At 36.4% G+C, this 110,155-nt stretch overlaps 16 protein-coding genes and 2 long non-coding RNA genes across 23 annotated transcripts; 8 read left to right on the forward strand and 10 right to left on the reverse strand.

Annotated features, from left to right (window-relative positions):
- Positions 1–2,630: 2,630 nt before the first annotated feature.
- On the forward strand, positions 2,631–19,131 carry LOC132168481 (binding protein). The gene is made up of 33 exons (XM_059579471.2): positions 2,631–2,886; positions 4,713–4,916; positions 5,028–5,209; positions 5,824–5,950; positions 6,078–6,296; positions 6,397–6,613; positions 6,715–6,860; positions 6,969–7,114; positions 7,739–7,888; positions 8,023–8,071; positions 8,155–8,346; positions 8,838–9,020; positions 9,109–9,263; positions 9,344–9,470; positions 9,651–9,800; positions 9,918–9,977; positions 10,258–10,394; positions 10,545–10,662; positions 10,833–10,967; positions 11,062–11,258; positions 11,959–12,121; positions 12,280–12,426; positions 13,041–13,121; positions 13,218–13,886; positions 13,998–14,108; positions 15,813–15,892; positions 16,197–16,248; positions 16,387–16,473; positions 16,589–16,626; positions 16,817–16,879; positions 16,964–17,115; positions 17,964–18,550; positions 18,641–19,131. The coding sequence occupies exons 1-33, from the start codon at positions 2,794–2,796 to the stop codon at positions 18,689–18,691; spliced, it is 5,268 nt and encodes a 1,755-aa protein (XP_059435454.2). The 5' UTR covers positions 2,631–2,793; the 3' UTR covers positions 18,692–19,131.
- A 1,178-nt stretch (positions 19,132–20,309) lies between these two features.
- On the forward strand, positions 20,310–24,550 carry LOC132170798 (Calcium-dependent lipid-binding (CaLB domain) family protein). The gene is made up of 4 exons (XM_059581907.2): positions 20,310–20,538; positions 21,685–21,840; positions 22,494–22,589; positions 24,062–24,550. The coding sequence occupies exons 2-4, from the start codon at positions 21,730–21,732 to the stop codon at positions 24,356–24,358; spliced, it is 504 nt and encodes a 167-aa protein (XP_059437890.2). The 5' UTR covers positions 20,310–20,538; positions 21,685–21,729; the 3' UTR covers positions 24,359–24,550.
- Positions 24,551–25,466: 916 nt separating this feature from the next.
- Positions 25,467–28,564, forward strand: ALKBH2 (oxidoreductase, 2OG-Fe(II) oxygenase family protein). 3 transcript variants are annotated; one of them, XR_009439035.2, is made up of 5 exons: positions 25,467–25,720; positions 25,949–26,065; positions 26,322–26,511; positions 26,852–27,131; positions 27,328–28,564. XR_009439035.2 is itself a non-coding variant. In XM_059582796.1 (4 exons), exons 1-4 carry the CDS (start codon positions 25,493–25,495, stop codon positions 27,049–27,051), a joined length of 735 nt encoding a protein of 244 aa, XP_059438779.1. In that variant the 5' UTR covers positions 25,467–25,492; the 3' UTR covers positions 27,052–27,218. The 3 variants fall into 3 exon arrangements, 2 of the variants coding, with proteins under 2 accessions (XP_059438779.1, XP_059438780.1); XM_059582796.1 differs by lacking the exon at positions 27,328–28,564 and having other exon boundaries at positions 26,852–27,218; XM_059582797.1 differs by lacking the exons at positions 25,949–26,065; positions 27,328–28,564 and having other exon boundaries at positions 26,852–27,218.
- A 465-nt stretch (positions 28,565–29,029) lies between these two features.
- AACT1 (Thiolase family protein) lies at positions 29,030–62,708 on the forward strand. 3 transcript variants are annotated; one of them, XM_059581235.2, is made up of 15 exons: positions 29,030–29,253; positions 29,634–29,732; positions 29,872–30,045; positions 30,142–30,247; positions 30,740–30,878; positions 31,342–31,419; positions 31,503–31,568; positions 32,185–32,270; positions 32,400–32,499; positions 32,582–32,692; positions 32,779–32,820; positions 32,968–33,054; positions 33,296–33,381; positions 58,501–58,521; positions 62,595–62,708. In XM_059581235.2, the coding sequence occupies exons 1-15, from the start codon at positions 29,223–29,225 to the stop codon at positions 62,605–62,607; spliced, it is 1,239 nt and encodes a 412-aa protein (XP_059437218.1). In that variant the 5' UTR covers positions 29,030–29,222; the 3' UTR covers positions 62,608–62,708. The 3 variants fall into 3 exon arrangements, with proteins under 3 accessions (XP_059437218.1, XP_059437219.1, XP_059437217.1); XM_059581236.2 differs by lacking the exons at positions 58,501–58,521; positions 62,595–62,708 and adding an exon at positions 33,695–33,884 and having other exon boundaries at positions 33,296–33,399; XM_059581234.2 differs by lacking the exons at positions 58,501–58,521; positions 62,595–62,708 and adding an exon at positions 33,695–33,884.
- On the reverse strand, positions 34,522–35,673 carry LOC148589981 (F-box protein CPR1-like). The gene has a single exon (XM_088512399.1). It carries the CDS (start codon positions 35,671–35,673, stop codon positions 34,522–34,524), a length of 1,152 nt encoding a protein of 383 aa, XP_088368525.1.
- Positions 37,492–42,713, reverse strand: LOC132170306 (cellulose synthase-like protein E6). Its single transcript, XM_059581233.2, has 8 exons — positions 42,388–42,713; positions 41,950–42,271; positions 39,709–39,849; positions 39,451–39,582; positions 39,119–39,331; positions 38,764–38,994; positions 38,237–38,584; positions 37,492–38,151 (listed from the first exon to the last, which is right to left on the reverse strand). The coding sequence occupies exons 1-8, from the start codon at positions 42,657–42,659 to the stop codon at positions 37,600–37,602; spliced, it is 2,211 nt and encodes a 736-aa protein (XP_059437216.2). The 5' UTR covers positions 42,660–42,713; the 3' UTR covers positions 37,492–37,599.
- On the reverse strand, positions 45,171–58,053 carry LOC148589982 (cellulose synthase-like protein E6). Its single transcript, XM_088517024.1, has 8 exons — positions 57,867–58,053; positions 57,653–57,793; positions 57,427–57,558; positions 57,090–57,302; positions 56,774–56,959; positions 54,066–54,116; positions 45,891–46,235; positions 45,171–45,798 (listed from the first exon to the last, which is right to left on the reverse strand). Exons 1-8 carry the CDS (start codon positions 57,891–57,893, stop codon positions 45,238–45,240), a joined length of 1,656 nt encoding a protein of 551 aa, XP_088373150.1. The 5' UTR covers positions 57,894–58,053; the 3' UTR covers positions 45,171–45,237.
- On the reverse strand, positions 47,554–48,935 carry LOC148589983 (uncharacterized). Its single transcript, XR_015912218.1, has 3 exons — positions 48,794–48,935; positions 48,385–48,440; positions 47,554–47,721 (listed from the first exon to the last, which is right to left on the reverse strand). It is a non-coding gene; the product is annotated as an uncharacterized LOC148589983 (long non-coding RNA).
- A 699-nt stretch (positions 62,709–63,407) lies between the features above and the next one.
- On the reverse strand, positions 63,408–64,532 carry LOC148589984 (F-box protein CPR1-like). The gene is made up of 2 exons (XM_088516002.1): positions 64,005–64,532; positions 63,408–63,842 (listed from the first exon to the last, which is right to left on the reverse strand). Exons 1-2 carry the CDS (start codon positions 64,530–64,532, stop codon positions 63,408–63,410), a joined length of 963 nt encoding a protein of 320 aa, XP_088372128.1.
- Positions 64,533–65,686: 1,154 nt separating this feature from the next.
- Positions 65,687–66,817, reverse strand: LOC132170202 (F-box protein CPR1-like). The gene has a single exon (XM_059581090.2). It carries the CDS (start codon positions 66,815–66,817, stop codon positions 65,687–65,689), a length of 1,131 nt encoding a protein of 376 aa, XP_059437073.2.
- Positions 66,818–68,930: 2,113 nt separating this feature from the next.
- On the reverse strand, positions 68,931–74,240 carry LOC132170304 (cellulose synthase-like protein E6). 2 transcript variants are annotated; one of them, XM_059581230.2, is made up of 8 exons: positions 73,914–74,240; positions 73,476–73,797; positions 71,136–71,276; positions 70,886–71,017; positions 70,554–70,766; positions 70,199–70,429; positions 69,676–70,023; positions 68,931–69,590 (listed from the first exon to the last, which is right to left on the reverse strand). In XM_059581230.2, the coding sequence occupies exons 1-8, from the start codon at positions 74,183–74,185 to the stop codon at positions 69,039–69,041; spliced, it is 2,211 nt and encodes a 736-aa protein (XP_059437213.2). In that variant the 5' UTR covers positions 74,186–74,240; the 3' UTR covers positions 68,931–69,038. The 2 variants fall into 2 exon arrangements, with proteins under 2 accessions (XP_059437213.2, XP_088373142.1); XM_088517016.1 differs by lacking the exon at positions 70,554–70,766.
- Positions 74,241–75,861: 1,621 nt separating this feature from the next.
- LOC132188620 (uncharacterized) lies at positions 75,862–77,168 on the reverse strand. Its single transcript, XR_009440902.2, has 2 exons — positions 76,998–77,168; positions 75,862–76,040 (listed from the first exon to the last, which is right to left on the reverse strand). It is a non-coding gene; the product is annotated as an uncharacterized LOC132188620 (long non-coding RNA).
- A 2,584-nt stretch (positions 77,169–79,752) lies between these two features.
- On the reverse strand, positions 79,753–82,773 carry LOC132170305 (cellulose synthase-like protein E6). Its single transcript, XM_059581232.2, has 8 exons — positions 82,452–82,773; positions 82,030–82,351; positions 81,812–81,952; positions 81,586–81,717; positions 81,256–81,468; positions 80,902–81,129; positions 80,464–80,808; positions 79,753–80,371 (listed from the first exon to the last, which is right to left on the reverse strand). The coding sequence occupies exons 1-8, from the start codon at positions 82,727–82,729 to the stop codon at positions 79,820–79,822; spliced, it is 2,211 nt and encodes a 736-aa protein (XP_059437215.2). The 5' UTR covers positions 82,730–82,773; the 3' UTR covers positions 79,753–79,819.
- Positions 82,774–86,317: 3,544 nt separating this feature from the next.
- LOC132172822 (protein INVOLVED IN DE NOVO 2-like) lies at positions 86,318–88,054 on the forward strand. The gene is made up of 5 exons (XM_059584388.2): positions 86,318–86,464; positions 86,558–86,608; positions 86,715–87,002; positions 87,393–87,608; positions 87,736–88,054. Exons 1-5 carry the CDS (start codon positions 86,384–86,386, stop codon positions 87,964–87,966), a joined length of 867 nt encoding a protein of 288 aa, XP_059440371.1. The 5' UTR covers positions 86,318–86,383; the 3' UTR covers positions 87,967–88,054.
- Positions 88,055–88,916: 862 nt separating this feature from the next.
- On the forward strand, positions 88,917–91,026 carry LOC132170203 (weak chloroplast movement under blue light protein (DUF827)). Its single transcript, XM_059581091.2, is given in 3 exon segments — positions 88,917–88,936; positions 89,087–89,255; positions 89,566–91,026. Coding segments are annotated over 3 exon segments (1,650 nt in total).
- A 412-nt stretch (positions 91,027–91,438) lies between these two features.
- LOC132171007 (Sec14p-like phosphatidylinositol transfer family protein) lies at positions 91,439–98,223 on the reverse strand. Its single transcript, XM_059582200.2, has 11 exons — positions 97,872–98,223; positions 97,719–97,747; positions 96,132–96,215; positions 95,953–96,006; positions 94,976–95,053; positions 94,734–94,787; positions 94,565–94,624; positions 94,291–94,386; positions 93,114–93,215; positions 92,814–92,894; positions 91,439–92,120 (listed from the first exon to the last, which is right to left on the reverse strand). The coding sequence occupies exons 1-11, from the start codon at positions 97,924–97,926 to the stop codon at positions 91,803–91,805; spliced, it is 1,011 nt and encodes a 336-aa protein (XP_059438183.1). The 5' UTR covers positions 97,927–98,223; the 3' UTR covers positions 91,439–91,802.
- A 3,182-nt stretch (positions 98,224–101,405) lies between these two features.
- On the forward strand, positions 101,406–103,385 carry LOC132171111 (uncharacterized). Its single transcript, XM_059582336.2, has 4 exons — positions 101,406–101,998; positions 102,578–102,696; positions 102,804–102,919; positions 103,100–103,385. The coding sequence occupies exons 1-4, from the start codon at positions 101,641–101,643 to the stop codon at positions 103,317–103,319; spliced, it is 813 nt and encodes a 270-aa protein (XP_059438319.2). The 5' UTR covers positions 101,406–101,640; the 3' UTR covers positions 103,320–103,385.
- Positions 103,386–104,988: 1,603 nt separating this feature from the next.
- On the forward strand, positions 104,989–106,499 carry LOC132172835 (U-box domain-containing protein 35). The gene is made up of 4 exons (XM_059584401.2): positions 104,989–105,394; positions 105,731–105,849; positions 105,952–106,067; positions 106,241–106,499. Exons 1-4 carry the CDS (start codon positions 105,127–105,129, stop codon positions 106,440–106,442), a joined length of 705 nt encoding a protein of 234 aa, XP_059440384.2. The 5' UTR covers positions 104,989–105,126; the 3' UTR covers positions 106,443–106,499.
- Positions 106,500–110,155: the final 3,656 nt, after the last annotated feature.

Below are 110,155 nucleotides of genomic sequence, written 5' to 3' on the forward strand. Positions count from 1 at the left end.
ACGTGTCAAAGATTTTGGCTGTCAACCAAAGTTTTTGAGTTTTGGGCTTGATTTTTACCCTGTAAAATTATTTGCTATTCGGCCTGAATTTGGCTTTCAATCATTGAGGATTTTTCCGCCACTCATGAGTTTTCAAGCTCCATTGTTATCTAATATAATATGAGTAATACAACATACTACTTTCTCATTTCACACTTACCCTATTGGATTTATATGGTAACTTTTATTAGTTTTTGGATCAACTATTGTTAAAAATAATAGAAAATTCAAAGGCCGATGAGGCATTGTTACATTAGCACAATAATATGAGGGTGTAATATTTAACATTACTCATTATATATAAAAACTAAAAACAAAAACCGAATAGACCTTTAGGTTATAAAGGATTCAATTTGTTTAGCATGTATTTCAATGAGTGGTTAAATGAGTTGAACTCGCATTGTTTAGATTGTGACAAATGGTAGTGGGTGAATGTCTAAATTAAAATGTTATTAAGTAGGTTATGAAAAGAGACATGAGAATTGGGGTGAAATTTAAAACTGCCTAACCGCAACCGCTTAGCGGATTTTCAATAACCGCTTAGCGGATTTTCAATAACCGCTAACCTCTAACTGCTTTTTTTAAAATAATATATATATAATAACAATAAGTCGTTGTAGCATAGTGGTTGAAATGAGTTTTTTTGATTGATTGAAATAGGCCTCAAGCTTCAAGTTCAATCATGCTGGTTTTTTTGGATGCTTGTGAGTTTATGAACTTGTTTGTGTTTTATTTTATTTTTATGTTGTGTATAAGACTACAAGTGAAGTGATGATTTTGTTGTAATTTTATTTATATATTATATGATGTGTAGATTTGTAGAAGGTGGCCAACAAGATTTTGGTATATAACAATTTTTAATGCTAAAATGACCTTAAAAAGGGAAAGAAAAAAAAAGGTTTAAAATGAGCAAAAAAAGAAGAAGTTTAAAGTGAGCCCAAAACCGGCCCAAAACCAACCCAAAATTGATACAAAATAAAAAAGCCCAAAAAAGCGGTTAGAAAAAAACGGTTAACCGCTAACCGGGCGGTTAACCGTCTAGGCAGTTAACCACTACCCGGTTAGCGAAGGCAGTTAATAAAAATTATTAACCGCTACCCGGTTAGCGAAGGCGGTTAGTAAAAATTACTAACCGCATAGGCGGTTGCAGTTAGCGGTTTTAGCCACTAACCGCTAACCGCAACCGCTATTTCACCCCTACATGAGAATGATTTACTTGGCATAGGTTGCTGATAACCTTTGTTAAATCACAAGTTATCCCAAAAGTTTAAGTTGATAAGAAGAGGTAAATTTAATCACTTAATCAATACTTTAACACTTCCTTCACGTGTGGGCTCAAACTTCCTTCTCCTTTCTAATAGGTGATGGTCCCCAAGGGGTAGCTCAATCGGCTGTGAACCACGCCTCATGAAGCGGATGTCACTAGTTCGAATCCCCCCTCCCCCTTCCCTTGTGTAGACATGTCAAAAAAATAATAAGTGATGCCCAACATGTGCAATATTTGATTTAAATGGACGGTGATTTGACGGAGTCAAGGTTTGATCCCATAACCTTTGACTTTGATACCATGTTAAATCACTAGTTATCCCAAAAGCTTAAGCTAATAGGAAGATGTAAATTTAATCACTTAATCAATACTTTAACAACCTTTATTTTTCTATTATTCTTCTCCAAGTTGTTTTCTTTAAAAGAATTTAAAATTTAAATTATAAAAGAAAAATTCGCTCATAACTCAAGTTATAGGCTAGTTCTTCATTTTTCAGTTCGATAATATCTTGCGAGTTCCATATAATTTGAATATTAGCATTGGGCACTTTGCAAGTACATTACAATCTTCTTCCAACCAACGAGACACTCTATTTTCATCTTGAGTTCAATCCTCCTACAGCAAATAGCACTCAAAATTTTATTGTAAATTTCTTACAAGCTGACGTGCAAATTTATGTATCACTTATTATTTGAGTCGTTAAACAATTAAATTTGTCAGTCAAAATTTATTAGTTAATATTTTCACTTCTAAGATAGTGAATTTGTAAGAAAACATTTTCTATTCCAAATAATTTGATTTATTGTTGATAAGATAAAGAATTTTTTTCAAGAGTAATGCACCAACTAATATAGCGTGTTTTAATAATTTTTTTTTTATGTGTGTATTTTTTTAAGTGATTGACATGAGAAACCACTTAAAATACTCTACGTTAATCAATGTAAAATGTATGTAAGAAATAAAATTCTTTTTTTTTTTTTTCAATAATGCAGGTTAATTATATTTGAAATAATGCTACTATTAATTATACTCATTTATCGTACTTCTTTTATATGGGTGGTTTTATTTTTTTAAGTAATTGACTTAAAAAAAAAAAATTTAATACGCGCTACATTAACTAGCTTGAAATAAATGTAATAAAAGTGTTACTCTTAGTTCATTGAAGTCACGTAGTTGCCTATAAAGGCTGAGACAAAAACGACAACCTGATATAATAAAATAAACATGTCTCTGGGGGGCTTCAATAGCAAATATCGGGATAAATAGAGAGATATACATACACTACGTTACATTAAAAAAAAAGAAAAAAAAAGTCAGCATTTCGTGAAATTTCGCTTACATTTGGAGTTCATTTCGCACTTGTTCGAAAGCCCCCGACCCCTGAGAGCGAGAAGGAAGCCCTCTTTCTTTGCTGAACCTCTGGACACGAACCACATGAGCGAAGAGCTCGTAGAGCCCTCGAGCGACGCCGTTTGCTAGACAGAAGAATGGCTCAGAAGCTTCAGCAGCAGCTCAGGGAGGTCGGATCCAAGCTCGAGACCCCTCCCTCCACCAAAGACGCTCTCGTCAAGCTCTTGAAGGTACGCCATTTCCTCTCTGTTTGGTATCTGAGAAAACTAAGGAAAAACGATGCGAAGGAAAGCACAATTTGACTCTCGTGTGAAACAGATGGAATTAGTGAGCTCAAGGGAGCTAAGTATTGTGCTAGGGTTAATTCAACGGGAGTTTATATGGTATTTGAGCTAAACAGTTAAAAAGTTTAAAAATTTAAGGTATATTTTTTTTTCTTTTGTTTTTTAAATTAGATGGAGTGCTTAGTGAATTTAAACTTGTTAACGTCGAAATTAGTCACTCTGATGGAACTTTGGGGAGAGGAATAGGTTGAATTAGGGTTAATTCGCACATTGCTGCTTTGAATCTCTTCTTCGTTTTATGGTGGAAAAATTTGTGTTTGTGTTCTGCCATTCTGGTTGTTGTTTCGTGAAGTTTATTTGGTTTAATTGGGTGGTGAGCTGAAGAAAACGAAAGAAACGGATACTATGAATCTCATGTGTTGTGTTGTTTTGGTTTCCAAGGACTGAATTATTCAACCCAATGTGGTCAGCTGGCTGTAGTTGGGCGACTGAAGGTCTTTTTGTTGTCTTTAGGGTAAACCCATAATAATTCTGGCTTTTGTTTGAGATAGAAAGTCATAGTTTTGATGGGAGTTTGAGTGTATTTGGTTGCACGGACTGAATCAAGATTTCTCATCCATGGAGGGGCTAAAGTATGAATGAGGGGTCAAACTTATTTTTGATACTGGCAAGCCTATTTTTTTAAGCCTAAAAATACACATATATCTTTATAAATCAAAAAATTAAAAAGAAAAATTAAAAATTAGGGGAGCCATGGCCCCCCTTGGGCTCTATATATAAAACAAGGAATCCTTCTAAGGCAAGGCCACTTCGTGTACCTACTTCTGTTGGGTAAACCTCGAACCTATGCAAAGTGCTTCTTTCACATGGATCGGGTAATACTCCTGTTTTGTCGGCGAGCTAGCCCCAAGAAATTGTTTGCGCCCAATAAAATTCGAACCTTAGACCTGATGGGAATGCCACCAAGACGAAAGCCCTTACCACTTGAGCCAACCCCTTGGGGTTATATATATATTTTGTCTGATTGAGGAATTCATTGTTTTGTAATTAAGGAATGAGTAAAAGATATGAAAGAGTGCTTTGATAAAGGAAAATGATACAAGTTTGCATTTCCAAATTGAGGTCATTATATTGAAAGACATGATGCAACAACTAAGAGTAAAGTAGATAGCAATTATGATAGAACATAGATGATGATTTAAAACAGTCAAAATTCACAAGTTTCCTTATGATGGGGTGTATGCAGAAGTACCTCTGTCCTTACCTGTGGATAGTAATCAAACATTCACAAGTTAATTTCTTATTTGTAACTTGAACAGCTGAGTTTTTTGATCAATTAAATCACCCATCTGGAAATTTTGTTTTTGCGATGAGTCGCCTGTCTGAAATTCTGTTGATAGGGCAGATTGAACTAACACCTACCAGTTGCACCTAAACCATATATATCTAGATTGCCCCATTACCTCATGCTTACCCTTTTTCTTTGTTTTGTTTTCTTCTTTTTGCACTTATTTCAGCCTCTTAGAACCAGTCATATATTTTTTTGCACTATTATTTTTCATATATTATTCTTTAGGCCATTTATAAATATGTGACCATGAATGCTTAGTAGTAAAGCATGTTCTAAATATGTATTTTTTCATTGGAAATCCGCAAAACATAATTATTCCACAATATTCAATTGACTCTGTCTTATGCGGACACTTGTGCTATTATATGTGAAAGTTAGGTTTCTTAGCATATTTTATTCAAATTTTCCTGTCAACTTGCAGCAAGCTGCAACATGTCTCTCTGAATTGGATCAATCGCCATCGGCTTCAATCTTGGAGTCAATGCAGCCTTTTCTTAATGCAATTGTCAAGCCAGAGTTGCTGAAGCACCAAGATAGGGATGTCAAGCTTCTTGTTGCGACATGTATTTGTGAGATCACCCGTATCACTGCACCTGAAGCACCTTACAGTGATGATGTTCTAAAGGTGTGTTCTTTTATGCTGGGCAACTGGTTAATGAAGTTGGTCATGCTTTCCATACAAACCCTGTAGTTGAAATTGTACTCCCACCTGATTGGTGTTTGATCTGTCTTGCAGGATATCTTTTGCTTGATTGTAAGCACGTTTAGTGGGTTAAGTGATACCAAGGGTCCATCATTCGGTAGGAGAGTTGTCATTTTGGAGACTCTTTCAAAATATAGGTCATGTGTTGTAATGTTGGATCTTGAATGTGATGATCTGGTGAATGAAATGTTCAGTACTTTTTTAGCTGTTGCCAGGTATGTTTTTCTCCAATTTTGTTAATTTCAAATCAAATTCAATGAACGTGATTGTTTTAATAGTAATACATTACTTATTTCTGAAATTCATATTGTATTAAGATAGTGATTTCTGTTCCTGCTGTTTTGAGGCTGTAAGCTTTTATTCTTCACATCATCTTTCTTATCTAAAATTTTAAGTTATATTCTCAGAACGGTCTACATGTCGGATATTGTCAATGGTTATATAATATAGTTTGCGATTTGTTCTTCATTTGTGGCCAAATAATGAGAGGTATCTATAGAAACTGTATATCTCTGTATCTGTTGGAATGGGAGATGTGAAACTTAGGTAAGTCATGACAAGACCCAGAAAATAGTTAAATATTATTATTCGTGCTTGTTCTGTCCTCCCGCTCTATCTACTAGAAGCAACTCATTGTTTGTTTGGGGATGTATTAATCTAGTATGTTTTGCGTTGACAATTCGTCAGTGGATGTTCACTGGCAGTTAGCTTTTCCCTACTTTCTATTTCTTTGTTTTTTATTTTATTTTTTGTTTTTTGTTTTCTAAACAAAGGAAGGATGTCTTCTGTCGATCTAATGACCGCCATTCTTAAATTTTGTAATGTGCAGTGATGATCATCCAGAAAGTGTTATGTCATCAATGCAAACAATCATGGTTGTTCTCTTAGAAGAGAGTGAGGATGTCAGGGAGGATTTGTTATTTGTTATATTGTCTATATTGGGTCGTAATAAAAGTGTAAGCACCTTTTCTCTATGTTGGTACGCAATTGATTAAAGTAACCCATATTTTGCTGCTATTACTTAAAGTTTCTCTTGTAATACTAATTTATTAGGGAATTGATTTTATAGAACTTGAATTCCAGGATATTACTATGGCTGCAAGGAGGCTTGCAATGAATGTTATAGAGCACTGTGCAGGAAAACTTGAAGCTGGCATAAAGCAGTTCCTTATATCATCAATGTCAGGGGATAACAGGTCGGTGAATAGTCAAATTGACTACCATGAAGTTATTTATGATATATATCGCTGTGCTCCTCAGATCCTGTTAGGAGTAGTCCCATACCTCACAGGCGAACTACTGGTAATTACTGATTCAGAGGCTTATGTTTCTGTGCTTCCTCTATTTAATGATATTTAATTATGACAAAAGGCTTCTCAGTTACAAGTTTCAACATATGCAGACTGATCAGCTAGATACTCGTTTAAAAGCTGTGAGGTTAGTTGGAGATCTATTTGCTTTGCCAGGATCTGCTATTTCTGAAGCCTTTCAGCCAATCTTTTCAGAGTTTTTGAAGAGGTTGACTGACAGACTTGTTGAGGTTCGAATGTGTGTTCTTGAACATGTCAAAAGCTGTCTTCTGTCAAATCCGTTAAGAGCCGAAACTCCTCAAATCATTTGTAAGTGAATGACATTGATTTAAAAGTATACATTTGCGCAATATGTACTTATTTATCAGAAAAAAATGTGACACTAACTTTGATCTTGGTCAACATTTTAGCTGCACTTTGTGACCGGTTGTTGGACTTTGATGAAAATGTTCGAAAACAAGTTGTTGCTGTAATCTGTGATGTGGCATGTCATACTCTAAATGCTATTCCACTTGAAACTGTAAAACTTGTAGCTGAGCGCCTTCGGGACAAATCTGTAAATATGCTTTTCCTTCCATCTGTTTTTGCTTTTTTTTTTTTTTTGTAACCATCCAGTGATTGTTGTTCTTTGTATTCTAATGGTTTCTTTTGCTCTTGATTCCAGCTGCTTGTTAAAAAATATACCATGGAGAGGTTGGCTGAGATATACAGGGTTTATTGTGTGAAATGCTCTGATGGATTGATCAATCCTGATGATTTTGATTGGATTCCTGGGAAGATTTTGAGATGTTTCTATGACAAAGATTTCAGGTAAATATTTTAAATTTGCATGCATCACAAGATTTTTTTTTTGCCATCTGCTTTTCCATTGTATTTGATGTCAAGCAAGCTGAAAGCCATTTGGTATTCCATTTTTGCACATGATTTGAATAAAGCATTGAGCGGCATCCTCAATCCATTTTATATTATTCAAAGATAATGGGTTGTATAATTAATCTGTTGTAAAACTTTATTAATTGTTTATGTGTTGAGCTGTTCAACAATAACTGGAATTTACAATGGCTTACATGTTTTCATTTTTTCTATTTAAAAGACTGCAGGTTTAAAAGTCTTGCAGAGACCTGCAGGTTTAAACATCACTCTTTTTCCATGGGATGTTTTCAGTAGTGAAGTGAAAAGGGGAAAGAGGAAAATTATTTTCTTTGGTTTATATTGGGACGCAGGTCACTTGATGTGTTTTTTCCTGTGAACTAATTAAAGGTGGAAAAAGACACCTTGATACATCTATACTGGCATACTGAACTGCAGGAATAGCTCACTTTTGATGATTTGATTCTAAGATGATTCCCAAAAGTTTTTGCTCTATGACATGCACACACAAAATTTTGTTTCTTTTGCCAAGTGTTCATGTTCATAATTACTTCAATTGTGCAGATCAGATACAATTGAATCTGTTTTGTGTGGGTCCCTGTTCCCAATTGAGTCCTCGGTTAAAGATAAAGTTAAACATTGGGTAAGAATTTTCTCGGGATTTGATAAAGTTGAGGTGAAGGCCCTTGAGAAGATACTGGAGCAGAAGCAGAGGTATGTTATAGAAATGTGTTGTTTTATCATGAAGTAGTTCCATTTATTTGACTTTTGATGGACCTCTCAATCTTTCATTTTGGTAGTTGATGGATTGTGGACTGATTTTGGGGGGATTTCCTCTTGGGTTGCAGGTTACAACAAGAGATGCAGAGATATCTGTCCCTTAGGCAAATGAGTCAGGTTTGCAAATGTTAAAATTTAGAAAATATTGCACTGTCATGAGCAGTATCAAGATCAAAGACATTGATGTTGTTCAAATACAGGATGGTGATGCTCCTGAGATCCAAAAAAAGGTTCTTTTCTGCTTCCGAATTATGTCTCGCTCATTTGCTGATCCTGCAAAGGCTGAAGAGAATTATCAGATTCTTGATCAATTGAAAGATGCTAATATCTGGAAGATTTTGACAAACCTTGTTGATCCAAACACTGCCTTCCATCAAGCTTGTACTTTTCGGGTAGGGACTAAGTTACTGCTTAGTACTACAAATTTTAGAGCTGGTTTTGTTCAGGTCACAGGGTTGGGAGGAATGGGTGGCATCACATTGGAGGGCCCTTTATTTAACTCCTTTGTTTGGTTTTGATTGGACTTGATATATCACCTAAAATATGAAAATGAAAAACCCATTATGAGTTGAGATTCACAACTGTTATATTGGATGCTACTTGCAAATTCTGCCATACCTTGTGTAGTAAAAAGAAATTTTGACGAACTATGTGCTTTCTCTACCATGATCACCTGCATTAGCTTGTCATAATCTTAGTTCCCTTTCACCATCACTACCACTACCACTGCGACCATATTACTTCCCATACAGGCATTGTGCTATACTACTACTGATTGCTATAGCTGCTTCTCCTTGATTTATCTTCATTAATAACAGTGGGAAACTCCTTTTTTTTTTTTTTGCTTCGAATGGTTTCATATGATATTTTCCTTTACTTGCAGGATGATTTGCTTAGGATACTTGGTGAGAAACATCGACTTTATGATTTTCTGAGCAATCTCTCTGTCAAGTGTTCTTATTTACTTTTCAACAAGGAGCATGTGAAAGAAATACTTCTGGAGGCTGTCACACATAAATCTTCTGGAAATACTCAATACACTCAATCTTGCATGGATATACTAGTGGTAGATATGTCATTCCTACATCTCATTTCCTATGCAGACAAGTTTTTCAAGATTCACTTAATTTTAGGTCTTTTGTGAACAATGTCAGCTTCTTGCTCGCTTCAGTCCAATGCTCCTTGGTGGGGTTGAAGGTGAATTAGTAAATTTTCTTAAAGATGATGATGAAATAATAAAAGAAGGTGTTTTGCACGTTCTAGCAAAGGCTGGTGGTACCATCCGAGAACAACTGGCAGTTTCATCGAGGTGCAACTCTTGAAATTTTTGACTTGTTATACCAAGCTCCTCATGTATTATGTTTGTTATATCCAATTGTTTACCTGCAGTTCCATAGACCTCGTATTGGAGAGGCTATGTTTAGAAGGCAGTCGAAGACAGGCCAAGTATGCTGTACATGCCCTGGCAGCCATAACAAAGGATGACGGACTCAAGTCACTTTCTGTTTTATACAAGGTTAGTTTTATATTTGACTGATGAAACACTGATGCGATTATTTTTCAGTAAGGATTTTGACAGCCTTTCATTCATCACTGGTAGATCTTCTCAACTCATAGCGATCTGCCTCGACTCATAGCAATATCAATGTTCAGTTCTGGTATTTGCAAAAGCTGATGTTTCCTTCTCAATTTGCAGAGGCTCGTGGATATGTTGGAGGAGAAGACACATTTACCTGCTGTTCTACAATCTCTAGGGTGTATAGCAGAGACCGCAATGCCAGTTTTTGAAACTAGAGAGAGTGAAATTGAAAATTTCATAATAAACAAGATTCTGAAGTGCAGTAATGTATGGCTTTCAAGATCCACTGGACTTCTGCAATTATATATGACCTTATCATATAAGTTTTCATTGATATGTGCTTCTCTGAGTTTTTTGATGTATGTGCATGGTTTACTGTTTCAGAAAGCAGAAGATGATACAAGGGCATCTTGGGATGACAGAAGTGAACTTTGTTTGTTGAAGGTTGGTAATTTTGGGGAGATTTGTACTTTAGTTTTGTTAGAAGAGTTATTAGAGTTCGAGGGATATTTTGGTCATTGTGATATTTTCCTAAACTTATATAATAAGATGTGTGTGGTAGGCTATGAAACAAGTTCTTTTATTTGTTTCAAGATAATAACAGTAGCATTGGTAAACATGCCTTGCTTGGTAGTATGTCCAGGATTTTAATTTTCTGACATTTTCAGCAAACACCTTCATGATTGGTTAACTGTTTTTTTTTTTTTTTTTTTTGGCGCTGCAGATATTTGGCCTCAAGACATTGGTTAAGAGCTATTTGCCTGTTAAAGATGCCCATGTTCGTCCTGCCATTGATGGCCTTCTTGATATCCTTAGAAATGTACTTTCTTTTGGAGAGATATCAAAAGATATAGAATCGAGGTAATGTCAGCCACTGGGAGCATTTTCTAATAACACTATAATGAAATTATGAAATGCTTAGTTGATTTTTCTGGTTTGATGTTTCAGTTAAAAGCTTAGCTTGTTTTTTGAACCTTGAAATTTTATGTTCAAGTTTTTGTCATCATACAGTTTTGTTGATAAGGTCCATTTGAAGCTTGCTTCTGCCAAGGCAGTTCTTCGCCTGTCGAAGTACTGGGATGATAAGATGCCTGTTGATATTTTCCACTTAACCTTGAGAATATCAGAGGTGGACTCCTTTCCTTGAAAGCTTCTCCTAGTATATATGATTTTGAAATCTTTCTTTTTTCCTCTTTAAATGGATAAATTTTTTTTGCCATCTTCATGCTAATACAAGTTGGTCAGTTTTCATAAGATCTGAAAGTGATGGTTTTCTTTTGCCTGCTGCTGATCTTGTAGATTAGTTTCCCTCAAGCTAAAAAACTATTCCTTGGGAAAGTCCATCAGTATATAAAGGATCGGCATTTGGATGGAAAATATGCTTGTGCATTCTTATTTAACATCATTGGATCTGAGCAATCAGAGTTTGAAGAGGTATGTGAGCTAAAATTGGTTCATTTATAGTAGATTCCATGTTCTTGTCAAGTGCTAATTATTCATGCAATAATATAATTTGTTTGCTATGAAGGAGAAGCAAAACCTTGCTGACATTATTCAAATGTATCACCAAGCAAAGGCTCGTCAGCTCTCTACGCAATCTGATGGAAATTCCTTGACAGCTTATCCTGAATACATTCTCCCATACTTGGTGCATGCTCTTGCTCATCATTCATGTCCCAATATTGATGAATGTAAGGATGTCAAAGCATTTGAACTAATATACAGGTATATCTATTTTTTTTCTTCAAAAAAAATTTATCTCCGATACTCAGTGTGTAGGTCTTGACGCCATAATCTCATCCTCCACCCTGTTCTTATTGGGTGGGGTGGGGTGGGGAGGTGCGATTTGAGATAAAACTCACTGGCTATTTCACTTTTTATTTTGTTCTAGATGTATTTATAGATACTGTTTCATATGAGTTCTCTATTTCATGGGAATTATAATTTTATAGAGAAGAATAATGAAGAAAACTAAGCCCAAGGCATCATATATAAACAATGTCATCATAACGTGTCTGTTAATTTATATGCTATGGAATTAGATGGTTCTCCTTGGTAGGGTTGTTCTTTAAGAGTCACCTTTGTAAATATTTCTTTCACAGTCAGCATCATAACGTGTCTGTTAATTTTAATGATATTTCGTCTACTTACAAAAAAATGTGCATTTTCTGCATGCTCAAAAATAATAAAATTTTTAGTAGTCTCTTGCCAATTTGCTATTCAGTAATTTCCTTGAGCAAAACTTTTTTATGTTATTGCCTTATGTATGTACACGTTCGTGTCACTGATGCATCCTTTTTCATTATTGTATATGTTTGTGACATGGATTTGATACACTACTGATTGTTTCAATGCGAATCAGGGTGAACCATTCTGGTATATATCCTGAATTCTTACTAACCTTTACACTATTCACCTTTTTCAGGAAATTGTACTTAATTATTTCTATGCTGGTGCATAGAGATGAAGATGCCAAATCAGAAGCTAGTACCAACAAGGAGAAGGATAGGGAAAGTATTTCCATTATCAGCTCTATCTTTCAAAGTATCAAGTGCTCTGAGGATATAGTTGATGCAGCAAAGTCAAAGGTTGGAGATATAATATACCTTAGCTCATTTTCTTTGCTGCGATTCAGTTATTGCTGAGCATAATTCATCGAAACAAAAAGAAAAGGAAAGAATTTGCAGAATAGTGCAAAGAAATGCAGAACTGCTAGCTTACCTTTATTATCATTTGAAATTTTCAGAATTCACATGCTATCTGTGACCTTGGGTTGTCAATCACTAAGCGCCTAGGCCCAAAGGAGGATGACTTACAAGGGTTGACTGCATCGGTGCCTCTGCCCGCTGTGCTGTACAGATTGTTTGAAAAGAAAGAAGGGGATGACTCTGTGGTAAGTTCTGCAAAGAATTCAGTTGTCTTTTTTTATGTAATATGTACTGGATTGAACACCACCTCAAGAAGAAAAACTTGCTGATTCTTCAACATCTATTTACTTGCTGAATGCATTTTATTGTGATACTTCTTACTTGCTTGATATCACCTCGTTACTTCTTATGTCTAATTTTTGTAATCATAAATTACTTGGAAATGAGGTTTTGATGTGGCAATTTTGGCTTACAACTACTGCACTACTTGAATAGTTTCCGTGCTATCTTCATTATGGGATTTTGCAGTGTATGTGTGAAGCTCTTTCACTGCAATTAGGCAGTGTTTCTGTGTGTGTGTGTGTGTTCTCTCTCCCCCCCACAGTGTGGCCGGTTGTGGCATATCATAGTTGAATTCAGGTATAGTTGTAGCCTTGGTTAGTTTCTGGACATATAGTTGGATTTGCGGGAAATGGGCAATTGTGTCCTTATTTCAGTTCTAATTACTCACCAAAATGATTGGATGATTTGAGGGAAAAGCATTACCACCGAGTGTATGTGGCATGACTTGGACTGATGATTCAACTGTGTTTTTCATTTTTATATAATATCCATTAATGTCATTTCCTGTATTGAACAGGCCAGTGATGGGCAAACATGGTTGGCTGATGAGAACATCTTGACTCACTTTGACTCACTTAAGTTAGAAACTGATGAAGAGGTCTGTTTTGCCAATCTATATCACTTTGGTAATGTTCGGTGATATTTTGTGCATCTTGCATCTTTTACTAAAATAGTGATTCTTTTATCACATCAGGTTTTTACTGAAGTTGCTCAGGATGAAGAACTGAAACATGGTGAAATAGATGGAAATGAAATACCTCTAGGGAAAATGATGAAATCCTTAAAATCTCAGGGGACAAAGGCTAAAAGGGTGAAAAACAACAAGTCTTTACCAGCTGAAGCAAAAAATGCTGAAAATGATGTTGACATCCTGAAAATGGTAAGGGAAATAAATTTTGAGAACTTGGGGATGTCCAGTAAGTTTGAATCGAGCAATGGTCATGAACATTTTCCTAGTAAGAAATCAAAAAAGGACCGAGAGCATGAAAAAGGTAAAAAAAGAAAAGCTAGTGATGCAACATCCATTCCAGTACCAAAACGCCCGAGGTCATCATCAACTCACAGTGCTTTCAGATCACCAGCAAGTACTTCAAACGCTACTTTAAGAGCTTCAGGGGGTGACTCCCATAAAGCAAGAATTTCATCATTTCAATCTGTTGAAACGGATCCAGACATTAGCTCTGATACGAAAGACAAAATATCTATGCAGAAGAAAATGGTTGAAGGATCGGAGTCAGACTTGTTGCTATCTAGCATTCGAAAGAAGACAAGCTTCTCATCAAAGCATAAGGGCAAATACTCTGACCAAGGTCATAATGATGAGGTAAATGAAGTGGGGGAAGACAGTGACCATGACATGGAGGTAAGCTCTGGAGCTGGTTAAGTTGCTTTAAGAATACTTTCACCTAATGTTCTCCTGGTGGTCTAATGATATGGAGGTAAATGATATCAACTTCTTTCTTCCCTTTTGCAGAAGCCTAATGTGCTGACTGAGATTGATAAGATCAACACAAGTAGTAATGCCAAGTCTCCCATGGGGTCTAGCAGGAAGCGAAAAAGGAGAAGTATTGCAGGATTGGCAAAGGTCAAATTTTCCACATCCTTTATGCTCGACTATATTAGTGGTTTTCTTATTAAATCACATCCATATGTTATATTAGTGGTTTTCTTATTTGGACAGCTTCGTTTTTAGCTCCCTTTGTGCTTAGCTTTCATGATTTCCTTGTTCTTTTTTCCCCTTCTAGCTATATGTTTCTCTTATATACTTCCTGTGTATCCAGGTTGCGCTTTTCGCTTTTAATGATATTTTAATTATTCATTAAAAAATAGTCTAATCTTGTTTTGTACTCCACAAAGTAGTTGTAACACGCCGGTTCTATATTGGGAAGATGGGTAGCTCACATAGCGTGAGTGATTTAAAGACATCCATGAGTGCTAAGTCTCACAATGCTTACGATGTGAAATTGAGCTTTATGAGTGATTTTAGGGAAGTTCCAAATTGACTAACTCTTTTGGGGTGATAGTGTATATGTGGCTAACACTTTCTCTGGGTTGTTACGAATGGTATCAGAGCCACTTAGTAACACTATGTGGTACTTGAGTAATGCATAACCTGGTCTTAAGGACGTCAAGGGTTTAAAGGAGCTGGCGCTTTCTCTGGGTGGTTACGATTGGTATTAGAGCCACTTAGTAATGCTATGTGGTACTTGAGCAATGTATAACTTGGCCTTGAGGACGTCAAGGGTTTAAAAGAGGAAGATTGTAACACTCCGGTTTCATATTGGGAAGATGAGTAGCCTACGTAGAGTGAGAGTGGTTTATAAAGAGACTCATGGGTGCTAAGTTCCATATTGCTTACTAAGTGAAACTGAACTTTATAAATGATTATAGAGAAGTCATTTTGAGGTGATAGCGTAGATGTTGCTAGCACTTTCTTTGGGTTGTTACAGTAGTGATGCCATCCGAGAACCATGTAGTTTGTAGTTATTATGAGGTCATTCTAATTTATGAGTATATTTCTATTGGTTGCCTGTAATGTACTTTTTCACTATTCATTAGGTTTTTTTTTTTTTTTTTTTTTTCTTCTTTAATTTTGTACTACTTCCCATCGCTGAAAAGGTGTAATTGCCAAGCATTCTTGATAAAAGTGATTGTGATTGTCTAGAAGAAATGAAACAAAAGATATGTCTGAGCTAGGAGTCTCCTACCATTAGAATTTTAAACTGTGACGTGGTATACCAAACTATAATGGAAAATTTCATTACTGGAATTACGATATTGTATTAAGAAATTTCATGTTTTTCTCTCTCTCTTTGTCCCACTCACCATGCTTTTATTGAAGATGGAAACCGGATAAGAGTTTTTCTTCTCTCTCTCTCTTTCTTTCTTTCTTTTCTACTGCTTTTTATTCAGCTGAGCTGCATAAACATGTTTCAAAAGCCATGGTCCTGCTATCATGTATCTGCAGTTTTGATTTATGTTTTTGTTTCATTCCCAGTAGTAATATTTCATATATATTTATGTGTATATAGCATTCCTTCTGTTCTTTTTTTGCTTTTTTTTTGGGGGGGGGATTGGTGAGTTACACACACATGACACACCCAGTGGGTCTTGAATCCATGGCCTCTACCCTATTCTCTCAAGGGGAGGAGGTTCCATTGGAACAAGAGCTCATTGGCCCTTCTGTTCTTTTCTTGTATTGAGGTTTAACTGCTTAGTCAATTTGAACTAATGAACAGCTGCCCTTGCAACTTTAATTATTTGATCTGATGTAATCTTTCCTCCACAGTGTACATCAAAGGCTGGTGGACGAGATATCGAAGACTTGATTGGTTGCAGAATAAAAGTTTGGTGGCCTATGGATAAGCGGTGAGTCCTTTTGTCATCTATATAAGGCAGAGCAAGAAATTCAAATAAAGCTTGAGGCTGTACCGTTTTTTGTCACACAAACACGCGGTCACTGATACTTGCCATCAGATTGAGACTTATTCAAACCTTTTAATTTTTAGCTCATATATATCTCCTGTGTCATTGTACATCAAGGGCCAAACCTTTTTGTTGAATACTGTTTCACTTTTCTCCTCCATGGGCTTTTTTGTCAAGGGCCAAACTTCTCTCCTTTCTAATTCTAGCTCAAATATAGATCCTGATGTCTCGTTGTCTAAATTCACAGATTTTATCAAGGCACGGTTAAGTCTTATGATCCTCTGAAAAGGAAGCATGTGGTAAGCTGCACCTTGTCCTCTCCCTCTGAGTTCAATTCTTGGATTAGTTGATGCAAACCTTTTTACAGAAAGAAAACCTTTTAATTATTTCACAAGATTCCTATCACATAAGTTTCACACATTAATATCACATGGAAGGTATTATACGAAGATGGGGATGTGGAAGTTCTTCGCTTAGAAAAGGAGCGCTGGGAGCTCGTTGACAATGGTCGGAAGTCTTCAAAGGTTTTAAGATCTTCATTAGCATTCTTTCCTCTAGCTGAAGAAATTCCATTATCTGTTTCCAGCAAAGCAATGAGTTGTGACTTATTTCTGACCCTTTTTCTTTTTCCATAAACAGAAGTTAAATTCATCAAATGGTCCCCCTTCAAAAGAAGTGTAAGTGTTGTCTTCCTGATGTAGCATGTAGAACATCCTCCTTTTCCAATGGTCAAATTGAATTTTGAAAGGAGAACTTGTAACTGTTAGGTTTCAGTGCAATACTCTGGTTCATCTCTACCATCATTATTACATGGTTCTGGCTTTGGTATGCCATCTTCCTTTCTTCATTTCTTTCATTGTTTTACAGGTCACCTGGGAAGAAAAATAAAAATTCAAGCGGTTCGCTTTGGAATAAGGAATCAACTAAGATGTGAGTGAAGCTTGCATTTTGAATGCATTTTTGTAAGTTTAGTTACTTCTTTGGTATTTAAATTGTGTGATCTTTGTTGCCTAGTGTTAAAGGGAAAAGAACTCCGAAAAGAAATTTGAAGCAGGGACGAAAGGGTGTATCAAAAAGTGACATAAGTGAAGCTGAAGACAAAGGGAATTCTGACATACCAAGTCCTGAACCCACCTCAGCATCGAAAGCTGATGAATTGAACTCAGGTGAAGTGTCTTATCAGTTTCTAATATTCAATTATGTATGTGCCAGTAGACTTTGGAGTTTGGACCAGATGACATATCCTCCCCCCCCACCCCACCATAAAGAAGGATGGGTGGGGAGGGTGAGGTTATGGGTGAGGTCATGTTTGGGTGTATGAGTTGTGTACTTATCAGAAAGAATCTCCAATTATATTTGTTTAGCAGGGCAATTGCTAGAAAGTTGAAAGGCTTTTTTTTGGGGTTGGCATTTAACTGAACATTATCCCTATTTGATACATGTACCTAGAGAAATATATGTAGTGAACTCATTTTGATCTTTCATTAGATATGGAATGCTGGCACCAGAAATGGAAGAGTAAGATGTTGACATCTTATGAAACAAAAACAAGTACAAGTTCATTATTTATTCAATGACATACTCAGCCTGATTTTCTTTATATAGAATATGGACATTTTTTACATGTCCTAGGATGATTAGAAGAAAACCATCACAGGTGCCAGGTACTGATTTGTCTGGTGTAGTATGGTGCCTGTGCTTCAAAATCGTGAAATAATTTTGAGCTCCAAGATGTGGCATGCTTAGTTTAGCTTCAAATTCAACCCACTTTACCTAATGATGCACATAAATTCTCCAGAAAAATGCTTTTCTATTTGTCATGTAGAATGATTTATGTAATCTATTTTATTTTTCAAAATCAAGTAATGATGAGGTGCCTTGAAATAAAAGCATCTGTGAGAGAGAGGGCCACATCACTTTGGATTTTTCTTTATTCAAGTTCTTTGTTTTGATCCTGATTTATAAAACTTGTGCAGTTTCATGGTATTTTAAATTCATGCGTTTTTTTTTCCAGGTGATTCAGAAGGGGAACAAGCTGAAAGACTAGATGAGAACCTAACAGATAAGGAGGAATCTGAGAAGGAAGTTAAGTTGGTTACAAAAATAAATCGGTTGGAAGACACGGAGAAGAGCCTGCATCATACAGATGAATCTGATGGAGAAGAAAACCCTGATCTTGAAGGGAGAAGTGCTGGACAGATCACGGAGAAGAGCCTGCATCATACAGATGAATCTGATGGAGAAGAAAATCCTGATCTTGAAGGGAAAAGTGCTGGAGAGATCACGGAGAAGAGCCTGCATCATACAGATGAATCTGATGGAGAAGAAAATCCTGATTTTGAAGAGAGAAGTGCTGAAGATATCGAGTGTGTCCCACAAGATAGTCAAATTGGTGATGAAGAGAAATCTGGTTCAGAAGATAAAGAAGAAGCAGATGAATCAAGCAGTGCCGTAAAAGAGGGAGCTAATGAAGATGACAAATCAGATTCAGAAGGGAGTCAATCCAGTAGAAGTGTTTCCAGAAAAAACTCGAAACCTCGAAGAGAGTCTTCAAGTCCTTCTGATGTTCGTGATGCTGAAATTTCTGATGATGAGCCTCTTGTATTTACCTCCACCCTTGGCTTTTAGTATATAAAGTTTATTGAACTATTTTAGTGTGCTTTATAAAACTTTGGCTCTTATCAAATGCAGATGAAGTGGAAGCATCGAGCAGCGAAAACAAGCTCAAAACGGGTAGGGTAAGCAGTTTGGCCATAGTAGCAGTGACTTCCAAGACTTCACTCTAAGTTGTGGTGCCTGTGGCAGGCTCCATTGTCTTCTGTCCAGTTATAGGCACCAAGGGTGAAAGAAGATGGATCCCATTCAATTATGTAAACAGACTAATAAACGTACAGAATAGTTTCCTAGCAGCCATGTGTAGAATGTACAATAGCAGCAGTACACATTCCCACGTTTAGGTAACCAGTGTTAGTGCATGTTAGAAAGTGGGGGTGATAACAACAAATGACTGTGCTAGTGGTAGATGGTAGGGTTTGGCATGTAATTTGAGGTGTGGTGCATCTTTTTGATTGATCTGATTGGTAAAGATGGGCCACATGTACAGTTATACGTGGGAATAGATGTATGTTAGTTATATTAATGTTTGATTGCTAACAGCCATGAAAGTCATAATCTTGCTGCTACTCTTGTCTACACCCTTTATGCTATGAACATAGATTTCCTCCAATCCAATATATTAAACTGACATGGGTCTAAAATGCATGCAAGCGTCATATGCAATTCTAAGCATTTTGGACACTTTGGTTTAATAAATTGGGTTAGAAAAAATTTTCTTTTTGACTCAGTTTGTTTGACTCAGTTTGTAGGAAAGTTTTGTCTTTTGTTAATTGTATTCTTCTTCAACATGAAATGAAGATAAATTTAAATGGATTAGACCCTGAACCAGTGGTTCCACCAAAAATGCACTGCAAATAGAATGTGTTGAATTGGCGAGGGTCAGACAGGGAAGGGAACTGACCGTGTCTGAGAATCAATTGCCTGCCCAAAGACTGCATCAACATCTGTCTAATGTTAGACCGGTTCTGATTGGATAATTTTTTTGCTTGACTTTAAGTCTTAGAGCTGTATTTGACTCTTTCTACAGCGGCTGCTTTGCCTGAGACTTGACTCATACAAGTGTTTGATCCCATTGTAAAGTCTCATCTGTTTTGAATTGAAATCCTACCGCATAATAGTTAATACCATCAAATTAAAGGATTAAAAATCCAAGCATAAAGTACCCGACAAAATCACCCTCCTATCCCATATTATATGCATATATATATTTTTTTTCAAGCCATTAATTTTTTTTTTTTTTTTGACATGTCTACCCAAGGGAAGATGGAGGGAGATTCGAACTAGTGACCTCTATTTCGTTAGGCGTGGTCCACAGCCAATTGAGCTACCCCTTGAGGATTTCATGCCATTAATTAGATCACACTGATGGCTAACTATATGATTTAAACCGTCTGTCAGCATTAGTGAGAATCTCATGCAATACTTATTTGAGCAGCTGTTTGAGTAAACTTGACATGAAATTAGTAGATTAATGTTGAGGGGTCGTGATTGACAATAGTAAATCCAATATAAGCTCAATACAAAATTAATAAATTAATTGAGTATGTTGAATTAAATAAATTCAATTACAATTAACCTATATAGTTGTTTTTTGGTAGAAATTGCAAGGCTTTAAATTGTATACCCGGTTATCTAGACGAGTCGCTAGACCCATCGCGTGATTGACCAATTATTATTCAGGATAAAAATACAAAAAGAAAGAACAGAGGAAATTATATTATACTCGTATTCAACAAGGAGCGAGTTAGTGTCAGCGAAGACACGCGCATGAGAAAATACTTGGTCTCGTCAACGTACTCCTCACCGACATCTGCCAGTTCCGTGCTGTGATTTTTTCATTTTAAAGTGCAATGTCATCGACCTGCAATAATTGCAAGTAAGGCTAAAAAAAAATCTGACTGTGAGTTCCCAAAATTTGACGGAAAACCAACAAACAGACATCACCAACTAAACCCCAAATCTCACTGTTCTCGGTAAGTTGATTCCACTGTTTCTGTTTTCATTTTGGGTTTATCTGATCCAAGAAAATAGTCGTGTTTTTGTGTTGTCGAATACAGATTTATCACTTTTCTTGGTTTCTGTTGGGTGTCAATTAGTCTGCTCTTTATTGTTGCTGTTCTAGTTGTAGTCTTTCTTTGGGAATTTGCTTTGAGCTTGTACGTAACATAAGTAGAAAATGATGGGGTTTCTCATTTCCTACTTTAATTGCTTTCATGCAAGCTTCTTAATTTCTTTTCCATTTCCCAAAAATCTCACTAAATTTCTCTAATTTTAGCTCTCCCTTCATATTTGGTCATCAGATGCAAGGTTCCCCCGTCCCTCTCTCATGTATGCATAATGCATGTTTGTGTGTGTACAAACGCACACTTTGGGTATATATGTATGTATCTATGTATGTGCAGAAGCTGAATGATTATTATTTAGGATAAATGGTCTTGTTGGGAGTTGTATAGAGTGGTATTTTAGAGTTGATATTAAATTAGCAATTGTCCCATAAGCAAGCCGATAAGAAATAATGAATTAATATTCTAACACTTTTATCACGTAGGCTCAAATTCTTTCTCAATAAGTGAGGCTTAACACTTGAATATTTAATTAAAATGAGAGGTAAAATATAAGTAGGTTGACAATTTTTGACATGACTTGCCAACTTGACACGAAATTAAAAGGTTATTGTTTGACATAAACGTGTTTAGATCATAATCGAGTTGACTTGCTTGACCCTATTTATGGGTCGTGTTCAAGTTTAAGGATCTAACTTGTTTAGTTAAACGAGCTGAGTTTGGATTTATCTTTATTGAGTTGGTGGGTTAAGTGGGTCGACCCGACCCCGACCTGTTTTGCCAGCCCTAGCTGTAGGGTTAGGGTTCGAACTTAAGACTTCTACATTGATACTATATTAAATTGTCAATTGTCCTATAAGTTTAAACCGATAAAAATAATAAATTTAATTATTTAATTATAATATTGTACTTGTCCACGTTTTAAGTTTCTTTGGAGTTATTCAGTTCAACTTAATTAGTTGTCTTAATTTCTGCTTATCGTGCTCTTTTGTCCCAAACACGAATATGTGGTTGTATTTTAGAGTTGAAGGCATGTTTTTGTTCGATGCTTTGCAGTTGTTGGGTCTCTTTGTGAAGTTGACCCATTCTTAGGAGCAAATCATGGGGGAGTCACCGGGGCTACTAAAAGTGATGGTTGTGCAAGGAAAAAGATTGGTAATCCGGGATTTCAAGAGCAGCGATCCTTATGTGGTAGTCAAGTTAGGCAGTCAGGTGGTTCTACGATGTTTGTGGATTTGTGCTTTTTCCTTCCTTTTTGGTTTTCCTGTATTTGTGCAGCCTGATAATTTAAGCTATAGCAAATTGAATCACGTCCATCTTAGAGCACTTTGATATCTGACCTCACTTTGAAGGAAACTATGTCGCCGATCTCATGAGCTCAATTCTTAATATTTCATAGTATTTATCTTTTCACTTGATTCATCATCTGTAATGTTAAATACACATTCTTTGCTGTCACATATTGTATAGTGTACACCCCACTGTATGATTTCAGAGTTATGTTAGGTTTCCTTAAGCAATGTATTGAAAAGATGAAGTTACTAAATTGAGAGATTGAATGAATTATGAGTTAATGGTTCGAATACAAAGAATGAGGAAAACAGCAGTCCTGTAGTTACCAAGGCTGGAACTAATTTTACTACTTGCCACGAATTATCAGTTGTCAGTTATTTTGCCTCTGAAGTTCAACTGTTTGGCAGAATTATAGAATATGAATAAAGCAGATCACTCAAGAATTTTCTCATAGGCACCTTTATAAATGCTTAGGGCAAAGGATTTGCTAATATCTTTATGCTGGATTCTGTTAAGTAGTTTTATTCCTATACAAATTTTGAAGTAACTTATTTGTGTTATCTCTGTATCAGATGGCAAAGACCAAGGTTATCAACAGTTGCCTTAATCCTGTTTGGAATGAAGAGCTAAGTTTTTCGCTCTCAGAACCAGTTGGAGTTCTAAATTTGGTAAGTTCCTTAAGTTCTGAATTCAGAAATGTTCAATTCTGCCAGTGAGTTCTATATCTTGTATTGTTTCATGATCTTCTGAATTATATGAGATCTTTAGGTAGGACCTTTTGCAATCTTATGGGTTTTGAGAATCTGCACAATTTCATTTTTTTAGTTTGGCCTTTTGTCAACTTGCAAATTGGTTGAATCACATATTCCTAGAAGGTTCTAATTATCCCCAAATTTAGTTCAGAAAAAAGGTGAAACGCATGGTTTTCTGTGCTCACTACAGAGTTCTGTTTCATTTTGCAAGATGAATTATCAAATTTGATAATGGCCATTCGATGTGTTGGAATGACTTTTTGGTCGTCCTTCCTTTCAACTTTCTTTGTCTGCTTTAACTGATTCAACTCCTTGGTTTGACTTGTGATTTCACAAAGCATTCATTGAACTTCACTTATTGAGATTTTCTTTCACAATCTGTGCCCAGATGTGTGGAATCTTTCTGTGGTACCTAGATCTATCATTTTGAGCAAAAAGGTGACAGGTTTTCACTTTTGAGTACCTTTGGCTTTCAGTTAACATGTTGTGTGTGCATTATGATACGAAAGCCACAGTTCTTTGTTCTGCTAGTGGGGACATAATTGAGCTTCTTGTGTCAAAACCTTAAAGATGGGGTTTGCAGAATGGAAATTTGACACCTTTTTGAATATTCTTTAGCTACAGTTCCCAGATCTTAATACTCTGAGGCTGTATCAGCTGCTACTTACATTCACCCAAACATACTCTTTCCCTGGACAGTATTTGCTTTATTCGTTATTCTTCCTTTGGTATTTGAATTTTCTATTTTGGTGAAGTGGCATTTTTTGCGTGGTTGTCATCTTTAAAAGTGAAGAACCTTGTGGAAGAAGGAGGGCAATCCCTAACCTATTGTTAGCTAGGGCAGTCTTTTGCTCATGGTACATAGACTTTGGTCTAAAACATCTGGTATTTGGTGGCTTTTCATATCCTTCTTACAGTTATTGGATTCTTGGCATTGAGATGGTGAATAATGAGGGGAATGGCTTCTTTTCTGTCCGAAAAGTATGGGCTATTCAGGGAGAGAAGGAATTTGAGAATTTCAGAAGGCTCAAATGTACTGGGATGTACTAGCAGAGCACAGTACTTACTGTACTTCGTTACATTTAGACTTGATTTTCCCATTTTAATGTTTGGGACATTTTCTGTTATTTTTATCATGAAGAAGACCTGTATGTTTTCTCACTCTTATTTTTCCCATTATATGCTACTCTACTTAGTGGGAAGTTCTGAATTTATTTGTTTTGTCATTTATGGTCTTCTGTCATAATTTTGTTCATTTCGATATGTTCTCATCTCTTCTTTCAACGTTAAAACACTTTTTACGCAGCTAGTGAAGTAACCTTACTGATGCTAACAACATTGTACACTTTGATATTTGTGGCATATGACCAAAATGCATTTTTGTGTAGGAAGTGTTTGATAAAGACCGATTCAAGGCAGATGACAAGATGGGACATGCCCACCTCAGCCTTCAGCCAATAATCTCCGCTGCTCGATTGAGACAGATTATAGGGGCTTCCTCGGGGGAGACAACATTAAGGAAGGTCGTCCCAGACTGTGACAATTGTCTTCTTGTGGAGAGCTCGATCAGTTGTGTAAATGGCGAGGTGGTGCAGAGCGTTTGGTTAAGGCTTTGCGAAGTGGAGTCTGGCGAGATTGAGCTGAAGATCAAGTTAATTGATCCTCCTGTTGCTCCCTCAAGGTAGTGCATCATCTACAGTTGGCATAGGCTTTAGGTTTCTTACAATGGAGGGGAAGAGGTGAATATGTATTTGTAGTTTAGTTTATCCTCATGTAACCCCTGAAAGAGATGTTTAAGGCACTTCCAATGTAGAATTAGTATTTTGATTCTATGAATGTCAGTTGGCTCAAGTTGAACCAAGCTGCAGGTTTGTTTAGATTTCTCTTTTTCAAGCCCTTAAAACATATTGTTTACTTGGCTTGCAAATTTTCAAGCTGTTGAATGTAAGCTTGGAATTTCACATACACTGGCTCTATATTTGCACTGCGTTTTATTTCTTTGTTCTTTTTTCTTCTCCAGTCAGTAATATAATCCGCGTTCTAGTTACATTAAACTCTATCCAGTTGCTAAGGAGCAGAAGGGTTTTGTGGAAGTGTTGGTTGTATGAAGCCAAAATTGGCACCATTAACTTCAATTGAAAAACCAGTAAATTATGGACAGATTATTAATTGGATTGTCTGTTTAGTTTAACAGTTTTAAAATGTGCACTTTGAAAGAAATTACAATTATAAAACGCAGTTAAGTATTTGATAAAATCACAGTTCGACTTTTAAAATCACGTGTTTTTAAAAACACACAATTTGCCTGCGGTTTTAAATTTTTAAATTGCCATTTTTTTTATATTTTAAATGCACTCCCAGAGTGAACGCATTTTACAATTTTATTTGAAAGTAAAATCGAAAGAAAGCCGAATAAGTATTTGTTACAGTGCTGTTATGGAAATACATTGTAAATGGAACTAAGTAAGAAAAGAATGAACAATGTAAGAGAAGAAATGGAAAGATGAGAAGAAGTGAAGAACTTTATTGAACAAATGAGTAAGTTCGATGGTTACTCAACCTTCTAAGCATGTTCGAATATGCCAAACTCCAAATTCATAATGAACAATTATCTATCAAGATCTTGATTACATCTCCAACTAACTAAACTGTATTATAACCTTCTCAACTAACTAAACTATATTACAAGAGTAGGCATTACAGCATTCAAGGTTTTAATTAAATAATTCAGTTTTTATCATTTCAGTGTCTTATTATTATATTTGATTAAAGCACAAAACCTGGTCTTGGCGCGTAAGTCAATAGCGCAGTTTGTTTCGATGAGTCTGAGGTTGAAAGCGGTGAGCGAATCCACTGACCCAAACCCCGACAATGAGAGCGGCGTGAAGAGACAGAGACAGAGGGTGGATCTAGGAAACGGAAGCGAAATCGTGTACATGCCCAGCTTCTTGCCTTTCCGTCGGGCATGGGATTGCTTCGATTATCTCAACGATCAAATCCCTTGGACCAGACCCACCATTCGCGTCTTCGGTCGCTCTTGCGTCCAGGTAAAGAAGAGTAGAAATTTCACATCTTTACGAGTAATTTATTTACTTTTGTTTTTGTTTTTCACATATCTATTTATTTTGTTGGATAGTAGACTAGGATCTTTTTGATTTTCTGACAGTAATTCTACATTATTTTGAAATGTAAGAGGTCTGATGTTAGGTTCATATGCTTGGACATCTTGCTGACTTTGTGGTTTCTAATGGTTCATAGTATTTGTTTTTTGATAGCCTAGAGACACATGTTACATTGCAAGTCCAGGGTTGCCGGACTTGATTTACAGTGGATACCAGCCACATGCTTATTCTTGGGATGAGTTTCCTCAACTTAAGGAAATATTGGATGCGGTAAGAATGATGGAAAAAGTTTTTCTCCGAATGGGTTGGAGAAATTTCTTCCAATCCAGTCTTAAATTGACATGTCTCCAAAAAATGCATGTGATTCTCAATGTGAGAATTAAAAGTGTATGTGATTCTTAACCCATGTTTGGAGAAATTTCCTTCAACCCAGGAAATTTTTGTTCAATGATTGTATAGAAATTTTCTTGCAGATAATCCTTATTATTAGTGTTACTCATGTGTTTTGTTCACTTATTTTGTGAAGGTCCACAAAGCTCTTCCTGGGAGTAGTTTTAATAGCTTGCTCTTGAATAGGTATAAAGGTGGTAATGACTACGTCGGTTGGCATTCTGACGATGAGAAGCTCTATGGATCAACCCCAGAAATTGCTTCAGTATCCTTTGGTTGCGAACGGGAATTCATATTAAAGAAGAAACCCAGTAAGACATCCCATGGTATGTTTATGCATTCTTCTGAGTGTTTTATCTGTGTTTTAGTTGCACTTCATGAATCCACCTAGATTCAGTTCTTTTTGCATCTTCCTTCTGTTGGTTCTATTTATTCTAATCATGGAAATTCCCACCATTTGGGATGATCTATCACTGTTCATGTGTCATAGACATTAAGAATTGTTACAAATTCAATTTAGCAGTATGATTGCATTAGTGGTGCTTACTTCCTCTAAAGTATAAACCAGGACAGTTTGTTAACCCAATTTTGCGTTAGCATTAATTGTAATAAAAATGCAACTGAAACTATGGTGGTTTTATGTATGCAATTGTCTTTTGGTGCTAGTGTCAAAAAGCCATGACGAAGAACCTGCAAGCAAGCGATTAAAGAAGAGTAACCATGCTGACAAGCACTCATTCACACTTAAGCATGGATCACTGTTGGTAATGAGGGGCAACACTCAACGGGATTGGATCCACTCAGTGCCTAAGCGTACAAAAGTAGAGGCAAATCGTATTAACCTCACCTTCAGGCATGTTCTTTGATGAGTCCGACTAAAAAGAGAATTGTTTTTCATTGGGCTTTAGTCTGCTGACCAGGTCTTGAAGAACCAGCTGTTAACAAGGTACCTTGTATTTTGTTAGGAGATAGAATGTATTGTTTTCTTGACAACTTGATATGAATGTTAAAAGGTTCAGAAGCTTTTGGAATATGCAACATGCATTTGTGTAAAAGCCATTACAACTAAGTTTGACTGGTTTCTCAGTTGCCAATGTTGCTATCACAGTCTAAGTTGGCTTTTTGTGCATAATGAGCTTCAGTTGTCTCTGATATGATGCTATTGCTGTCTTCGGTGAATTCCACATTTGAAAGACTACTGAACAAAGATAAGCTGCCTCATCCTTCTAATCTATTTCCTCTGCTGGTCAATTTGTGTTAATACTATTAAAGAAACCCAATTTCCAATAAATGCAGCGTCATCATGCCTCCCCTTCACTAGATCAACCATTGCTCTCACTCCCATCATCAACTACATTTCATACTTCCCAAGTGCCTGTCCTCTCTCCACTTCTCTCCCCCTACTTCCATCTTTTTAAGCTGCTTGTAAAATTTGTTGCTCTTTACTGCTACTATGCTTTAGCATTTAATCTTACTTCTGGGCTAGATAGCCAGTTTGTGACAGTGGTCTACTATACAGGAGCCTCCTTTGCCTACATAGACTGTCTAACCCGCAGTGAATGAGAATTGTATAGATTAGTCAAATTACAAACTCCCAGACCAGAAAGTAATAGCTGTAATATCATAGCATGCCAAAAATAACAGTGCAGCATGAAGCAAGCTTCTATTTGAATTAGATAAGCCGTCCAGAATACTCTATATAGGACTGACCAAGTGCAATTGCGGGCTGGGAAAGCATGTGTATGACCTGCAATGCCAATGAGTACGGCGATGGCTGATGATAGAGGTGGATTATACAGTAAGAAGGATTCCATTTCAGCAGAAGAGCAGGCCTGTGTCTGTGATTCTAACATTTGCATAATCTCCAGTGTCAGTGATGAATCTGTGCCCCAAAGCTAGTCTTGCAGGACCCCTCTGTCAATGTTCTGTGGTGTAATCCACCAAATTCTGCACAAGGACCTCAATTTATCATGATTTTAGTGAGGTTTACAAATTAATTGGCAATATTAAAAGGGTTGATTTATGATCCCCGTAAATGTAATAGTCATCAATATAAAAAATGCCAGAGCATAAAGGAGAGCCAAACTTAATTTTGGTAGAGGCTAAGCTTAAATTTTAAGCCATATATATTAAGAAAAAAAAAAAAATTGGGGGCCACCTGGTCCTCCTATTCCATCCCTGCATTATGTGCTGATTTCATGCAAGAGAAACGTATCTTACCATCATGAATTCTTAAGAGAATTATTTATTTATATTTTTTTGTACATTTGCTGTTTATTTTCTTACATCTTTTTAACAAATCAACCTTTGAATTTGTGAGATTCACAAATGAAATGATTGATTTGTAAAAAAAACAGATAGTGTATGTTCAAAAGAAGTACATGCAGTAGGTCTCAATTCTTTTTTTTTTTTTTTTTTTTTTTGACATGTCCGCATAAGAGGAGGGAGAGTGATTCGAACCAGTGATTTCCACTTCATTAAGCGTGAGTCTCAATTCTTAATGTTAGGAAGTGGAATATTAAAATCTTGATTATTATTTCTCATTAACAAATAGTTTAATTAGATATAACAAAAAATGAAAATAAAAATATATTCCAAATAGAAAATATTCAAATAAATAAAAAAATCAAACTATAGATATAGAGCAATCATTTATCCAAAAAAAAAAAAAAAAAATAGAGTCTATTAACTAACAATATAATCAGATTTGGATTTCCAACAATTTATTGTTAAAATTATTAATAATATTAATTGAGACAACGAAGATAATGACGGATAACGGTGGGCCCAACGGAGAAAGATGGCGTATTGCGGTTTCCAACGTTGAATCGTCACACGTTTGGAAGCAAACTCCCCCGTGCGCACCTTAGTTTAGAGCTCGAGGGTGATCACTGAGTTGCTCTCTTCCTTGCCTCTATCAGTTCTTTCTCAGCTCCCTCCTTCTATCATTTCTAACATCTCTTGGAAGTTCCCCAAATCCAAAAGGGTGTTGGTTTGTTAGTAACTTCCTAAAGAGTTTCTTTCTCGGACGCTCCGAATGGCTTCCTCGGACTCCATTAAACCTCGAGGTTCTTTCTTTGTTATTATTATTGTTATTGATTGCCTTTTGATGATTTGATTCCTTTACCTTTGCATGTTTCTCCACTGTTTCATTTTACAAATTTGATAAAAATGTTGGGTTCAGCTTCATTTCCTTCTTAACAATCTCAATTAGAATTGCCCTGTGTTCCTCTGATTTATATGTTTCAATTACTGGGAATTACGCCATGATTATCATGCTTATATAGACGATCATAAAAGACAAGAAAGTTTCAATCTTTACTTTCTATTTTATGCGTGATTTATGTAAAAGAATGGTTTTTTGAGAAGAAAATTAAAAAGGATTACAATTTGGCCTCCTGGGTAATTCTTACTTTACCTCCGATTAATCTATATTGTTTTCGTACAGATGTCTGTATTGTTGGCGTTGCACGTACACCGATGGGCGGCTTACTTGGTACTCTTTCATCGTTGTCAGCTACCAAGCTTGGCTCTATAGCTATTGAATGTAAGCACAACTAGTCAAGTCTTTCTATCTGTTTTTATTTTCTTTTTAATCTATGTTGCTATTTGGAATAGTATTCCTTAAAGCGATTGTTTGTGTATGTTTTTTATTCATATTTTGTTTGTAAATTATCAATTTGAAGGCGCTCTTAAGAGGGCAAATGTTGATCCTTCCCTTGTGCAAGAGGTTTTCTTTGGGAATGTCCTAAGCGCAAATTTAGGCCAAGCTCCTGCTAGGCAGGCTGCTTTGGGTGCAGGCATTCCTACTTCTGTGATCTGCACCACTATTAACAAAGTTTGTTCGTCGGGGATGAAAGGTGCGCCCTTCGTTGAGTTGAAAATGATTGTTTTACTTTTAATGTACAAAAAACAGAGAAGTGGGATTTAGTGATTGTTTATCTTCTTTGTCCCAGCAACAATGCTTGCTGCACAATCTATCCAGTTGGGTTTGAATGATGTTGTTGTGGCTGGTGGAATGGAAAGCATGTCTAATGCACCTAAGTATCTAGCTGAAGCAAGGTCAGCCTTTGTGCCATCAGTTGTTTACTCAATAGTTTACTTTGTGTTGCTTTTGTGCTTTTACTTACTCATGCACTGGGAAATTGAAGGCCGTGCTTGTGAAATTGAGGTGGCCTCTTAAATGTTATGATAGGATCTTTCTCCTTGAAGCATGTAGATATGTATGATACACAATATTGAAGGGTGTGCTAATTTTGTGGGATGTCCGTGACAACGTCTGCCTTGAGTCAGCCGGCCTCTTGTCCAAGAAAGAAACATGAAAGCAAAATTTTACTTTGAATTGAACAATTTGATGAACCTTTCTAGCTATATATGATATATTGTTCAATTTTTTTGACTATGCTCACGCTTGCTTTGCTACATTTATGTAGCAGTTGCTAAACGGATGCGCTTGCTAGATTTTTGTGCTGCCTTACCTTCATATACAATTGTTCCTATTTTAAGTTGGGGGAAGTATCTTTGTTATAAATTCTGACTCCATTTTATAAACAGAAAGGGATCTCGTTTTGGACATGATACTATTGTTGATGGCATGCTGAAAGATGGACTGTGGGATGTTTACAATGACTTTGGAATGGGAGTTTGCGCAGAAATATGTGCCAATCAACATACCATAACAAGAGAAGAGCAGGTACTGTTCTGTGGTATTTGTCCAGTTTGTAATATCCGGTATCTTTTACCCTCTAGTCTCTTGATGTTTGTCACTTGAATGAATTTGACCAAATTTATTTTAACTGTCATTTTTTTTCCTAAATATCATATCTTCTGTTCATTTGAACTTTTTTCTTCCTTTTTTTAGTTTTTAATTTGTTTTGTTGATATTTGATTCGTAAGTTGCGACTTACGACATATAGTGAACTTAGAATTCTGTCTTGATACCATGCATCAAAGCATTTGACAAAAGAAAAAGAGAATAGTGTTAAAAAAAATATTTGCAATGCTGGTTTATGTTCTAATTTCACTAAATTTGTTTTATTTGATGTTGTATCTTCTCATTATGCATTATTTATATTGACTGTTTCCTTCGGTGACCTTAAAAGTTTCAGTTGGCATAAATGTTTTCTTTTCTGCTATATCTTCTTTTTCTCTTGCAGGATAATTATGCTATTAGGAGCTTTGAACGAGGAATTTCTGCACAGAATGGAGGTCACTTTGCATGGGAAATAGTTCCGGTATAATTTCTGATTCCATACTAAGCAGGAAAAAGTTCGTAGCCTTTGGTATCAAGTCAATATCAACTGTGAATTCTGTGCAGGTTGAAATTTATGGGGGAAGAGGGAAGCCGTCCATAATTGTTGACAAGGATGAAGGTTTAGGAAAGGTGAATTCAGGGGAGGGATTGACTTATTTAAACTATATCATTTTCTGAGCTATGTAATGTGAAGTTGTAGACATCTCTTCTCAATTGATTATTTGACATGCAATTGGAATAGCCATCATTAGGTACAGATGACTGCCAAATTCGCCAATTAGATTGCACCAAGCAAGCAAATAGACATTAACTACGTGTCTTTTTTATATCAACAACTTTGGTATTATCAGTGCCGTAGAAAATTATGGGAAAGAGAAGCAAAGATATTGGCTTCATTGCTTGTCCCACCCCATGATATTCGATTGGGTGTTGGTTTTAAACAAACTACCACATAGCCAGTATCCGCTCATTAAAATCAGAAAAAGAATAAAAAAAGAAAAAAAGAAAAAGGGAAAACAAATCAGTACCAAGTGTCCCAAACCCCAATCTTTTCAAATGGTTACCAAGTTTTCCATCATTTTATTTATTTATTACGTGGTCCCTTGGGAGGGCCTGGTAGTATTAACTCTTCTTTTGATTCTAGACTTTTGGACTCCTAGAGTAAAAAGTATGGAGTTCTCAATGTCATTTCCTTGTTTTATGTTGACTTCTTACCTTGTTCCCCCCACAATATGTACTGTATTAGTTTGATGCTGCAAAATTGAGGAAGCTGAAACCAAGTTTCAAGGAGGATGGTGGTTCTGTTACTGCTGGCAATGCTTCTAGCATAAGGTCTCTCTCTCTCTCTCTCTCTCTCTCTCTCTAATGCATTTGTTGTACAATTTTGTTGTTTCCCTTGTATTGGGTGCTGAAGTGAATTCTTTAACATTCACTCTGGGTTGGTGCTGTCATCATCGACAGTGATGGTGCAGCAGCATTAGTGCTGGTGAGTGGGGAGAAGGCACTTCAACTAGGGTTGCAAGTGATTGCAAAGATCAAAGGATTTGCTGATGCAGCTCAGGTACCATACAGAATATGGTTCATATTTGGCTTGGTTTTAGACTTAAAGTGAAATTGTGCTATAAACAAGGTTGTCTGTGCAGGCACCTGAATTATTCCCAACTGCACCAGCCCTTGCAATACCAAAAGCTATTTCAAATGCTGGTTTGGAGGCTTCTCAAATTGATTACTTTGAAATAAATGAAGCATTTTCTGTAAGAATTCACTCTTTTATCGCAGCTAATCACTTGTTTATTGAGCTTTTTTGGCTAAATATGTGTACTTAAACTCTTCCCTGCAGGTTGTGGCACTTGCCAATCAAAAGCTGCTTAGCCTTAATCCTGTGAGTCTGCAAGTGACTATTGATTATTCTTAACTCATTGAACTCTGAAATTGAGTTGCTTTTAGCTGTTTCATTCTCTTGTGCATTCTCAAAATTATTATCAACTCGATATTTTCATAAAGTTAGTGTCTTTGTTATGAATACCAGGAAAAAGTTAATGCGCATGGTGGAGCCGTATCATTGGGACACCCATTGGGATGCAGTGGAGCTCGTATATTGGTCACTTTGTTAGGGGTAATATATAAATGCTATCTTTATTTTTTCCATCTGCGTAGTTAACGTATAATTTCACCAAATATTGTTATCACCAAATATTGTTACCCCCCCCCCCCCCCCGTTCTCTCTCTCTCTCTCCACATAGTGGTGTATGTGAATGCAGAGTGTTCCTCTGCTTTTCTCCAGCAACTATTTATGAGGAAATCAAGGAACACATGAAATTAATAAAGAGTTTATTAAAGGAGTAGTATTGTTGTAGGTGTTGAGACACAAGAATGGGAAGTATGGGGTTGGTGGCATCTGCAATGGGGGAGGAGGGGCATCTGCCCTTGTTCTTGAGCTCATGTAAGCCATTTACATTTGGTAAGGCATATGCTTAATATAATACTTCAGAATCTGTAGTCCTATGTAAGTACTAGGCCTTAAAAGAGTCTTCTTTACCATTACTGATATTTGATGAGATTGCTTAATGGCAAACCGAGAGGAATTAGAAGAACATAAAAAATAACCAAGTTGTTCCTGTAAAAATAATGCTAGATAATGTAGGAAGTTTCATTACCACTTTATAAATATCAGAGAATAGAAGATATTTCAATCTCTTTTCCCATTATTATTTTTGAAGTTCGAGTAAGTCATGGAAGAATTTTGCATCTTGCAGGCCAGTTACGCGGGTGGGACATTCTAGGTTATGATATCCATTTGTTCTCTCAAGTTATCTTATGATTAGTGAAAGTTTTCTTTTTTCCTATCTCTACTTTTCTTCTCGAATAACAGAGTAAAAATATGTTGTATCAACTCTTTTCAAGGAATAAAAGGTTAAGGTTATGTTATGTTGTTTTCTATTTTTAGTTCTATTTCTTAAAACCTGATATCTAGAGTGGCATGTGAGATTGATTGTCAATGGATGCTTTGCCAATTATAATTTCTTCTGCCCCAAATTCTACCATCATTATGGCAAAACTAGATTAATGCCCAAGGAGAATAATTACGATGTTTCATTGAGAAGTCATCTGTCTTGTTGCGCTGATGAGACTCCCCCTCAAATTGATGTAGGCTCCCAAGGACACCATCATCTTTAGCAAACTAGATTAATGCTCAAGTAGAATAATTCCGCTGTTGGAGAACAGCTATAATAATCATGAGAAGATGATTTTCACACAAAAATAACAAATTATATACCATTAACTCTTTTCCTTCCGGACACAAGAAAATGAGTGTGTGAATACTAAATCCAACCCAGAAAGACAAAACAACTCCAGATTATATAGATACTGCTAATACATGATCCAAGGGGCAGAAAAATTCAACTGAATACTTGTTCAAAAAAAAAAAAAAAGGGGGCCAGCACATTCACCATGGTAACGGGGTTAAACACCAAGATCATCCGACTCCTTATTGAACATGGTAGAATAAAAACTGACCTACATTGACACCCTTTTTTTTACTAAAACAGACCTATATTGAAGTTAATTGTCACGGTCAGCATCAAGGAGAAAGGAGGCTTCCCTCATAAATGTATGGCATAGAGAAATCACTGGGCATATTTTGAATCTTAACAGTCCTCCGTGTTTTCTTTTTTATGTCATACCAAAAGAGTCTATGAAAGCCCCGACCATACAAGTCCTGCCCTATAGGTTCTCCCGTCAAAACCTCTTCACCGTCATGTGAGAACACTAAAGGTAGGTAGGTGCAAGGAGCCGGGTCTAGCTGCATCGTATAAAGCAGAGTCCAACTGTTGGCCACCCCATACTCTTTCATCACCCAAACGTCCCTATGTATGGCAAGACTAAGCCATCCTCTCAACACCACAAAGTTGACACACTCATTTAAAAATAAACCAAAATTAACGGGAATCTCATGTAGTACTTGGAATTTTTCAGTGCTAAGATTGAATGCAACAATGACTTGTTTGGAGTTCGTCTGAGTAACCAGCCAATGAAAATTACCGTTTAAGAAAGGCACCACCAACCAATGGAAATTACCGTATAAGAAAGGCCGGCCCAGACAATTTGAGAAAATATACGATTTCTCAAAAGGCCATTCATCTTCAACCATTCTCCAAGAGTGTTCTCGCAGACTGTATACCTCAGAACCACATTTTTCCCTCCTTAAGGATATGTTCACAACCAAGGTTTTTGGGATCTCAAACTTAAAAACCTTGTAGTCGTCGTTGACCCGATCGTATCCAAATGCTAAGTAATCATAGTAATCAGAACTAGCTTCTCTAGGAGGCTTAAAAGAGGGTAATTTCTTGTATTTTCCAATTAATGGGTTGCATATTACAATTTCACAATTCAAGTTAATGATGCAAACCAAGCCGTTGCAACATCCTACAATCTCTGTGCTTGCTGATTTGTACTGCAGCTGTTTAATCTTCGCGGCCTCGCTAAACTGACCCTCATTAGAAAAGTTTACCATGTAGTAATTACTTGGCCAGTAGGTCTTTACAATGAGGGTGCGTTCTCTAGAGTGATTGAGATGCAACTTGATGAAATCTGAGTTGTTGATTTGGGAGAACCATGGCTTCGAAACACACTGAAAACGAAGCAGTGGCTTGATGGGAAGTCGGGAAAGTATCTCGGTGATGAGCTCTTCCGGGATAGTCGTCATCTTTCGGTGAACAAATTCCTTCTTCATCTTCTGGCTATGCTACATGCACTATCCTTGTAGATAGATTGAACGTAATCGTGGGTTTTCACTCGCAGAGGTTAAGGTGGTATGTAACTATATATGTATAAGGTTCAAGAATCTCATATTTGTAAATCTTGACCGTCCGTTGCATCTCAATGCAAAAAATCATGCCACGTTGTGAAAATTCAAAATTTAAAATTTCGGCAAAATCTTAATTAAAAAGAGATTCAGCAAGGAAAATCTCATCTTCTATATACCCAATCATCCGGCAAAATCATAAAAGAAAAAGATTCAGCAAAATCTCGGTTGAGAAAGAGAATATTATTGGGTCTAGCTAGGGCGTAGAGCATATATCAGCATTATTCAATTGCATATCAAAGATACCTAGCTACAGCAGCACAAGATAACAACGACGATGATACAAACAATTGATAAAGATTAAGCTTGTACTAGATTTAGATAAGAAGCACATGATTTCAATTGTATTACAAACACACTTGTAGTTATCTTCTGTAACTAGTTCCTCCTCTATATATACAAACACCAAGGCTTAGAGAGAGAGAGAGAGAGAAAAAAAAAATAGAGACTTATACTCTTATACAATTTTATTTAAGAATGACTTTGATATTAATATATTATTTGATTTCTTTATTTCAAGCTATCAATTATTGTAATACTAAATTAGAAAAAAAAAATTATTGTAATCCTTGTTTTAAGAATGGAATGTTAGAGATTTTAAGAGAATCAAACGATATTAATGTCTTTCTCAATTACTTATTTACCATAATTTGGGGGTAATGCACAAGTAGAATAATTTTCATCCCATTAATCTAGTTTGCTGAAGATGATGGTCCTTGGGGTAATGAGCAGCCAAAGATTTGAACATGGTAGAATAAACTGACCCACCTTTGGCACTTTTTTTTTTTACTACAAGTTTACAACGGACCTACACATAACTCATCATCTATATTGGAGTTAATTGTCACGGTCAGCATCGAGGAGAAGGAAGCTTCCCACACAAATGTATGGCTTAGAGAAACTAATACTATTGGGCATATTTTGAATATCAACAATCCTACGTGTTTTATTTTTTGTGTCATACCAAAGAGTTTATGCAAGTCCCGCTCTGTAATGTCCTTCTCTCCCGTCAAAACCTCTTCCGCGTCATGCATGTGAGAACACTAAAGGTGGGTAGCTGGAAGAAGCCGAGCCTGGCTGTACCGTATAAAGGAGACTCCAACAATTGGCCACCCCGTACTCCATCACCCAAACTTCATTATCCGTGGTAATACCGTCCTCTCAACACCACCAAATTGAGAAGCATTTTGGTAAATAAATAAAATTACCAAAATGCTGATGCAAATCAAGCCGTTGCAACATCCTACAATATTCTCTGTGCTTTCAATATGACCAGCTCTCTTACCCTTTACCCAAAAAATGCAAACAAACTAGGCTATATTTGATATACGGAATAGTCATTCTTTTAGGAATATGAATGATTATTACATGCTATATAAGGGGTTGGAATGAAATGACCATATTTCATATTCTTTAGTTTGATGACAATCAGGGTTGGTTCCACCATTAAGCGGATTAGGCCTCTACTTAAAACCCCAGCCCCCAATTAAGAAATATTGATAAAGATTTATTTCATTAAAAAAAAAAAAAGTATATATAAAAACTAATAATCCTAGTATATATAAAAACTAATCGATCTCCTGGTAATTTTTCGGCGTCCTCCTAATCCTAGGTGAGTATTATTTTTTAAAAACTAAGTAAGAGAAATAATAAAAACTTTTTTTTTTATAGAAAATAATATTTCAGTTTTCTAACAAAATTCACCTGAATTATAGGAATCCCGTCATGGGATATAATAAATTACAGTTTCCCTTCAAAGTATATATATTTCTTCACCAGGCACCAATAAGGAACTTAGTACAGGGCAAATGCACAAGCCAATAGAGCAAACATAATTGACCGTTGCGTTATTGACGTAGGCATTCGACCGTTGTCTTTCCTGAGGAAGAGACCTTGGTAAACAGGAAGATTGATTATAACCAGTACCCCACAAAGAAGAATCTGCAATGCAAATGGGTGTGAAAGCAAATTTTGCATTTCCTTCTGCATAATCACCCTCTTCATTCCTCCAACCAAACAGAACGCATTTAACAATGCAAGTGTTGCTATAATGGTAAACATTGGGGAAGAAGCACCGAACTCCATGAGCTCTTCCTCGTATCTCTGTGAAACATCATCGTCAGCCACCTTTGCCGTGACGACAAAGGCCGACTTTGTGAACCCCAGTAGTTTTAGGATGTTGTCAAAGAATCCAAAGAAAAAGGAACTAGTTCTTTTAAACAGCCACATCCTTTGATCATTCCACCAGCCTAGGAATGTGCCCCCCAACCAAACATATTCTCCAAGACAGTATGCGCGGTGGACAGAGATGACAAATGCAAATGGTAGGATCCATGGATTTGAAATCTGTTAATCAGTGCATGCATGCAAGATAATTAATTGTTAACAATCAACAATAGGCAAAGTTCCATTCAAGTAATAAGTATTGTACCTCTGGAAACAAGGAGATGCCTCTAAGCAGGCATAGGGATGGCACAACGACGTAGTATAGAGTAGGCAAGCAAGTTGGAGCCCATAGCAAATAGATACAGTATGACAGTTGATGCTTCAGGGGAGTCTTTTTGTAGCCATGCACAAAGGGACAGTACCTTGAGGCAAAGATCTGAAAATCACCTTCACTCCATCTCTTATGCTGTACAAGTGACTGCAGTAGTGTTGTGGGAGCAACTCCAAGGAACCCCTTCCTTTCCGGGTTGAAATATATTGACCTCCAACCTCGACAATGTATAGCTAATCCTGTGATGACATCTTCTACTGCACAACCATATTTCAAACCCATCTGCAAATCATATATGTGTGTGAGAGAGCTTCATGTACATGAGGTTAATTAATTATGAGTAATTCTATTTAGTAAACTGTTATATGACTGTCACAAGTATAACCATCCACTAAATAGCATTTTTTGGAGTGTTGTTTTCATAGGTAGAAAGAGAGAGGGAGAGAGAGAGAGAGAGAGACCTCCTTTCCCCACTGAGTGTTGTTTTCATAGGTACAACTTGCAAGAACTTTGCATGTTTCTTCTAGAACACTCGCACTCTCTTCTACCTTTCTATCATTCCATTTCCCTCCCTTCCAATCTGCCTTAAATTCCTTGCCGTACTTGTGCCCATAAAGAGTGTCTCTTCTGTGAAAGCACCCGGTACCAATATACAAAGGCCCTCCATGCCCATCAAATCCTGGAATCTCCACCTTTTGTCGCCATGCATACAAAAAGTAGAAATTCCATTAAGATCTTCTCTCTCATTAGAAACATACAGGTTTAATTAATACACATGTTTGAATCATTGTAAGTTGTTTGTTAATGCTCGCTCACCTCCATAATTACGTTCAAGGAGCTACCGTAAACATCATTCTTTGTAATGTTCTCGAACGCCTGTGGAAACTGTACGAAGCCAATCTCATGACCATTTTCTTCATCCATAAAAAAGCACACAGCATCTCTCGCTGAGTCTGAATTGTTTGAGTACATGTCGCAGTCCACATTAAGAATTATCGAACCATTGCTTATCCGCGATGACACCCTTATCTGTTTTTATTATTATTATTTCCATAAAACATACAAAAGCTATTAACACATGAATTCTATGGCCATGGATATGAAGCTTAAGTTGCATGTGGAGTGGATATATATGATGTATGGCTTACCAGTGCATTCATGGCTCCTGCTTTAAAGTTATGGTGGTACTGGGGTTTCTTTTCACGTGCCAAGTATACCAGAGTTGGCAAAGGTTGTCCATCAATATCTACAGCCTTGGGGTCTTTTCCATTAATAAGTATCTATGAATTGAAATAGTAACAATTAATTGATTAATTCTATTAAGCAAGCAGGAAAATTGGGTAAATTTTAGAGGTGTAAATTAATTAATATTAATTCCATGATTTCAGTGACAACGTAGAAAGTACTTGAATAATGGTTTGATGATCACGTCGGCTTGAAACCTTGTTCCACTCACTAAATCCCTTGTGCTCTTTACGTACTTCTTCTGAAATTTGGCCTCGCTCTGTAGTCGTCTCAATCCGTTTCTTCATGTCTTCATATGATGTCTGTAACATGAAACCGGATATTATTTTCTATCCCTGTGTGAATTAAAAATAAAAGAAAGATTTTTTTTTAAAATTTTTACTAAAAAAAAAGGATGCTTGTCACTTGACTTTCAGCAAACGAATTCGCGAGACACAATAGGGGTGACAATTGGTGTTTATGTGTCATATTCTTTTATGTAGGTCAATTATCATAACCTGACCTAATTAATTAGACGGGCTGGTCAAACCCTTTAATACTAATCTTTTAATTTTATATGGAGTACATGTCGGGTATTGTCAATCCTTAATGCCTCATGTCGGGTTCGAGTCGTATTACTAGTGATGTGACCTTGAATTAAATAAAATATAATAATAAGGTATATTTTTTAGTTTCTATATACCATCATTTTATTATATATAAAAAGTATGATGCAAAATTAAAATTAAAATAAAATATTTTATAATATAATATAAAATATTTTATCACAAATCGTTTCACAGTAATTCAATCTCAAGCTTTGATCATTTGATACCTTTTATCCAAACATCTGTGGTTTGGCTTCGTTTGTTACTATGTTTTGCAGATTTTTTTGTTTTTAATTTGAAGTGTTTTAATGTCACATAAAGATAAAGATGAAAATAGTTTCGGCTATTTTGTATTTTGAATTATTTATTAATATTTTGAAAAGAAAATTAAGAAAAAAGAAAACAAAAGGTTGGGCTCAAGATGGCCTAATTATTTGAATCTCTAGACACTAAAAATGTTCAAAAGTGAGTTTGTTTCAGGTGATTTTCCTTATATATATATATATATAGAGAGAGAGAGAAAAAGATGTTTATAGTGCTCTAACTATTTGAACAGTTGCACCTATATATTTTGGTGGCCTCTATTACATCTCCTACACATGGGTCCAGGGCCTGATTAATTATCACCGTACTACTACTCCATGATGAATCATGATCAATATAGTGCTCAATTATTGATCATGCATAGTATCTCCTATGGTCCATTCTGGAGACTGGAGACTGGACCATATATTCCGTGGAAAGGCATATATGCATCAAAATATATTCAATTGGGCTTAGAGTAAAGTTGGCAAATCTTTATATTACCTGCGAATTCGACACAAACTCAACATGAAATTAGCGAGTTAGAATTAAGTAACCTTAACCATTTAACTAAATAGGTCGAGTTAAAACTAATATATATAATATTATACGCATGTCTTGATATGACTCGAACCTATCACATAAACATAACTTGTCACGCTACTAAAAAGAGCCAAGTTGTAGACAGTCGCAATTAGCAGCCAGCAGGGTTAAGACGGCATTCTGAAAGGTCCCCTTTGAACTACATATGTCATACACATATGTTTTGTCTAGTTTTTGGCCAAATGTGGACCATTACCAAGAATGGAGGGTGGAAATTGAAAGGGAAATGAAGGATTAGCTAGATATAGTTTTGCAAACGGAACAGATTTCGTGTGTATGGCTAAGAGAATGACCTATGCTAATCTGTTTGATTTCCATGACTGATATATATATATATATATATATATATATATAATGGAAATCAAACAGATTAGCATAGGTCATTGTACGTATTTGATTTGGTGTCCATTTACCACCGGCATGGTTAAATTAATAATTATTTAGTCTAAAAATATAAGCTGATTAAAAATAACGAACAAAATTATATATGCTTCATTAGTTAATATTTTAACGAGATGTTATAAAGTCTTTGAATTCTGTTTTGATCCGACATTAACTTATTGTTGATTTATCATGAAAGTTAAAGTCAGTAGATGTACTTTAAAAAAATTAAAAAATAAAAAACAAAATTAAAAGTTAAAAAGCAGGCAGGTGATGTGAAATTGACGTGATAAATGATATATATTTAATTAATTAACATATCAAAACAAGCCACTGATCAAGACAGTTTTGTTATTGTTGCAAAGGCGCCCCACCTGGATTTCTCAGCCCCAAGATACTCGACGCCTTGGGTGAGAGCTGGCATATTCTAAGTGGTTAAGAAATGGTCTATCTTTGCGTGCAAACGGCTTAATTTCCTAGTTCTAGATTCTAGTAGTAAAGATGAAAATCCATGGAAGATATATATACCTTGATGGATGACCACTCTTTGGCCATGGCAGGATCTTCAAGCGGCTCAGCGGCTGTGCGGAAATAAGCCTCCGGCGATCTCGGCTCCACTTTGAACTTTTTGCAAAACGGAAGCCAAATCTTTGAGAAACGTGAGGCCTCTACCATTGCGTAAAACGTCAAATCCGAACCGCCGTCGTCTGAAAGATAAACGCTTAGCTTTTCAGGCGGATAGTCGTAAGCCATGACTGAGAGGACGGTGTTAATCACCATAGATGGCGGTTCTATCATGGGGTCTGCTGTACACACGAATATGTCTATCCCCGGCAGAGCCTTTTCGTGTCTGTTTATTGCATGAACAGTACAACCATATTTAGCAAGTAAAAGACAAAAAAAAAAAAAACACACACACACAAATAGTACGCTAATTAAATATGTCACAGAGAGAGAGAAAGAGACCTGAGAGAGAGCCTGTCTTTGAAAGTGGAACGATAGATGAGATTCCAACGGAGAACCATAGTGATAAACCAATAAAAAGAAAACCAAAGCTCCGAAAGAAATAATCCGATCCAAACCCATCTTCCGGCTTCTTCTTTTGCTGGTATATAGCTCACTCTATATACAAAGATCAAGCATATACCCACCAAGATTGAAAACGCATAAATTTGTAAAGGGATACGTCCCTTGGCTGACTTTGTTACAAAAAGAGGAAGATGATCATTTATCTCCATCTCTCTCTCTCTCTCTCTCTCTCTCTTGCTCGAGCTCTCTCGAGTGTTGCTTAGAAAAGTGTGTGTGTATAATGCAACCAAAAAAGAATTGAAGGACGACAATGATGGATATAAGGAGCCAACCAGAAGTGACAACATTGGAATAAAGGTACAACCTAGTGGAGGGGCACGCGAGGAAGACTAGCTACTTTGAGAGTCAAGCTTAATATTACTCTTCAATTTTGATATTTTCAGCAGAAAATGACTAAAACGAAAAAAAAAAAAAAAAAAAAAAAAAAACCAGAGTAGGTAGAAAAGGTTGGTCCCCATTTTTTATATTTCTTGTTGATAAATCTCATGTTATCCAACATTATTAAATACAATTTGTGGAAGCAGACTGTTTGCTTAGAACACGCATCGATCTTCATCGTATAATAAACTAATAATACAAGTTTATTTTGATGATGCTCAATTGGTTATCTAAGGAAACTTCATCAAGCCCCTCCGAAGTTTCAGCTGATTTGACAAATACCCCTTAAATTTTAAAAACTCTTACTTAGGCCCCTGAATTTTGGTTTGCTCTCACTTTGGACCCTTCAGTTAGCTTTCACCGTTAAATTGACATTTTATGCCTATTATACCCTTAACCAAAATTACGCCGTTTTTGGCTCCAAAACTACACCATTTTGAACTTCAAAGCTACATCACCACCTAGCCTAAAACGACGTCGTTTTGAGTATAATATATATATATATATATATATATATATATAAGCAAAATATATTAAAAAAAAAAAAAAAAAAAAAAAGGTCGAAATCAGCCGGTCTGGGGGTGGTCGAACCACCCCCATGGCCAAGGGGGTGGTCCGGCCACCCCCAAAAGGCCAAAAAAAAAGGGGAGGGGGGGGAATTGGGTGTTTTGGGGGTGGCCGGACCACCCCCAGACCGGCCAGGGGGTGGCTCTAGCCACCCCATACAGGCCAGCCACCCCATACGGCCTGTAGGGGTGGCCGAAACCACTCCCAGCCCCTTGGGCCACCTCCAAAACACCCAATCCTTTTTTTTTTTTTGGGGGGGGGGGGGGGGAGGGGGGGGCCTTTTGGGGGTGGCCGGACCACCCCCTTGGCCATGGGGGTGGTTCGACCACCCCCAGACTGGCCAAGGGTTGGTCCAGCCACTCCATTTTGGCCAAGGGGGTGGCTGGAGCCACCCCAATTTCGTCCTTTTTTTTTTTTTTTTTTTTTAATATTTTGCTTTTAAAAAAAAAAAAAATTAATACCTAAAACGACGTCGTTTTGGGCTAGGTAGGTGTATTAGTTTTAAAGCACAAAACGGTGTAGTTTTGGGGTAAGGGTAAAATGGGCATAAAATTTGACTTTAACGTTGAAAACTACTAGAAGAGTTCAAAGTGAGAGCAAACTAAAGTTCAGGAGATCTATGTAAGAATTTTGGTAATTCAAGAAGTGCTTGTTAAATTGATTGGAAATTCGGAGGGGCTTACTAAAGTTTCCCCTTTGGCTTAATTAGCTGAAAACAAAGGTTGAACAAGGAGCCGGTGATCATCCAATTAAGTCCAAACCCTACATAGTTAATAATAGAGTCAAGAAATTTATCTAATACATCAACAAAACGTGGCATGGTCAAACATCATAACAATTCTAAATTAATGGGCACACATCGATCTTTGTTTTCCCAGCCCATTTACTACCTTGATAACCGAATTGCTGTACCTTATCAATCAAACCAAAAATTATGTGTACGACGTCGATGGTATCACATAAATCCTACAACTATTCCGTTGCATACAATTAATTGGTCAAACCTAATAGTTTGGTGAATTCGAATTTGAATGTTGGTTGCGCGCGTGACGCCATTCATAAATAAAACCGACAAAAATGTACAACCGAGCCTTTAACAGTGTAATTGCATAGGAGCCTGCAAGCTGCTTGAACTCTCAGTTTGTCATGAACGGTTGTGAAGGAGCCACGTGCATGTACATCAACAACATAAAATGAAAGTGCTTCTCAATCGCGGCTATTTTGGGATGGTTCATTCATGATTGCCCCTCAACACTACAAACAAATGAGGAGGTGGTTTGGACTACTAAACATGATTTTGGATGCGGTCTAGTTGTCACTTAAGGTGAGGGGTACAGGTCGCTCGCGAACTACCTCAAAAACCTTATTTTGAAAGTGATCGAACTATCTCAACTTGTTTTGATCAGGGCCCCCATTCCAAAATATTTGGGTGGCCAATTAATTACATCCATCCTACCAATTAAATGCTTTTGGTAAAAGGCCAGCTGGCATGTTGGCATCATTCTCCAAAAGGGAAGTGAAGACGTTTTCTAAGCATGCATAGCTTGTTACAAAGCCAGATGGTCATTTCTAAGAGAAACTTTTGACATTTTTTTTCGAACAACATTCATTTGACGAACTGTAGCGATCCCCGACATATATAGGATACAACAAATTATACATGTCATTACGAACATTACAGTTTCCCCTGAAAGTATCAGTAAATATATGCGAACTCTTGGTAACTAGAAATGGTTCCTTAATTCGAAGTATTCTAGAGTTTACTTGGGACCGACAAGTCATTTAATAGAGGGCCAATGCACAAGCCAACAGTGCAAACATAATTGACCGTAGTGTTAATGAGGTCGGCATGCGACCATTGTCTTTTCTGAGGAAGAGACCTTGGTAAACAGGCAGATTGATCAATACCAGTATGCCACACAGAAGAATCTGCAATGCAAATGGGTCTGAAAGCAAAGCTTGCACATCCTTCTGCATAATCACCCTCTTCATTCCTCCAACGAAACAGAACGCATTTAGCAATGCAAGTGTTGCTATAATGGTAAACATTGGGGAAGAAGCACCGAACTCCATGACCTCTTCCTCGTATCTCTGTAAAACATCATCTTCAGCCACCTTTGCTGTGATGAAAAAGGCCGACTCTGTAAATCCCAGTAGTTTTAGGATGTTGTCTAAGAAGGCAAAGAAATAGGAACTAATTCTTTTATACAGCCACATCCTTTGATCATTCCACCAGGACCACCACCCTCCGAATGTGCCCCCACACCAAACAAATTCTCCAAGACTGTATGCACGGTGGACAAAGATGACAAATAGAAATGGAAGGACCCATGGATTTGATATCTGTTAGTGCAAGATGATTTCATTAGCAATTAATGCAAGTTAAATATTTTTAATAAATTTAATTATTTAACTAATTATATTCTAACACGTACCTCTGGGAATAAGGAGATGCCCCTAAGCAGGCATAGGGTTGGCACAGCAACAAAGTACAACGTGCCCAAGCAGTTTACAGCCCACAGCAAATAGGAAGAATATGAAAGTTGAAGTTTAAGGGGCATCTTTTTATGTCCATACACAAAGGGACAGTTTGAGACAAAGACCTGAAAATCATCTTCAGTCCATCTTTTATGCTGTACAAGTGACTGCAGTAGTGTTGTGGGAGCAACTCCAAGGAAGGCCTTCCTTTCCGGATTTAAATATACGGATTTCCAACCTCGACAATGTATAGCTAATCCTGTCAGGATATCCTCCACTGGACAACCATACTTCAAACCCATCTGCATGCAAATCACGATATAGCTAAATATGAGATTCATATATATGGAGTTAACACGTACGTGCGAGAGAGCCACAGAGAGAGCCACTACAAAAAACCATTTTTTAATGACAGGCGTTTTCTGACGTGTTCTAGTGTCCGACACGTCAGAAAATTTTTCTGACGGGTTGTTTCTGAAGTGTGTCGAGTGTCAGAAACGTAAGTGTCAGGAAAAAAAATTTCCTGACGTGTGAGTAGGCAACACGTCAGAAAATTCTGACGTGTTACCCACTAACACGCCAGAAATTTTTTTTCTGACGTTGCATTTTCGATTCTGACGTGTTACCCACTAACACGCCAGAAAATTTTTTCTGACGTTGCATTTTCGACACGTCAGAAAATTTCTGACGTGTCAAAAATGCCACGTCAGAAAAAATTCTGACGTGGCATAATGCAACGTCAGAAAAAAATTCTGACGTGGCATAATGCAACGTCAAAAATTTTTATTACGTTTAGGATTGGACACCTCAGCAAATTTTCTGACATGGCAGAAATGCCACGTCAGAAAATTTCTGACGTGGTGATTCGGCCACGTCAGAAAATTTCTAACGTGGCTTTTCCACCACGCCAGAAAATTTCTAACGTGGCAGATATGCCACGTCAGAAAATTTGGCCTTTTTTTTTTTCCTGCTTTCTACTTTCACGCATTTGCTTTCACTGATTGCAGGTGATTTTTCCTACTTTCACTGATTGCTTTCACTTACTGTGTTTCCAGATTGCATTTTTGGAAGGCAATCTGGAAATCAATCAGAGTTGTTTTGTGATGGAACAGAGAAAACAACCTGGAAACACAGCAGGTGCAAATTTTCTCTCAATGTGTACAGATTTTTCAGATTAATTCCAGATTATTTGAAACATTTGCAAATATTCAGGAATAATAAAAAAATCTGAAACATTTCCATTTGAATTGGCAAACAATTAGATCCAACAAACTGGCAAATAATTAGATCCAACAAACAATATTCTATTGTTCCAACATTGTTTTCCTGAGTTCAATTTATTCCAGAATTCAATATATACAGTTTATACAATTCAATTTACTCCAGATTTTCCTGGTTGAATTCAATTTAATTTGTACAAAAAAAACCAATTTTCTCATGTCATCTTTCCTAAGGATATACTAGGAACAAAAACAAATGGCATGATAAAATCATTATAACATGTCCAAAAATTCAGTTACATATAATAGAATTCGACATTCAAATCTATCAACTCCTCAGAAATAAATAGAGACATGCATGGAATAACTGATAGGTCATTGAGTCAATTCAATATGTCTAACCAAAGTCGAAAACAAAGTCAAAATCAAAATCATATCAAATCAAATCAAATCAAACCAATCTAATACGTCCTATGTCCATCCATGACCTCCTCATACCGCTATTTCCAAAAGTTTCCCAGATAGCTTGATGTATACTGACAACAACATCCACAAGCTTCTTCACAATCTGCGGTAAGAAATAAATTCAAAGAAAGATGTTACTCTACAAATAGAAAGAACTACTCTACTCTACTCTACTCTATCCTATGTAAGACAATACTGAATAAAGTATAACCTTTCCTCCATGGCCTAGCTTCATAAATCAGATTCAAGAATGTATAACTTCTTAAACTTGACATGCTAAATGGCCATATATATTCTTCTCATATTCCAATCCACCTATATAATTTTTGACCACTTATAAAGCAACAGTGAGGAACTCATAATTCAGACAACACATACAAATCATTAAAGTAAACAATAACATTCGATCGGAATCGTAAAATGCAGGCAATACATAGCGATTGGAATAGTTACAAGAGACCCAACCTATATATTAAACCTCAAACTTGACATACTTACAAGAGACCCAACCTATATATTAAACCTCAAACTTCACATGGTTACAAGAGACCCAACCTATATATTAAACGTCAAACGAAGTATTGACTAAACATCCATTTAATGCAACTTACTATTTATCATATAGATATAATTATATCTATCACAAACATGCAGTCAATACGTTAATCATATACTTCCAATAACTATTATGAGCAAATATTGTTTTGTTTCACACAACTAAACAATAACAAAATGCCCTTAATATGTTTACCAACTACGAACTCACATACAAGGCTCAATCTAGGTCGATGGCTTCCTCATTCGACAACTTTTCCGCAATACCTGGAGATTATAAAACAATCAATCAAGAAGCAATAAGTGTCTTTCTTATCGGGAAGCAATAAGTACACTTATAAATCATCATCAATGCAATATCTATATATATATATCTTCCGACTGGAAAATAAGTTCCTTCTAAAATTAGACACAAACACAATGCTAACGTTTAGTAGTAGAAATAATAACAAACATTATCGAGGTCGCTATCAACACTAACAGCATAAAAAACATTCCTACTGTCCAACCTAATGTATCACCAAACCAATGAAGAACAAAACATTTTGCAACGTCATAAAATTCATACATACATATATATACTCAATAAAACCCAAAGCAAAAAAAACAAATTGCATTACCTGGTTCACTCCCCACTAACGATTTCACCACCAAACGGGCTGGAGATTCTTTTTCTGTTACATCTTTAACTCGAGTCGTATCGGATGAGGACCTCGACTTCAACATGTGCTCGAGTTGACGAAAACGTGCCTCGTACAAAGTGGTCATACTAGCCCGGGTCTCAGCTAGCCGCACAGCAACCTGCTGATCAACCTCTACTCACTGTGCATCTAACAGCGCAGCTATCTCTGCCCTGTGCCTCTCCCGTTCAGCTTGCTGCGCCATTGCCTGCTCTCGCTGTGTCTCTAGCAGCGCATCCATCTCCTGCTTGTGCTTCTCCCGCTCAGCTTGTAGTGCAGTTTCTATCATTTCTGGGACACCAGAGCTCCCGGGAGGTTGTGAGCGTGGCGCGACTGGTCTATAGTAGGAGTGGATGCTACCGCGCACAGGTAGTATACCTGCTCCAACCTGGCGAACCCGACCTGCGTACTCCGGCTTATTGCCCATCCCCTGTGCATACGCATCGTCGGGCGCCCACCGTACGGTGCCCTCGGTGACAGATTGTGTAGCAGCCGAGTCAGTGGGAAGCAACTCCTTCATCCTCTCCTGTAAAGTACACATTAACAAAAGCAATTATAAATATTAAATAAAATTACAAATAAATATACATTAACCAAAACATATCGGTTATTAGTAGCGTACACATCTTTCCTTGACCAAGTCATTTGGATATCCGCCAGTCTTCTTCACGTGTGTGTTGATGTAAGACTGCGCTCGTGTTGGCGGAATCCCGGTATTTACGAACTGCATACACAAAAAAAACCCCAAAAATTTAAACATAAACACAATCAACATAAGTCATACATATATCTGATCAAAAAACATACTTCTTCATGTGTAGCCCTGGCATAGCTCTTTGATCCGGTGTAGTGAGGCTCCTTGTTCTTCGACCGGATTCCTTTCATATATGCAGCATATTCCTACACAATTAACATTGTTAATATTTTAGGCTACACATTCATCTTAATAAAACTAAACAAAACTCACTAAAATGTGACTTACTTGATTCTCTGTCGAACACCATTTCTTCAATAATATATCCACGTCCTCTCTATTGTACGTGGATAATTGTCCTCCTTCCCTAGCCTTCACTGTCACCGGAGTATCGTCCGATGTGATGTGAAGACTATGCTTCAAGTCATACCTCCAAGTCGTATGCTTGTTTCGCATATCAAGGAAAGCGTCCCGTTTTATGGCCGCGATATCGCAGTCAGGTGGGATATAGAAGTGCTTCTACATATATTCACACACACACACATATATATATATATATATATATATATATATATATATATATATATATATATATATATATATATTCATTAACAATATTGTCCATCTATTTGAGATAAATATATGAATATATAAATCATTATCATAAATACAATAATTAATTGTCTTATAACATACCATCAATGCATCCCAAATATCTTCCTTCTTACGCTCTGATACCTTCTTCCACTCGTCGCTAATCCGGACATAAGTACTGCTCCTAACGAACACTCCGGTCATCCGTCTAAATTTGGAAGCACTTTGTCCCACAGGCTGCCACGCAGGGTTATACTCGCACACGATCCTCTGGCCATCTGGGATCTCCCATAACTTGTGGCATGACTTGACACTTAATATATGGTAGTGGGTGATGTCATCGTGATCTACACCTAATACATTAAAAATTTGAACAAGTTAGTTATTTAATTAAACTAACCACATATTAAAATGAAATAAAATACATATTCCGATATTTTAACACATGTACTTACTTATCGTCCGAACCTCATCCACCGCCAACGGGCGTGTAGCGGCATCATCGGAATGCGTGTCATGCGCGACACCATCCTCATCACCCTCAGTGCTATCCGGGGGCTGTGTCTCATCACTATCATCCACATGTACTCCGCTACTGGGGTATGGGTGCCGCTAGAAATGGCCATGGGAAACGATTCCCATATCGCTCAACGTCGTGAAGTCAAGCGTGAACGGTGTAGATGTGCCCGGCTCTGCCACATCAGAACGCTGAGGATCTACATGAATGTCATCACCACATCCCACGTCCCGCCCTGCATCGGTGTGCTCTTCCACATGATGTGGAAGTACCGGTCTATACCCTTCTGGATCCATATTAGCCCGGGGGGACGAATGTAAATCATGGGCGGCGGATGTCAACCGTACGTTAGGTTGCCGCTGTGCTTTTCTCTTTCCCCTATAACTCATGTCTCCCTGCAAAATATGTTGCGAAACGAATTAGTCTTTTTCAGCATGTAATTGCAAGTTTTGATTGCTTATCAATGTTACATTACTTATTATGACATATATCAGAACATTTTCAAGTATTCCTCTTTTGATAATCTTTTTTTTGACTTACGTATTAGTCAATTCATCACTATATCTTTTGATAATCTTATTATGACATATATCTAAACTTCTAAATTACCACACAATTTGACATACTCTCGAGCCTTAAAACCTTTTAATTTTGACCCCTGAACTTTCAATTGCAATCAATTTACCCACTCCATATATCAATTACTTGGAAAAAGAAATTAACTATGTTTTGGCCACATGGTGAAAGAGAAAAAAGAGAGACCAACCACTGTTTGCTCCAGGAAAAAAAAAATGTTCGTCCTTTTTTTTTTTTTTTTTTTTTTCATTCATTTGAAAATAATTTTTTGTGTGATAATGAGATTTAACTTAATTTATTTGAGATTTTAGATTTTGAGTAATTTTCTTTTCACTATTTTGTATTCTATCTTTAATAATGACTTGAGTTTTTGCGTGTAATTTTTTGTTATTATCTTTTTTACCATAATAATGACTTTTGGCACAACAAGTAGTTATATAGTTTGCATGAGTATCGTAGTTCATGCACTTTCATTTGTTTTAACCAATTCATGTTGTCATGAATAAACTAGACCCAACGCAAAGCACATATTTCACTGAACCGGTTTATTGATTTATTGATTGGTTGAATCTAGTTCAAGTTTCAACCTGATTCAACCAATTAGTAGAATTAAGGGATCAATCAGAGTGCAAATAAGACGAAATTAGGGTTTAATGAATTGAATTGACCGACCATATCTGATCATTTTAAAAGAATGCAATTATTAATTAACATATATAAGAAAAGAAATGTTCTTTGAGTGAAGTATCTGGTATATATATATATATATATATATATAACTTTAATATATATCATATTGATCAGCTTAAATGAGTTCTAATTAATGTCTTATGGGTGGGGCAATTCACAATAGGGCAACTAAACTTTTTATTTAAATTTGTCATCCAAAAAATTGGGTGGATGTATTGGTCTCCAATGTAGCTGATGTGCCATGGGTTTAGAAGACGCTTTATGTTAGCTTATCTTTGTGATCAATCCTACTTATCAAAAACAAATCTTTGTGATCAATCCTTCTTTTATGTTTCCAAGTATCCAAGTGTTAGAAGGTTCACACACACACACACATTAATTTGGGGCTCGTTGGCTTTTCTGTATAGTAGCTGCAAATGCTTTATGTGACTATTCAGGATCATTGATAAAGGCTGGAAGAAAATCTAATGTCATTTCTCTTTGAATTGCAGATGGATTCGTATGCTTATCTACCTCCTAGTTTTCAACATTCACTGAAGTGTGATGCATCTGCCACTCTTGTGGTGTTTGAGCGAAGGTTTGTTCCCCTACGAGTATAATTGACTGGATAGTTTGCCATCTTGTTCAGATGTTTTATCTTCATAGCATGCTCAGCATGAGAATTCTCTCAAATTCAAAATAATGCCTATATATGCAAAATGTTTGATATATTTGATTTGTTTTGGGTTCACAAAAATATCGTATAAAGTCACAAAAATATACAAAAGGACTCTTGAAGACCTAAATACATAATATAATGAACCAAAGCAGTGAAACAAAATATCATATACGAGATTAGCACAAACATCACCCAACCTGCTAGCATGCAAACACCAAATCCAAACCTAACAAATAAATAAGTAAAAGGAAGCATGTACATATATATATACCTGTACGTGAGGAGCTCGTGTAGGAGCTAAAAATGGAGGTAGCTAGAGAGGACGACGGGCGGCGGGCAGCGCTGCGGGCCTTTTCTTACAGTGCAATCGTGAGCGTTTTCTTATATATAGCTTACACGAGAGAGAGTACCCGGTGGAGAAGAGAAAAAAATGCTCAGCTTAATAAAGGAAGAGTTTGGGCAGAAGAAAAAAAAAATTCTCCAAGGTCAGCAATGGCGCTCGGAAGAAAGAAAGAAAAACAGGGGAATACAAGGCTGCAGAACAGAGAGAGACGATCGAACAGAGAGAGAGAACACGTACGTACTGCGCGCTTCTGGAAGTGCCAGCTGGGGGAAAAGAAAAAAAAAAAAAAAAAAAAAAATCTAGAACTCAAAAATCGCGCGCCAGCCTCTTAATTAAGAGGCATGGCGCGCTGGCCTTCAGGATGGGACGCGCGGCGCGCGGTTCGGAGCGCACGCGTCCCTTCCTGACGCCAGGAATGCCATATATTTACTTATATATATATATATATATATATATATATATATATATATATATTTATAATTATACCTACTATACCTATATTTAATAATCTTATAATTATATTTAAATATCTGATATATATATATATATATATATATCTGATAATTTTAATATAATTTTATAAATAAAATTATAATTATATATAAATATCTAATATATATAATGATTTTAGATATTATGATTTTAAATATCTGATAAAACCAATTATAATTATCTGATTTTAGATATATGAGTAGTCTGACATGGCGAAATACCACGTCAGAATTTTTTGACATGGCGATATGCCACGTCAGAATTTTCTGACGTGGTATATCGCCACGTCAGAAAAAATCTGACGTGGTGATAAACCACGTCAGAAAATTCTGACGTGGGGATATACCACGCCAGAATTTTTCTGACGTGGGAAGTCCTCACACGTCAGCAATTTTCTCAATTTTTATTTTTAAGAAAATTAATGAACCTCCCGATGTTGCGGTGTTTGCCACGTGAAATTTTTCCTAACGTGTGAATAGTAACACGTCGGAAAATTCTGACATGTTACTATTCACAAGTCAGGAAAAATTTTCCTGACGTTTTATATATAACACGACAGAAAATTGCTGAGGTGGCAAAAATTTTACACTGTAGCACACGTCAAAAAATGCCCTTTTTTTGTAGTGAGAGAGAGAGAGAGAGAGAGACCTCCTTTCCCCACTGAGTGTTTTTTTCATAGGTGCAACTGTTGGAAATTGCCTTGAATTAATCAAGCCATGAATTCCACATGGGTCAAATGGTTGGTGGAGTTCACCAACCAAGCCGTCAAAGCAATAGTGAAAGGTTGTTGCACCAACCAAGCCGTCGAAGGAATAGTGCATGGTTGTTGCACCAACCATTATCACCAACCCTTCTACACCTATATAAGGAGCATTAAGCTTCAATGTTTCAAGTGTGCTAAGACAAGAAGAGTATAGAGAGAGAAAAAGAAGGAAAGGTTGAGAGAAAAAAGGTGTACAAGAGATAAGTCTAGTGTTAGGCATATAAAAATTGCAGATCACAACATAGAAGAGTTGTGTGCACTTTCTCTCTGAAATATCTCTTGTAAAGTCTTCCCGTTATTTTCTCCCAAAGTAGTGAAATCTCTGCAACTTGGTGGATGTAGGCAGTATTGGCCGAACCACGTATAAATTTCTTGTCTTGTGTATGTTTGTGTTTGTTTATAATACTAATCAAAAATACACGTGTATGTTCTGTCTAGGAAAGATTGGATTTTAAGTGAGACTGGTGTGACTCCTCCAATCTTACCTGGGAACATACCGAGTTGTATCTTTGGCAAAATACTATTTACCGTACTTGTGTGTTGTTGTCTTCTTGAGAGATTGGATCCCAAGATCCTGAAAAGGAATTAGTGGCGCCTAATTTCCTAACAATTGGTATCAGAGCGAAGTTGCGGATTTCTACTCGTTAAGAAGAAATGCAGTCCTTGAAGTTTGGGATTGATAGGTTCGACGGGAGAATGAACTTTGGCTTGTGACAAATACAAGTCAAGGACATCCTAATCCAATCTGGGCTACAGAAAACGTTGAGAGGTATACCCGCCTCTAGTCCTAGTGATGATGACGAAAAATCTGGTACTAGCGACGTAGATTGGGAGGATTTGGATCTGAAGGCGGCGAGTTCCATTCGGTTGTGTCTGGCTAAGAACGTTCTTGCTAATGTGCAAGGGACGTCAACAGCAAAGGAGCTTTGAGAGAAGCTCAAGGAGATGTATCAGACGAAGGGAGTCTCTAACCGGGTGTACCTGAAGGAGCAGTTTCATACACTGCGAATGACTGAGGGTACGACTATTTCAGACCATTTGAGTGCTCTCAATGGAATCGTCTCTGAACTCGAAGCTATAGGAGTTCAAATGGACGATGAAGATAAGGCCTTGAGGCTTATCTGGTCTCTTCCATCTTCCTATGAACATATGAAGCCAATTTTGATTCATGGGAAGGAGAAGATTTTCTTCTCAGAAGTTACCAGCAAACTTCTGTCAGAGGAAAGAAGGCTGAGTGGTGGACATAATTCTACACTAGAGAACTCGGCATTGGTAGTTGCAAATTGGAAGAAAAAGAACCCTGTGAAGGGAAATCTTGTATGCTGGGGGTGCGGGCAATCTGGACACCTTAAAAGAAATTGCCCAAAGAAAGGAGCAGGTTCGGCAGGTTGCTCCAAAAACGCTAATAGTGTTTCTCTCGCTGCAGCAAGAGATGATTATGATAATGCTCTTTGATAAAGGCATGTACATCCTCTGGCATAACCGCTAAAAATGTCAGGATAATGGATGTGTTCTATTAGCGGGTCCACAATTGCATACGGGACATTGGTTTGGTCTTTGATGTCGGGTATGTGGTGGAAAAGGGTGTCGATGGCTGATGAACTTCCGAGGGAACCAAACATGGAAGTTGCACCATATTTTTCAGTAGGATTTTTTCGACATGTGCCGGAAAAGAAAATTCTTAGAATGGTTCAATTCTAAGTGCATGTGCTCTTTATGGTGGAGCATGATAATTCTTGTAGAATTATGACTGTTGGTGTAGACAGTGTTTTGTACGACATCCCAAGGCGTGGGGATGGGCATCGGTCAAGATGCGGACCTGAGGTTTCAAGTGGAGGTTACAAAATTCAAGTCATGGTAGAGATTGTAGCGACTTGATGGAATTCAAGTCAAGGTGGAGATTGTTGGAAATTGCCTTGAATTAATCAAGCCATGAATCCCACATGGGTCAAATGGTTGGTGGAGTTCACCAACCAAGCCGTCAAAGCAATAGTGAAAAGTTGTTGCACCAACCAAGCCGTCGAAGGAACAGTGCATGGTTGTTGCACCAACCATTCTCACCAACCCTTCTACACCAATATAAGGAGTATCAAGCTTCAATGTTTTAAGTGTGCTAAGACAAGAAGAGTATAGAGAGAGAAAAAGAATGAAAGGTTGAGAGAAAAAGGTATAGAGAGATAAGTCTAGTGTTAGGCATATAAGAATTGCAGATCACAACATAGAAGAGTTGTGCAATTTCTCTCTGAAATATCTCTTGTAAAGTCTCCCCTTTATTTTCTACTAAAGTAGTGAAATCTCTGCAACTTGGTGGATGTAGGCAGTATTGGCCGAACCACGTATAAATTTCTTGTCTTGTGTATGTTTGTGCATGTTTATAGTACTAATCAAAAATACACGTGTATGTTTTGTCTAGGAAAGATTGGATTTTAAGTGAGACCGGTGTGACTCCTCCAATCTTACCTGGGAACATACCGAACTGTATCTTTGGTAAAATACTATTTACCGTACTTGTGTGTTGTTGTCTTCTTGAGAGATTGGATCCCAAGATCCTGAAGAGGAATTAGTGGCGCCTAATTTCCTAACAGCAACTTACAAGCTCCTTGCATGTTTCTTCTATAACACTCGCACTCTCTTCTACCTTTCTATCAATATTCCATCTCTTCCAATCTGCCTTATATTCCTTGCTGTACTTCTGCCCACAAAGAGTGTCTCTTTTGTGAAAGCACCCGCTACCAACATAGCAAGCCCCTCCATTCCCATCAAATCCTAGAAAATCCACCTTCATGATCACCAGGCATATATATATATATAGTACCAAAGATAGAAATTAATTCCGTTAAAATCTTCCCGAGTCAATTGGGGTCATGGTATTTTAAAATCACTCTAAAAATATTTAAGTTGTTCCTCACCTCGTTTATTATGTTCAAGGAACTACTGTAATGATCATTCTTTGTGAGGTTCTCGAAGGTCTGCGGAAATTGTACGAAGGCAATTTCACGACCTTTTTCTTCATCCATAAAGAAGCACAAAGCGTCTCTCGCTGCGACTGAATTGTTTGAGTACATGTCGCAGTCCACATTAAGAATTATCGGACCATTGCTTATCCGCGATGACACCCTTATCTATTTGTTTGATTATGACGACAAAATATTAAACAAAAACTATTTATTAAATGGTTATAAAAAAAAAATACAACTGTAAATATGTTGCATGTATATATATATATATATATCACGTATGGCTTACCAGGGCATTCATGGCTCCTGCTTTGAAATTATGGTGGCAGTGGGGCCTCTTTTCACGTGCCAAGTACACCAGAGTTGGCAAAGGTTGACCTTCAATGTCCACTGCCTTCGGGTCTTTTCGATTAATAAGTATCTATGAATTAGTTACAACTCTATTAAGTAATTAAGTAAATTTTGAAGTTGTAAATATTAATTCCATGAAACAGTAGTGACAACGTAGTAAATACTTGAATAATGGCTTGATGGTCTTGTCGTCTTGCAACCGAATTCCACTCACTGAATCCCTTGTGTTCTTTTCGTATTTCTTCTGAAACTCGACCAAGCTTTGTGGTGGTTTCAATCCGTTTCCTCATATCTTCATATGATTTCTGTAATAAGAAATTGAAGATAAAAGAAACCAAAAAAAAAAAAAAATCCATGGAATCGAGTAACAAGATGTACCTTAATGGATGACCACTCTTTGGCCATGGCAGAATCTCCAAGCGGCTCAGCAGCTGTGCGGAAATAAGCCTCCGGCGATCTCGGTTCTACTTTGAACTTGTTGCAAAACGGAAGCCAAATCTTAGAGAAACGTGAGGCCTCTACCAAAGCGTAAAACGTCAAATCCGAACCGCGGTCGTTTGAGAGATAAACGCTTAGCTTTTCAGGCGGATAGTCATAAGCCATGACTGAGAGGACGGTGTTAATTACCATAGCTGGCGCGCGGTTCTATCATGGGGTCCGCGGTACACACGAATATGTCTATCCCCGGCAGAGCCTTTTCGTATCTGTTAACGTTTAGCAAGTAAAGCACTTGCTCCATCAATACACATGACACATGCATTCACATATTAAATATGCCAGAGAGACTGAGAGAGAGAGAGAAAGAAGAGAGAGAGAAAGGAAGAGATAGCTTCATGGCAAACCGAGAGGAATTAGAACAACATAAAAAATAACCAAGTTGTTCCTCTAAAAATAATGCTAGATAATGTAGGACCACTTTATAAATATCAGAGAATAGAAGATATTTCAATCTCTTTTCCCATTATTATTTTTGAAGTTCGAGCAAGTCATGGAAGAATTTTGCATCTTGCAGGCCAGTTACGCGGGTGGGACATTTTGTTAGAGATAATGCAAAATGTGTTCCTATTATTTAGCTTGTTTGTTGAGTAGTGAGTTGGTGGTTCCTATTTAATAGCTTGTTATTTGTTTCATCATTAGCTTAATTGTATGCACTTGAGTCCTTAAGTCTAGGAGTTTAGTTACTTAGTGCTCCATGTTATTCTAGTAGTAGTTAAAGTGGATCCTTGTTTTTAGGAGTAACATCAGTTTTATCCAGAGTATATTTGTTCTCACTTTGTTTTACATCTCTCATCCTAACAGTTGTAGAGAGAAGACTATTGCTTGTGCATCTATCTTTTTTTTTTTTTATTTCCAACATCTGGTATCAGAGCTAGATTCATGGCAAGCAACAGTGTTAACCCTTCACAGCCATCACTCCCACTCTTTCAAGGAGCTGGGTATGACATTTGGAGTACAAAGATGAAGACTCTCTTTATTTCCCAAGACCTATGGGATTTAGTAGAGAAAGGTTATTCAGAAACTGGTATTTCCGTAGACATACTCAAAGAGCTTCGGAAGAAAGATGCCAAGGCGTTGTTTTTCATTCAACAAGTTGTGGTTGAATCCATCTTTCCCCGAATTGCTGCTGCAACAAAGTCGAAGGATGCTTGGGATGCATTACAGAATGGGTATCAAGGTAATGCCAAGGTATTGACCATCAAACTTCAAACTCTTCGCAGAAATTTTGAAAGTTCGATGATGAAAGAAGGTGAGTCTATGCATGATTATTTCTCTAATATGCTAGACGTTGTCAATCAAATCAGAAAATTTGGTGAAAATTTATCTGATCAGAAAGTTGTTGAAAAAATCTTGAGAAGTATGCCTAAGAAGTATGATCATGTGGTGGCTGCTATAGAAGAATCTAAGGATTTAAGTGTGCTAACGGTTGATGAATTATTTGGTTCATTGCAATCTCATGAAGATAGGATGAAAATATATGAAGAAAATTCTATAGAAAATGCATTTCATACTAAATTGCAGTTTTCTAAAGGCAAAACAAGTGGTGCAGTAGTGAATTTGCAGGCAAGGGTTCAACCACAAGAGGGCGTGGAGGCCATTTCTTTCGTGGAAGAAGAGGTGGACGAGGTGGTGGACGTTCAAGTAACAACTACCACTATCACAATGGAAGAAAAACTGGTGATGAAGGTGAAAATTCTTATCGTAAGCCTCAATGTTATTATTGTAAGAATTATGGCCACATAGAAAGGTATTGTAGGCTCAAAGAAAAACAAGCAAACTTTGCTAAGGAAGATGAAACAGAAAGTTTGGTTCTTGCTTGTTATTCTGCTAAAAAATGTACACCAAATGTTTGGTATATGGATAGTGGGTGTAGTAATCACATGACAGCCAATTTAGAAGACTTCATTAGCTTGGACAAATCTGTTACAAGCAAAGTGAAGATGGGTGATGGAACCATGGTTGAAGCACATGGCAAAGGTAATATAAGGCTGAACTCATGTGGAATGGACAGCATATACAATGTTTTATATGTTCCTGATTTGGATACAAATTTATTAAGTGTGGGGCAATTTTTAGAAGAAGGTTATTGTCTTGTTTTTTAAGATTTATCATGCTATGTGTATAAAGACAAAACCAAGTAGCATTTGTTAGTCTATGTCCCTATGGCTAAGAATAAAACTTTTCCTCTTAATATTGCTGGGGAAAAACAAGCACTTAAGGCTTCATTTTTAGATGATAATTGGCATGGTTGGAGACCCAAGGTAACTCATTTTAAGATTTTTGGTTGCATTGCCTATGTTCATGTTCCTTCTCAAAAGAGGCATAAACTTGAAGATAATAGTGTGAAGTGCATATTTATGGGTTATAGTATGGAGACTAAAGGATATCGGTGTTATGATCCTCTCACAAAAAAACTAATTGTTAGTCGTGATGTTTTGTTTGATGAGAAAAATGCTTGGAATTGGAATAAGCAACAACATTCTCCTTTGACAATTCAAGAGGATGATAACTTGGTGGATGAGATAGTGGAGCATGAAAGTGAAAGCTGCCCATCTAATCCTTCAAGTCCTTTTACACCTAGAAACAGCCCATCTAGCTCGTCAGGTTCTTCATCTTTCTCTTCCCCTGAGTCACCACTGAAAAAAGTGAAGGACTTGAGAGAGATATATGAGCAAGGTGAAAGATGTCATTTTACACAGGTTAATGAGCCAAGGAACTTTCTAGAAGCTATTCAAAACAAAGAATGGTGTGTTGCTATGGATGAAGAAATTAAAGCTTTGGAGAAAAACAAGACATGGGAGCTTGTGGATTTGCCAAATGGAAGAGAAGTTGTTGGGTTGAAGTGGATCTACAAGATTAAATACAAATCAGACGGCACAATTCAGAAGTACAAGGCTCGACTAGTTGCAAAAGGTTACATGCAGCATGAAGGTATTGATTTTCAAAAAACTTTTGCTCCGATAGCTAGATTTGATACCATTTGAACTGTTATAGCTATAGCTGCTAACCATAAATCGAGTGTTTATCAATTTAATGTCAAATCAGCATTTTTAAATGGTGTTTTGGATAAAGAAGTGTTTGTGCAGCAACCACAAGGTTATGAGGTGGAAGGTAAGGAGATGAAAGTGTACCGGTTAACAAAGGCGCTTTATGGCCTCAAGCAAGCACCAAGGGCTTGGTATGATCGAATTAATGGTCATTTTGAGCAACATGGGTACCAAAGGAGTGAAAGTGAGCCAACCTTGTATGTCAAAACAAGAAAGGCTAGTGAGGTACTTATTGTGTGTCTTTATGTAGATGATCTTATTTACACCGGTAATTGTGTTGTTTTGTTGGAGGAATTCAAAAGAATTATGATAAGTGAGTTTGAAATGACGGATCTTGGCTTGATGAGTTATTTTCTTGGGTTGGAAGTGAAGCAATGTGATGAAGGAATTTATATGTCTCAAAAGAAGTATGCAAATGATCTTCTTGTGAAGCTTGGAATGCATGATTGCAACCCAATGAAGACCCCTATGAATACCAATCAGAAATTCAGTTTAAATGATGGAGAAGAAAAGGTTGATGTTGGTGATTATAGAAGTTTGGTAGGAAGTTTGTTGTATTTAACAAATAGTAGGCCGGATATAATGTATGCTACAAGTTTTTTGTCAAGATTCATGCAAAGTCCAAGCAAGCTTCATTACGGTGCTGCCAAAAGGGTGTTGAGATATGTAAAGGGGACGTGCTCCTACGGTATTTTGTATACTAATGCTAACAATTTGAAATTGTGTGGTTTTTCCGATAGTGATTGGGTGGGTTCATTGGATGACCGTAGAAGTACGACGGGATACGCAATCTTGGTTCAGGAGCAATTGCATGGAGTTCAAAAAAGCAACCATCTACTGCATTGTCATCTTCTGAAGCTGAGTATATTGCTGTAACCTCGACAACTTGTCAAGCTGTTTGGCTAAGGAGAATATTAGAAGACATGAAGCAACATCAACAGGAACCTACAATTATTCATTGTGACAACCAGTCCACCATTGCAATGACAAAGAACCCGATGTATCACAACCGTACAAGACATATAGAGACAAGGCATCATTTTTTCAGAGAATTGGTTAGCAAAGGAAGCATCAAGATTGTATACCGTGCTACAAATGAGCAACTCGCGGATATATTCACAAAGCCCGTTCCTTCAGATAAATTCTTTTATTTTAGAGAATTGTTAGGAGTTGTAAACATTATGCATTAAAGGGGAGTGTTAAAGATAATGCAAAATATGTTCCTATTACTTAGCTTGTTTGTTGAGTAGTGGGTTAGTGGTTCCTATTTAATAGCTTGTTATTTGTTTCATCATTATCTTAATTGTATGCACTTGAGTCCTTAAGTCTAGGAGTTTAGTTACTTAGTGCTCCATTTTATTCTAGTAGTAGTTAAAGTGGATCCTTGTTTTTAGGAGTAAGTGGTTTAATTGTAGTCTATTTAAATGTTTTACATTAATGAATTATGACATAGTTTTATCCAGAATATATTTGTTCTCACTTTGTTTTACCTCTCTCATCCTAACAGTTGTAGAGAGAAGACTATTACTTGTGTATCTATCTTTTTTTTATTTCCAACATCTTCTAGGTTATGATATCCATTTGTTCTCTCAAGTTGTCATATGATTAGTGAAAGTTTTCCTTTTTCCTATCTCAACTTTTCTTCTCGAATAACAGAGTAAAAATATGTTGTATTAACTCTTTTCAAGGAATGTTAAGGTTATGTTATGTTGTTTTCTATTTTTAGTTCTATTTCTTAAAATCTGATATCTAGCGTGGCATGTGAGATTGATTGTCAATGGATGCTTTGCCTATTATAATTTCTTCCGCCCTAAATTCTACCATCATTATGGCAAAACTAGATTAATGCCCAAGCAGAATAATTACGATGTTTCATTGAGAAGTCATCTGTCTTGCGCTGATGAGACTCCCCCTCGTATTGATGAAGGCTCCCATGGGCACCATCATCTTCAGCGAACTAGATTAATGCTCGAGTAGAATAATTCTGCTATTGGAGAACAACTATAATAATCATGAGAAGATGATTTTCACGCATAAAAATAACAAATTATATACCATCAACTCTTTTCCTTCCAGACACAAGAAAATGTGCGTGTGAATACTAAATCCAACGCAGAAAGACAAAACAACTCCAGATTATATAGAAACTGCTAATACATGATCCGAGGGGCAAAAAAATTCAACTGAATACTTGTTCCAAAAAAAAAAAGGGCCAGCACATTCACCATGGTCACGGGGTTAAACACCAAGATCATCTGACTCCTTATTGAACATGGTGGAATAAAAACTAACCCACATTGACACTTTTTTTTAACTGAAACAGACCTAACACGTAACTCACCATCTATATTGAAGTTAATTGTCAGGGTCAGCATCAAGGAGAAAGGAGGCTTCCCTCATAAATGTATGGCATAGAGAAATGACTGGGCATATTTTGAGTCTTAACAATCCTCCGTGTTTTCTTTTTTATGTCATACCAAAAGAGTCTATGCAAGCGCCGACAATACAAGTCCTGCCCTATAGGTTCTCCCGTCAAAACGTTTTCACCGTCATATGAGAACACTAAAGGGAGGTAGATGGAAGGAGCCGGGTCTAGCTGCATCGTATAAAGCAGAGTCCAACTGTTGGCCATCCCATACTCTTTCATCACCCAAACGTCCCTATCTATGGCAAGACAAAGCCATCCTCTCAACACCACAAAGTTGACACTCTCATTTAAAAATAAACCAAAATTAACGGGAATCTCATCTAGTACTTGGAATTTTTCAGTGCTAAGATTGAATGCAACAATGACCTGTTTGGAGTTCGTCTAAGTAACCAGCCAATGAAAATTACTGTTTAAGAAAGGCACCAACCAATGGAAATTACCGTATAAGAAAGGCCGGCCTAGACAATTTGAGAAAATATACGATTTCTCAAAAGGCCATTCATCTTCAACCATTCTCCAAGAGTGTTCTCGCAGACTGTATACCTCAGGACTACATTTTTCCCTCAAGGATATGTTCACAACCAAGGTTTTTGGGATCTCAAACTTAAAAACCTTGTAGTCGTCGTTGACCCGATCGTTTCCAAATGCTAAGTAATCATAGTAATCAGAACTAGCTTCTCTAGGAGGCTTAGAAGAGGGTAATTTCTTGTATTTTCCAATTAATGGGTTGCATATTACAATTTCACAATTCAAGTTTCTGATGCAAACCAAGCCGTTGCAACATCCTACAATCTCTGTGCTTGCCGATTGGTACTGCAGCTGTTCGATCTTCGCGGCCTCGCTAAACTGACCCTCATTAGAAAAGTTTACCATGTAGTAATTACTTGGCCAGTAGGTCTTTACAATGAGGGTATGCAACTTGATGAAATCTGAGTTGTTGATTTGGGAGAACCATGGCTTCGAAACACACTGAAAATGAAGCAGTGACTTGATGGGAAGTAGGGGAAGTATCTCGGTGATGAGATCTTGCGGGAGAGTCGTCATCTTTCGGTGAGCAAATTCCTTCTTCATCTTCTGGCCTTGTAGAGTGAACGTAGTCGGTGGCGGGTTTTCGATGCTAGGGCAGTCGCAGAGGTTAAGGTAGTATATATAAGGTTCAAGAATCTCAAATTTGTAAATCTTGACCGTCCATTACATCTTAAGATAAAAAATCATGCCACGTTGTGAAAATGCAAAATTCAAAATTTCGGCAAAATCTTAATTAAAAAGAGATTCAGCAAAATCTCGGTTGAGAAAGAGAATATTATTGGGTCTAGGGCATAGAGCATCAACGTTTGTTTCCATAAATGGAAGTAGCGGTTGCTCCACAAGCCATCAGCATTATTCAATTGCATATCAAAGATACCTAGCTACAGCAGCACAAGATAACAACGACGATGATACAAACAATTGATAAAGATTAAGCTTGTATGAGATTTAGATAAGAAGCACATGGTTTCAATTGTATTACAGACACACTTGTAGTTATCTTCTGTAACTAGCTAGTTCCTCTGTATACAAACGCCAAGGCTTAGAGAGAGAGAGAAAAAAAAATAGAGAAACTTATAAATATGAGTTTGTAATTGAATGAAATATTTAAAGACTTTTCATCTTCTTAACATTTAATTTTTTTAAGGTTGGAATCTAATCATAAATTCATATTTTGTGGACAAAAGCAATCTATGTCTCACGTTAGAGAGAGAAGAAGAAGAAAAAAAAAAAAAACTCATGAGACTATCAAATTGCCTGATTAGCTGTTATTGCATGTAAATTATGATGAAATTCTCTGGCTGCTCATCACAAGGCCCAAAATATCTCTACCTTCAAATTTTCAACAAGACAATTTTATTTAAGAATGGCTTTGATATTAATATATTATTTGATTTCCTTATTTAATGCTATTAATTATTGTAATCCTTGTTTTAAGAATGGAATGTTAGAGATTTTAAGAGAGTCAAACGATATTAATGTCTTTCTCAATTACTTATTTACCATAATTTAGGGGTAATGCATGCTCAAGTAGAATAATTTTCATCCCATTAATCTAGATTGCTGAAGATGATGGTCCTTGGGGTAATGAGCAGCCAAAGATTTGAACATGGTAGAATAAACTGACCAACCTTTAGCACATTTTTTTTTTTTTTTATTACAACCGACCAACACATAATTCATCATCTATATTGAAGTTAATTGTCACGGTCAACATCGAGGAGAAGGAGGCTTCCCATACAAGTGCATGGCTTAGAGAAACTATTGGGCATATTTTGAATCTCAACAATCCTACATGTTTTATTTTTTATGTCATACCAAAAGAGTTGATGAAAGTCCCGCTCTGTAATTTCCTTCTCTCCTGTCAAAACCTCTTCTCCGTCATGTGAGAACACTAAAGGTAGGTAGGTGGAAGGAGCCGGGTCCAGCTGCATCGTATAAAGCAGAGTCCAACTGTTGGCCACCCCATACTCTTTCATCACCCAAACATCCCTATCTATGGTAAGACAAAGCCATCCTCTCAACACCACAAAGGTGACACACTCATTTAAAAATAAACCAAAATTAACGGGAATCTCATCTAGTACTTGGAATTTTTCAGTGCTAAGATTGAATGCAACAATGACCTGTTTGGAGTTCGACTGAGTAACCAGCCAATGAAAATTACCGTTTAAGAAAGGCACCAACCAATGGAAATTACCGTTTAAGAAAGGCCAGCCCAGACAATTTGAGAAAATATACGATTTTTCAAAAGGCCATTCATCTTCAACCATTCTCCAAGAGTGTTCTCGCAAACTGTATACCTCAGGACTACATTTTTCCCTCCTTAAGGATATGTTCACAACCAAGGTTTTTGGGATCTCAAACTTAAAAACCTTGTAGTCGTCGTTGACCCGATCGTATCCAAATGCTAAGTAATCATAGTAATCAGAATTAGCTTCTCTAGGAGGCTTAGAAGAGGGTAATTTCTTGTACTTTCCAATTAATGGGTTGCATATTACAATCTCACAATTCAAGTTTTTGATGCAAACCAAGCCGTTGCAACATCCTACAATCTCTGTGCTTGCCGATTGGTACTGCAGCTGTTCGATCTTCGCGGCCTCGCTAAACTGACCCTCATTAGAAAAGTTTACCATGTAGTAATTACTTGGCCAGTAGGTCTGTACAATGAGGGTGCGTTCTCTAGAGTGATTGAGATGCAACTTGATGAAATCTGAGTTGTTGATTTGGGAGAACCATGGCTTCGAAACACACTGGAAACGAAGCAGTGGCTTGATGGGAAGTAGGGAAAGTATCTCGGTGATGAGCTCTCCCGGGAAAGTCGTCATCTTTCGGTGAACAAATTCCTTCTTCATCTTCTGGCTATGCTACATGCACTATATATCCTTGTAGATAGATTGAACGTAGTCGGTGGGTTTTCAATCTCATATTTGTAAATCTTGACCGTCCGTTACATCTCAAGGTAAAAAATCATGCCACGTGAAAATTCAAAATTCAAAATTTCGGCAAAATCTTAAAGAAGAGATTCAGCAAAATCTCATCTTATACCCAATCATCAGGCAAAATCTTAAAAGAAAAGATTTAGCAAAATCTCGGTTTAGAAAGAGAATATTAATTGGGTCTAGGGCGTAGAGCATCAACGTACATTTCCATAAATGGAAGTAGCGGTTGCTCCACAAGCCATCAGCATTATTCAATTGCATATCAAAGATACCTAGCTACAGCAGCACAAGATAACAACGACAATGATACAAACAATTGACAAAGATTAAGCTTGTATTAGATTTAGATAAGAAGCACATGATTTCAATTGTATTACAATTAAACACACTTGTAGTTATCTTTTTTTTTTAATTTTTTTTTATTTTGACATGTCCACACAAGAGGCCGGGGGAGGAGGGATTCGAACTAATGACCTCCGCTTCATAAGGCGTGGTCTCCAGCCGATTGAGCTATCTCTTCGGGACACTTGTAGTTATCTTCTGTAACTAGTTCCTCCTCTATATATTCAAATGCCAAGGCTTAGAGAGAGAGAGAGAGAGAGAAAAAAAAAGAAAAGAAAGACTAACTCTTATACTTTTTTAAATTTGAATAGAGAAACTTATAAATATGAGTTTGTAATTGAATGAAATATTTAAAGACTTCATCTTCTTAACATTTAATTGTTTTTTTTTTTTTTTAAGGTTGAAATCCAATCATAAATTCATATTTTGAGGACAAAAGCAACCTATGTCTCATGTTAGAGAGAGAAGAAAAAAAAAAAAAAAACTCATATCTTATGCAATGACTATCCAATTGCCTGATTAGCTACATTGTAAATTATGATGAAAATATGTGGTTGCTCATCACAAGGCCCGAAATATCTCTACTTTGAACATGACAATTTTATTTAAGAATGACTTTGATATTATTATATTATTTGATTTCCTTATTTAATGCTGTCAATTATTGTAATACTAAATTAGAAAAAAAATTATTGTAATACTTGTTTTAAGAATGGATGTTAGAGATTTTAAGAGAATCAAACGATATTAATGTCTTTCCCAATTACTTATTTACCATAATTTGGGGGTAATGCACAAGTAGAATAATTTTCATCCCATTAATCTAGTTTGCTGATCAAGATGATGGTCCTTGGGGTAATGAGCAGCCAAAGATTTGAACATGGTAGAATAAACTGACCCACATTGGCACTTTTTTTTTTTACTACAAGTCTACAACGGACCTACACATAACTCATCATCTATATATTGAAGTTAATTGTCACGGTCAGCATCGAGGAGAAGGAGGCATCCCACACAAGTGTATGGCTTAGAGAAACTATTGGGCATATTTTGAATATCAACAATTAATCCTACGTGTTTTATTTTTTGTGTCATACCAAAAGAGTTAATGCAAGTCCCGCTCTGTAATTTCCTTCTTTCCCATCAAAACCTCTTCCCCGTCCTGTGAGAACACTAAAGGTAGGTAGGTGGAAGAAGCCAGGCTTGGCTGCACCGTATAAAGGAGAGTCCAACTGTTGGCCACCCCGTACTCCTTCATCACCCAAACTTCATTATCCGTGGTAATACCGTCCTCTCAACACCACCAAATTTACAAGCATTTTGATATATGGAATAGTTATTCTTTTAGGCTATATTTGATATATGAATGACTATTACTTCCTATATAAGGGGTTGGAATGAAATGCAATCCGGGTTGGTTCCACCATTAAGCGGATTAGGCCGCTGCTTAAGACCCCAGCCCCCAATTAAGAAATATTGACAAAGATTTATTTCACCAAAAAAAAAAAAAAAAAAAGGGGGAAGAAAGGAAAATACTAGGCGCTCGATCTCCTGGTATTTTTTCGGTGTCCTCCTAATTGTAGGTGAATATTATTTTCTAAAAACTAAGTAAGAGAAATAATAAAAACTTTTTTTTTTATAGAAAATAATATTTCAGTTTTCTAACAAAATTCACCTGAATTATAGGAATCCCGTCATGGGATATAATAAATTACAGTTTCCCTTCAAAGTATATATATTTCTTCACCAGGCACCAATAAGGAACTTAGTACAGGGCAAATGCACAAGCCAATAGAGCAAACATAATTGACCGTTGCGTTATTGACGTAGGCATTCGACCGTTGTCTTTCCTGAGGAAGAGACCTTGGTAAACAGGAAGATTGATTATAACCAGTACCCCACATAGAAGAATCTGCAATGCAAATGGGTGTGAAAGCAAATTTTGCATTTCCTTCTGCATAATCACCCTCTTCATTCCTCCAACCAAACAGAACGCATTTAACAATGCAAGTGTTGCTATAATGGTAAACATTGGGGAAGAAGCACCGAACTCCATGAGCTCTTCCTCGTATCTCTGTGAAACATCATCGTCAGCCACCTTTGCCGTGACGACAAAGGCCGACGTTGTGAACCCCAGTAGTTTTAGGATGTTGTCAAAGAATCCAAAGAAAAAGGAACTAGTTCTTTTAAACAGCCACATCCTTTGATCATTCCACCAGCCTAGGAATGTGCCCCCCAACCAAATATATTCTCCAAGACAGTATGCGCGGTGGACAGAGATGACAAATGCAAATGGTAGGATCCATGGATTTGAAATCTGTTAATCAGTGCATCCATGCAAGATAATTAATTGTTAACAATCAATAATAGGCAAAGTTCCGTTCAAGTAATAAGTATTGTACCTCTGGAAACAAGGAGATGCCTCTAAGCAGGCATAGGGATGGCACAACGACGTAGTATAGAGTAGGCAAGCAAGTTGGAGCCCATAGCAAATAGATACAGTATGACAGTTGATGCTTCAGGGGAGTCTTTTTGTAGCCATGCACAAAGGGACAGTACCTTGAGGCAAAGATCTGAAAATCACCTTCACTCCATCTCTTAAGCTGTACAAGTGACTGCAGTAGGGTTGTGGGAGCAACTCCAAGGAACCCCTTCCTTTCCGGGTTGAAATATATTGACCTCCAACCTCGACAATGTATAGCTAATCCTGTGAGGACATCTTCTACTGCACAACCATATTTCAAACCCATCTGCAAATCATATATGTGTGTGAGAGAGCTTCATGTACATGGGGTTAATTAATTACGAGTAATTCTATTTAGTAGACTGTTATATGATTGTGATAAGTATAACTGTCTACTAAATAGTATTTTTTCGAGTGTTGTTTTCATAGGTAGAGAGAGAGAGGGAGAGAGAGAGAGAGACCTCCTTTCCCCACTGAGTGTTGTTTTCATAGGTACAACTTGCAAGAACTTTGCATGTTTCTTCTAGAACACTCGCACTCTCTTCTACCTTTCTATCATTCCATTTCCCTCCCTTCCAATCTGCCTTAAATTCCTTGCCGTACTTGTGCCCACAAAGAGTGTCTCTTCTGTGAAAGCACCCGGTACCAATATACAATGGCCCTCCATGTCCATCAAATCCTGGATTCTCCACCTTTTGTCGCCATGCATACAAAAAGTAGAAATTCCATTAAGATCTTCTCTCTCATCAGAAACCTACAGGTTTAATTAATACACATGTTTGAATCATTGTAAGTTGTTTGTTAATGCTCGCTCACCTCCTTAGCTACTTTCATGGAGCTACCGTAAACATCATTCTTTGTAATGTTCTCGAACGCCTGTGGAAACTGTACGAAGCCAATCTCATGACCATTTTCTTCATCCATAAAAAAGCACACAGCATCTCTCGCTGAGTCTGAATTGTTTGAGTACATGTCGCAGTCCACATTAAGAATTATCGGACCATTGCTTATCAACGATGACACCCTTATCTGTTTTTATTATTATTATTTCCATAAAACATACAAAAGCTATTAACACATGAATTCTATGGCCATGGATATGAAGCTTAAGTTGCATGTGGAGTGGATATATATGATGTATGGCTTACCAGTGCATTCATGGCTCCTGCTTTAAAGTTATGGTGGTACTGTGGTTTCTTTTCTCGTGCCAAGTATACCAGAGTTGGCAAAGGTTGTCCATCAATATCCACAGCCTTGGGGTCTTTTCCATTAATAAGTATCTATGAATTGAAATAGTAACAATTAATTCTATTAAGCAAGTAGGAAAATTGAGTAAATTTTAGAGGTGTAAATTAATTAATATTAATTCCATAATTTCAGTGACAACGTAGAAAGTACTTGAATAATGGTTTGATGATCACGACGGCTTGAAACCTTGTTCCACTCACTAAATCCCTTGTGTTCTTTACGTACTTCTTCTGAAATTTGGCCTCGCTTTGTAGTCGTCTCAATCCGTTTCTTCATGTCTTCATATGATGTCTGTAACATGAAACCGGATATTATTTTCTATCCCTGTGTGAATTAAAAATAAAAGAAAGATTTTTTTAAAATATATATATATATATATATATATATATATATATGTAAAATGCTTGTCACTTGACTTTCAGCAAACGAATTTGCGGGATAGAGTAGGGGTGACAATTCGTGTTTATGTGTCAAATTCTTTTATATATATAGGTCAATTATCATAATCTGACCTAATTAATTAAACGAGCCGGTCAAACCCTTTAATACTAACCCTTTAATTTTATATAGAGTAAATGTCGGGTATTGTCAATCCTAAATGCCTCATGCCAGGTTCGGGTCGTATGACCAGTGACACGACCTTGAATTAAATAAAATATAATAATAATAAGGTATATTTTGTTAGTTTCTATATACCATCATTTTATTGTATATATAAAGTATAATGAAAAATTAAAATTAAAATAAAATATTTTATAATATAATATAAAATATTTTATCACAAATCGTTTCACAGTAATTCAATCTCAAGCTTTGATCATTTGATACCTTTTATCCAATTAAACATCTGTGGTTTAGCTTCGTTTGTTACAATGTTTTGCAGATTTTTTTGTTTTTAATTTGAAGTGTTTTAATGTCACATAAAGATAAAGATGAAAATAGTTTCAGCTATTTTGTATTTTGAATTATTTATTAATATTTTTGAAAAGAAAATTAAGAAAAAAGAAAACAAAAGGTTGGGCTCAAGATGGCCTAATTTGAATCTCTATACACTAAAAATGTTCAGAAGTGAGTTTGTTTCAGGTGATTTTCCTTATATATATATATATATATATAGATAGATATATATAATATATATATATATAGAAAAGATGTTTATAGTGCTCTAACTATTTGAACAGTTGCACCTATGTATTTTGGTGGCCTCTATTAAATCTCCTACACATGGGTCCAGGGCGTGATTAATTATCACCGTACTAGCTACTACTCCATGATGAATCATGATCAATATAGTGCTCAATTATTGATCATGCATAGTATCTCCTATGGTCCATTCTGGAGACTGGAGACTGGACCATATATTCCGTGGAAAGGCATATATGCATCAAAATATATTTAATTGGGCTTAGAGTAAAGTTGGCAAATTTTTATATTATCCGCGAATTCGACACGAACTCAACATGAAATTAACGAGTTAGAATTAAATAACCTTAACCATTTAATTAAATAGGTCGAGTTAAAACTGTTACATATAAATATTATACGCATGTCTTGATATGACTCGAACCTATCACATAAACATAACTTGTCACGCTACTTAAAAGAGCCAAGTTGTAAACACAGTCGCAATTGGCAGCCAGCAGGGTTAAGACAGCATTCTGAAAGGTCCCCCTTGAACTATATATGTCATACACATATGTTTTGTCTAGTTTTTGGCCAAATGTGGACCATTACCAAGAATGGAGGGTGGAAATTGAAGGGGAAATGAAGGATTAGCTAGATATAGTTTTGCAAACGGAACAGATTTCGTGTGTATGGCTAAGAGAATGACCTATGCTAATCTGTTTGATTTCCATGACTGATATATATATATATATATATATATATATATATATATATATATATATATAATGGAAATCAAACAGATTAGCATAGGTCATTGTACGTATTTGATTTGGTGTCCATTTACCACCTATTGATTAAAATGGTTAAATTAATAATTATTTAGTCTAAAAATATAAGCTGATTAAAAATAACGAACAAAATTATGTATGCTTCATTAGTTAATATTTTAACGAGATGTTATAAAGTCTTTGAATTCTGTTTTGATCCGACATTAACTTATTGTTGATTTATCATGAAAGTTGAAGTCAGTAAATGTACTTTAAAAAAACAAAAAAAAAAAACAAAACAAAACAGAACAAAACAAAATTAAAAGTTTAAAAGCAGGCAGGTGATGTGAAATTGACGTGATAAATGATATATATTTAATTAATTAACATATCAAAACAAGCCACTGATCAAGACAGTTTTGTTATTGTTGCAAGGCGTCCCACCTGGATTTCTCAGCCCCAAGATACTCGACGCCTTGGGTGAGAGCTGGCATATTCTAAGTGGTTAAGAAATGGTCTATCTTTGCGTGCAAACGGCTTAATTTCCTAGTTCTAGATTCTAGTAGTAAAGATGAAAATCCATGGAAGATATATATACCTTGATGGATGACCACTCTTTGGCCATGGCAGGATCTTCAAGCGGCTCAGCGGCTGTGCGGAAATAAGCCTCCGGCGATCTCGGCTCCACTTTGAACTTGTTGCAAAACGGAAGCCAAATCTTTGAGAAACGTGAGGCCTCTACCATAGCGTAAAACGTCAAATCCGAACCGCCGTCGTCTGAGAGATAAACGCTTAGCTTTTCAGGCGGATAGTCGTAAGCCATGACTGAGAGGACGGTGTTAATCACCATAGATGGCGGTTCTATCATGGGGTCTGCTGTACACACGAATATGTCTATCCCCGGCAGAGCCTTTTCGTGTCTGTTTATTGCATGAACAGTAAACCATATTTAGCAAGTAAAAGACAAAAAAAAAAAAACACACACACACACAAATAGTACGCTAATTAAATATGTCAGAGAGAGAGAGAAAGAGACCTGAGAGAGAGCCTGTCTTTGAAAGTCGAACGATAGATGAGATTCCAACGGAGAACCACAGTGATAAACCAATAAAAAGAAAACCAAAGCTCCGAAAGAAATAATCCGATCCAAACCCATCTTCCGGCTTCTTCTTTTGCTGGTATATAGCTCACTCTATATACAAAGATCAAGCATATACCCACCAAGATTGAAAACGCATAAATTTGTAAAGGGATACGTCCCTTGGCTGACTTTGTTACAAAAAGAGGAAGATGATCATTTATCTCCATCTCTCTCTCTCTCTCTCTTTCTTGCTCGAGCTCTCTCGAGTGTTGCTTAGAAAAGTGTGTGTGTATAATGCAACCAAAAAAGAATGAGTAATGCTAGGGAGAAGCATTTTATCAGCAAACCATCCGCATGGTGCTGAGCTGTCCTGGTTAAGTGAACTATGGTTATCAGCTTTTTTTTATAAAAAATAAAATAAAATCACGCCCAGAAGAGTGAAAGTCAAAAGTGTGATAGGGTTTCAAATTTTTATTTTTTCCCCCAAAACCTTTCCCCGTCCTCCTCTCCCACACTTCTCCCTCCCGCCTTCTCCCATCACCAAGCACTGCCGCCACCGAACAGACTGCCACCCACGGCACCAACTCAAAATCCGGAGACGCCACCCAGCCACCACCGGTGACGCCCGGTGAGTTGGAGAAGGTATGTATAGATGATTTCATTGTTTTGTTGGTTAGAGCTTCTTTCATTTTGAAAAAAAAAGAAGAAAAAAACCAGTCAGTTCGTGGGTTTTGGGTTGTTTGTGAGTTTTGGGTTATTTTTTCATGTTCTTCGATTCTATACAACTCCCTGAAAGAATGGGTTTCGATTTTGCCGAAACATCATCGATTTTTCCGTGTCCTTCGATTCTGTATAAGTCTCTGCGCGAATGGGTTCCGATTTCGTCGATCTCCATCTATCCAAGCTCTCTCTCTCTCACTCTCACTCTCACTCTCTCTCTTCTGCCCATTGTATGGTTTTCATCTGCATCTGCATCTGCATCTGCAAGCTGATTTTGTCTTTGGAAGCAACTAATGAACATGAAAAATATTATTGAAGCTCTTTTGTCTAAAAATGCAAAAGAAAGTTTTGATTCCTTTGTGCGTGTGGCTGGTTTTGATTGTTAACATTCTCGAATTTGTTTGTGTTTTCTTTTAGTTGTAGCTAGTTGTGAATGTCAAGCTACACATGTGTTTGATGAAATGTTTGTGAGAAAATTTATTGCCTTTAGAAAGAGCTTTATTTATACAAAAAAAAAAAAAAAAGAATTCCTTTCATTTGTGTTACTGCTGCTATTCACAACTAGCTGCAGATAAATTTCCTTATCAAAAGAAAATTTTCCTTTCATTTGAAATAACTTGAAGCTAATGTTCTGTTTCTTATTTTCAGATGTAAGATTTTGGGCGGGATCAAGGAGAAGCAGAGCTACATGCTCTTTAGAGGGATTTTCAAGAAATTCAAAAGAGCCCGGGTGTAAAGGATGATAAACGATGGGATTTGATTTGATTTTCAAGAACTACACGTTGTCATGTATTAGCCATTTTTCTGATTTGATTTGAGTTTTAATTAGAGAATGTGTTGTTTGAAGTTGCAAATTATTTGTATGTGGACCACTGTGCTTGTGAAATTGGTTACGAAAGGTTGTGTAGATGAGTAAAATTTTTTTTGATGAATGTGATTCGAGTATTGATTCGGTTATCACTGTCCAACAACCTCGATCTTTGATTAATGCCTTGTATGTATTACTGGTTAAAGCTTCTATAAATTTTGGGTCCGTTGAAACTGAAGATGAAATAGAAGCACTATGAACTCTTGTACGTTGCAAGTTATGTCCAAATCATGAAATGCCTTTACCCTTGTGGATAAGATTAAAGAAGCAACCAAAATCATTTGTTCATTTTAACAAACTCTATAATTTCAAGTATTACATAAAATCAACTTCAAGAAATATAAATAATTTGTTTTTTTTCATCATCCTCAAAGAGGTACGAACAATCAAAAAGGTTACAATCCGAGATTCTCAATGCAACTTCAAGCGTTTCTCATTTTCATTCATTTTATCATCATTGATAATAACTCTCTCTGCAACAACAAACTATGTCTCTGCAAAATAAGCAAAACACTAAGAACTATGAGTAGTAAACACAGAAGCAGTAGTATCAAAAAATGAAACGAGAAACCCAGGTTAAAAAAATTACCAAAACAAAAACTAGAAATCTCATTTTCATTCTTCTTGTTGGTGCGTGGTAAAACCAGAAAATCAAAAACTAGACAAAAACAGAGAAACCCACGAAGACCAAATGTCCAAGAATTGTTTTCAAGAAATATACCCATCCAACCAACCACCGAAAATCAAAGGGATTAAAATCTTCAAAACTATTGAGTGAAGCAAAACCGAAGCAGGGAGCAAAAGAAATCCCCCCACCTAGCCCATTCGGCCATGGCAGAAAGAAGACCCATGACCAATCGGCGCTCAACCGAAAAGCAAAGGAAAAATCGTACTAGAACTAACTAAAATTCCATTTCTTGTGTTTTTTTTTCTCCTCAAAATGAAAGATTTATCTAGCTACAACTAAAAGAAAACACAAACAAATTCAAGAATGTTAACTATCAAAACCAGCCACGCAAACAAAGGAATCAAAACTTTCTTTTGCATTTTTAGACAAAAGAGCTTCAATAATATTTTTCATGTTCATTAGTTGCTTCCAAAGACAAAATCAGCTTGCAGATGCAGATGCAGATGAAAACCATACAATGGGCAGAAGAGAGAGAGTGAGAGTGAGAGAGAGAGAGAGCTTGGATAGATGGAGATTGACGAAATCGGAACCCATTCGCGCAGAGACTTATACAGAATCGAAGGACACGGAAAAATCGATGATATTTCGGCAAAATCGAAACCCATTCTTTCAGGGAGTTGTATAGAATCGAAGAACATGAAAAAATAACCCAAAACTCACAAACAACCCAAAACCCACGAACTGACTGGTTTTTTTTTTTTTTTTTTTTTTTCAAAATGAAAGAAGCTCTAACCAACAAAACAATGAAATCATCTATACATACCTTCTCCAACTCACCGGGCGTCACCGGTGGTGGCTGGATGGCGTCTCCGGATTTTGAGTTGGTGCCGTGGGTGGCAGTCTGTTCGGTGGCGGCAGTGCTTGGTGATGGGAGAAGGCGGGAGGGAGAAGGGTGGGAGAGGAGGACGGGGAAAGGTTTTGGGGGAAAAAATAAAAATTTGAAACCCTATCACACTTTTGACTTTTACTCTTCAGGGCGTGATTTTATTTTATTTTTTATAAAAAAAGCTGTTAACCATAGTTCACTTAACCGGGACAGCTCAGCACCATGCGGATGGTTTGCTGATAAAATGCTTCTCCCTAGCATTACTCAGAAAGAGAAAGAGAAAGAGTTGAAGGACGACAATGATGGATATAAGGAGCCAACCAGAAGTGACAACATTGGAATAAAGGTACAACCTAGTGGAGGGGCACGCGAGGAAGACTAGCTACTTTGAGAGTCAAGCTTAATATTACTCTTCAATTTTGATATTTTCAGCAGAAAATGACTAAAACGGGAAAAAAAAAAAAAAAAAAAAAAAAAAACCAGAGTAGGTAGAAAAGGTTGGTCCCGATTTTTTATATTTCTTGTTGATAAATCTCATGTTATCCAACATTATTAAATACAATTTGTGGAAGCAGACTGTTTGCTTAGAACACGCATCGATCTTCATCGTATAATAAACTAATAATACAAGTTTATTTTGATGATGCTCAATTGGTTATCTAAGGAAACTTCATCAAGCCCCTCCGAAGTTTCAGCTGATTTGACAAACACCCCTTAAATTTTAAAAACTCTTACTTAGGCCCCTGAATTTTGGTTTGCTCTCACTTTGGACCCTTCAGTTAGCTTTCACCGTTAAATTGACATTTTATGCCTATTATACCCTTAACCAAAATTACACCGTTTTTGGCTCCAAAACTACACCATTTTGAACTTCAAAGCTACATCACCACCTAGCCTAAAACGACGTCGTTTTGAGTATAATATATATATATATATATATATATATATATAAGCAAAATATATTAAAAAAAAAAAAAAAAAAAAAAGGTCGAAATCAGCCGGTCTGGGGGTGGTCGAACCACCCCCATGGCCAAGGAGGTGGTCCGGCCACCCCCAAAAGGCCAAAAAAAAAGGGGAGGGGGGGGGGGGAATTGGGTGTTTTGGGGGTGGCCGGACCACCCCCAGACTGGCCAGGGGGTGGCTCTAGCCACCCCATACAGGCCAGCCACCCCATACGGCCTGTAGAGGTGGCCGAAACCACTCCCAGCCCCTTGGGCCACCTCCAAAACACCCAATCCTTTTTTTTTTTTTTTTGGAGGGGGCCCTTTTGGGGGTGGCCGGACCACCCCCTTGGCCATGGGGGTGGTTCGACCACCCCCAAACCGGCCAAGGGTTGGTCCAGCCACCCCATTTTGGCCAAGGGGTGGTTGGAGCCACCCCAATTTCGTCCTTTTTTTTTTTTTTTTTTAAATATTTTGCTTTTTAAAAAATTAATACCTAAAACGACGTCGTTTTGGGCTAGGTAGGTGTATTAGTTTTAAGGCACAAAACGGTGTAGTTTTGGGGTAAGGGTAAAATGAGCATAAAATTTGACTTTAACGTTGAAAACTACTAGAAGAGTTCAAAGTGAGAGCAAACTAAAGTTTAGGAGATCTATGTAAGAATTTTGGTAATTCAAGAAGTGCTTGTTAAATTGACTGGAAATTCAGAGGGGCTTACTAAAGTTTCCCCTTTGGCTTAATTAGCTGAAAACAAAGGTTGAACAAGGAGCCGGTGATCATCCAATTAAGTCCAAACCCTACATAGTTAATAATAGAGTCAAGAAATTTATCTAATACATCAACAAAACGTGGCATGGTCAAACATCATAACAATTCTAAATTAATGGGCACACATCGATCTTTGTTTTCCCAGCCCATTTACTACCTTGATAATCGAATTGCTGTACCTTATCAATCAAACCAAAAATTATGTGTACGACGTCGATGGTATCACATAAATCCTACAACTATTCCGTTGCATACAATTAATTGGTCAAACCTAATAGTTTGGTGAATTCGAATTTGAATGTTGGTTGCGCGCGTGACGCCATTCATAAATAAAACCGACAAAAATGTACAACCGAGCCTTTAACAGTGTACTTGCATAGGAGCCTGCAAGTTGCTTGAACTCTCAGTTTGTCATGAACGGTTGTGAAGGAGCCACGTGCATGTACATCAACAACATAAAATAAAAGTGCCTCTCAATCGTGGCTATTTTGGGATGGTTGATTCATGATTGCCCCTCAACAGTCAACACTACAAAAAAATGAGGAGGTGGTTTGGACTACTTAAACATGATTTTGGATGCGGTCTAGTTGTCACTTAAGGTGAGGGGTACAGGTCGCTCGCGAGTCGCGAACTACCTCAAAAAGCTTATTTTCAAAGTGATCGAACTATCTCAACTTGTTTTGATCAGCGCCCCCATTCCAAAATATTTGGGTGGCCAATTAATTATATCGATCCTACCAATTAAATGCTTTTGGTAATAGGCCAGCTGGCATGTTGGCATCATTCTCCAAAAGGGAAGTGAAGATGTTTTCTAAGCATGCATAGCTTGTTACAAAGCCAGATGGTCATTTCTAAGAGAAACTTTTGACTTTATCATTTTTTTTGGAACAACATTCATTTGACGTATATAGGATACAACCAATTACACATGTCATTACGAACATTACAGTTTCCCCTGAAAGTATCAGTAAATATATGCGAACTCTTGGTAACTAGAAATGGTTCCTTAATTCGAAGTATTCTAGAGTTTACTTGGGACCGACAAGTCATTTAATAGAGGGCCAATGCACAAGCCAACAGTGCAAACATAACTGACCGTAGTGTTAATGAGGTCGGCATGCGACCATTGTCTTTTCTGAGGAAGAGACCTTGGTAAACAGGCAGATTGATCAATACCAGTATGCCACACAGAAGAATCTGCAATGCAAGTGGGTCTGAAAGCAAAGCTTGCACATCCTTCTGCTTAATCACCCTCTTCATTCCTCCAACGAAACAGAACGCATTTAGCAATGCAAGTGTTGCTATAATGGTAAACATTGGAGAAGAAGCACCGAACTCCATGACCTCTTCCTCGTATCTCTGTGAAACATCATCTTCAGCCACCTTTGCTGTGATGACAAAGGCCAACTCTGTAAATCCCAGTGGTTTTAGGATGTTGTCTAAGAAGGCAAAGAAATAGGAACTAATTCTTTTATACAGCCACATCCTTTGATCATTCCACCACCCTCCGAATGTGCCCCCACACCAAACAAATTCTCCAAGACTGTATGCACGGTGGACAAAGATGACAAATAGAAATGGAAGGACCCATGGATTTGATATCTGTTAGTGCAAGATGATTTCATTAGCAATTAATGAAAGTTAAATATTTTTAATAAATTCAATTATTTAACTAATTATATTCTAACACGTACCTCTGGGAATAAGGAGATGCCCCTAAGCAGGCATAGGGGTGGCACAGCAACATAGTACAACGTGCCCAAGCAGTTTACAGGCCACAGCAAATAGGGAGAATATGAAAGTTGAAGTTTAAGGGGCATCTTTTTATGTCCATACACAAGGGGACAGTTTGACACAAAGACCTGAAAATCACCTTCAGTCCATCTTTTATGCTGTACAAGTGACTGCAGTAGTGTTGTGGGAGCAACTCCAAGAAAGGCCTTCCTTTCCGGATTTAAATATACGGATTTCCAACCTCGACAATGTATAGCTAATCCTGTCAGGATATCCTCCACTGGACAACCATACTTCAAACCCATCTGCATGCAAATCACGATATAGCTAAATATGAGATTCATATATATGGAGTTAACACGTACGTGCGAGAGATCCAGAGAGAGAGAGAGAGAGACCTCCTTTCCCCACTGAGTGTTTTTTTCATAGGTGCAACTTGCAAGCTCCTTGCATGTTTCTTCTATAACACTCGCACTCTCTTCTACCTTTCTATCAATATTCCATCTCTTCCAATCTGCCTTATATTCGTTGCTGTACTTCTGCCCACAAAGAGTGTCTCTTCTGTGAAAGCACCCGCTACCAATATAGCAAGGCCCTCCATTCCCATCAAATCCTAGAAAATCCACCTTCATGATCACCAGACATATATATATAGTACCAAAGATAGAAATTAATTCCGTTAAAATCTTCCCGAGTCAATTGCGGACATGGTATTTTAAAATCACTCTAAAAATATATAAGTTATTCCTCACCTCGTTTAATATGTTCAAGGAACTACTATAAAGATCATTCTTTGTGAGGTTCTCGAAGGCCTGCGGAAATTGTACGAAGGCAATTTCACGACCTTTTTCTTCATCCATAAAAAAGCACAAAGCGTCTCTCGCTGCGACTGAATTGTTTGAGTACATGTCGCAGTCCACATTAAGAATTATCGGACCATTGCTTATCCGCGATGACACCCTTATCTATTTGTTTGATTATGACGACAAAATATTAAACAAAAACTATTTATTAAATGGTTATAAAAAAAAATACAACTGTAAATATGTTGCGTATATATATATATATCACGTATGGCTTACCAGGGCATTCATGGCTCCTGCTTTGAAATTATGGTGGTAGTGGGGCCTCTTTTCACGTGCCAAGTATACCAGAGTTGGCAAAGGTTGACCTTCAATATCCACAGCCTTCGGGTCTTTTCGATTAATAAGTATCTATGAATTAGTTACAACTCTATTAAGTAATTAAGTAAATTTTGAAGTTGTAAATATTAATTCCATGAAACAGTAGTGACAACGTAGTAAATACTTGAAGAATGGCTTGATGGTCTTGTCGGCTTGCAACCGAATTCCACTCACTGAATCCCTTGTGTTCTTTTCGTATTTCTTCTGAAACTCGACCAAGCTTTGTGGTGGTTTCAATCCGTTTCCTCATGTCTTCATATGATTTCTGTAATAAGAAATTGAAGATAAAAGAAACCAAAAAAAAAAAAAAAAAAATCCATGGAATCCAGTAACAAGATGTACCTTAATGGATGACCACTCTTTGGCCATGGCAGAATCTCCATGCGGCTCAGCAGCTGTGCGGAAATAAGCCTCCGGCGATCTCGGTTCTACTTTGAACTTGTTGCAAAACGGAAGCCAAATCTTAGAGAAACGTGAGGCCTCTACCAAAGCGTAAAACGTCAAATCCGAACCGCCGTCGTCTGAGAGATAAACGCTTAGCTTTTCAGGCGGATAGTCATAAGCCATGACTGAGAGGACGGTGTTAATCACCATAGCTGGCGGTTCTATCATGGGGTCCGCGGTACACACGAATATGTCTATCCCCGGCAGAGCCTTTTCGTATCTGTTAACGTTTAGCAAGTAAAGCACTTGCTCCATCAATACACATGACACATGCATTCACATATTAAATATGCCACAGAGAGAGAGAGAGAGAGAGAGACCTGAGAGAGAGCCTGTCTTTGAAAGTATAACGATAGATGGGATTCCATCGGACAACCGTAGTGAGAAACCAATAAAAAGAGAACCAAAGCTCTGAGAGAAACAATCCGATCCAAGGCCATCTTCCGGCTGCTTCTTTGGCTGGTATGTAGCTCACTCTGTATTCAAAGATGAAGCATATACCCACCAAGATGGGAAGGGCATAAAGTTGGAAAGGGATACGTGCCCTGGCTGACTTCGTCACAAATAGTGGAAGATGATGATCATCATTACTTTCCATCTCTCTCACTCTCGCTCTGTATCTCCCTCCCACCCTCAAATGCTAGCTACTTATAATTGAGCTGGAGTGCATATGCGTGATGTGTATTATACCACCAAAAAGAATTAAAAACGAAAAGCATATAATATAGTAGGAGCCAAGCAAAAGCTGGATTATAGTAGGACAAAACCAAGACTAGTCAATTACGTACAGCGATTTCAAACTTGGCGACAACACATATTTAATTGAGGAGTAACGTCAGAACCATCACCGTCAGAGGTGTGGTTTATTGGCCTAAAAAAAACCATAATGTGCGGTTGAGATTTGAGAATCTTTAAAATTTAAAATGGCTTACATCACGTATTTTAAGAGTAATTTTAGAAGTTTTTTTTTGGTGTTACTTTTTTGTTTTTTAAAAAATGATGTAACTTTTAAAATTATCATTTAATTAAAATTTAATAATGATTAATTATAAGTTCAAAGGTTATTTTATAAGACACATTATTTTTTGAAGGACACAAAAATAACACAAGATTGACTTATAGTATTACTCCGTATTTAAATGACATTTTTTTTGTTATTTTTTTAGTAATTACTAATTAGTATAAAAAACTACAAGTTGCACGCATATATTACTCTTTAGTAATAATATTACTCCATAATTGAGAAGAAAAAAACAAAGTCGTAAAGACGAGTTTGAAAGTCAAGCTGTGTATTATTGGTCCATGTATTATATGGAAGGGTACTGAAGTGTGCAAAAAAATATTTTTTTAATTAAAAAAAAAAAATTGCACAGGCGTGCCTCTGGAAAGCGAAAAGCTCGTTATAGTAATTAAGAGCCAACTTCTAGAGTAGTAAGAATTTCAATAGGAAGAAATATCTAGATTTACATCTTTTCTCTCCGAGGAATGCTTCACTTCATTCTGCCCACCATCTCCCCACCATCTTCACTTCATCATTTTGATTTTTTCATAAAAAAAAAAAAAGAAAAGAAAAAGAAAAAGAGTAGAGAGAGGAGATGGTGGGGAGATGGTGGGTAGAATGCAAAAAAGCATTCTCCTTTCTCTCCGCCTTTTACGGCAGCAAGATTCAGCGTCTTTTTTGTATGCTTCATTAATTTCCGTTTTTAATGGATTATTTTATATTCAGTTTGTAGATCTAGTCTTTTTAATTTTAAATATGATCATTTTCTTCTGCCAAGACTTGTTTTTCGAAGGAATGTCTACGATTCTGAGCTCCTCCACTACTACTTGTGGGGTTTTTATTTTTTATTTTTTATTTTGTTTGTCCTAACCTTCAGGTTGATGATAGATTTGTTGTCATGGCCTTCAGGTTGAGGATGGATGGAGTAGATCGGTGTGGGGCTTAACTCTCACAGCTGAATTTTTAGTTTCTAGTTTTTTTTTTTTTTTTTTTTTTTTTTTGTATTTGGGCTATCCATATTCTAGATCTAGTTTGTACGAATTATATATATTCTTTAAATGTAATTGTACATGGTTAACAGAAGCTTGAAGTCATTTTTATGACTTTGTAACCTTCATAGCTTTTGACTATGACTTTTCAGAGCTTTATACTCATTAAATTTCATCAATGGAAGTTTCATATTAAAAAATAAATAAATAAAATTACACGAGTAGTCCTAATTGTATTCTCCTAAATATGACGTAATTTTTAAAATAATTAATAAATCAAAACTTAATAATAATTATCTCAAATTTAATAATATTTTTAAAAATTAAGTCACATTTAAAAATATTAAAAAATACTAAAAGATTCTAGTACTCCTAGAATTATTCTCAATTGCACAGCAACTAAAAAGTCGTAGAGAGGCATATGTGACAAAGACTAGTTTGAAAGTCAAGCCGAATATTATTTCACCCAAATTAATAAATTTGGAGGAGAAAAAAAAGACAAAAAGAGGAAAAAGAGAGAAGAAAATATTGTTATTATCTTTTGTTAAAAAAATCTAGAGTTAGCACTTTGTCCCTTCACCTATTCAAATATATATAAAGGATTAATATGTTCAATTAGTATTTTAATAAATATATATTTAAAACATTTTAATTATTCAAATATATTCTTCAATAATTTCAATTATTAACAAGTAGTCCATGGGTCGGTTTTGTTGAAATATTTTATATTTTTTTTTTTAAATTAGGTTTATTAATATTTTTCTTAAAAATCTATTTCTCATTATGTTAGAATATTTTTATTCTCAGTTATTATATTTCTCTGTAAGGTTTATTCACTTCCTTAATTAGTTTACATCTATTTTAGGGTTTCTTGATCACTACTCATTGTTTATTTATAAATAAAGAGTTATGTAATATTATTTAATATATTGAATATACAAGATGTAGTCCACACTCCGCTCTCTCAATCTATTCTTTCTCTTATATATATATATTCCAACATGGTATCAAGTCTTATGATGTTTTTCTAGTGTTTTATGGCATTCTCTTTTGACGATCTCCCAATTTTGATGTGATCCACGACTCTTTTCATTGGTGAATCTTGGCACAATGTGATTTGGATCTTCACCGGATTTTTAACGGTTAGTTTTCGTTCTCTGGTCTCATTGTCAGTTGCGGGTTAGCCCTTCACCAGATTCTTTTGGCCGCTTGTCTCTGCTCTCTAGTATTTATCTGGCCGTCACTTTCAGCCCTTCTCGTCTTTCATGTCGGCGAATCTTGGCACAATGTAGTTTGGCCCTTCACAGGATTTTTAACGGCTAGTTTTTGTTCTCTAGCCTCATTGTTAGTTCTGGCTTGACCCTTCACTGGATTTTTTTAGCCGCTTGTCTCCGTTCTCTGGTATTTATCCGGCCGACACTTTCAGCCTTTCTCGCCAGCATTGCCTTATCCAACCATCAACTGTAGATGCCTTTAATTTCTTCTCTTTTCCGAACTCAAGCTTACACCTTGAGTTTGAGGGGGTATGTTGGAATATTTTATATTTTATAAATTAGGTTTATTAATATTTTCCTTAATAAATATTCTCCGTTATTATATTTCCGGTAAGGTTTATTATCTTTCTTAATTAGTTTAGGTCTACTTTGAGGTTTCTTGATCACTACTTATTGTTTCTTTTATAAATAAAGAGGTATGTAATATTATTTGATATAGTGAATATACAAGATGTAGCTCACACGTCTCTCTGCTTCCGCTCTCTTTATTCTTTCTCTTTCATATTTTAGTGTGTATATATATATATATATATGAATTGGTTGTTGTAGGATATTATTTTCGTCAACCAAACCTAATTAAAATAAAACTTAACAAGACAAGAATTCGGACAATTTTTCCCTTTTCCGCCTAAGCCAAAACCACTGGGCCATCTCTCCTCCATAATAATTATTGGCCCATAAACCGATTGGGAACAACTGAAAACAAACAGCCCAAATCAGTTGTGTATATGGGTAACTTGCGGGTCCCGCAAACAATGCTACGTCGTTTGAGAAGTCGACCGACTTGTTTGTGTTAGAAATAGAATTCAGATATGGGTGTCAGGCTGTCATCCGTCAGGACTCGGGAGGAAACCATCACCTATATATATATATATATATAAATAAATAAATAGAGTAACACCGACTCTTCACAGTAAATTGCATGTAAACTGTGTCGTTGTTGTTCTCTCGCCGTCTCTTTCAATCTGTCGGTGGAGTGTGTTTTGGGCATGGCGCTAGCAGCGGCGGTCGCCGTCGTTCCACTGGGCATCCTCTCCTTCGTAAAAGGCCTCGCCGTCAATCTCCTTCGGGTATTCCTTCGTGAATTCGTTTCTGATTTGATTTGTTTGATGGTTTTGGGTGCACCATCTGATGGGTGTGTTTTTTTTTTTTTTTTTTCCCAGAATGAGAAGGATTTCTCAAAAGTGTTGACGTTGGCTGCAGAGGAACAAAAGGTGCGTTCTTGGGTTCTTTCTTGAGATGGTCTTCGAAAATTCATGATAAACTTTGTGTCGGTTCTTGGAATTTATTTATTTCGTTTGTGTAATTGTGCGTTTGCAGAGAGAAAAGGAGAAACTTTACCAGAAAATCATTGAACTGGAGAAGAGACTTGACGCCAAAGAAGCATTGGAGTTGGAGGTAGAACGCCTGAGTGAGACCTTACAATTGACTAAACAGATGTACATGGTCATGGGTATGGAAGTCCAGAAAAAGATGGACGCGATTGTGGAAGATTTGAAGGATAAGGAAGAGGAATTGAGTAGCCTGGAAGCGATGAACCAAATTCTTATGATCAAGGAGCGCAAAACTAATGATGAACTGCAGGAGGCTCGAAAAGAGTTAATCAATGTATGTTATTCCTTTTTTTTTTTTTTTTTTTTGACCTTTCATTCCAATGGATTTTTGTGGCATTGAATTATCATGTCAACCATGCATATTTCTGGTACAGACTGCAGGGTGATTCTGTTGCTCTTTTGTGATCCAATCTTTAGTTGCTGATCCATGCATAGTTAAAAGCTTTCCACCGGTAGAAAACTTAATTCCCAGAAACTTTCCACCTTCTGGTTTTGAACTCAAGGGCTCCATATATAATTTCGTAGGATCAATGTATCAGTTTTTTGTTAGATATCTTTTGTTAAATATGTTATTCTTCAATAACTGATCTAATTGTTATCTAGCTAAAGTGAAATGCTTTTGTCCTTAATTTGGTGGAAAGTCTATAACCTCCTTGCTTCTCAGGGATTGAAGGAAGTGTCAACCCATGCTAATATTCGCATCAAGAAAATGGGGGAGCTTGACACTAAGCCATTCCGCATTGCAACCAAGAGAAAACATTCTAATGAAGAATCGGATGATCAGAGAACAGTGGAGCTTTGTTCGCTTTGGGAGGACCATCTTAGGGATCCAAGCTGGCATCCGTTTAAGATCATCATGGATAGAGTAGGGAATGCTAAGGTATATATATATATATATATATACCTGAAACAAATTAACAAAGATTCATGTTTTTAATCTATTTTAATCAATCCAATATTTTTCATATCATCTGTTAAAATGGTTTGAATTTGATATGGCTTTGCAGGAAGTAATTCATGAAGAAGATGAAAAATTGAAGAAATTGAAGGACGAGTATGGTGATGAAGTTTTCGAGGCTGTGACAACAGCCTTGAAGGAAATGAATGAATACAATCCAAGTGGCCGATACTTAGTGCCAGAGCTATGGAATGTTAAACAAGGAAGGAGGGCAACATTAAAAGAAGGAGTAGCCCACCTACTCAATAAGTGCAAATTGCATAAACGGAGGAGACGCTGAAGCTCCAGCCTCCAAGCGTTTCAGCCATTTTTGTATGCTTGTGTAATTGGTAGTCCATCTCATGTATATAAGAAACTTTTAGAATTTTTCTTCTGGTGATTCCATTCTTTTGTATATGAAGTGTTAGAATTGATGATAGATGTGTTTTTTTTTTTTTTTTTTTTTTGAAGTTTTTGTTTTCTGTTCTTAAAACAACAAATACATTATTAAGCAATTCGAAAAACGTCACATCAAATACTTTTTCAAACAAAATACAAAAAGCATCCTCAAAACAGATAATCAAATACGAAATAAGTTTAAGACATCTCTTATATATAACGGCGACCTTTCCCTATTTATAAATGCATGGTGTGAAATTGAGAGGATCTTGATCCTCTATGAACCGATATGTATTCTTAGAGCATTTCCTTCCATTTCCATTTGATTTAACGATGATTTTGATCTAATGGATTACTTGCGTAGCAATAGAGGCCAAACCGATTTTACATCATTACTAATAATAATATGGCATGTGTCTCTTATAAAAAAAAAAATAAATAAACCACAAATATTAATTACGAATCGATATAATCACAAATACTAATTACAGTAGTTTTGTCTTTTCCCAAACTACTCTACGGTGGACAGTATTTACCGTTAAAAACCACCCCCAAACCTCTCTGTTTTTCCCGCTAAAATAGCTGAACAAAAAGCTTTAACTAACTTCATTCTCAGCATGTTCTGGTTTTCCAACGGACCCTGATTTTCAAAGAGAGAGAGAAGAAAAAAAAAAAAGAAAAAAAAACATTTTACTAATAATAATAAAGTTAAATACATCATGTTTGTTTTGTAAATTCAATCTCCGGCTTGGAAACTCATCGGAAGGTCTCTTCGAGGGTCCAGTAAATTGTTTTATTACAAGGTTTTTGTGATTCGTGTAAGGCTCTTCCTCTTGCTAATGGTGGATCGTCATGGATTCACAATTTTCAAGGTTTTGAATGCTTTTCTGTTTATGATATATATACCCATATCTTTGCTCCTTATTTGATTAATGTTTCTAAAAACCAGAAGGTGATTTGGGAGAGATTGAGCTTTGTAGTGTTATTTATGTATGATGTTAACTTGAAATTCATTTTTGCAGTAAATTTCCAAAGGAAGAGATGGTCAATAGACGCATAAAAAATCACGAAGTGGGAGAGATTGATACCAGGGCACCTTTCCAATCTGTCAAAGCTGCTGTTAGTCTATTTCGTGAAGTAGCCGTCTCTAGGGAGAAAATTACCGTCAAAAAGTCTAAACTTTCTTCAGAGGTAAATAGGATTAATCCATGGCCAAGGAATATTATCTGAAAAAGAATACATGATTGTTTTTCATGATATTATTATCAATTTTCTCTTTGGTATTTGTAATGAAATACCCTTTAATTTGACTTTGATGTTGCAATCATTTGATTAATTTTACCATTTTCTATCGCCCTAAACTCTCATTTAAATTAAATATTGAACGAGTTGGACCTCACCGATCAACATGTATAAGATATAATGACTTGTCATTCATGTAGCTTCCTATTGGTTTAATGTCATAAAGGCTTTCATTGTGTCCTTCTTCCTTATTTGCCAGAATGTATTGGCCAAGGAGACGCAACTGCTATTGGCACAAAGAGAACTATGCAAGATTAAACAGCAACTAGGGAGTTCAGAGACTACAAAAGCTCGGGCACTTGCTGAGCTCGAAAAGGCAAAGAGAACACTGCAAGATTTAACCACCAAGCTCAAAACTGTAAATGAGTCCAAGGAATTAGTAATTGAAGCTGCAGAGTCTGTCAAGAATCAATCTAAGAAACTGGAAGCAGAAAAATCGAGAAATGTGGATGGATGTGAAGATTGGAAAGAAGAAGTGGAGCATGCAAGAAAGATGTACATGGCCACCGTTACTAAGCTTGATGCTGCAAAGCAAGAGCTAACAAAAATTCGGCAAGACTTTGATGCGGCCTTGGAAGCAAAGCTGGCTGCATTCCAACAGGCAGCAGAAGCTCAGCGTTCGGCAAATATTAACACAGAAAAGGTCAGTGAGCTTTCCAAGGAAATTGCAGCTATGCAGTCATCAACTGAGCATCTAAAGCTTGCTACTTTACAAGCCCAACAAGAGCAGGGAAAGATGACGGCGGAGAAAGATGCATGCCTGCAATCATATAAATCCAAAAAGGAAGAAGCAGAGAAAAAATTGCTCTCCATGAAAGAAGAGGTTGACCTTGAATCAACTAGAAATTTAGAGGCCATGTTGGCAGAAACAAGTGCGGAGATTGAAGTTCTACAAGAGGAGATGAAGAAGGCACATGCTTATGGAATGGATAATGTGAGAGTCGTAACCTCGAAACTCGGTGAAGCCACAAAAACACTGCAGGAAATTGCGAAAGAAGAAAGCTCTCTTCGAAGCTCAGTGAGTTCCCTTGGGCTTGAACTGGAGGATGTGAAGAAAGAGCAAGCTGAATGCCAGGCAAAGGCAGAAGTTGAAGAAAAAGAATTACTATCAAAAGCCGAAGAGATGAAGAGGAATGCTAATGAGCTTAAGCAAGAAGCTGAAGCTACCCGAATTGCGTCAGGGGAAGCAGAGAAAAAGCTAGAACTTGTCCTAAAAGAGGCTGAGGAAGCAAAAGCGGCAGAGCAAAGGGCCCTTTCTGAGATGAAGATTTTTTCTGAGAAACAGGGAGCTTCAAATTCACAGCCAGGCACCTACATCAAATTGACTGTAGAGGAGTTTGAGTCCTTGAACAGGAAAGTCAAGGAGTATCAAAATTTGGCTGAAAATAAAGAGGAAGCTGCCATGGCTCACTTAGAAGCAATTGATGCAATTACAAGTCAAGCAGATAGAAAGTTGGAGGCCAATTTGAAAGCAATCGAGGAAATCAAGGTTGCAACTGAGTTGGCCCTGAAAAGAGCAGACATGGCAGACTCAGCAAGAACAGTGGTTGAGGGAGAACTCCGGAGGTGGCGACAAGAACAAAAGGGGGGATCTGACGCTGCTTCTACAATTATAGAGCATTGAGGGAAGTCAGCAGGATCATCTTCCGAGCTGTTCTAGGACTTTAGAAGCTGTTCCTGCCAAAGCGATCAGGGTGAACCAAAATAAAACATCTGGAGCTCCTCAAATACCGGGTGAGGTAGCCATGTCTGATTTTTTGTCTTCCATAAAACAATTGTGCAAATGTTAATGGTTCAGAAACAGAACAGAATGTCAAAATTAACCTGGTTTTGTGTAACCAAAAAATCTTGGGAGTAAATTATCTCTTTCATTGGATTCTCAGAAGAAATTGATAGCAGGGTATATCAATACTGAAACAAGGGATGAATAGAGTCTGGAAAAAGAAGGCAGAGACATATTGTCACATTTTAAGATTTGCCTGAACATTGATGGAACAGCAGCCCAGCCATCTGACAACCTCCCATTTTTAAAACGGACGACCACAGAGCACTACATAGTTAACAGTTAAAGCTAGAAACCACCAATGGCTAAAACAGATTCCTCTGTGCTACTAATATTTAATATTTAATATTTAACTTAAATCTGTGCGACTAAAAGTGAATTATCTGCTTCACTGCTACATGTTAGGCTGGGGATAGCTTTAAACTGACAATCCCACCAATTTGTTAAGTTACATACACCATATTAGCTTTTCCCTCTGAATTCATGTAGGGATAATATAAGCCATTACTGTTACATTCATTTTATGGTATAACTAGAACGGTAGGACCAAAAAGAAAGACCACGTTCCTTCTCTGGCAGCTCCAACAAAATGAACGGGCGTCAAGTGATTTTCATATCACTGCAAATCATTAAGGATTTTGAGCTACATAATTTCATTTATCATCAATCCTTAGCCTATGTAGCGAGTCAGACATCCCATTCCCATTCCCAAACTTGTGAAACTCGGATACTAGAGTTTTAGCGATTTCCGTTCCTTCTAGCGCAGGCTCAGGCACATCCACATGAAAAGAACCCTGTTTTATGGGTCCAACAGGTTCACGCATCAAGGCTTGCTGCTTGATGTAGTTGTAGAGCTGTTGATGAAAGGGGTGGTCAAAGGAAAAGCAATTTTCATATCCATCTCCTGCATGTCGAGATGATCCAGAGCCTGCTTTTCTACAGAAATGTGGTAGAGAAGCATAGTCCATTATCTACATGAAACACAAAAGCCAACAAGATTAGTCATCTGAAAGAATGGAACAGGAGACTCTGAACATCATTCAATAACCTATCAAAGGAACATCTATTCTGCATATTCACTAATGTGTCCCGTAGTAAGGAAACATCTAACTTTAGGCATTGCACCATTTATCTGTAGCCCCAGCATTTTCAATGCGTCTTCCACCGAGCAATTGACATCTGAAGAGGAATACAGGATGCTTGATTATTGACTCAAACAGATCAAGGGGCAAACTTTTGTTGTAACGCCAGTATCCCAGCCTGAGTCTGTTACAAGTAGAAAAACAACCCAATCCACACCATGGCCTTTAATGATAGTTCCACCTAATGGTGATTATGTGAGCAGGCTAATATTTGAACAGATGTTACCTTTTATCATTGAACATACTGGGTAAAAACTACTAGTTATATAAGACACCATACTCTAGAAACTGTATATTGAAAGACTTGAAAAGGAAAGGATATTGACAACTGCAATCATAAACAATAGAAGAACCTGTGAAAGAGCTAAGACAGGTCTATGCTGATCAATAGGAGGAAACAAGGAGAACGTTTAACTAAGAATCTTGGGGATATCTAAATAAGTATTATAAAGAAGATTTGGATAACGGGGGGTAGATTTCATGAATTTTTCAATATTTTACGACATTCTGAAACCAACTTACTTTCAAGAGCTCATCTTCGCCACTACCTGGCAAGACCTGAACTTTTTTCCTAGTCCTTTCCTGCAATAGCGGCTTGACAACCTGCTAACAGTTCAAGTGTCACACTCTTGCCATGCCAAAAAGGTCATATCTTATAAATTATTTGCAAAAAAAAAAAAAAAGAATAATAACCATTTACTCCTGAATTAACTTAAGATATAAGCAGGAGTTCGATTTGAACCAATCAGTGAAGAGAAACACTGGTAAAATAGCAAAGCAGGATATATAATCATAATGATCTACAATGTTGAAGCGGCTTACCTTCCAACAAGCTGAAAATATATATGGGGCATTTACAATGTAATATGTATTCGTCTTCTCTGGGTAGTTCAAGTCATCAATGGTTGATATAATTGTTAATAACTGCATGAGCACAATACAAACGACTAAGTGAATGTTACATGGATTTAGAAGTATATCAAAATTCAAAGCTCAAGAAAAAATGTGCAAAGTTATTCTTCACTGTTGTGTACCCCTCGCAATGTATATCAGCCAGTATAAGATTAACTCAGATTCCCAGGCTTCAGACAGTGTATCTAGATCTAGAATTCTTCTTTTAGGGACAGTTTACTTTTTCAGATTCTGCCCCAAGGCAAACAGGATTTGCTTAATGCTGAGCTCGTTAAGGACGCATAGTATCAGAACATATTTTCAAATTACCAATAATGATTTGTATGTTGAAAATATCAAAAAACCTTATCAGCAACTTTATTTAGTTCTATTTTCTCATATTATTCATAGTATTTTATGATGTAGGGATATTCATACGTTGCTCATCTCAGATTTCAAAAACCATATTTTCCACATGTAAAGTCTATAGGTGATTATGTTCCTAGTTTTTAACTCTCATTGATCCATCTTGAAAATATCAAAAACTCATTCAGTGTTGGTCATACATTCAAAGTCTGATAAAAAAAAAAAAAATGTACGAGTTGGTTGCTAATTGCAACCCTGCTCGTCCAAGTACCCGAATAAAGTGAAATGAAATAACTAACTCTATTTTTGTTACTAAATCCTAAACAAAACCAATATATATATATATATATATTTTTTATATAAATAATCGACATATATCATTAAAAGCATAAGACGCCCCTAAGTACACAAGAAGTATACAAAAGAAAATACCTAACTAGAATTAGTGAAAAGAACAAGGAAATCACTATTAACTAATCGTCACAGAAGATACATAAGCAATTGTCCACATATACATAATTTTGAAGAATAAAGATATAATCTCCTCCAACAACCTCTCCTAGTCCTCGAAACTTCTGTCATTTTTTTCCTTCCATAAACACCATAAAAGGCACGTAGGCATCATAAACAAAACCAAGATATATCACAAGAACAAAAATTATGGAATAATGAGACTATTTACAATGCTAAAGGGGTTAGCAGGGAAGAGAAAACAGAAAACTTCAATGATAGCAAGTTATACCTTTATCTGGCTCAGTGCTGAAAGCTTTAGGCCAGTCATGTCCAAGACTTTCACACATGTTGTAATAGGCCGCCCATATTTTTTAGATGCAGAAGGCTACAAACAGTTTATATAAGGGTCAAAAAGAATGACTTAATACATTTTTTTTTATGCAAAGAGACTACGAAAAAGTATACAGGTAAAAACATCAAGGGAAGAAATTACTCATCAAAATTTTTTTATTCATTAAAAAACAGAACTAATTTTCTAGAAGATTGCAAATTTTAATACTCACCAAAAGTACGCGGTCCCTATATTCATTCATTTGAATATGTGACTGCACATAGTAGTTTACCTACAAAAAGGGAAGATATACAAATAAAAATCCTCTAGGTAGAAATTTTGTTCCATATTAGAATTTGTATCAATGAACCTTCCATAGGGAATTTTATCATAATACTTACAGAAGCTTTATCAAACGTGCTGAGCGCAAGACCCACTGCAAAGACAGGCAGTCCCTGGAGAAGATGGCAAGAGGAATAAGTCAAGAGCACAGAGAGCAATGCAATTAACAAAGTTAAATTTGAATAAGGTGCTCCACATGAAGCAATATACTGCAAAATTGAATATGTAAATGCTATCCTGGCCAAAGAAAAAAAAAATGTAATATCTGTAAACAATATAAATTTTTGTTAAGAATGAGCACCTCTCTTGAGTAACCTGACACTCCTATGAGATGTGAATTACGCACTGCTCTGTAAAGTTCAGCAGGAACTATGGGTTTCTGCATAAGGAAACACCATCCAGATCAAATACATAAGAACTAGTTGACACTACTATATTTATGATTTTGGCTTCATTTTTGCTCAAAATCACTCGAGCAACACAATTTGTGACCAAAACACTATTAATGTGTGTGCAATGAAAAAGAAACCATGGTTGCATTTAATGTGTTGTCTTTCTGAGTATGTGTGAATGAGAGAGAGAGAGAGAGAGCACACAAACAAGAATTTAGCAGTTCAATGATGTCAATTACAGAAATCAGTTAAATGTCTGATTGATGTTATAAAACATTACTGTTCTGAGTCCATCGACAGGAAAGTCCATTGGCCAGCTCTAACATGATTCTCATCCATATTCAAGAAGCCACTGCTATGCCAATTCGATTAAAAAGTTATAACCACATGTGGACTCTATAAGTTTAGAACTATGAATTGGTCGTATAGGCATTTGCACTAATAATCATAAAGTTAATTTTACGTTGAATGTAGAGTTAATTCATGAATAATAGCAAAATTACCAGTACTTGCCACACAGAGGTAGATTGCAGACAATGAGATTATGCATTTGATATCATGCAATAGATTGTTGACTTTCAATAAATCACATAATATGAAATTGGTTACCACCTCGCCGTAAACAAAAAGTACAGAAGGATTCTTTGAGCTATCTACAATTGATGGATCAAATTAATCAAATATATTTGGAAAATAATCAGTTAATAACATGTCTTTTGGACAATAATTATAATTTTTTTTGTTTTTTGTTTTTTTTTTTTTTTTTTTTGTGATTTTCAAGTTACACACACCTGATGGGACTTGAACCCACAATCAGAAATTAACAATCTGTAGACAAATAATCAACTAAAAGAAAAAGTAACACCAGAGCAGAATGCAAACTTACTGCTAAGATGTTGTCAATCTCATTCTGTACCCTCCAGTTTAAACAATCCACCAACTGAAACATCATTACAAGCACAACATATGCCATCAATACAATGGTGAAATCAAAATCAAACTGTTTCAATAATATAAAACCGTTACAGATTCATAAATATTTCAACCAAAAGAAACCTATCTAACCATTTTATGGGCTTTGGCAACATTCCCATCCCTTGCTTTCAGGAAACGCACCAGAGTTTCAGTTAAATTTCCTTGATGAACATTCTGCAGATAGAGAAACAATTTTTCAAATCCATATATTCCACTCAAATATCAATAAATTTTGAAGAGGTACATGGCATGCAATGAGGCTCAATACAATCATTACTTACCTACAAAACACACTCAATTTTTCACCAACCACATAAAAAAGCAGGAAACAAATGAAAGGACATCTTCCATCTCCTCCAAACCTTATCAAAAGAATAATATCCATAGATAGTTTATTTCAATGAATTAAATATAAAACATAAATTTCCTCATCATTCCAACCAAATTTATTTTTGTTTTTCCTCAGTTGGGTAGATATAATGGCACTGTATGGTTGAGACTTAGATGCTTTGATGCAGACAGCATGCAAATCATTTTTCTTACTTCACCCTCCAAACTTGCCTCACATTTTGGATGTTACAAAAACCAATTTGATGTTGTTTGACACTTTGCCTGATGTAGTTTAGGGATAATAAGATTGTGGTTATGAGACCAAAGAGTCTCAACACCATCGAGTGAGCTTTCATAATCTTGCGATGTAATCTGCTCTAATAGATAACTATATTTTAACTGGGATGGGATTTCTACTGAAATTGCAACCAGATATTTCATTAGAAGACAACCCTTCTAGCTGACCCCTTGAACTGCTGGTTTGATGAGCAAGAGAAGTATTGTGATACACGTCAAATTTCAAGGACATCCATTCTAGCTGACCCCTTGAAGAGATTCAGATTTAAAAAGACTTGAACAGGTCTGGTTACTTGGTAAAAGGGAATACACTAAAATCTTCGTGGCATCTATGTAAAAGCATCACAGCCTCTTCCATCGAGTCTTAATCCACTAATCCTTATGCTATCAAGTACTATCACACCCTGGCCACACATCTCCTCCAGTTTTGTTCTTCTTGGTCACGCAGTAAAATATCAAATTAATTGGTTAAGTGGGAATGTATGGTACCTAAACCTTATCTTATTCCACATAAATAATTAAAAGAACCTCTAAAGCAATTTATCAGAGTTAATGACTAAAGAAAGAGAAGCAATTAACTGCCAAATTTTTCAGCCTACGAGCTTAAATCATATAGGGATTTTAGTTTAAAATTAATTCAGTAGATAATTTTAAAGCATGGTACAAGATTGAACTAGAACTACACGGGATAACTCAGCCAAGACTTTGCTTTGAATCAACGTCACATGCCAGTTTACCACAAAAAAAAAGACCATCGGAAGATCCAGTGCCCAGATCAAAGTATTCAACCAGTCGACTAAGTTAGATTTCAGGATCAACTCTAATGCCTACAAAATTCAACGAAACAAAACAAACATCTGAAGCTCATATTTTTTTGCCGACACACAACACCCACAAAAAAAAAAAAAAAAAAAAAAACTAAAAATATGAACAAAAAATGTAAACTTTAGAAACAATAAAAGAAAGAGGAAAGTACTTTGAAGGCTTTGACTCAGATTGAAGACAGATCGGATGGAGCATAAAATATAGAAAAGGAAGGAAAATGCTAACCTGAAATGTTCTCTTCAATGGCTCCTCAACTGCAAATTATTCAAAAAAAAAAAAATCAAGAAAATAAATACAAAAAAAAGTAAAGCAAAATAATAATGCAACTATTTGTTGGATAAAACAAAAAAACAAAAAATTGAAGTTGAGGAAGAAGACCTGGATCTATTAGTGCTTGGAACTGGTTGATCGCTTCATGAGAAACGATCCCCATTTCTTCTACCTATCTCTTCCACAAATTTGCCCAAATGCACACCCAAAATTCACCACCTTTGAAGCTTCTCTCTCTCTTTTTCTTTAGACTCTTTGGTCTTCTTCGCCAAAGCTTGGTAATTTACACACAGACAAATACCATCAAAAGAACAGACTATATAATATGAACTCAAATAGAAAGAGAGAAAGAGACAGAGAGGTCAAGAAAGGCGGGCCTACAACCTCACCATCCCACTTCCATTCTCCACCTAGAGATTTGTGTCTCCAAACTTGTTTTTGTTTTTGCTTTTCATTGTCTTTTTTTTGTGTTACTGCTTCAGTATTCACCCTCACCCCCCACCTAAGTATTTGGACCGTATGTCTATTTACCCTGGTGGTCCTCTCCTCTGCATTTGATACATCATAGATCCTCTTTTCCAGAATTCGCATATTGTATTTATAGATTCGGTACGCATTACATAATTCCTACTTTAAATAGATGGCCCCCTACCTTGACAAACAAACAAACAAACAAGAAAAAAAAAAAAAAATGTGGTACCAAACCCCGCTATAAAATGATTCAGTCACCTTCGATACGAACCATTCATTTGGCTAAAGGGATGGTTAGAGCCCCTCTTTAACTATCAAAAGAGGTAATTTGGCCGCCCAATAACAACTCAAGTTATCTCCTTTTATTTGTATTTGTGCAATGCATAGGATGATATTGCAATAGATTTCAACCCTCTCTTACAACACGTATGACACTTCACTTTTGATATATTTTTTCTCTAAATTAGATTGGAGAATGTCTTTTAAGCTTACGAGAAACACATATTTTTTTAGTAACACTAAAAGCTAAAAAAAAAAAATACAGCGTTTTTTATATGTGTTTAATTTTTCTTATTGTTTTTATTTTTTATTTTTTATGGGCCCCAGTTGTTCTGCAGTCTTGGTCTTCAATATATTTTATTCTGTTAGACATGATGAATTAACGTAAAATTATAGAGTTTAAATCTGAGATCCATGTTTTTTAGGTGGGTGTCCCAGATCCATGCTTAGAGTTGGGGGTCTAATTTAATTATTTGCTGACGATATGTATTGCGGGTCCCACTTCCATTTTGTTTCTACTGAGCTAAGCTCAATCAGCTCCTTAATTAATCTTTCCCTATTAATATCCCAAGAAGGCAAAACTTCAACTTGTGTGCAAAATAGGTAGGTAGGTGGACCTCGTTAATTAGCACCCAAATCATTACTCTGTAGGTCGATCTCATTTTATATTTAATATTTTATTTTATTGCATTTAATTGTGTATATGACACCCCATTTAAATATGGTATAAAGTCATTTAAAATATGAAATATATAGCATTAAATTTATAAAATAAAATCTAAATTATTAAATATGAAAAATATTTTTTGCTTTAATTACATACCGACACATGTTAAAAATATATAAATCCTCCCTGTTTTACTTTATCCAATTAACAAAAAGATTATAATGGGTGATCTACATTAAATGAGTTATAATTATTTACCCAAATGTAAAGTAAAAAAAGAGCTTATACGATGCTTTTGGCAAAAGTGTAAGCATCTCTTTGCATATGGTGAAAGTGAAACTTCTTCCAATGACTTGCATTGTGTGTTGTATTTTTAATCATGCACAAAAGAATAAAGTGTCGCCATCTCGTGTATTCCCATCCTTTAGGGACCATGGACATCTATGGCATGGACCTTTAGGATGCCCGAATTATTATGGATCCAATTTGATTGTATTTCCAATGAAATACGATTCCAAGAATTAATTAATTAATTATATATATTACATCTATAATCAATTATAGAGGAGAATGGAGATGAGTGATGACAATTCAAAAGGCCATGAATGGGGAGATCTTTATCCAACTTCAATCAGACTATAGAGCATGCGAGTCAAATGCTTTGAAAGATAAAGAGGCAAAGTCTGACCTGTGTTTGGTCTACTAGAAACTAGCATTCCATGTAAGAGAATTTTCAGCAAATTCCATGGGAGTCTGTTTCCTAAGTTTAGGAAATATGTCCAAAAAATTGCAAAAAAAATTCAAACTCCCCTAAATGAACCATATTACATTAGTATTGCTATAGTGAAACAAGTTCTACTATTGCAATCCTTATGATTATTAAAATAAAATAAAAAAATGATTATCTCTTTTCTCTCATCTCTCCTCTCATTTCTCACAATTCTTTCTCATTTCTCCTCTCATATATATAATATAATTAAAAAAAATAAATATTTTAATGATTAAGGAAAGTTATTAGAGTGTATTTTGACAAAAAAAAATAAAAAGTAGTTTAAATTCTTAAATGTAGAAAAAATAACGAAAAAACTGCTGTGAATGCACAGTCAGAAAATTGGGCTCATTCAAATTTTGTCAATTGATTTGAAAGATAAGAGGCAAAGTCTGACCTGGTGTTTGGCCTACTAGAAACCGGCATTCCATGTAAGTTGGGAAATTGGGCTCATTCAGATTCAGCCTTAATATACGTACTCTGGTAATTGGGTCCTACATTCCTTGGGTTGGTATAGATATTTACAGATTGCAAGCCCATTCAACCCTTTCCAATTTTTACTCTTTATGTTATAATTAAAAGAAAATCTTCATGATCGATATGGTCCGCCAAAAGAAATCCTGCCCAGTGGCGCTGAAGCTGCCACGAATCACCAAAAGAAAAAAGAAAAATAATTCAATGAATCCAAACAATTACTAGCATTAATGTTACCCTCAGCAAATTTTAGATTGCGACTTGGGAGAATCGGAATTGATTTTTCTCATTAGCAATTCCAAAGAAACGAACTGCCTCAGTATAGCGGTGCCCATCCATATATATAAATATATATTAGAATATCTAGAGTACATATTACGAGATTTAGATCTTGCTATAAATTTTTAAAAAAAATAAAAAATAAATAAAATTGACTTTTGAGATATTATTTGTAATATCCGTGATTCATTCCTTGATGCCTATGGATATTCCATTATTCCTTATCTTTCCCCTCCATAAATTGTGGTAGAAAAACAATATAAATATCGTTGAAATACTCCGCTGTATGTTATCACTTTCACATACAAAAATATGTAATGTATATAATCAATGTCCGATTCCGTACAAAATATTCATAAAAACCTTAAAATTATTTTTAACTTTATTGCCCCCGTCCAAATGTATTTTTTAAACTAAAAAAAAAAAAACTCCCTCGGTTCCAGTGCATAGGCTAGTCAAAGCTAGCCACCGGCCACCGAGTTGCCTACAAATTAACAAGGACCGCTACTTATTAAAAAATAAAAAATAAAAAACAACAAAATAAAATAATAATAATAATAAAAATACTGATTGTGAAATAACAGAAAAGGACTAGGGTGCGGTGCAATAATCAATATACATAAAATGAAATATTTGTCACTTCTTCATCTAGGGGCGACCGGGAAAAGTAAAGTTGAAGTAGAAGAAAATAAGATTATTTTCTTGGCAATCTCTCTCAACTTTGAGCCTTGCGTTGCGTTGAAATAAATAAAATACAAAACGTTAAAAAGGCGATGTTTCCATTCCATATGCTCCTGCTCATTGTTTCTAGCTTCTCCCTTGACATAGCTTTCTGCTTCCATCTCACACCTTCCCCCCAAAAAAAAAGTCAAGAGTCAAACTAGAGCAGCCGTGTCGAGGTGATCGGTTCTTTCGAAAGTTGAGAGGCAATTGCAAAGATGTCGGTGTCGATGTCAGAGGAAAGTTACGCGCACCGCGATGAAGCTGGCGCCGGATACCATAACCACAACCAGTTCAGCAAATATAGCAGCAGTGTGTGCGAGATAGAGGAAGAGAGTCCAAGCGAGACCTTTGAGATCAACCATGGAGTTCCGATGGCGTCGATCAGAGAAGAGTTTGAAGGTAGCTTGTTTTCGGTTGATGTTCAGAACTCGGAAGATAGCGTGTATGTGGGCGTGGGCAAGAGCGATTCCAGCATGGACGCGCTAGCCTGGACATTGAAGCACGCTGTTACTCCCTCCACCATCGTCTACCTCGTACATGTCTTCCCGGAGGTACGATACATCCCAAGTCCATGTAAGCTCTCTCTCTCTCTCTCTCCGGTTGGTGAGTTACGGTCAAATCGGTGCATTGACAACCAGGGCCATTGCAAGCTTTTTGGGTCTTAACCACCATTGACTTTACTACCAAAAAGGACAAGAATTATTGGAGATTTTTTTGGAAAAGGTTGAAAGATGTCATTGTTGACAGACAACAAGTGGCGTGCATGAATCACGAGAAAAGTGATTTTCGATTGTGTCTATATACAGCTGCCCTAGCCTGTCCGGCCCTGTCGTAATTCATTCATTCTTAACGTCCTACATTTCTGCCGAGTGTTTGTTTTAGTATGTCAATCAATTAACATATATGGTGTAATTAATCGTAAACTTATAAAGTTGAAGCTTGACCCTCATCCTCATATCTATGCCTGTTCCATTTTGAAATCTGAATCCACTGTTAATTAAGATGTGTGAAACTATAATTTAAATCATTTAAGTTCATCAAAATTATCTAATCAATAATTTGATAAAAAGTTTTCACTGGCTTATTGTTAGACATAAAAATGTTAAGGATTTGATCAAGTTGAAGGAGCATATTGTATGTTTATGATTATAGTAGGAAAGCTTCCTAAGAATCAAGTGAGTCCAGAGCAAGTAGAGAGCTACATGGCCCAAGAAAGAGACAAGAGGGGACAACTCCTTCAAAAATTTCTTGATGCGTGTTCCACTTCCAAGGTATATACATATATATAGCCTCCAATTTTTACCATTTTATTAGGAATGTAATATTAATTATGTGAGGTTAATCTTATTAATTTGTAGAAAAAATAACAATGAAACAGGTTAAGGTAGACACCATTCTAATCGAAAGTGATATGGTTGCAAGTGCAATCCGGGACCTCATTCCCATTCTCAACATAAGAACACTGGTTGTTGGAACCACTAAGTCCAGTCTAAGGTATATAATTTTCTTTGTGTTTATAGAAAAGAAACATGTTACATAACCATCTTTCAACTATATATTTAATTTGTGAACCGGAGTATGTGTTTGAAAATCTGGGGAATTTATGCAACCTTTTTTCTCATGTGCATATATATATATATATATAACTTGTCATTCAATATGTGAAATGGGTAGGAAATTGAGGTCTAAGAGAGGAAGTGGGGTAGCTGATCAAATGCTTCAGAATGCAGCGGAAGGATGTGTGGTTAAGGTCATATGTGAAGGAAAAGAAGTGACTGAAGATCAGATGATTGAGTCACCTTCTCCACGAAGCAATGACATTAATCCCAAGCCTACACAAGATCAGGAAGATCAACGCAACGATACCTTTTCATGTATGTGTTTTAAAATTTAAACCTAATTTAAGTGTATGTAATTAAGTTGTATAATTAATTGCCATGAAACATGTCAAGAACATGAACAGATCGATTTCTGGGAATGGGATGGAATCAAAACTGTATCCGATGTTGGCATGTTAATTCACATTAACGCCACTCCTCCATTTGTGATTTCCATGGTGTCCGTCCTCGTCAAAAATCAAATAAATAACACGAAGAAGTTCAAAGGAGGACAATAATACGTGTTGACGTGTTGTGACCTCCCATGTACGTTTCCAACAACCATTGCGAGGTGTGAACTGATTTTTGAGATTAAATAATTCCAAATGGTCAAACGGACCACCCCAACCGGCACACTAATTTATGTACGGCTATTAAAAAAAAAATGCAAAATTGATTTTTAACAATTTTCTTTATGACCAACCATGATTCCGTCCTAACGTTAATGGATATTCCGAATCCGTTGCTGTTTTCGTAATAAAAAAACATACAAAAAGTCCCGGCGCGTGGGTCATTGACCCGATAGGTCCCTTCAATAAAGTTGGTGGTAATTAATAATGATCACGACAAATTATTTTAGTATATTTTATTTTTTCAAAATTCAATTATTGTTTTCAAATTAATTAAATGTTGACATTTTATCACATCAATAATTTTTAGAAGAAAAATTGTAACTAGTGACTCGTGAGGTGATAAACGTGGAATTAATTGTTAAAAGTGATAAAAACAATGATTTGCATTTGAAAAAATATATTCATTATGATATCTTAATTATATATTTTAGAGTGTTTATCCCTACAATTTTGCAGGTCGAATGACCATTTTTAATCAAAATCACACAAAGTATTCTCAGGGTGTGATTGGAAAAAATGATAGTTTAAAAAATATGAAAAAATTCGCATCTTTAACCGACAAGAGGCAAGGAGATGCGTTTTTAAAGACCAAACAATATTAAGAGTCTGTTTGGGATTGTATTTGAAGAGCTTAAAATTGCTTTTAACACTCAAAAAGTCAATTTGAAGAAAAAAATACTTGTTTGATAAAAAAAAATTAAAAGCGCTTTTAAGGATCTAAAAAGCATAAAAATGACCAAAACGCACTTTTGGCAAAAGCTTAAAAATGAAGATTTTGCCCAAAAGCTCTTTTTGACTTAAAAACTCTATTTCTCAAACTCAATCTCAAGCAGGCTCTAAATAAGCTTTTAAAAATTATAATTTCGTTATTTGCTTTTTAAGTCATTATTTATTTCAAGATAGACTTTTTGAAAGGGGTAACCCAAACCAATACTCAAAAAATTGAGTGATAATTAAATTAATAAAACAAGCATAAGGAGTGATTAATTAGCAAATTAACAAGTTTATTTGGATTCTTCTAGGTGGATTGAATTTATAAAATTATTAAAAAAAAAAGGTGTAGATTAGATTAGACCAAACTAGCTTATTTAAACTGAAATGTTGATAAAATTACAATCAAATCAGATTTTGGATTATTTAATAAAAATCAAAAACACTTCACACTTACAAGCCAGTAGGTATTAATACGAAACTCTGTTGCATTTACGTAATTGGACGTTGGGGTCAACCAAGGAAAATTCCAAGCAGATGAAACTAATTAGCATTCCCTTTTCGTTGAAGAGAAATATAAGGCAATCAAATTCCATATATGTGTTCCGTGTCTTCCTGATCACTAAATCTCTGCATATATTTTTTCCAATTCTATCTACCTCTGCATAAGTTTCCGCATGCAGTACTTAAGAAAATCTCAAAGCTGCTTCAAGTCCATGGCATAACAAGATCATCAAGCTAGCCATAGAAAACGATAAAAATGATGTCTGCGATATCCGAGGAGTACGAGGAAGAGAGTTCAAGTAGTAGTGATCTGTTCGAGATCAACCATGAATATGATTACGAGAGTAGTTTGTTTTCTTTTGATTTTCAGAAACGGAACGACAGCGTTTTCGTGGCGGTGGGGAAGACGGAGTCACGCTCAAGCATGGATGCGCTGGTGTGGACGCTCAGATACCTTGTTACTTCCTCCACCGTCCTTCATCTCATACATGTTTTTCCGCCGATACGCTACATTCCAAGCCCATGTAAGCTCTCTATCTCCCCCCCCCACCCCCCCCCCCCCCCCCCCTTCCCCTTTTCCCCTGTAATTTCGCCATTAAAAAAACAAAAAAACCTGTGCCTTCCAACTAAAAGAAGCAGCTTTATTGTTCTATTTCAAAAATTGTTGTAGTACTAGTTGATCAGAGATGTAGTTGGTAACTTGTTGTAACATGCTAAAGTGTCAAAATTAAAGCACTTTATAAGCAAAACTCTAGAATTTTATTCTTAAATTAGAAATCAAAAATATAAATCCAAATCATATAAAAACCAAAAGGCTATAAATACAATTTTTATTTTTATTTTTGTGTGTGTAATGATAGTAGGAATGCTTCCAAGAAGTCAAGTGAAACCTGAAATGATAGAGAGCTACGTGTCCCAAGAAAGGGGCAAGAGAAGAAAGCTCCTTCAAAAATTTCTAGACACGTGCTCTACTTCCAAGGTAACGACGATATTTACCAAATTCTCATAGCAGTGGTTGGATATAAGTCACATGTGAGGTTAATTCATCGTTTGCCTCTTATTTTTTGTAAGAATGAAACAGGTAAATGTCGATCTTATGCTCATTGAAAGTGATAACACTGTGAAGGCTATTCTGGACCTCATCCCAGTTCTCAGCATAACAAAACTAGTACTTGGAACCACAAAATTAAGTCTAAGGTACGTACAATAATATCCAACGACACAGAAATGACCAATGTTTTTTGGACCCCTATAATTTCCAACCCAAATTTCTTGGAATTAAGGGAGGGAAATCTAGGATTAAGAAAATTTGAATTTCCATATAATTGTGTTATTAATTAGTAGTTATGCTGTTATTCAAAATTTGAAAGGAAATCGGAGTCCAAGAGAGGAAGTGCAATAGCTGATCAGATCCTCCAGAATGCATCGGATGTTTGTGAGATTAAGATCATCTGCGAAGGGAAGGAAGTCATTGACAGGTTGATTGACTGGTCCTCTCCACGCGGGAATAGCAGTACGACAAAGTCAAAATGGATAGATATATTTAAATACTTCAATAACAAATTGCGGTAAAAGGCTAATTTAAGAGGTTTTTGTATATATATATTTTAAAGTTATGATAATACATAAACACGAAAAGTATTGTTGAGTATTTTGTGATTTGAGTTATTTGTTAATATTTTTACTTATTTTTCTCGTAAACAAAAAGTTGTACTAAAAGGTATTAACTATCGATCGAGTGATTTATAGTTGATTAGAGAATACATTTATCTTTTATAAAATGGATAGAGCTACCCATTGTCTATAATGTGGCTTTTATTTATTTTTTTAATTTTCTAAATGCCAAGGTGATAATAAATACGAAAGTCAACAAAATTAGCATAACCTTCAAACTTGTGTGTCACACAGATGTATATGAGAAATATCATATAATATAACACATAAATACATAATCTTTATTTATAGATCAATTTAAATCAATCAATTAAAGATTACAAATATTAATGAGAATCAACTTGCGAACCTACCATATATTATATACAAACACAACTATAAAACCTCTGCGAAACGCCATAGCATGCGAACCATCGACATACGTTCAGTTAAGAGAACTCAATCGGAATTTGCTCACCAAAAGATGAAAAGACTCTCTGGAATCTGTTCCAATAGGCAATTCTAATACAAATGAATTGGTCAAGATAAGGTGGAAGAATTACAGCTGATTTTGCGCCAAGTACTAGGAAATCATAAGTTGCATGTCAAGAATCATGGTATTAAGATGAAATTAAATTAATATGCTATTCCAGAACTGTTGGAAGTCTCACATTGCCTGGATATTAAGGAGATGGACTATTTATAAGATGAGGGCAAACCTCAACTCCTGAGCTAGCTTTTGGGTTAAGTTAGGCCCAAGACTCATTTCTAATATGGTATCAAAGCCTAACCCAATTGGCTGTGGCCCACCGTTACCTATTGTCGCACGTGTTGGCTTGAATGTCCTCTCGCCACACATGAAGGGGCGTATTGGAAGTCTCACATTGCCTGAGTATTAAGGAGATGAGCCATTTATAAGGTGAGAGAAAACCTCAACTCCTGAGCTAGCTTTTGGGTTGAGTTAGGCCCAAGACCCATTTCTAATAAAAACTAAGTTGATCTTTCACTTAGGTCAAACTACATTTTAGACCTTCTAAATCGAGCTAGGATGTTGGGGCTAAACCTCAATTACAGTGCCCCATGTGTTCTTGGCAGTAAATTAACTAAACATGAAGGTGAACTTCTGCGTTCACGTGATCGAGGGAACTTTGAATTCATTGATCTAATGAACTTTGAATAAGCCGTACGTACGTGGTTTAATGCAGTTCTATTGAAATAAAACGAGGAGGGAAACAATTTAATAGGTGTACGTGCTTCATCTTGCATTTGATCGAGTCATATCCGTACTTGATTGTTTTTCTTTACCTACTTCACCTTGCATAATTGGAAGCCACGTACATGGTTGCTTATCGCTTAGTTTCACGTCAAGGATTTGTAGCAGCTTTCTTCTCCACATTCACGTGTTTCTCTTTTTATTCCAACGTGCTTCAACTTCGTTTAAATTAATTTAGGCATGGTTAGAATGTAATAGATTATTTCAACAGGCATAATAGAAATGATAGATGCTTTAGTAAAATTGATTTACATTGATCACGGTGGGAGTGACATTGTTCGTGTGAATGCAAGCTGAATTTTGTCCAGCTTCACTTGATATCAAATATGGAGGTATTCTCCAAGCCTAAAGCCTAAACTCTAGAAGGTCTTGCTCTTGATAATACAGGTAGTTCTGGAGAAGTATGGAACCATTTCGGTATTTTCTTCCTCTTCCTCTTAAAAAGGAACATGTGTGTCCCAATACTTTGCTGAAGGCTCCAAACGAATCTCCAACAACTGCTCGTTTCACCTGTATGTAGCCAGATTTATGGGAATGCGATTTAGAAAGTCCAAGTAATTGGGAATGGGAACCTGTGCAGAAACAACTTGTTTATCTCTCTCTTTAGATGTAAGTACTTTATCGAACAGGGTTAAAAATTTGCCAGCCATAGTGAGAGTGGGAGTGGTGAACGGAGAGAAAGAGTGTTTATATAGAAGAGCAGGCGTTAATGGTGAGAGTGGTGAGCGGTGGTAGTCTTTTATATAGAGAGAGGCATGGATGGCATGTGAAAGAGAAAGAGGGACCTCTCTCGTGTGATGACGAAGGGAGGAGGTTCACGGGTGTGGGTGTGTTGATAAAGGGAGTCACGGGTGTACGTGTTTGTCACGGGAGATTAAGTCCCGTGAATGCTTTGTCACTTTCCACCTACCCTTCCCCCTACCTCTCTTTATTTTTTCTATCCTCTCATAATTGTTAATGTCCAAAACAAGAAATTAAAATCATCATCATGATTCATGAACCCACTGGGGTGAGATATCTTTTGTTTTGTTTGATTCTCCAGAAAAAGCTGAAAGTCCTTGGTAAATGGTAATGAATAAACATTCCTAAAATGGAAAGAGCTAGAGCGTACGTGTCACCCTATCACTATCAGGCTAGTAGGGGAAGAGGAAAGCATCTCTGAATTTCTGCAAAAAAAAAAACGTGAACCGACCTGCCAAGTTAAAGAAGTTGCAAGAAGATGAGGAAAAGACAAAGCTGGTGCTAGTCTGATTTCTGAACTGCAAAGGGAAATTGAAAATATTTTGTCTCTTTCTTTTAACATTTATTTGAGATAATATTCTTTGTATTTAATTTAGAAAATATAAAAATAAATAATAATAATTATTGTGAAATTTATTTATTTAAATATAAAACAAAGAGTAGTTTGATTTTTCAAATTTTTTTTTTATTTTTAAAAAAGTCATCTTATACAAGGCGAAACCATGGCAAATTTAAAATTTATTAAAGATGCATGTTATTATTACATCTCTGATTCATCTTTTTGATTTAATGGTTTGGGAATTCCATTATTGAATTGTGCATGAGTTATGCAATGATGCTTGTTATTCTATTTTATTCTATTGTTTTAGGAGACTTGTAATTTTTATCTTCAAGATTGAGCCATTCTTTAAAAATTTGTTTGGTTCTTCCTTCTTATTGGCTTCGTGAGTTTTCAAATTCAAATAAAAGTACCATATAGTAACTTTTTTTAATATAGTAACTTAATGCCATCATACTGGGATCACCTCATCTACATGTTCGTGTTCCAATGCATTAATATTGTATTTTCTTTATTTTCATTAATTTGTTAGAAAAAAAATATTAAAATCTTCTAAAGACTATTATGTCTTTAGCTCAAACCTGAGATTTCAATTTATGACGATCTAATTAGTTCTTACACAATGGGAAAAATAGTTTATAAGAAGATTTTTTTTTTTTTTTTAACAAACTCGACTATCATCAAATTAGTCTATTTCCAATTGGTGAAAAGGGAATGATTAAGCCTGTCAGTTGAGTCGGCTTTTGACTTTTTCTTAGCGTTTTCATTGCTTGTAGTATGAATGTCATAAAATAACAGCCAAACCACCACCATGGCATTCATCCGGTTGAATGATGAAAAAGTTACAATTAGATCAATTACATTAATTTGTTACATCTTTTGGAGGAGATCGATGAGGGATCCGAGCAAATTCGATCAACTTATAGTAGACGCGCTCCCTTATTGGCTTGAAATGTTATTATACACCGATCATCACGCTCTATCTCCAGGAGTTCATCACTGCCAAAAGACATCTAAGATTAATTAGCAAACAGATGAAACATTTCTAGGAGCATGCAG

The sequence above is a fragment of the Corylus avellana genome, chromosome 1 (genome assembly GCF_965113065.1).
Source record: "Corylus avellana chromosome 1, dhCorAvel1.hap1.2, whole genome shotgun sequence".
NCBI lineage: Eukaryota > Viridiplantae > Streptophyta > Magnoliopsida > Fagales > Betulaceae > Corylus > Corylus avellana.

Coding starts and splice junctions, on each gene's coding strand:
- LOC132168481 (XM_059579471.2), top strand. CDS start 2,794: ATGGCTCAGAAGCTTCAGCAGCAGCTCAGGGAGGTCGGATCCAAGCTC. Junction 4,917..5,027: donor ACAGTGATGATGTTCTAAAG/GTGTGTTCTTTT, acceptor TCTGTCTTGCAG/GATATCTTTTGCTTGATTGT. Junction 12,427..13,040: donor AAGAAGGGGATGACTCTGTG/GTAAGTTCTGCA, acceptor TGTATTGAACAG/GCCAGTGATGGGCAAACATG.
- LOC148589982 (XM_088517024.1), bottom strand. CDS start 57,893: ATGGCCAAAGAGTGGTCATCCATTAAG. Junction 56,960..57,089: donor CCTTGAACATAATAAACGAG/GTGAGGAACAAC, acceptor GTGATCATGAAG/GTGGATTTTCTAGGATTTGA. Junction 45,799..45,890: donor GCATCTCCTTATTCCCAGAG/GTACGTGTTAGA, acceptor TTGCACTAACAG/ATATCAAATCCATGGGTCCT.
- LOC132171007 (XM_059582200.2), bottom strand. CDS start 97,926: ATGGGGATCGTTTCTCATGAAGCGATCAACCAGTTCCAAGCACTAATA. Junction 93,216..94,290: donor CAGCACTGAGCCAGATAAAG/GTATAACTTGCT, acceptor GTGCTCATGCAG/TTATTAACAATTATATCAAC. Junction 92,895..93,113: donor TATTTTCAGCTTGTTGGAAG/GTAAGCCGCTTC, acceptor AACTGTTAGCAG/GTTGTCAAGCCGCTATTGCA.
- LOC148589981 (XM_088512399.1), bottom strand. CDS start 35,673: ATGAAGAAGGAATTTGTTCACCGAAAGATGACGACTATCCCGGAAGAG.
- LOC148589984 (XM_088516002.1), bottom strand. CDS start 64,532: ATGAAGAAGGAATTTGCTCACCGAAAGATGACGACTCTCCCGCAAGAT. Junction 63,843..64,004: donor GGGAAAAATGTAGTCCTGAG/GTATACAGTCTG, acceptor CTGGTTACTTAG/ACGAACTCCAAACAGGTCAT.
- LOC132170305 (XM_059581232.2), bottom strand. CDS start 82,729: ATGGAAAGTAATGATGATCATCATCTTCCACTATTTGTGACGAAGTCA. Junction 81,718..81,811: donor ACCATCAAGCCATTCTTCAA/GTATTTACTACG, acceptor ACTAATTCATAG/ATACTTATTAATCGAAAAGA. Junction 80,372..80,463: donor GCATCTCCTTATTCCCAGAG/GTACGTGTTAGA, acceptor TTGCACTAACAG/ATATCAAATCCATGGGTCCT.
- LOC132172835 (XM_059584401.2), top strand. CDS start 105,127: ATGATGTCTGCGATATCCGAGGAGTACGAGGAAGAGAGTTCAAGTAGT. Junction 105,395..105,730: donor ACGCTACATTCCAAGCCCAT/GTAAGCTCTCTA, acceptor GTGTAATGATAG/TAGGAATGCTTCCAAGAAGT. Junction 106,068..106,240: donor ACCACAAAATTAAGTCTAAG/GTACGTACAATA, acceptor AAAATTTGAAAG/GAAATCGGAGTCCAAGAGAG.
- LOC132171111 (XM_059582336.2), top strand. CDS start 101,641: ATGTCGGTGTCGATGTCAGAGGAAAGTTACGCGCACCGCGATGAAGCT. Junction 102,697..102,803: donor ATGCGTGTTCCACTTCCAAG/GTATATACATAT, acceptor ACAATGAAACAG/GTTAAGGTAGACACCATTCT. Junction 102,920..103,099: donor ACCACTAAGTCCAGTCTAAG/GTATATAATTTT, acceptor TGAAATGGGTAG/GAAATTGAGGTCTAAGAGAG.
- LOC132170202 (XM_059581090.2), bottom strand. CDS start 66,817: ATGACGACTTTCCCGGGAGAGCTCATCACCGAGATACTTTCCCTACTT.
- LOC132172822 (XM_059584388.2), top strand. CDS start 86,384: ATGGCGCTAGCAGCGGCGGTCGCCGTCGTTCCACTGGGCATCCTCTCC. Junction 86,465..86,557: donor TCGCCGTCAATCTCCTTCGG/GTATTCCTTCGT, acceptor TTTTTTTCCCAG/AATGAGAAGGATTTCTCAAA. Junction 87,609..87,735: donor ATAGAGTAGGGAATGCTAAG/GTATATATATAT, acceptor ATGGCTTTGCAG/GAAGTAATTCATGAAGAAGA.
- LOC132170798 (XM_059581907.2), top strand. CDS start 21,730: ATGGGGGAGTCACCGGGGCTACTAAAAGTGATGGTTGTGCAAGGAAAA. Junction 21,841..22,493: donor TAGTCAAGTTAGGCAGTCAG/GTGGTTCTACGA, acceptor TCTCTGTATCAG/ATGGCAAAGACCAAGGTTAT. Junction 22,590..24,061: donor CAGTTGGAGTTCTAAATTTG/GTAAGTTCCTTA, acceptor ATTTTTGTGTAG/GAAGTGTTTGATAAAGACCG.
- LOC132170304 (XM_059581230.2), bottom strand. CDS start 74,185: ATGGAGATAAATGATCATCTTCCTCTTTTTGTAACAAAGTCAGCCAAG. Junction 71,277..73,475: donor AAGAGTGGTCATCCATCAAG/GTATATATATCT, acceptor TTCATGTTACAG/ACATCATATGAAGACATGAA. Junction 71,018..71,135: donor ATCATCAAACCATTATTCAA/GTACTTTCTACG, acceptor TTCAATTCATAG/ATACTTATTAATGGAAAAGA.
- ALKBH2 (XM_059582796.1), top strand. CDS start 25,493: ATGAGTCTGAGGTTGAAAGCGGTGAGCGAATCCACTGACCCAAACCCC. Junction 26,066..26,321: donor TTAAGGAAATATTGGATGCG/GTAAGAATGATG, acceptor TATTTTGTGAAG/GTCCACAAAGCTCTTCCTGG. Junction 26,512..26,851: donor ACCCAGTAAGACATCCCATG/GTATGTTTATGC, acceptor TTTTGGTGCTAG/TGTCAAAAAGCCATGACGAA.
- LOC132170306 (XM_059581233.2), bottom strand. CDS start 42,659: ATGGAGATAAATGATCATCTTCCTCTTTTTGTAACAAAGTCAGCCAAG. Junction 42,272..42,387: donor AAAGACAGGCTCTCTCTCAG/GTCTCTTTCTCT, acceptor TGCAATAAACAG/ACACGAAAAGGCTCTGCCGG. Junction 38,585..38,763: donor ACACTCAGTGGGGAAAGGAG/GTCTCTCTCTCT, acceptor TATGATTTGCAG/ATGGGTTTGAAATATGGTTG.
- AACT1 (XM_059581235.2), top strand. CDS start 29,223: ATGGCTTCCTCGGACTCCATTAAACCTCGAG. Junction 30,248..30,739: donor AAGTATCTAGCTGAAGCAAG/GTCAGCCTTTGT, acceptor TTTTATAAACAG/AAAGGGATCTCGTTTTGGAC. Junction 32,500..32,581: donor GATTTGCTGATGCAGCTCAG/GTACCATACAGA, acceptor TTGTCTGTGCAG/GCACCTGAATTATTCCCAAC.